General features: G+C 40.8%; 2 protein-coding genes across 6 annotated transcripts; one reads left to right on the top strand and one right to left on the bottom strand.

Moving 5' to 3' along the window:
- Positions 1-88,374: 88,374 nt before the first annotated feature.
- Positions 88,375-91,887, bottom strand: ID4 (inhibitor of DNA binding 4). The gene is made up of 3 exons (XM_036078122.2): positions 90,918-91,887; positions 90,460-90,518; positions 88,375-89,883 (listed from the first exon to the last, which is right to left on the bottom strand). The coding sequence occupies exons 1-2, from the start codon at positions 91,356-91,358 to the stop codon at positions 90,474-90,476; spliced, it is 486 nt and encodes a 161-aa protein (XP_035934015.1). The 5' UTR covers positions 91,359-91,887; the 3' UTR covers positions 88,375-89,883; positions 90,460-90,473.
- Positions 89,891-135,649, top strand: LOC118526730 (uncharacterized). 5 transcript variants are annotated; one of them, XM_078055732.1, is made up of 5 exons: positions 89,891-90,107; positions 90,372-90,548; positions 93,154-93,253; positions 125,794-125,898; positions 135,405-135,649. In XM_078055732.1, exons 1-4 carry the CDS (start codon positions 89,964-89,966, stop codon positions 125,844-125,846), a joined length of 474 nt encoding a protein of 157 aa, XP_077911858.1. In that variant the 5' UTR covers positions 89,891-89,963; the 3' UTR covers positions 125,847-125,898; positions 135,405-135,649. The 5 variants fall into 5 exon arrangements, 1 of the variants encoding a protein (XP_077911858.1); XR_013441426.1 differs by lacking the exon at positions 90,372-90,548; XR_013441424.1 differs by lacking the exons at positions 89,891-90,107; positions 90,372-90,548 and adding an exon at positions 92,003-92,331.
- The last annotated feature ends 8,530 nt before the right edge of the window (positions 135,650-144,179 follow it).

Below are 144,179 nucleotides of genomic sequence, written 5' to 3'. Positions count from 1 at the left end.
TTCTAGAAACCTCTCATATCAAAGATAGCAAGCTTATGAGATGTATAAATAATGCTGTGTAATCTGTGTTAGTCAGCTTGAGCCTCCATGACGAAATATTGCAGAATAGGTGATTTAAACAACAGAAATGTCTTTTCTCACTATTCTGGAGGCTGGAAAGTCCAAGATCAAGGTCCAGTAGGATCAGTTTCTGATGCAAATTCTCTTGCTCTCTTGCAGATGACCACCTTCTCCTTGTATCCTCACAGGGTAGAGAGAGAAAAGAGTGAGCAAGCTCTCTGGTATCTCTTCTTGTAAAGACACTAATCCCATCATTAAGGGTCCCACCCTCATGACTTCACAAACACAATTACCTCCCAAAGGTCTCTTCTCCAAATATTATCACATAGGAGTTAGGGTCTCAGCATATGAATTCTAGGGAGATGAATTCAGTCAATAACATAACCCATAGCATGACTCAGAACTGCTTTTTGTGTCTGAGATTAGGTAAGAGATTTTTGCTCTTAGTCTTTTAGGGAGCTCATCTCTGATGCCTTGATAAGTACTTTTGGCCAGAAATGATCATAAAGTGATGCTTTTTTTCTCCTTTCTTTGCAACTCTGGCACTGACTTTGGGGTGATGGTATACCCCGGGTCAGTTTTTTCTTCTCCATAAGACAGAGAAAGTAGGATAAGTTCTCATTACTGGATGCTGGCCCTGATTCCTCACCATATGAGTAATGAGTCAGTACTATTTACCAAGGAGGTTTATAATGATTATTTCATGTTTTAAATTCAATCCTGATTTTCCTGCAAATGCAGCATTCGGAGGAAAAGAAAGAACTCAGCTGTCTCTACAAACATATGGAAATCAATGATAAATGGACAGAGACTGCACAGTATATTTATTAACCAAGCTCATATAAATCATAATTTTTCAACCATTTATTAAACTAATGGGATTGTTTTGGGAACATCAAAGAATTCTTTATTAGGTAAATAATCATGTTTATCCACTCAGTTATGGGGAAAAGCAAATCATTCACACTGCATTTACTCTGCCTCATCAGATTTCATTTCTCTTAAATGTCAGCCATTGATAATTTTTACCAAACAACCTGGTAAAAAAAAAAAAATCCAAATTTTTATCAGGCTTCAACCACCTCTCTGGTCCTGGAAAAGGACTGCTGCTCATTCCATTTCTTTCTTCCCCAACTGGATAAATTGCTCCATGAGGCTCAAAATGGCTCTCCCATACCGAACTCAAATTTAGGTAGTTGGAAATAGTGGCCAACTCTGTTTTTCTTGATTCATCTTACATCAGTATTTTCATTATATGACCACCCAGGCACATCTCAGCAGCCTGCTTTGTTGATTAAGCCTGAGCTAGATCCCTTCAACACCTGAAACAATTCCCTTTGTTTTCACTCTTCTTCTCCATCACACAATCAGCTGATGTGGGCTCAGAGAGCACTGACTTTTTCCAGTGTTAATAGGAAGAAAACACAATTGGGAAGTTAAGTCAGTACCTGATAAGGAAGATGTACTCCATGTTTGTCATTTTGATTTGTAATATCAATGTTGTCCTGAAAAATTATTTTTATAAATCAGAATTTTATAATAAAAATGTATTTTAGCCTTATTTAGCATGTACCAGGGGAGTTAGAAATTCCATTTATTTAGTAAATAGTTATTGATTGCTCTAAGGCCAGTCATTAGGCATAGTGGGAAATATGAAGATTTATTGATTTACTCAGTAAACATTTACTGAGTATCAGCTATGTGCCTGACACTGTTTGAGACACTGGGGATATAGAGGTGAACAAGAAACAAGACTCCTGATCTCAGGGAGCTGCTATTCCAGTGGGAAAAGACAGATGATAAACAAGTAAGTAAGCAAATAAAAATGATCATCAAATAGCAGCAAGTGTTATAAAGAAAATTCAACAGAATAGTACAAAAATGACTGTAGCAGTGAGGGAAGCAGTCATTTAGATGGAATAGTCAATGAAAGCATCTGGAAAGTGACATTTGATCTAATATAGATGATGAGTAGAGTAGGGCACATTCCTTTTCCTGGAAGAGTTTACAGTCCAGAAAGATTCTAAGACTGCATTCAATTTAGTGCAAAACTCCAAGCAGGTGTATATGAACTTCATGTTAGAAATGGCATAATAGCACACAACTCAAAGAATAAAATAAATATCTATGGGTCCACACTGATATAAATAAGTTATTGAACAAATAAACAAGTGCAAAATAGTGGATAAACCTTCTTACAGAAGAATTTCAAATAATACATATAGATATTCCTTTCTAAAGAAGGGAGAACATAATTCCTCTCCTTTTGTGTGTGGTCTGGAGTTTGCAACTTGCTTCCAAAGGAAAAAAAAAAATGAAGGGAAAACAAACTTTACAGTGGAAAAACCTGACAAATGCCATCTTACTGGAGTGATCAAGGTTAACATCACCAGGGATGAGTTACATTGATATCACAGACCCTCTGATATGATGTGACAAGAAGGGCATTTTATCCTCCAAACCCACAACCCCAGTTTAATCATGAGAAAACACAGGAAAACCCAAATTGAGAGACATTCCACAAAATTCCTGACCAGTACTCTCCAAAACTGTCAAGGTCATAAAGAAAAAAAAAGAGAAATATCTATGTCATTAAGATGGTGATATAGGTCATTCCTGATTTCAGTACCCGTCACAAAAAGGCCAAATTAGCAACTATCCATAGGCAAGACACCATTGTGAAAATTCCAGAACCAAGAATAAGCTGAAGCACCCCCTGGACCACAGAGATCAATAAGGACCACATTAGAAGGGTAAGATGATCAGCTTCAGTCTGGAGGCATCACCCCCCGCACCCCCTGCCTCCACCCAGGGCCAGCATAGATGCCACAATAAGACTGTGGTTTCTCCATTGGGGAAAAGAAGACCCAAGATGGAAAACCAGCTTCCTCAATATAGAAAGACTCTTTCTAGGAGACCCACTCAGGTCTCATCTTATAGAGATCACTGGGGGATTCTGCTGGGCTGGACCACTGGGGATCACTGGAGGGGGGATGGGACTTACAGCAACCAGCCCTCAAGTCTTTGTAGACCAAGTGTCTGTTTCCAGTAGTGCCAGAGTAGAGATCTTAGCCAGTCACTCTGCCCATCTGTAGAAGCAAGCCAGTGTGGTCCTGTCTGGTAAGGGAGCTCACTTGGCAGTTCTATCTGACTTAGGTTTCCAACCAATGGGCCATGGCAGCCATGGAACTTATTCTGGGCCTCACTCAGGCAGAGAAGCAAGTTCAAAGTCTCATACAACTGCTGAACATAGCCTCCAGTCCCATCCCAGAGAACCCAGCAACTGTGGAACTTAATCTAAAGCCTGCCTGGGCAGGGATTCAAGCCAGCAGCCATGCCAAACTGCTGAGCATAGTCTCTGGCTCTGCCTAACCATGGAGCCTGAACAGTGACTCTGGGCAGCCTTGAAGCCCAATCTATGATACCACCAATTCATGGAGCCCAGCCTACAGCCCTGCCCAACAGTGGAGCCTAGCCAGTGACCCTGTCCAACCATGGAGCACAGTCTCAAGCCCCATTTAACTGCAGGGTATAGCTGGAGGCCTCGCCCAACGAGAAAACCTGGCCAACAACATCATCCAACAGCAGAATACAGCCAGTGGCCTACCTGATTATGAAAATCAGCCTGTGAATGTGCCCAACTTTGGGGCACAGCCTGTGGCTCCACCCAATTGCAGAAAACAGCCTGAGGTCCCATCCAATTGTAAAGCCTTATCTACATCCCTGCCTGAACATGGAGTCCAGCCAGCAGCAGCATCTGGCTCGGGAGCACAACCTGAGGGGCCACCCAACCAAGAGTGGTTTCAGAGCCCAACTAGTGGCCTCCCTGACCACAGAGCAGTCAGCAGCATCCCCTTCATCCCCACCACTTCAGAGCAATGGTGTAGCCATACTAGAGATACTGATAGCAAACTCCACATGACCACGGATACTACCAGCTGACCTGTTCAGTGCCCCAAACTGAGCTGCATGGTGAAGATGACTCCCTGTTGCAATGAATCTGCAAAGTCTGGAAGAGATTGCTTACTCAGATGCATAGATACCAATGCAAAAATATAAGGATCATGAAGAATCAGGTAAACATGACACAATCAAAGGGAACTAATAAAACTCTAATAATTAACCATAAAGAAATGGAGATCTGTGAATTATCTGACAAAGAAGTCAGAATAATCTTTTTAATGAGGTTTAGTGAACTACAAAACATGCAGATAGACCACTAGACTAAATTGGGAAAACAGTGCATGTACAAAATGAGTTCAGAAAGAAGTAGAAACCATAAAAAATCCAAACAAAAAATCCTAGAATGGAAGAATTCAATAGAGTGTCAACAGCTGACTTGAACAAGCATCCAACAGCAGCAGAATACACATTCTTCTTAAGCACACGTGGAACTTTCTATGACAGATCATATATTAGGCCACAAAACAAGTCACAACAAAGTCAAGAAGATAGAAAGTATATCAAGTATCTTTTCCAACCACAATGGTATAAAACCAATAATCAATAATAAGAGGAAAGCTGGAAAATTCACAAATACATAGAAATTAAAAACTCCAAAACAACCAATGAATCAAAGAAGAAAATGAAAATAAAAAAGTATCTTGAGGCAAAAGAAAATGGAAACACAACCTACCAAAATATATGGGATACAGAAAAAGCAGTTCTAAGAAAGAAGTTTATAGTTATAAATGAATACATCAAGAAAAAAGAAAGATCTCAAATAAGCAACCTAACATTATACCTCAAGGATATAGAAAAAGAACAAATTAAGCCCAAAGTTAGCAGAAAAAATTGAAATAATAAAGATCAGAGCAAAAATAATTAAAATAGATAATAGGAAAACAGTAGAAAAGAAACAAAACTAAGAATTGGCTCTTTGAAAAGATAAACAGATTTGATGGACCTTTAGCTAGATTTTTTTTAATAGAAAAAGAGAGATAACTCAAATAAATCAAATTATAAATAAACATGGAGACATTACAAGTGATACCACAGAAATACAAAGGATCAGGAGAGACTTCTTTGAAAATTATATGCTAACAAATTGAACAGCCTAGAAGAAATGAATAAATTCCTAGGAACATACAACCTACCAGGACTGAATCATGAAGAAAGAGAAAATCTGAACAGACCAATGATGAGTAAGGAGACTGAATCAGTAATAAAACCATCTCCCAACAAAGAAAATCTCATGACCAGATGGTTTCACTGGTGAATTTTACCAAATATTTAAAGACGAATGCCAATCCTTTCCAAATTTTTCAAAAAATTAAAACAGAGGGAATACTCCCAATCTCATTGTACAAAGCCAGAATTACACTGAAACCAAAGCTAGCTAACGACACTGGAAGAAAAGGAAACTATAGGTCAGTATTCCTGATAAATATAGATGTAAAAATTCCCAACAAAATGGTAGCAAGCCAAATTGAAAATCACATTAAAAGGATCACATGCCAAGATCAAGTGGAATTCATCCCAGGAAGGCAAGGATGGCTCAATATTTGCAAATAAATAAATGCTACATACCACACTAATAGAATAAAAGATAAAAATGATATGATCATTTCAATATATGCCAAAAGAACATTTGACAAAATCCAACATTCTTTCATGATAAAAATGCTCAACAAATTAGGTATAGAAGGAACATAATAAAGGTCATATATGACAAGTCCACAGTTAACATCATGCTCAATGGTGAAAGGCTGAAAGTTTTTTCTCTATGATCAATAACAAGAGGAGGGTACACACTCTCACCACTCCTATTCAATGTAGTAATGAAAATCCTAGCCAGAGCAATCAGGCAGACAAAGAAATAAAAGGCATCCACATTGGAAATGAAGAAATTGTCTGTTTGCAGATGACATGATATTATATATAGAAAACCTTGTAATGTAAATAACTGACAATAAGTTGTTTTGATTATAATGTAAGAGCCTGACATTAATCTTCTAATTTCCAAGGCATTCATTTCAAAGATATTCTTTTCAAATGAATATATTACCAGTTACACAACTGGATAAAGAGACAGGCTGCCCCACCTGTGAAGTCCCCCTTTAAGAAAGCCCTGACTAACCTAGATAATTGACCCTGCTTTTCCCTTCCCGCATTTCAATTCCTGCTCTTATGCTTTAAATTTGCGAATAAAGAGTCAACCCATGAAGTCCTAGGTAATTCACCCCAGACCTCAATAAAGGTAGAACCACAAATCCTCATTCTCTCTCCCCCCTCCCCTTTCCTCCTTGTCCCTCTCTTTTCCCCTCCCTACCAACTCACTGTATGGCCCTGGGTATGCAGTGTACTCTCAAGAACTTGTGAATAATAAAGCTTGGTTTTTTTCAAAGTTCCCTGATGGTTTTTGTTGAGTTGTGTCTTGCAATCATAATAAGAACCACAAGGACCAGTCCAGCCACAACATTGACTCCAGTAGGATAAATGTCTGCCAAGGTTTGCCACAAGTAGTATGGACCCAGTTGAGTGCCCCAGGCATTCCTAGCTGATAGCATCAGTATTGATAGGCTGAGACTGACACAAAACCGCACCAAAAAGGAACCTGATAGAACTTATAAAGAAATGCAGTAAAGTTTCAGGATACAAAGTCAACATACAAAAATGAGTTGCATTTCTATACACTAACAATGAACTATCTGAGAAAGAAATAAAGAAAACAGTTCCATTCATCAAAGCATCAAAAAGAATAAAATACCAAGGAATAAATTTAACCAAGGAAGTGAAAGATATACGTACTGAAAACCATAAGAGATTCATTAAAGAAGTTGAAGAAGACACACATAAATGGAAAGATATTACATGTTCATGGATAAGAAGAATTAATATTGTTAAAATGTCCATACTACCTAAAGCTATCTATGGATTAAATGTAATCCCTATGAAAATTCAAATGCATTTTTACAGAAATAGAAAAAAAAAATCCTAAAATTTGTTTAGAACACAAAAAGACCCTGAATAGCCAAAGCAATCTTGAGAAAGAAGAACAAAGCTAGAGAATCACACTTTCTGATTTTAAACTGTATTACAAAGCTATAATAATCAAAACAGTATTGTGTGGGCATAAAAAGAGACACATAGACAAATGGATCAGAATTGAGAGTCCAGAAATAAATCCATGCACATCTGGTCAACTAATATTTGACAAAGGAGCCAAGAATATTCAACGAGGAAAGAAGAGTTTTTTTGATAGGTCATGTTGGGGAAACTGGATATTCATATGCAAAAGAATGAGTTGGGACCTCTATCTTAAAGCACTCTTCTATGTCCTAATATCACCAAATAAAAGAAAAAGAACATGGAGATGGCAAAAGTGCTTTTTACTGCTGTAGTGTAGAGGTGATACATAACACCTCTTCTTATATTCCATTGCCAAGAGCTAGTTATTTGGCCATCCCAAAACCCAAGAGGATAGGAAATGAATTGTTAACAGTATATCCAGCAAGAAGTAGAGAATATACATATTGATGAGTCCTAGCAATCTGTCATAGGTTTTTGGTTTGTTTTTGTTTTTTCCCTTAAACGGGTTGTGGTTTTTTTGCATACATGGGTCTCTTCAACTATAAGCTCCTTGAGAGCAAGGATTGTCTTCTTTAAATCTACTACAGGGACTATGGTAACCATTCTCCAAGATGGCTCCCAATGTTCCCTACTTCCTGTACTTATATTCTCGTGTAATTCATTCCTATTTTGAATAGGCCTGACTTGTATAACCAATAGGATATTGAGAAAAGAACAGGGTGTGATTTCTGTGGCTATGGCTAGGCTGTAAAAATCATTGTGGCTTCCGCCTTGTTCTCTCTTGGATCACAGGCTTAGGGAAAAGCCAGCAATCATGTTGTGAGGACACACAAGCAACCCTATGAAGAGATCCATCTGGCAAGAAATCAGGGTACCTGCTAACAACCAGCCCTAACTTGCCAAGTACGTGAATAAGCCACCTTGAAATGGATCTTCCTTCCATCCTCAGTCAAGATTTTGACACACTTTAGGGTTGTCAAATTTTTTTCCTACAAGATTCACATCCATTCATGCATTCAAAACCTTTTTATTTGTTCCTCAAAAGACATTTCTGTGTAATTACCTTAAGCCTCCACCCGAGAAAGAGATGGTGAATTGGATTCTTCTCACATGTCAGCTCCCATTGGTTGGTAGTGATTGCTCATGTTGCTTCTAGGCCTCTGAGGTTGTGTCCAAGGATAAAGGGTGCAAGCCGTTATTCATCAGTAATACTTGCTAGAGAAATGGAAACAGTAGTAGGTAGTTCATGAACTATGTATTCGCCAGCTATGCCTAAGTATTTTGACTCTTGTTTTTCAAGTCTACATCATCAATTAGGAGCTCATAGACCAATAAGCACCACTTGGCCTAGACAAGGGCTCCAGAGCTTCAGGCCTGACAAATGGCATAAGGGGAAAGCTGAAGCCAGATGCTTTTTGGTCTTAAGTCGTCAATTAATCTGGTTTTACTTACTGTTAATTTATTTATTGTCTAAAATGTGTCTTATACTATTTGTGGTTCGAATTGGTTGCTGAGAATCACATGATCTGTGGCTTTTGCAAAGATCCCACTCCTCAGCTCTAACTTCATATTCTTATGACTAGATTTTTCTAGCACCAGAATCAAGGGCAAAAAGAGTTGTTAAGTAACTACTGGAATTTGAAAGAGGCATGAGAAACATTCTATCCTATCAGGGTTCATTTATATTCTGAGCAGAGTCTGGTGGCCATGTTCACTAAATGCATAAATTTTCAGGTACTTGCAAAATGCCAGGGTCATAAATCTTTTTTAAAAACAAAGCTTATTTATTTTCCTTGAAAATAAAGTGTTTTTTTCTCCCCGTAGAAAATAGAGAAAAGCTCAAAGAAGAAAATAAGTAAAAAAAAAAAAAAAAATCCACCCATGATCCCACCTGTCAGAGCCAACCAATGTTTTACTGTTGTACAAGTTAGAAAACACATATAATCAGGATAATGTCATATATATAATCTCGTTCTGATTTCTTCAGTTACAGCATAACAAAAGAATTTCCTGCATTATTACTAACTCTTTGCAAGCCTCACTTAAAATTGTTTTCTATTTTATTATATTCCTTTATCAAAATGTACTGATCCATTTTCCTAAAATTAAGTTATTTTCATGGAGGGAAGGGAGGTGCTAAATTGCTATAAATCTTCCACTAAGCAAAGACAGTATTATTTCAGAGTGAGATTATTCATTGACTCTTGGAGTCTTGCCCCTGCAAGGCTGCCTTCAGTGAATGGATTATAATGCTTTTCTTTTGTAAAAGAGGAAATGGAGGCACTGTTTTCTGACTTGTGTATGATTATCCAGCCCTCCAACAGTAGGACCACATTTATAGCCCCTCGCTTCTAGCAATTATACAAACATCAAAAGAAGAAAGTACTTTCCATTAGTTCAGTGAAGGTTTCCACCCCTTTCTGAAAGTAGAGTGTTCCTATGAAATCTTTTGTAAGCTAAAATGGAATAAGGCAAAAAACATCCCCTGCTTTCTGAAAGTTTGTGTTAAGCCACTTTGCTTTTTTACTTTAGTACAGTAACAGTTTTCTTCATAAAAGCAAAAATTCTTTTTGGATTTCTTTTTTTTTTAAATTAAGTTTTTATTTAAATTCCAGTTAGTTAACATACAGTGTAATAATAGTTTCAGGTGTAGAATTTAGTGATTCAGCACTTCCATCCAACACCCAGTGCTCATCACAATGGGATGAGAATCTTAACCAACTGCTCAGCTAGGGAGGTGAGCCAATTTACTAAGCATATGTGGAATTCTAAGACTATTTACCTGAGCAAAATATTTCTCACCTGCCTATATTAGGGTGGTAGATCAACAGCTTGAGGTTAACTCAACTTCAAGGCATGATTAGCAAGTGTATTGTAATGTTGTCTGTGGGAAAGACTTGATTATAACAAAGCTTTGTTCCATTTTCTGCATTGTTCAACTCTCCTTGACGCTTTTAGCTTCAATGGGAATTGCCTCTGATGTTGTAGGTCCTCATGTGTTTGACTGAAACATATTCTACCAGACAGTCCTTTGTAAAAAGAGAACAGAATATTTGCATGTCTGGGGGCTTCTGAATTCTCTGTGTTATATATAATGATAGCACGGGGCAACCCTCACCCAGCCAGCTTTCTTTGCTACCTCATGTGTCCCCTAGGCGTGGATTCTTCTTACTGTTCTTTGAAATACCCCTCTTGGACCAGAAGTGGCTATCTTTAGATAGAAGAAAGGAGTACTAACTGATGTTCCTGACATTAGTGATAAAGCTACTTGGGATGTTCGGTGATGGACAGCAATGTACAACCTTTCCTGCTATTCCTATTGCTATTGTGTTGTATATTTCTGAGGTTCCCTGTTACGTGCCTATTAAAAATGATAAAGTTGGCATGGCAGTGGTGGAGTGGAGAGAAGGTAGCACTGTAGCTAAAATCCTACAAATATCCTTTTTATATACATTCTAGAAAGGTCAAGGAGGTGGTGCTGGAAGAATGATTAGGCATTTCTGTGAAGGGAATACTCCCTATTATTGGATTCTTTTTATTCATTTAATAGATGTTATGAAGTCAGGCGATGTTTTAAGCTCTAAGGATTCTGCAGTGAACAGAAAAGAAAAGCTCCTGCTCTCAGAGGGGAAGCTCTTGGTGTCATGTTCTTAGTGTTGGAGGGTAGAGGTGGTGCAGGGGTCTCTGAATAGGCTTACCCCCCCAAACTTGCTCCATTTTCCAGTCACTCAGACCAAATCTTCAGAATCCACTTTGAGCTGCCCACCACCCCTTCTTTCATGCTCTACCTCCAAACTGGCAGAAAATTCTGTTGACTCTTCATTGAACTCTAGCCAGAACCTGACCATCTGACTGCTTTGTCCCTATTGCTACCGTCCTGGTTAAAATCACCATTATTGCAATAATGACATCATTTCCTACTACCTCTCTCCGTGCTCACTCAGTCCAGCATATTGGCCTAATTTAGGGCTTTCATACTGGCTCTTTCCTCTTCCTGGAATACTCCTTCATCAGACACACACTTGGCTAGTTTGTTCACTTCCTTTAAATCATTGTTCAAAACTTCTCAATGACACCTATCTGAACTACTCTGTTGCATGCTGTAAACAGAATCCCTACCAAGTGCTCTTTATTTCCCTTAGTCTGCTCTACTTTTTCTCTAGTGCATAAACTCTTCCCTTTCTAACATAATAAACTTTGATGCTTTATTGTATTTATTTTTTTATTATCTGATTCCTCTTACCGATGTAAGATTCAGCAGTGTGGGGGTTCTTCGTCCACTTTGTTCACTGATGTTTCTCAAATGGTCAGACCAGTGCTTGGTGATAAAGAAATTATTTCCTATATCCAGAAGTCCATAAACACCTTGAAATCTATTGCAAAATGTATGTATGTGATTTTCCAGAAAGCAGTATCATACCTTTTATTAGATAAACAAAAAAATTGTGACCAAACTGGTTCTAAAACCACTCTATTATGCTTACCTGTAATGTGGTCGATTTGGGGATTTCTTGGAAATAATTTAATTAGAAAAAAAAATACGTGAGATTGTAACAATGTGTATTATTGGATGGTTTCTTGACTCATGTACTGGTGTGCCTAAAAATCTTCCTAGGGAAGACCACTTCTAGAAGAAGATGAGAGAGAGAGGGAGAGAGAAGTGTGCACACAAAAAATACTGGGAGTGTCTTTCGTAGCAAAAAATCTGGAGCATGAATGATAATGATTCTGGAACTAATAATGCTATGTTAATAACAATGCTAATACTCATAATTATTGCATGTGGAACTTTTCATTTGAAAGTCTCCAGGTGCTTTATAAACATTAATTAGTGACATTTCACAACACTCTGGTGAGACAAGTAAGGATTATTATACCTATTTTATATCTTTAGATAAAAGAGTTTCTAAAGGTCGTATAACAAGATAAGAATAGAAGCTAAAGTGATACTTGGAAATCCCCCTCCCCCAATTCCTGTTCATCTACTGGTGTCTGTGGGGTGTGCATCCCGTTCTTTTAGAATTGATTCATGGCCAGGGCATCTGGTACTGATGGAATGTTGAAGGTATCACAGAGGAATGCAGTGTCCTATAGTGGCCTCAGAGGATTGGCTGGAACTCAATGATGGGTCCATTGTTTTGTTTCTATTTTAAGAGAACTTTTCAAAACAGGTAATATTCCCTTCACCCTTCTTTTCCCATCGTTTTCTTTCCTTTTGTGGATTTGAGCTGCTTTTCACTATTTTTGGCCCTGTGCAGTTTATTGCCTCTCCAGCCTCACTTGGAGCACGTGTGTTCCAGTCCCAGCTGTCAATGCCACTAAATAACGGTGGAACCCTAGGCAAGTCCTTGAGCCTCTTGAACCCCAGTTTCTTCATCCATAAATGAGCACACTGGCTTTAGCATCTCTACATTTCCTTTAACAATACAAGTTCATTGTTCAATACAGGGAACTCTTTTGAGAGGATTTCTTCAGGACAGTGTTCTTGTTAGGGGTGTAATAAGGCAAAAAGTTATTGCAGGGATGCTTTGTCAATCTCAAAGAGAAGACTCTAAATGTCTTTTTATTAAAAGTTGACTGAAACAGATTTTGTGTCCATTTTCATTCACTTCTGAGACTCCTCTTAATGATGATCACAAGCTTTGTGTTTCTCCTGGACAGGTTAGAGAAAACCAGGTTAGTCCCTTGTTCCTCTTTTGGGGGCTTTGAGAAAAGAGTACCTGTTCTTGGGAAAAGCTCTCTTACTTAAACCTCACCTTTTCTGTTTCTGCTTCCTTAGGAACCTCCTTTTCCCTCCCAGGAGCGTCAGTTCACATCTTAACCATTTTGTGTGTAACTTCATTAGAGATAATCCCATTTGCCAGTGTTGGTATCTTTCCTTCATACTGAGGCAGGGATTTCTAGCATTTGTTTTGGAAACCCAACCCAGCTAGAGTTAGAAATAGAGCAGTGATAGCTGAATTCTTCCTCTGACTTTTGATATCAGCATTGGAATATAGGAGGTGATTGTTTAAACCTTTCACACTAAATTTTTATCGGTCTTAGCAACAGACAGAAAGGGCATATATATATTTTTTTAATGTTGGTTTTGTGGGGTGTTTTTTTTTTTTTGGCAGTTTAAGTGAAGGAAATATTTTGTTCACATACCAAAAAAATCTAAGAGAACTTTAATAAACAAATCTAGTAATTATGTCTTCTTCTGATTACTCTGTTTTTCTTTGTGGGAATAGAAGTACTTAAAATAAACAAACAAAAGAACAAACATAAAACACGCACACACACACACAAAAGACCTCCTTCACTTTTTACAGTTTGGACACTTGCCTTATAGTGATTCTCATCAGGCAGGGCTGAGGTGGTAAAATTCCAGATAATTCAAGCAACCACATTTAGTGGTTGAGGGCTTCTTTCAAGGAGGCCCAGGATCGAGTACATGTGAAACTGGATGATGTGAGCAGGAATCCGTTTTTGCGGGTAATGCCAATCCATATGGCTCTCAGTTTAGCATCACATATATTGCATTAAACATGTGAAACAACTCTTATGGAACCCCCATCTCTCTCTGCCGCTCCCCTTCCCCAATATGCAACAAATTCAAATCCTCATATTCTTAAAGTGGGGTGGGGTGGGGAGAACAGCCGTCATTCTCATCTGATGGTTTGAAAAAAGAAAAGATGTCAGTACCACTCACTGACTGGCTAATGAATAATCAGATTTCACAGCGTGAGTGCTGGGGTGGTAATTTGGTTGCACGCCATGCTCCAAACCCATGGAATAGTGCTTCATTAATGTGAAGACCTGTATAATCAAACAATTAGCAGTCTCTCGGCAATGAAAGCAGCTTTTCATCAGCATATATACTTCATCGAAAGATGAGTCCCAAATCAGTGGATCTGACAGCAACTAGTCTTCCACTAACTCAGCAACAGTAGCATGGAGGGTAACGTGGGTGTTTTCCACCCATTCCTTTAGCTAAGGATCCTACAGCAACCTGTGCTTTAGCATCACTGAATGGTAGCAAACATTTGCAGGGACTATGAGATTAGGAGGATATCCTCTAATTTTATTTATATAATCTCCTATTTTATAACTTCTGTGTTTTTCCTCACTTTACACTTATTAGTGTTAAGAACCTCAGAAAGATACTTTGAATTATCCTGGGGGGAGAGGAACTCTGATCCTTCTTTTATTTTGATGATTTACATCAATGTTTTGTGTCATCTTGATTCTGATATAGCTGACTAGCCTCTTTGGAGACTTTCTCTCCGTAACCATGGAGAGAGGGTGCTGTTTTATGGTGGCATCTCTCATTTGTGTTGTTGACTAATTCACATCAATGGATACCCAACAGGGCTGTTCATAGAACCAGGAGGCAGAGACATTGGGTTCCTTGTGCCCTATGGTTTGAAGTCTCTTTCTACACCCTAAACAAGCCCTGAATATATTGGGTTGCTTTCAACATATTGCTCAGTGGCAGGGAGGTGAGCAGTACTAACTCAATACCTTTTTTTAAGGTAAAATGTAAATTATCAACAAACTTCAGTGAATTTGCAACAGTTTTATGATTAGTTTGGCTATTCTAAATCAGGGACAACAAACTTTCTCTGCAAAAGGCCAAATAGTAAATACTTACACTCTGCAGGCCAGGAGGAAAAGTAGAATTATATAGGGACTTATATAACAATTAATTGAAAACCATTCTTAGCTCATAGATCTTACAAAAACAGACTGTGCACTGAATTTGGCTAGCAAACCAGTTTTCCAATACATGGTCTAAATCACAGGCTTTAAAAAATCTTTCTTGTCATTGAGCAAAGCAATAGCCTTTGTATATCTTAATTTCCTTACATACATTATTGTTTTATTGGGGATAATGAAAATTTTGTGAATATTGTGTGTTTGTGCAACAGAAATATTTAGCAATAATGAACATAAATGAATGGGATGGCGAGAATTTGTTGTGTGGAGAGGTAAAAATGAATAAACCTGAAATTCTTTCTTAGTGTCTTTCATTGACTGTGATTGGTAATGGACCAAGATACACAGTTTACTTGGGTCTTTGTATGGATGAATTCCTGTTCAACTGATGGATCATGGCACTGACCAGGTCAAAGTTTGGGGTCTGATTTCTAGATAGGTATGGCGGTTTCACACAAGGGCAAAACACTGTTGCGTGGCCACAATCTGTATGTTTCCTCAAGTCAACTCTCAAAAAAGCTGGACGGACTGTCTGTGGAACGATGGTTGAACCAAGGATGACTGGCACCAATCTTGAAAGGAGCATGCCCTTCGTGAATAAAATCTCAGATCAGATTCTAGATTTATTTACAAACCCAATTACTAGCAGGTTGAAACAAGGGTTCTCCAAGCGCAAGCTATCTACTCTCTCTAAGGTAGATTATCTAGTGGAAGGTCAGTCTCCAAAGGGTGCTGGTTAACAGTTTGATATGGCTATCGATTGAGATTTCTAGTGACATCCCCGTTGGATGTTGTTCTCTACCGAGTTCTGTTCTACATTTTTTATTAAAAACTTCCACGAGGACAAAGAAGGTATTCTTATCAAGGCTGCAGATAATGAAAAGCCTAGAGAGCTCACAAATTCAATGGATCACAGTGAGTGAATCAACAACACCTCTACCATTTGGAAACACCATGAGTAAATTCAACTAAATACAATTTAGCTGGGGTAAGTGTACAATTTGTTATTTGAATTGTACATTTGTACATGAAAAACAATAACTATAACTAATTATGCAAGTCTGGGATGGCAAAGTCCTTAGAAAGGCACAAATGGAAACTTCAGTTTTCTGTAGTTTCAATGAGCCCACAAGGTGGTTAACAATAACTATGACTACGTTCACAAAATTCAGTTATCTAAGCAAGTTCACAGAGAGTGCCAGATTTTACTCTGTTCCATTCATGGCATATTTAGATGGTGTGTAAAAAAAAAAAAGTAGATAAAAGTATGTTTGATAAAGATCTACTGCCAAGTCAGGAAAGCAAAATTGAGTCATACTATGACTGGAAAAGGACTGTTGAAGACATTGTAACTCTCCTCTCAGATGCTAGGGTTCTACCACAGACCCCCTGAATCAAAATTCCTGAGAAGGTGCCAGGGCATCTGCTGTTCTAAAAATCTCTCCAGATAATTCTGATAAGAAACTGGACTGGGGAAGCCAGATCATTAATGAAAGAAAAATCCATCAAAGCAGGTGAAATAATTAGTTAAAAAGTTATATCTGATTCAGTATATTTCAGTAACGATTTCACTTTTCTTCCATTTGTTTTGGAATCTGAACACTGGACTGTGGCTCCTTTATTCAGGGTCAAAGAAGTTAGGGTTTAGAATTCTTTCTCTATGTGGGCCAACTACCTGCTGGTTGATGGACTCAGACTATACCCCTGATTCTAGCTACTTTGAATAGAGAAATACATAGGAAATATTGAGTCTAAGATTTGGATACATCATCAATGTAAACATATCACTTTCTCCTGGGAGAACAGTTCAAAGTTATTTTTTCCCACTAATAGCTAATCAGCAGTAACATAGGAAGGGAAGTACATGTAGGGAGACGCAGTGCTGAAGGGCTTCACCATTCTATGTTGCCGTGAGTATGAGCAACCATATCCCATATATATGATAGCTAAATGATCAGATTAATGTCTCCTATGGAAATTCCCTTCTTAACAGTCACCTAAGTTCAAAATCTAAGGCTTCTTTCTTTTGCTTGCTCCTTACATCCAGATATTTACAATTTCTGATTGATTCTACCTCCATAGTGTATTTTTAATCCATCCGTTACCCTTCTGTTCTCATTGTTTTTCTCCTGGTAAAAATCTGGTGGATTGTTAAGTTATCCTTCCACCTTCTAATTCCTCAACTCCTCTTCCCAAGGCTGTGTAATTCATCTTCTTAAAACAAGGTTCTGCCCCGTTGCTAAATCAAAAACCTACGAGATGAAGTCTGAGCACCTAAGCCTGCCCTGAATGATGCCTCAAGGTCAGGTTCCAAACTTTTGTTCATTAATTCATTCAAACATAATTTACAGAGCACCTACTTTTGGCCAGGCATCAGGATAGCAAAGTTGGAAAAACAATTTTACATCTTGTTACGCAGATCTCATGTTCTTGCTCTAATTCCTTTGCCAATGCAGGGTCTCTCCTACCTCCCAGTCTTTGAATTTTGAATACCATCCATCCATGAAGTCTCCAGTCCTTTCCAAAGCATTCCCTGATCTCAACAGTGTGAAATAATATATTCTTCTTTGAACCCCTACAGTGCAATGTTTATGGCAATTATCACGTTTTAGTAGTTTGGATATTTAACTGCTAGGATACAATGGCCATGAAGAGTAGAAACTGGGCCTTGTTTATCTCCACTGTCCCTAGAATGGTGGCCAATAGCTAAGACATACTCAACATATATTTGTTGAAGGAAAAAAAAAGGCAACAAAAGCAAAAATAATCAAGTGGGACTACATCAAACTAAAAGGCTTCTGCACAGCAAAATAAATGATCAACAAAATAAAAAGTCAAACTATGGAATGGGAAAAAATATTTATAAATCCTATATCTGATGAGGGCTTAATATTCAAAATATATAAGGATATAGAACTCAATATCAAAAAACCCCAAATAATTTAATCAAAAATGGGCAAAGGACTTGAACAGACACTTGTTCCAAAGAAGATATACACATGACTAGCAACAAGTACCTGAAGAGGTAGCTTGACATCACTAATCATCAAGAAAATGCAAAAACCACAATGAGACATCACCTCACCTGTTAGAATGGCTATTATAGAAAAGACAAGTGATAATGAGTGTTGGTGCAGATGTGGAGGAAGGGGAGCCCTCGTGCCCTCTTGGTGGGAATGCAAACTGGTGCAGCCACTCTGGAAAACAATATGGAGGTGCCTCAAAAAATTAAAACTAGAACTACCATATGATTCTGTAATCTCACTTCTGGGCATATATACAAAGGAAATGAAATGAAATCACAGTTTTGAAGAGATATTTACAATAACCAAGACATGGAAACAACCTGTCCATTGACAGATGGATGGATAAGGATGAGGATGGATATGCAATGGAGTATTGTTTTCCTAAGGAAAAAAAAAAAGAAGGAAATCTTGTCATTTGCAACAATGTGGATCAAGCTTGAGGGAATTATGCTAAGTGAAATAAGTGAGACAGAGAATGGCAAATACTGTATGATGTTACTTATACGTGGAATCTTTAAAAAAAAACCAAACTCATAGAAACAGAAAGGCAGAGAATAGATTGGCGGTTGCCAGGGGCAGGAAGGGGCAAGAGGGATGGAGGAAATGGGTGAAGGTGGTGAAATGTACAAACCTCCAGTTATAAGATGAATAGGTTCTGGGGATCTATTGTGCAGGATGGCAACCATAGTTAGCCAGACTATATTGTATCCTTGAATGTTGTGCTAAGAGAGGAGATCTTGAAAATTCTCACCACACACATAAAGCAATGGTAACCATGGGAAGTGATGGATGTGTTAACTAACCTTATTATGGTCATCATTTCACAATATGTATGTATATCAAATCATCACACCATACACCTTCAACTTACACGATGTTATATGTCAATTATATCTCAATAAACCTGGAAAAAAATAAAAATAACTTGCCTGATACCAAAATACAAAAAAAAAATAAGAGGGTATTCATTCAAATAAAGAATATTTCAATTGGGTTAGAGGCAGGAGCTTTTGATTTATGACATATGGTAACCGTGAAAAGGAAGAAAGCACATAAACCCTTAATTATTTAAATAAATGTATGCCAGAGTTGTTTGTCAAGGCCACATCATAATTGAAACGTCATTCTCCTCCTGAATACAGCTAGCTCAGTGTGTTGCCAGTGATCACTTTCTAAAGGGCCGGACATTGACCCTCAGTAGGTTTCTGTTTCCTGCACACAAGGGTCAGCAGCAGGTGAAATGTGGGACAGTTAGAATTTCAGTTGACCACTGAGGTCCTTCGTTTTCCAGCCCAGCACAAAGGCTATTGGAAGGTATCAGACTTGACTTTTCAGTGATATGGAAAGGGTTACGCTGGAGTCCAGCAAACCACCTAAAATGGACATTGAATGTTTCTGTTCTTCAAGGTCTTTAAATGCCTTTCTTCTCAGGCTCCAGCCTTCTGCCATGTTAGCCCCCTTATCTATCTTTTCCTTCCCCAAATTCCTGCTCACTCCTCAACCAAAATAGTTAGCTGGCTTTTTGTTTCTGTCTCCTTACATGCTCTGCTTTTTCCTTCCCCCTACAAAGTAGAGAAGGAAACTCAGTTACTTTGCTCAGAGGTATTTTTGCCGGTCAGTCAATAACACTTTCTTCCCCAATTACAAGGGATTGAAGACAAGATTGGACTCTTAGCTAAAAAATGCTAAAGCTCCCTAGGATTAGGGGCTGGTCCTTTTGACCCCATGGTTTTCAAGCCAAGTGTATGGCCCAGTAATGGGTTGTCCAATTTTGACATAGTCGTGTTGCTAGTCATTTCTAGTTTCTAGTTCAAAGGTGCAAAATGCAGCTTAAAAAAAAAGTCATTAAAAAATTCTTACGGTTTTTACAGAACTTAAAAAAAATATATTCTTTTTTCAGTCCAAGGACAAAGGGGAACACAGCCCATTGCATATCTGAAGGAGGTGGGTGTGGGCATAGCCACACACAGCCAGGACCCCTGGAAACGTAGGAATCTTCCTGGAATATAGGCTTGTTTATTTTTCTTCCAACTGCCTTCATTAAGGGCAGCAAAGGAGGAACATTTATTGGCTGCCAGCACGCCTATGAAAAGCAAAAGCCAGCTCTTCTCCTGTCTCTTTCTATCCATCTCTTCTGCTCTCCACACCCTTCCCCCCACTCCAGCCTGGGAAACTGGGAAACTGAACCTAGACATCCCATGGGACTGACTGGGTTAAACCCAGGCACCCCTAAGCCAGGGACAGTATTCGGAAATCCTTATCTTTCTCCCTCCCTGACTCTTAGCTACTGGAAGATTATACCCACTCTTGGAGAGCCTGATCATTGTCTGTGAGAACCTTACTCCTTAGGCTGCTACCAGAGAAGCACCCCAACCACAGGCACTGTGTTTCAGAGGTGCTGAGAGAAAGGCCCCCAGGGGCACAAGCACAGGAGTTTCTGGGTTTCCTTCATCCCTAGCAGGTGCCTCGCCTCCAGCCATTCACTTAGCCCCTGGGGAGAAGCAGGGCTCTTCTCCTTCTCCCCCTGGCAATCCCCTCCACACAACAGCGAGGCGGCTTGTGCACAGAAACCAGGAAGGGGAGAGTGAGGACCCACACCCTGTGACCACCCCAAGTCTGGTGGTGTCCCCCCGCCCCCCCCCGGGTCCTCCTCACTGTGCCCATCCCCAAACTTAAGCCATGAGAACAAGGACCATGCCACCTAAGTTAAAAATACTCAACTTCTCCGTGTTGCAGGGATGCACCACAAGGCTGAAAAATAAACAGAGACTCTAATATTGGGACCCCCTGCTCTTTCAGGAGAAGGGACACTTTAGAGCTCAGAGGCAATGATTGGTGGACCCTAAAAAAGCTGATTTCAAACAGGAAGCAGAGTAAAGAAGAAACCAAGGCCCATTATTGGGTTTTGGAGCGCCACCGCATAAGATTCGAGGCTTCAGGACAGCAAAGGCTCTGCAATGTTATTAGAGAATATTACCGTAGGGACGAAGCCCGCACAGTAAGGGCGCTTCCAGATGCCTTAGTGAGCCCAGCCAGCAGCCAGTCCAGCCACATCCGCGCCTGGACGCTGACCCAGCATCCTCCTGGAGCAGCAGAGAACACACGAGAAGCGGATCGAGCACGAGAAAAGGGAGAAAGGTGCCATCGCTTCCCCTTTGGAGATCCACACATGAAAATCAGGCTCGACTTACGTCCAGAAGCCACCGTTAGGGCAATAATATTTAAACTTATTTTTTAAAAGTTCTTTTCAAATATAGTTCTTCTAAAAATCATCGAGAGACAATTTAAAGATGGGAAATCTAAGCATTTATTTAACATCCATCTGCCAAGCTTGAAACATACCAAACCTCTCTAAACTGGATGATTTTATGTGGACATATCCATGAATATAATTCTACAGTGTATGAATTTAAGAAAACAATGGGTTTCGATAGCTTCAGTGTATCCCTGCAGGGAAACGCATTACTATTCATTTATAGTTGATAAACATTAAAACCCAGAATAAAGTTAAAGCCAGTCTTTTATCAGAAAACCCACCATTTCCTTTCTCCCGTTCCTCTCCCCCAAAATAAAACCTAGTATTCATTTTTTAAAAATTTTATAACTAAAAGAATTTTTTTTTTGCAGAAAACTTAGGTTTAATAAATCATGGCCATGAGCTAACCCACATTTGAATCTGGAAAATGCGCTTGGCATTATCCTTCTCTGTTCACATATATTTGAAGTAAATTACATCAAATTGTATTTGAAATACCAAACTGGCATTAATGGAAGCTTTTTTTGCTCCAGGCACCATTTTAAAATAGATGAGCATAAAAATGCAGCCTGCATCATTAAGTTTATATGAAACTAGTGAGAATAAAAATCACCATGTAAGTTCTAATAAGATGTGTTTTTCATTCCAGTTTAATAACCCAAGACTATATTCATCTTCCAGTATAATAAATACACCGAGAGGAATGTATTCTTTTGTGGGCTTAACATGTTGAGGTTCCTTTTTTTTTTTTCCAAGAAGATAGAGTTTTCTGGGAAGCTGGGTGAAGAAAATTCTTTAATATGGCAGTGCAGAGTATTATTATCATAAATAATTAATGTGCACAGCAGAAGAAAGCCGAGCTTCATTAATAATTCTTATTTTTAGTTGGCATAAGCTAGAGGTGCTGTATCTTCTTTCATCCTATCTATGTCAATTTCCTTGATTTTAATTTAATAGATGTTAAAAATTTTAAAGGTATGGTGCATTATGCAGCGGGTTTTTGTTTTTGACTAAATAACATCCTATCACTAATTCTTACCTGGCAGGATATTTATAGAAACGGGCAAAAAAAGGAAGGAGGGAACAAACATTGGGATGAGGCAAGGTAGAGTGGGCGTCAATGTCAATACCTTTCATCTCCCATTTCCCTCTGGGACCAGTTAAGATGTTCCTTTGATTAGAAACCTCAGGAAATATTAAGAAGCTCCGCCATGAATTTCAGCTCATCAAACTCGCCTGTTTATTTTTCAAATTCAGGGCTGATCCACCTTCTACATCCTGAAAACACAGGTTCTCCCGGACACAACCTTGCATTTGTGATCCACTACATCGCTTGTCAAAACCTCCAAATCTTTGATCCCAGGTGTTTGTAATTTATTAATTCAGCATCAGAGCAGGAAAGCAGCGAAGTGTTTCTGATTAGCACAATGGAAGAAATAAAGAGCCTGCGATGCAGGGCAGCGGGGTTGTGCTTTACGAGGAAGAACAAGCAGCATCCATGACATTCCAACTTAGGAGGACTGATACCAGCCTGAGCAACTGTGAGAGCCAGTCATTGCTCTTTCATGGGGGAAAGAAGGCCTGGAAGAAAGGGTAATTGCAACCAACCTCGGGGGGCAGGGGGTGGGAATAATTCTGACGTGAACGAACCTGAATCCTGGGTCTCGGCGTTTTTTGCAGCCCTCTCTGCAGAACGCCAGAGCTGAGATTCTTATTTGCAGCCACCAGGAGCTCGTTCCGTAGCTGGTCTTCCCCTCACGGGCAAGCTTTCCATACAGTTCAGCTAAGGTGAGGATGGAAATCCAAGCACTGCTTACAATAGGATATGAGATACTTCTGCCCCCAGTCTCCTGTGTCAGGATAATTCAAGCGCTCAGTTTAATTCCATTTGCCTGGGTATGGATCATGGGTGCTGGAAGTCACTGCCAATGCTGGATGAGCAACAGCAAGCCCCATGCTCCCTTCAGATCCCCGTAGTCACACCTGGCACGTGGCCTCCTCCTTGGAGCTGCGCTGTAAGATGCAAAAAGAACCTGGGGCTAAGCAAGGTCCTCTTCCTGCTCGCGGGCTGGGTTTCACATTCTCTAATTAACTGCAAGTTGTGGCATCAGGGATCCCGGGCGGCTAACCCTCTCCAAGCTCATTGTTACCAGCTGATAGGACTGAGTAATTAGAAAGATGCCTTGTGTTTATTGAGTACTTACTATGTACCAAGCATCACGCTGCTTAACACATGGCATCTATCTACCTAATCTTCACTGTGAAGCTTTGAGGGGCAAGTCAACATTATTAAAAAAAAAAAAACAATCAAATTCCTTCATCTGTAAAATGGGCAAAAAATTTAGTTTGAGAGGTTACATAATTTTCTATAGTCAGTTGCATGCCAGGACGAGTGGTCAGGCTCAGAGAAGAAGCCAGATCTATTTGGAGCTATATATCCATATCTGTATCTTTATTTCTTTCTGTACATCATATATACGTATAGGTATATCACCATCTATCTATCTATCTATCTATCATATACGAAAATGAATTTGTGGTTAGCATCACTGGCCTTTAATTTTCTGTTAATCATTATTAGCTGAGTGTTAAGGGTTTTAATCTGTTTATCTATTTTTCTTACCACGCAGCATTCATCCAGACCACCTTTCTTTGCCATGACTTCATGTGCTCCCTGAGTATATACAAGCTTATCTTCACATCAGTAGGAGATGAGGATTTAAAGAAAAGTTCATCTGGAGCCAAAAATACATATCATACCATGAATTTCAAATGCACCATCCACACCACCTGCCAAGCCCAGCCCCACTGGCCCTGCAGCGGTAGGTAGGGCCATTTACCTGCAAGTGGGGGGCCCGTTCTAATCTAGGCTCGAGGTCTGAGGAGCCGTGGCTGCTTTGCAGCAGGAAGCTGAGCTTGGGTGGAGAGCGCACAGCGTGTTTGAGCTCAGCCTCTGCTATTGGGCGACACGCTGGCTCTTCTAAACTTAACTGACTCTCTTTGACCTCGCAGACTCTGAACCTTATCAGTAATCTTCGTGTCCTTGCAGGTGTTCCTACAAACACAGTTCCTAGACGGGACATGCTCTGACCTCTCTTCCCGCCCGCCCCCCAATACCACTCGCCTGGCCATATCACTATTACTCTCTTTGCACTTCTCTCAGGTGGGCCTGCTGTTTGCAATTTGGTTTTTCTGCCGACCCAGTTTCCTGAGCTAGGCTACACACTCATCCTGAGCAGGGGATAGCTCTTGTCTTGTTCAGTGCTTGGACCTAGATGGCCTTCAATAAAAGTGTGTTTATATGAATGAATACATGATTAGATAAAGATTGCACTGTGGAAGATATCCCATCCCTCCAGGCTAGCTGATCTGCTCGCCATCCCTGCCTCACCCACCTGGGGTTATTACTGCCTGGACCCTCGAGAGATGCCAATTAGAAACAAATTGAGGTCTCCCCTGTTTAGACTTGGTCTGGCTGCTTCCGTCTTTCGCATTGGAAAGATCATCCCTTTGGGCAATGCCTGTGGTCCGAGCACCTGTTTTGCACCCTCCGCTGTGCAGGTGCCCCTCGAGAACCCTGCAGAATGCGTTGTGAAGGGCACGCTCTGAGATTAGTGTCTCTCTTTAGAGCTCCCCATCTTTCTCGTTTGGTGACACAGTGAGGTTACATTACTCTCCCTGGGTAATATCTTAGAATTTCCGTGGCAAAGACTCCAATGAGATAAACACACCTGTGTTTTAATTGTGTGTTGGCTTCAAGAACAGCAAGGGAGAAAAGTTTTTGTTTAACGCTCCCAGGGTCAATAATTGGCAAAGGAGAAAACTGATGCTGGAGGTGAAAGTTGCCCATTGTGTAGTCTCAGTATCCATGCTGAAAAACAAACAAGAATTGCAGCCTGGTTCCACTGTTCCCCCAATTTCTCCAGCCCAGCGATGATCTCTGCATTGCAGAGTATTAGATTACTCACAGTAAACTTGTGGTTGGAAGTCAAGGAGTTGGTCTGGGAAAGAGTGCTTGTACCACATGTGAAAATCCTGACCTCAGACACATTGGGGTCATGAAGAAAGATGTATTCCCAATGACCAAAGTCAAAGCAGGCTGAAGAAATCCTAGGGAACGCTATTATGAACAGAGAAAACTTGTTTAATTTAATACAGTTTTTGTCTGGTTTAGTTGGAGAATGGTACATGCTACTCAATAAAATACTTATTTAATAGAGATTTTGCCTAGTGATTAAGAGGATGGACTGCAGACCTAAATCGCCAGGGTTCAAATCTTGACTATATCTTTTACTAGCTGTGTGATCCTGGGCAATTTATTTAACCTCTCTGTGCCTCCAGTGTCTCATGGAAAATGGGGATTCTCTTAGGGATGTGATAAGGATTTCAACAAATGATATACCTTAAAAAAACCTTAAAAGAGTGCACGGCACTTAGCAAATACTTAATAATGATCAGGTACTTGTATTATTATTATTTTACTCATGCTTTTTAAAGAATTAAAATATAACACAATTTCCATTTAACATTAGTGAATTTTTCTTGGGTAATGAATTCAGAGACATGCAATACTTTGGTTCCATCACTGCAGTTCTGTTAGTTAGGGAGTCAACATCCATTTAAGCAGATCCTCACCACATAGCGGGAATCGAGACTGCAAGTCCACACCTCACCCAATGGTCATCCAACTTGTATGAGGTAAATTTGTACCTGAACATCAACTTACTAGTTTATGAGTCATAATCTACCACCAAATTGAATGGATATGTTTGCTTGGTTCAATCAATTCATTCCCTTCTTTTATGTGGAAACCAAATTAAGATGCTATGGCTGGTTTTTGACCATAGGGAGTTGAGTGATCTCTAGGGCATTTCTTGGAGTGGTGGTGACCTACAGAATTATTTGCATGCACCTGCCACATACCACAACACTTTCCAGGTTCTAGTGAGCTTTATCCTTACACTGGAAAAGAAGCAATAAGGGTTTCTTACTCTCCACCTCTGTCTTTTCTGGATTCCATTTAGCTCCATGCCCCTCAGGTCTGTTTGCCATGGCAATACCCCATCACATGTCACCCCACAGGGCTGTTCCCTCAAATAGGTTTTTATTGCAAGTTGTACTCTGACTAAAACATCACTTCCTAATAACATCTAAAGGAGGGCCCTTAGTTCCAGTATTAAAATGACCCAGAATCACACTCTGGAATCCTACAACAGGAGAGGAGTGCTTTTTTCTCTTCAAAGAATGTCACTTTCTGACATTTCCTGTCCTGGAGTGGCTGTTTTGGATGTCATCTGACTTTTGGCTTATAGCTCAATGCACTCTCCTTATCACCGTTGTAAGTGTCAACTATCATTCTGTTGGTAAACTTAAAAATGCCATTTACTACATAATTTTGGTCAATAAAATGTCAGATAGGCTATAGATTTACTGTATCTTTTAAACTAGTCAATAAGATAAAATCCTCTAAGTCACACCAGAAACACTGTACAGACCTACAAAAGGAAAAAGGGGCAGCAGGTCATTCTTAAGGTAACTTGGGTCTGTTTATTATTCCATTTATATCTATTTCAGCAAACAAAGAAACATCATCAGCACTGTACCCCTACCTTTTTTCGTAAAAAGTACCTTGTTCCAGAAAATTTGTTCCAAAAGGGATGTAGCCAAAATGGGGTTTTAACAATTATCTGTGCCGTAAAGTGTTTCACTTCGGATTAAAACGTATTGCACTTGAGAAATGATTGAACAACTGGTTGGAAGTCACAAAAATATTAACTATAATGAGCTCATTTAAATAGAAACAGACGTGCTATCCCGCTGGTTGTCAAAAGTTTTCAAAGACGGTTTCTCTCGAGTAAGCAGGGTCCTGCAGACTGTGTCCATCTGTCTTCATGAAAGAACATTTTACGTACCACGGAAGGAAATGCTCCTGTGAAAACACCATTTGGAATTATTGATCTCTTGATCACTTGTGGATCTCAGTGGGAAATCAGAACAGCAAGGCTCAGACAGGAATCACTAGTGCCAAGAACATTTAAAAAATGTTTTTTGGATTAATAGGTGGCTGCAATAAAAATAAAATCATATTTATTAAAGAGGGAACATGTTTCATTCCTCTCTTGAATCACAGAAGGGATTTTTTTTTTTTTTTTAAGTTTTCCCAAAGCCCTCCTTGGTCTTCCCTTAACATAGTGAAAGAAACAGAAAAGAAAACCGTACGGCTTCTGTCTGTGGGTGTGTTCCCACTTCTCAAATCCCTGGCCTCAGTTGCTGGGGAGGCACACAATGACGCTAAGCACTCAGTGGGGCTCGAAGACACACGTTCTACGTTCTTCCTTCCTTGTGTGTCCCTGGTGAATAACAGGATTCCAGAAAGCATCAGGACTCAAGGGCAATTGTAAGATGTCTGGTGAGACAATGTATGCTCTGTTGCTACTATTTCCTTAAACCTAGGCCACAGAATTCCAGGGAAGGAAGGGAGCTTAGTATCAAATTCACCTTTCCTTCCTTTTACATAGAAAAAATTAAGGCCCAGAGAAGTGAAATGGGATCTTGTACTCGATGCTCACTTGTTCTTTAGGAGAAATGCCTCATTTTAGTGATGTAGAAGTCTGACTTTGCCAAATACATAAAATGAAAAGAGGTTGGTTTTAAGACACTTGAAAAGCAACCCCCACACGTTATCTTCCAGCATCTTCTTTGTGGTTATATAGGTAGGTCTCTAGTATCTGGAGGCGCTCATCAATATTTGTGGAACGATTAAGTAGATGAAAGAATGGGCTCCGAAGCTCTATGACAAATAACAAGTTCACAAATAGTGGTGACACATGCATGGGAATGTGCAAAATGATGTTACATTTCCAGAGGAAAAGACAAAATATTTGCACCTAACAGTTACAGCTAAGCATGAATGGAGTTTTGAATGTTGCTGGAGGCCTGAAGAGAATGGGAAGCCATGTCTGATTTAAGGTTTCCTGAAATGTTACGGAAGCCTATCATGTAAAAACGGATTTGGTTTCAGGATTAGGTTCTTTCTCAGAACTGTAGTGACCATTGCTCTTCTTCATATTTTCCCTTTTTATTTTGCTTTAGAGGTGCGTATCGAGGGAAAACTAACTGGGGCAAACTTTGCTTCACGGTGCTTTTGAGGCATTCGGGAGAAATTCCTGTCCAGGTGCATATATCCGACTCCGGCTCATCTCCATTGGCCAAGGAAGATGTGCGTCTGGCTTCTTCGCTGATTCTCTCTTGAGACTCCCAGGAGTGATTGCTCGGGTTCCCACGGCCCGTCGCACATCATTTCCGTCATTTCCGCCGGGTCGGCGCAGAGCTTGGCGGAAGTAGCATGTGAGTAAGAGCGCCACCTGCAGTACGCATAACCCGTACCTCCATCAGCCCAGACCACTTCCTGGGTGATGCCCACCGGGTGTGTGTGGCGCCTCCTTCTTATCCCGGGTTCTGTTCCCCTCACCTGTTTAAAGACACTTTGATAGCCAATTCTCCTCCCCATCCCGATGATAGTCTAGCTCAAAAAATAAAAGGACTGTCACCTAAAAAGAGTCACAGCTAAGGAGGTGTGGGAAACCAAGCATAGACGCTTTAAAAAAAAAAATTAATAATTGGTAGAGAGGAAAGAAATGTTCGGTGACTATATTTTTTTATTGTTTTTTGCTTTTTGGTTTTTGTTTTTTCCTGCTTGGCATCGGGCTGTCTGTGTAATAAGGATGAAATGGGTTTTAGAGGGATGAGGCCCCAACAATGCTTGAGAGGCTGGCCGGGGGAACAGCCTCCAAGGCAGAGCCATTCAACTGCCTTCAGTCATTTCCTATTTTTAATATTAAAGGAATATGGAGAGAAACAGGACAGAACATAGCGTTCTGGGAAACCAGTAATCAAATGGCCTAAAGCTAATGTTTACTTTTTGGAATGTTTTATGAAGGCATTACTTGGAGATGTAAAAAAGAGAGAGAGCACCTAATAATAGCCTTTCAGTGGCGGAAATAGAAAAGCAGCACAGACATGATAATTGAATTTGGTTTGGATGGTCAAAATCTGTGTGATCCTACAGCTGTATTTTCTAAACCATCCGCTTGACTTTTAATACATGTTCCACGTTTTGTTTCCTTTGCCCATTGCTGCATTTGAAAATTGCTAATTACCTTACAAGCCTATTCAATTTTCCTTTGCTACTAATTTTTTCTTTCCCTCTTGCAAAGGAAGATGCTCTGCCATCATTTCTCCTCAATCCTCAGTTCCTTCACCCAGCCATCGGAGCAGGTCAACAGAGGATTAGAGTCAAAGCAGATCCTGAAAAAATAGGAGAGAAAAATCAGCAAGCCCAGCTCCATTCCCCAGGCATGTAGGTTGATGACTGCTTGCACTTTGCCCTACATATTTCAACTTGGTGCACACGACAGGCAGACCAAAGGAATGGGAGTGTTTTTATTGCACTTAATTAGAGAATAAGTACCATTTGAATTATGGAACCTGGGCTCCAAAGTTGTGGTATAATTTTACTTATATATTTTGAGTCCTTATTACATTTTGTACAAACATTCATGTCCCCAAACCCTTTTTGGAATCATCCAAGAGAAGAATCTCCATGTGTCCCAATAGATGTTTATTTGACCTTGGATTGCTATAAAGAGCAGTGCTATGTCCTTACTATAATTTAATATTGCTCTCTAATGTTTATATTATGAATTCTGCACATCTAGGAGCTCATAAGATGACACTGGAATTTGCAACTTAGTCCCATATATGTGGACTTGAATACTTGCAATATTAAGAAAATAAAAGATCTATTACAGTTAGACTCAGAAAAAATTATTGACTATGTTTGTCTTCTTTACTCTTTGTTTCTTAGTAGCCTAGAATAATAACCTTTAACATTTGAATAAAATGTTTATAAAGTATTTGCAAATATGTTCTCCCATTTGAGCTGTCCAATGTCATGCGCGTTACAGCACGATCTCCTCAGAACACTGAGGTTCTGGTAGGTGAGCTAAGTTACTCAAGTTATTCAAAACTGCTAATAGGGGATAGAGCTGGGACACATAGCCACTCATTCATTCATTCACCAATATCTATGGAGTACCTATTACATGACGGGCGTGATGTTAGGTGCTGAAAATACAACCCAACCCCTGTCCTTCAAGAGTTTATTATCCAGGGGAGATGACAAATATATGCTAAAAACCAAATATTTACTTGTAGTCATCATATAAACTGTGAAGGAAAAGCACAGTGAACAATAAGGGTATAGAGTAGGAAGCCTATATTCACCAGTTAATTGCAAGAAACTGAATCTGTTCTAGCTAGCTTAAAAGGAAAGAGATCTGTTAGAGGGTAATGATTTTATAGAGACTTCTGGGCGGACTAGTAAACCAGCTAGGATGGGGCTGCCAGGAACTATTACAGCAGTAGATGCATCTACTCCACAGAACATAGGCCTTATCCAGAACTCACTGCAAGGGAGTTTAGGAAATAGATGTTTGTTTGTTTAGCTTTCTAGCATCTGTCTATGGGAAAGGCCACTGGGTGAGGCGGAGGTGGGTGTTAAGCAGCCAATCCAGTGTACTGCCCCAAGATCCTAACCTAGTCTGGTGGCTGTGGTTGACTTCCCTGAGACTTGAGTTCAGCCGACATTGGAAGATTGTGGAGGAGCTTGAGATGATTAGGCGAAGGGACACAGGTCTGGAGGAAAAAACATTGCATGTACTGGGGACAGCCCTTTGGAAGGGGCCCAGTGCAGGTAGAGCTTTAGGCATTAGAACGGTTGAAAGAAGGCCAGGATAGCCAGAGTGTATCAAGGGAGGTGAAAAGGGGTCATAAAGGACTTTGAGAACAAAGTAAGTAGTTTTGAGTGCTTCCTAAAGCCAATGGGAAACCATTAGTGGGTTTTCATCATGAGAGTTACCTAGGCCCTCTGAGTCTTATTCTGTTAATCTTTTCCCTTCTCTTCATAGATCTTGTGATCTCATGGTTTCAATAATCTCTAAATTCATTTCTGGACTCTTTGCAGAGAAAGTGAGCTATTCTAAAAGCTAGCTTGGCCAACCTATTTAGAGAGTTGCAGGCTGAGGGAAAGCCACGGACAGATCCCTACATCTGGCAGTTCAGCCTCTCTGGGGTGATACAGTAAACGAGGATCATGATTCAGAGCAAGGTGCTGAGACATGATTGCATTTCATGTAAAGCTTGCTGCAGACCATGGTCTGTGCTGGGCACAGGGTGGTGGTATCTCTAAGGCTCTCAGATTCTGTGACTACTCCCCATTCCCAGGATCACCTCTTGCTTGGTACTTTTGATTTACCATCTCCTTCTCCAGAGTGTGGCTAAAGTTGGCGTCTTTGCATGCAGTGATGTGGGGATTGGCCCCGTCTCTAGGCTAGAGGCGAGGGCAGTTAATATCCATCTGGAAACTCAGCAGAGCTTGGCTCACACTAAAATCTCCCTCTGCTTATTAATAACCTACCAGAATTCTCACTGTCCCCTTTTAATAAATAGAATCTGGAACATCTTAAACAAATGACGTCTAACCTCTTATCCAAATTTTCTAAAACTTGGTTTTTTCATTTTTTACCTCTGAGTTCTTAGCTATGTCTAAGGAAATTCTCTTAGTATGCAAAGGCCATCCTGGGTACATGTATTATTCGATAATTTCAAGTGAAAAGCATTCTTCCTTACTATTGTAAATTAATTCCTCTTTAATTTTATAAATCCAAACAGTTTTCTGATACTTCTAATTTTATGGCGAATCTAATCAATAAAGTATAGTTCTGAAAGAAGTGGAAGTCTGCGGCCATTTTTATTTTAAAATCCTAACAATTTCTTTTGGAAAATTTGCTAGAAGACAATTTGATGATACTCTCATAAATCAATGAAGATAGTTTTAAACACATTTAGCCCCACTAAATTGTCTTAAAATAGGTCAGTTATGTACCTATAAAGTATATGAAGGCAGAGACCGTTATATGTCCAGTTCACTGCTCTGTCCTCTCTGTCCTAGGAACTTATTCAATTATGTCTTGAATGAACAACAGCAATTGTTCAGTACTGAGTATCAAGCCAGTAAAATTAGACCATATTTCTCTTTAACTGGGATATCTTTGTGAAGTTCTAAGAATCTTACACCTTCTAAATGGAATTACTTCTGGGGTCCTGGGAGTTTCAGGAGAAACTGTCACAGATATTTAGAGAAGTATACTCGACCTCCAGAAAGTACATTAGAAAAAAAAAGGCAAAGCAAAACATCAGCAGAAATAAAAGGTATCTATGTAGCTCTCTGTCTTCAGAGATGCTTTGAGACCCCAAAGATTTCTTCTTTAGGAGGACAGCATCAAGGATTCATATCTCTTTTTAAAGCCATGGGGGAAATGCACCATGGTCAGTAGGAGTAGAAGCAGACTCCCTTGACCATGGTGGGTTTAGAGGCTGCAGCAGAATGGAGAGTTTGAATTGACAGGTTGTCTTGAATTGAGTCATCTGAGGGTGACCTGTCTCATCTTGCAGCAAGAGACACACCTGGTCTATAAATCCAATCCTAACAGATTTCTACAAGAATTATTGGAGCCTAGATAATATTCAGGATGGAATGAGATAACAAGTAGATAAATGAATGTAATTCATTATTCTGATCTTCATAAGTAATATTCTGTTGCTTTTATTTTTCTTCTGAAAAGAACTTCATCTCTGCCTATCACTTCCTGCTTCTAAGAGAGCTGTTTTATCAGCCCTGCGAATAAGATCATGGTATATGACCAAATAACCAACAAACCCTCCAATACCTCTGGCAGCTATTGGAGTTTATAGGCAGTTTCCCTAGCTGGCAGGGATTGCTTCTGCGGGAAGTCTCTTGAGCTGCATGGGAATTTACTGGGGATTTTTTTTTTTTTTTATGTTTGATAATGATATAGATAAATTCAGTCTCTTCTCCTGGCCTCTTACTCTCAAGCAAAAGAAAAATACAATCTTGTCCCAATTTGTCAGACATTTTCTTTTACTGAGACATAATATTCGCTTGAGACATAATTTCACTTCATTTGTTAACTATGAACAAATGCTCTTTTTGATTTATCATATTTAATAAGAAAGTTGTATCATCATCATTGGATGAATGAACTAACAAATTGTGATCCATACATACAAAGGAACACAACTCAGAAATTAAAAGGGGCAAACTATTAATTCACACAATCACATGGATGAATGTCAAATGTATTTTGCTAAAGTGAAAGAAGCCAGAACCAAAGGCTACATAATGCATGAGTCCATTTAGATGACATTCTGGAAAGGCAAAACTATAGGGATGGAAAACAGGTCTGTGGTTGCCAGGGACTGGGTCTGGGGAAGGGATTGACTATAATGAAGCAGCATAAGGGAATCTGGGGGGTAATGACACTATTCCATATCATGACTATGGTGATGGATACACACCTCTATGCACTTACCAAAACCCATACACCACAAAGAGTGAATTTTATTTTATAAAAAATAACAGGAAAAAAAAGCTGTATAAAATAAATCTACAATGAAATATTATCAAGAAAGCAGGCAGCTTTGGGTGGAAGGATGGGTTAGCCTGGTGATGGGTATTGGGGAGGGCATGTTCTGCATGGAGCACTGGGTGTTATGCACAAACAATGAATCATGGAACACTATATCTAAAACTAATGATGTAATGTATGGGGATTAACATAACAATAAAAAATAAAAAAAAAAAGAAACAAGGAAAAAAAAAAGAAAGCAGGCAGCTTTATGTGTTGATCATTCCTTGTATAGGGCAGACTAGAAGACTATGGGTATATAAAGATATAGTCTACAGTAATGTTTCCCAAAGTGTGCTGTGTGGAACACAAGCATCCCTAAATACATCACTAGGTGATGCTCAAAAAAAAAAAAAAAAAAAAGGGTTTCAAATTGCTCCTCAATGGAAGGATTCAGTGTCAAATGAATCTGGGAAAACTTGCATCCATAATCGCATTCCCCTTTTGGAAAGTTATGTTCTATATTAATATAGCAAAACACACAAACATAAGGGACAACTGCAGACACAAACTTTAACTTAGTAGTTCTCAAACTTGATTGAGAATGGAATTCTGTTATTCATAAATTCCGTTATTCATAGAACATCAGTTAACATCTAATGGTCACAATTTGAGAAATGCTGATCTACAATAGAGTGGACATTTGGCCACAGAATCACAGAATCTTAGTCCTAAAAGGAAGCTCTGGAGGGCCTCCTGTGTTTTGGATGGAGCACAACTTAGCCATTTGTTGACAGAGGAGAACATATCCTACTTTCAAGCATGACCAGTTCCTAATTTCACAGCTGTTTTTTTTTTTCTTGGTAATACAATCCATATTTAACAATTTTCTACATCACAATATTCTTCCTTAGCATAAGCCTAAATGCTTCTTCCTCTGATGTGTACATTTTCTCTCTCTCTCTCTCTCTCTCTCTGCACTTCCTGCCCCTCCGACCTGTGAAATTTGGAAACAACTCCTTACCATACGCTGTTATAACAAAGAGCTCATCTGGGAGGACAGTGGTGATCTCTGGGGATGCTCACAAGGATACCCTCCTTGTCTGGCACCGCTCTTAAAACAGAGGAGTTGATGCCCAGCTAGCATGCCCATCCTGTGTCCCTGTCCCCACTGTGGCCTCACAATTGACGCAGGTCTGTTCATAGACCCACCAGATCCTCTCTCCCGGGTGCAAGAGAGACAAGCCTCGGGATGATAATGATAGACTGGATCTCCTTAATGCCAGGGCCTGAGAGACGAGGTTTATGGTTTTGCCCTTCCTGACACTTGTTTCATTTCATTTGTTTGGTTCAGCTTTCATTTGCATTCAGTGAGTTACTCCAGTCTCTTCAAGTAAATTCCCTTTGAGCTAAAGTGGTTTTTATTACCTGCATCCCCCCAAAACTTTAGCACACTGGGAGAGACCCCATATTTTCCAATATCTTATCTGCCTGGGGGCCACATGGAGCAAACACTGGCCGAATTCCGCACATTTCTGGGGACAAGTACTAGGGAAATGTGGATCCATTCCAATTTACCTGCAGATTAAGTACAAAATTGCATTCATGCTCTGGTTCTTCCCACTGGCCCACTTCAAGTTCTTATTCCTGCACTTGGGGTCCGTCTCGCTTCCCTCTGGTTTCCAGGGACCTGGGAGGTTTTATTTAAATCCACCCTAGAGGAGAGTTCATTTCCAATTACCTCCCTTCTGTAAGTAGGATGGTCTCCACTAGCTGTGTCTCCTTGCAATTCCTCTTTTTTTCACTTTTCAGCCATTTCCAGCTTCTCTGAAATCCTCTTGCAGGCTCTTCCCGTGACACTAAATACTTTAGGAGGTGACTGAGTCATGTGGAGATGTGCATGGAGTTTTCTGGTATGGAGTCGAAGAGAGGCCTTAATTTTATCTTGACATCTGGATAGGCGCATTTAACTAAACTATGCATTTTGGAATGGTTCCAAAGCACCTGAGGACAGTCGCAGTACCTCTGAGGTTTGCAGTAATGCAAAGATTTATATGCAGCATTTACCCCATGCTGGTTCAGAGTGTTATTCTTTTTCATCATTGATTTATATACTTGCTCAAAGTTTTTCCAGTTGTAGGTGGGATCTCCGTGTCAGTCTCTGCACATATGTGGCTTGGAAAACACCGCTTGTCTCCCACAGCCCTGCAGTGCCCGGCACAAAACCAGGCAGAGGAGTAGCCGCAAGGAACTATCTCCGAAATATTCATCGTCCTTGCAAAGGTGAGAGCAGAGCAGCCGAGTACGATCCCAGGGGCTTCCTACATTGTATTATCAAGCATTTTGGTATTTCACAGTTTCCAGAAGAAAAACACTCACACACACAATGAAACTGCTTTAGACATGACCAAAGCTTTATAAGGAAACATTTTTTTTTTTTTAATTTAAGTAATTTGAGGCCAGTGTTCTTAAGTCCCACTGTAAAGCTCAGATCTCCCCGGCTCTGCTGGAATGTGCCTTCTGCCCTCAGCCGCCCCCACAGCCGGGTGAACTCGATTCGTGTTTTTGGCAGTGTTGGCAGCTCCTGGCATGGCAGGCCTCTCTGAGCCTCTCCATCTGATTCTCACCTCCCATTCCTCCACCGGGATGAACAGAGAAAGCCTCATAATTCTGCCAAGGATCATATATTGGAACTTGGTGGGAAATTACCAACAGCATCGATTTCATCTTTGAATTTAGCTTGAGTATTTAAGTGGTAGGAAATTATACAAATAGATCAAGACAAACAATCAAGGACATTTTGGGGAAATATTCACGCTTCCGTACGCACAGAGCTCAATCATAGGATGCTTTCGGAGCTTGTAGACAGGCTCGGCCAGGTGTCCTCAGTACCATTCCTGTGTCATCCCCATGCCAGCCTGGTTTGCCCAGGAAGCCGGATGGGACACTCACACCCCCGATTATGATTTGAGGGGAATTATGATTCCCCTCTGTCTGCAAGGCTGATGGGCTTCAGGCCCTTTCTGGATCATTTTGCCCCTCTCTGGGGTAAAGGTAGTGCCAGAGAGGCGTGGTGGCCGAGAGGACCATCTTCCCTGCACCTTCCCTAGACCCCAGACTATTCTGGATACCGCTTCGCCGTGTTCTCCCAGTGCTCTACACCCTGAGTGAGGCCTGTGCACTTGTTGGTCTTCCTGATGACCCTGAGCCCTTTGTAGACTGGGCTGTCAGTTCTTTGCATGACTAATGCTTGTCCTAGGTAGGTACTTACTCATCATTTGTTGAATGTTGGCCTCTCCAAGCATACTTGGCCAGCTCCATCATTTAGCTTTATGTATTATTTGGGATTGGATTATTGCCTGCCACTCAATGAAGAGAAAACACCCTCCTGTGCTCTGAGTCCCAGAATAGCTGCTCTCTTCATTCTCGAGGGCCCGTAGGGACTGAGCAACAGAGAGAGAGAGAGAGAGAGGGTCAGATTATGAACAACAAGCGTCCCAGCTGAGAGCTCCTACCTGAAAACTGTTCTTTCAGGGTCCATTAGGCTCTGACCTTGAACTGGTGGCATCTCTTTGATTTTAAGGGTGGAACTGAAAAAATGGAAAAGAGAAGGTAACATATCAGAGAGAGCCCTGGACTCCCTACTTAACTGTGGTTTTTTTTTTTTTTTGGATAACTCGTACGGACCGAGTGCTGGCTACGTGCCAGCCAATGGTGAATCCCATTAGAACACGGTCTCATTGAATCCTGACAAACCTCTGAAATCACCATTTCTTCCCTTTTTTAGCATATAAACTGAGGCAAAGGGAGAGTAAGAAACTTCTCCAAGGTGACGCAGTATGATATTTCTATCCCAGAGCTAGGATCCAGGTCTGAGGATGAACCCCAACACAGGTGCTTTCACGCCTGACCCGCATCCCTTTTATGGCAAAGGATGGCTACTGATAAGCTACATGATGTCGGCCAGGCCATTTAACTTCTCTGAGCCTCAGTTGACTGGAACGAAATTTAGGAATGGCAAAACCTAGTTACAGGATCCTCAGGAGGCTTAAACGAGGTGACATATGAAAGCAGGAACAGCAGAAGCATGATCCTGGCACATGGGAGGCATTAAATAAAAATGCTTTTTCACCTCCTTAGAGCTGACTATGCCTTAGGCACTCGGGAAACTGACTGAGCGATAAATCGGCTGGCGGGGAGGGGGGGACAGAGGCGGCAGGACTCTGCTGGGCTGCTGTGGAGCCGGAATGGGCCTGGAGATGGCTTTTCCTGACATTTGGGAGGCGTTGGTGGGGGGAGGCACACACACGTGTGGGTCAGAGGGTCTGCAGGCTGCTCCGGAGTGATTTGATGATGGCCCATTGACTATACAACCATCGCTGCCCACCTGCTTCTCCCACTCACAAATCTGCTGTTAGGGTGGAATGGATAGGTGTGTGTAAATAACCGTGCATGCACGTGCGTGTGCGCGCGCGTGCGCGTGTGTGTGTAGACCACATTTTTCCATCATTATCAGCAAGATTCCCTCATTGGGGACATTTGATAGCTTTGATGTCACTGAACTCATTACTTTCTGCTAGACATGAATTCTGCATAAATTTAAAAAATTAATTCAAGTTCAAACAGAGGAAAATCCTGATTTCACTTTCCCCCTCACCTAGGGACTGGGAAGGAGTAGACAGGACACGTTAACCCACTGTTTTGCTCGGAGCTGTACTGTTATCACCTAGAACAGCACCCTGCCTATAACAGCCCTCAGTAATGAATCTGAGGGTCAGAGCAACAGCCGGGCCCCTTTCCCACACTGTCATTAGAATCCCCTTTCGAGAACACATCTACCACTGATGCATGTCTGGGCTCATGCCTCACTCAATCACTAGCAGCTTTCCCAAAACCCACACACTATCTTGACTATGAGACTGGACATGAGCTGTTCTTTCTTCCTCAGATGCCCTTACCACTGTCCACTTACCAAACTCCTATTTATTCTTTTTAAAAAAGATTTATTTATTTATTTTAAAGAGAGAGGGAGAGTGTGGGGGAGGGGCAGAGGGAGAGAGAGAATCCCAAGCAGACTCCCCACTGAGAGCAGAGCCCTACACGGGGCTTGATCCCAGGACCTGAGATCAGGACCTGAGCCAAAATCAAGAGTCGGATGCGTAACTGACTGCCACCCAGGTGCCCCTAAACTCTTATTTATTCTTAAGGGCCCAGTACCAATGCGACCTCATTTGTGGAATTTTCCCAGTCCTACCCTCATAGACTAAGGGATTCCTATTTCCTCTGCCCCTGAGGCACTTTGTATCTCCTTCTCTCCCAGTGCTCGGTTCTGTTACTGATGATGCTGTGATGTTCTGTTGGTTTCTTCCACTTGACCATCACCTCTCAGAGGGCTGGGAGCCTCTTTGTTTTTCCATTCCCTCAGGCAATACCTACAGATACGTAAGGAAACTGTTGAATGAGTAAATGAAAAACAGCCACCAAAAGGCAATGAGTTAGGTTGAAAATGTAAAGAACGGGATATTATCGAAGAGAACATATGAAACAAATTACATAAGTCAAGTGACTACCTCTGTTGGTCTTCTTTGTTCACAAACTCTGATGGAAAGAACATATACTCGAAGGAATTCCTCTTTGCTCTGTACATAATAAGGCCAAACAAACAACTTATGGTTTAGGAAAGCTAATTATAGGCCAGTCACAAAAGCGAGTCATGGCTTTATAACTCAGACCCACCCTAAACAGAGGAGGACAGAGGAGAGTGAGATTAGACCGTGAGCCTCTCCCTAGTTCTGTTATCAGAAGGAAAAGGCTGAACTGTTAGTAAAGAGAGACTATCAGAGAAAAGATAGAGTTAAATTGAGGAACCAACTTCTATTCAGAAGTTTCTGAGCAATGATTAGACAAATAATACTAATGTCTAAAGCTGTGTGAGGTGTATAGGACTTGGCACCACATCCATTTATCCCCTCCCTCTTCCCAGATTGTACAACTCAAAATCGTGCTAATTTCTACAGAGGCCAATACCTACAGTGAATGTGAGCCAGCTCAAGTCCTGGGACCCTTGGAAGCTGCTATGGTTCATTCACACCGAGTTGGGAACATTGACCTAAGGCTGAGCCCTGGGGCCCAAGGAGGCCCCTCTAGACCTGCAGGAAGACAAATAGTAGACCAGATGTCCAGACATTAGCACACACACACACACACACACACACACACACACAGATTGGGTGTGGGATTGAACTGCATCCCCACATGGACTCCTATCAAAGGAGTCAAAGACAGCTTAAAGCTGAGCAGATCCTAATTTGTCCATATATCTTTGAGATGTGACTATCTTCCTCAGCTCTCTGGCAGCTTGCCCAGTTCTCGGAGGGAAACTCAGTTGGCCAGAGTTCACCTGGGTTTATCAGTCCCCCAGGGGAATCTGTTTTCTCTGTGTGCTTCTTTTGTTATTCTGCGGGAACTGGGTCAGCTTTTCAAGAGTGGAAATGTCAGAGGAATAAAGAGGCTCCCTTGAAAAGATCTTTTCCACCACAGAAAGGAAACATCTCAGCATATCCCTTAAATAACAACATACAGCGTGACAGCCTTGCTTCCGACCCAAAGAAAGAAGAGAGGCCGAGAACAGTGGGCAACATTTACACACCCCCCTTTGCTGGGGAGACAGCTGGGCTGGGGCTGGGTCATCCCAAACACTGAATTAAAGGAACGGAAACATCAACTCTGTGGAATCTTTCGGATGGCAAACGAGGTTAGAAAACAAAGGAAGGCTTTCAGCAAAAGCCCGATTTTTTATATTGCAGCGCGCTTGGAACGTAAGGCTACTGCCCTGAGCGGCAGGAATCCGACTCCTGGGGAGAAGCCCCATCCAGGCCGTTGTCTCCCGCAGACCCCAGCAACAAACAGAAGGGCGTTGTGCAGGGCAGCGAGCTGTGGCTGCTGCCGGTCTGGTCCATCGCTCTAGAAAGATGTCACCGTTGGTGAAATAGATTTCACCCTATTGATCAGGCTGCTAGGAAGATAAATTTTCCCATGGTCTGGCTGGAAGAATCCTAGGAAACCTTTACCATGAGCCCACCTGCATTGTGGAAATGGGCGTTCAAAAGAGGCAAGCCGGATTCACAACATAGATATGCCAAGCCTCTTCCCGATGACAATATCCCTCATAGTGTCCCCAGGTGTAGCAGCATCCTCAGCCAAATACACCATCACCCAAATAATCAGCACCCTGTAACAAGCTGAATTGATTTTTTTTAAGGATTTTATTTATTTATTTGAGAGAGAGCAACAGAGAGAGCAACAGAGAGCCCAAGTGGGAAGGAGAGGGAGAAGCAGGCTCCCCACTGAGCAGGAAGCCTGACACGGGACTCGATCCCAGGACCCTGGGATCATGACCTGAGCTGAAGGCAGACACTTCACCGACTGAGCCACCCAGGTGCCCCAAGCTGAACAAAAAGTCCTTGTGTGTCAAGATTCTTCCAAAGCCTTGGTGGCGGGGACTCTGCTCAAAAATGTCCATGTCAGCATCCCCCCTCCATGCCCAATGTCAATACATCAAAGATCAAGCAAACACCAAGATTGCATAGACAGAGCAAATAAGGGGGAGGTAAGGAATCTTAACTCCAGTTAAATTCTCTGAGAGATAAAAGGGAACTGCCAGAAGTCCTATCAAATCCTGGGAGGCCGATCTGAGATTATAGCCACAGACTTTTGCCCCTGGGCTCCTTCACCCCCCATTTGTTCACCTCCTTTCAAGACACCTCATCATTGCCTCTTCTTACCCCAGGTTGTATTAATCATGGATGACATGCTACTGTTTCAACAGCTGACTCTCTGAGCATCCAAGGGGTGTTGCTCGAACAGGGATTCGTGTAAGAATTAGCTGAGGAGCTTTTCAAAGGGAAAGATTCTGGGCTGAGCCCTTAGGATGGGGTAGGACCAGCCCATCTCAGATGGCGCAGATGTCTGGGGACTTTCACTGAGGAGCAGGAGATCCGTCAGAATTAGATCCAATCTGGAGGCAGACTGAGGGCTGGGAGATGGAACGGCACAGAGGTGGCTCTTCCAAAAAGAATTCCATGTGATTCTCATATGATCTTTTCTTCTGCAATTCCCTCTCCCCATTTGAGAACACTGGGACTTTGTTTGGATTCAAAATGCCTTGGACTAATCCTGGCTCTGCCACTCATGAGCTCCCGTGGCCTTGACATCACTGTATTGGCCTGGATGTCCCTATTTCTAAAATAAGAGCATTAGTCGGTTCAGTGGTTGTCAACCATCACTGGGCATCAGGACCCCCGGGGAGGCTTTATAACACACAAGTGCTGGCCCCCATCCACAGAGCGTCTGACCTGGTGCCTGGCATGGGGCCCTGGTTTTGGGTATTTCAAGCTCCCCAGGTGATGCTGCTGTGGGCGTGGCTCTGAAGTTGTGTGACTAAAGCGCTCACTTCTCATCTGGGGCCCTCCACAAATGATGAGCAGCCCTCCACGTGACATGTCCACACGTCTGCTCTAAAGACCACGTGAGGGGCGCCTGGGTGGCTCAGTCGGTTAAGCGTCTGCCTTCGGCTCAGGTCATGATCCCAGGGTCCTGGGATTGAGTCCCGTGTCGGGCTCCCTGCTCAGCAGGGAGCCTGCTTCTCCCTCTGCCTCTGCCCCTCCCCTACTCATGCTCACTCTCTCTCAAATAAATAAATACAAATCTTTTTTTTTTTTTAAAGGAAAAGAAAGGCCACGTGAAAGAGGAGTCAAGTACCGCTTGAGAAGTTAACATTAACAATGAACCGCAGATTTGCTTTACCTGGTGAGGGATGATGCAGCCATAAGGGGCTGCCTGGAGCTTTCTGATCCCCTTTAATACATTAAAGATCCACAAGCCGTGTGGTTTTTCCCAAAACATTTCTCACAGGACAGCGAAGTCATATTTTGATTCTAAATCCATTTCTTTGGGGCGCCTGGGTGGCTTAGTTGTTAAGCATCTGCCTTTGGCTCAGGTCATGATCCCAGGGTCCTGGGATGGAGCCCCGCATCGAGGCCCCCATCGAGCCCCGCATCAAGCCCCCCATCGAACCCCGCATCGGGCTCCCTGCTCCGCAGGAAGCCTGCTTCTCCCTCTCCCACTCCCCCTGCTTGTGTTCCCTCTCTCACTGTGTCTTTCTCTGTCAAATAAATAAATAAAACCTTAAAAAAAAAAATCCATTTCTTTTCAGAGAGCAGGTATCACCCCAGGTTTATAATCGAATGTCTGTGTTTGTGGGCCTGTGATTTTCTCGTTCTAGAATAAACCGGCTGGTGGGAACTGGGGCTTCCTCAGGGCTTAGTGTTTTATGCAGCCCTGGTTTCCTGTTAGGACTCTAGCAAGGAGGTACTGAGTACTTGCTGTGGGCTGTGCATGCCTCTAAGCATTTTCATTAATCCCCCCAGTTGTCCCCACAGCAACTCTGTCTGGTAGATACGGCTCATATTCTCATTTTACAGCTGAGGAAACTGAGAAACGCCCCCTTTAAATGACTTCACTGAAGTTACCCAGTAAATGACAGAGGCAGGATTTGAACTCAGGCACTTTGGCTCCTGAACCTGCATTCTTTATTACTAGAAATTTCTCTCATGTAATCAGTAGTTCATGTTTGTAATAAAACGCTGGTAACAAATCCACAATTTATCGTCACTTTTTTGATATCTTAGTTACTCTTAGCCATTCTCGGTGGATGCAAATCACAAGGCTCTATAACAACCAGTGTTGCCCTTGATTTTGCGCAGAGGAGGAGACACACCAGCTGTGGGTGAGAACCTTTTGTGCCTGTGTAGTTGCCAATTTATCACCACTTTCCTGTTTCTGTGTGAAACCTGAACCAGACTGCGGAACAGCTGATCTGCTCGCTGCAACCCACCCCACAGCTCACACCTGTTTCAGAGGCCCCGGGTCCCACTGTGTTCCATCCATCCCAGGGCGGCTGCTCGGGTGACTCAGCCTTACTGAATCCGGTTCTTCTGGTTGCATTGCTCCGGTCATCTCGAGCTGGAAAGCCGAGGCAAGCGGGTTCACACACCTCTGCTCACGGATGGAAGATGTGCTGTTACTTTTTTTTTTTAATTCAGAAAACTTTGGAGTTGTAAGGAGCAAAGTGACAACATATGCACATTCCTTGTTTTAGGAGGTTTTGCTCCATTCTTTGCACTGTGGACCCAATCACAGCCAACAGCAGTCGAGTATATGATAATGTGTTTCTTTCCATCCTCCTCCTCCTCTTCTCCTCCTCCTCTTTCTCCTCCTCCTCCTCCTCCTCCTTCTTCTTCTTCTGTTAATGACACAATTCCCTATATGTCCCATTAACTTAAAAGCTCCATATTACTGCATATTATCATTTTATAAATTGTATATTTTTCTTATTTCTTTATTGTATAAGTCATAAAATGTAAAGGTGGGTTCCCACTCATACTGAAAATAATTTTATGATGTGCTCATTTGAGTCAGGGGAAGCTGGTTAATGGATGATGTGGAGCATGGGGTCATTCTGTGAAAGGGGGCAGTTAAAAGAACTTGTGTCATAAAAGTTAATGAGAAAAAGTCAAGAGTTAGGTGTGTGCTTAAATGTAAATCTTGATGAACTGTGTATTAATTTCTCTCTTGGGCTTAAGTGTCATTCAGTCCAGAAAGCAGCTGTGGAATAAATTCAGTTACTATGACCCCTCAAAATGGCCACTTTCCTCCTAAAGATGAGAGGTTTGGATCTGCTTCTTAGTCAGTATCCTCAAATACAGATTGAGAATTTACTAGGTTAGGTAAGTTTGTTGGATGCCCTGGAGAGAATCCAGTAAGGAAAAAAAATTATAAACATGTAATCAAGGCAGATATTCCTCATAGGATTATATAAAGCTTATTGAATATATCCTTTATCTATTACATTACATATGACATGTATAGTTACGACACTAAAGCAATAAGGAAAAAAATTGCACCTTCCCTATTTGTCTTTATCTTAGTGCCTTTGCCTTGGTAATTTCCCCTCAATGGAATGCTCTTCTCTCTAAGGAAGCATGGAGCACGGATTCCTCCTTCTGTCATTTAGATCATACGTTCAACGTTATCTCCTCAGAGAAGTCTTTCCTATGACCCAGTTAAAGTACCTACAAGCACTCATCATGTTCATTGTCCACACACCCATTATCCTACACTTGACAGTCTTCTTTATTTAATCTTTTATCTCCACCTTTCTAGAATGTAAATCCCATAAGAACTGAAATCTTTTATGTCTTATTCACTCCTATAAGCCCAGTTCCTTAAAGAATGAGTGCCTGGGGTGTAAAGGAAGTTCATTAAATATTTACTGTAAGAAAGAGAAGGAAGGGAAGGAGGGAAGAAGGGGAAGAGGGAGGGAGGGAGAAGGGAGGAAGGGAGGGAGGGAGGGAGGGAGGGATGAGGATGCTGAGAGTGATCCTAGGGATTAGATGTTGACTTGTGCAATCAGGAAAAACTAAGAGCTGTGACCTGAGTTATAGCTTAAAAGGTGGCAGTGGGGCACCTGGGTGGCTCAGTCGATTGAGTGTCCAATTCTTGATTTCAGCTCAGGTCATGATCTCAGGGTCTTGGGCTCCAGCTGCATGTGGTGTTCCATGCTCAGTGGGGAGTCTGCATAAGATTCTCTCCCCTCCCTCTCCCTCTGCCCCTTCCTCCGATCACACACACACACACACACACACACACACACACTCTCTCTCTCTCTCTCTCTCTAAAATAAATAAATCTTAAAAAAAAAAAGATGGCAGAGGTGTAGTTTCACAGCTGGTGGAAGAGAGGCAGGTTTTCTAGTCAGAACCTCTGAACTATGAGTTGAGTATCCTGGAAAGCACATACTCATTGGTGTAACCCCAGGTTCAGAAGGCATGCTTCCTGCAGCGGACCTAAGGAAGTGACAGGTCAGGGGGCCCTGGGGAAAGGAACTCAAGGTTTGTGTGAAATTGAAGGGATCGGCTTGCAATAAGGAGAGGGAAGGATTAGGAAGCAAGCTGAAGGAGGGACACAGTGGGTGACACCTGGATCTCAAGAGCATTGGAGGTGTCTCTCAATCATTTGCCTGACACCATGTTGCAAAGCTGATTGGCAGATGGACAGAAACTTGGAGTCATCAACTGCAGATCTGGTGGAAAATGGGTTCTCACCTCCCAGACTGAGAAAAGACTGCTTTCTTGTTAAAATGATGGGATAGCCATCCCTGCCCTTGCTCTTTGGATTGTAGCAAGTGCCAGGGAAGGTGCAGCATGGACAAAGCTGAGGGGCAAAAGGTGGTAGGAAGCTTGAGAACTGGAAATTGGGACTATGTTTTGGTAAAAGGATGTTCACGGGAAAATAAAAGGTCCATGCTGTAGTTCTGCTCTCTCCAGCTCCCTGATCTTTAGTGTACATTTCCAAAGAAAGGAAGGCAGTATCTCTGGATCATCTGAAACCCAAGGAGAATGGGAAAAGCACTGCAGCTCTTGTCACAACCTGCTCAAGGATATTGGTCTGCAGTGTACACAGAACTTGAAATAGCTTTCAAAATCTCCTCAGCTCCTTTAGGAACCAAGGTGGTGGTAGGGACTTGCTATTGCAGTTAAAAGGTGTGAGCGACAGCTGGGTGGGTTTTTAACAAGTGATCCCCCACCTCCAATATCCCACGGATCCCGCTGATTCTCATCTTCTAATCCAGACTTAGCAATTAACCTCTTCCCCAAGAAATAGGCCTCCATGTCTTAATCTTCTTGATGCTTAATACTGTCTTGGCAACTGGTCTTCTCCATTGGATTCTGAATTGCCTTTTACATGGACTCTTGTGTCCCACCAATTTTCTAGCTTATCTCGAACAAGACTCTACATGGCCCATCATTCAGCTACCAGCAGCTTGGGGCTCTCCCTGAGACTCTCCCCCATGTGCACTCTGACTTGGCTCTTCGTCTATACTCAGCAGTTGGGATAGTCATTTAGGCCACATAGCCAACTGACTGTCAATCCCTTCCCGCATTTCTTTCCCAACCCAGTTTATTCAGGCAGCCACCATTTATAGTGTCTGCTCTTGCATCCTTTGTCACACTCCCCTGGACACACAGGGGCCTCTTTTATTAACAGTAGCAAATACCAGCATTGTGTCCTGAAGTGGTAAAATGGTAGAGTCCTCTCTTCATCCCTGCTGTACAAACCCAGGAAGGGAAAGAGAAAATCACCCCTCAGAAAAATCCATTACCATAGTAGCCATTTCTTTTCCTTTTTGCTCCAAGTTGGAAGCTTCCTGCGACCTCACTTAGATAACATCTCACTTAGGATAACATGATTTACGTTAGCTCTACTGCATCCTCCAAATTAGACAAGGCTAAATGCTGTTTGTGACACAATAAATTAATTTTGTGTTCTTCTGAAGATATGTGGCCTGCTAAGCATGGCGCAGGGTGCCATTGGCATGGGTTCTGGGTGGGGGGAGGGGAAGCCATGCTGCATCCCACATTTGGGCACTGGCAGGTTGCATGGTAGCGTACACAAGGAAACTGAACCGCATCTGCATGGCTCACTGCTTATCAGGAGCGCACACTGGCTGCCATGCTGTAGGGCAGCAAAGGAAAACAAAACAACAATAAAGGGAGGCCTTTGTCATGGATTAAAAGGGTTTAGAAACATCTGAGCCATGCAGTTTTCGAACACCAGCACTGCCAATGACTTCATGACAGAATGCTAGAAAATGTGCTAACGGGGTTAGATAGAGTTGGTGGGGCCGCCAACACACATGCTTTGTTAAGGGCTCCTTATCTGTGTGAGTGTGTGGATGCACAATTCACGAATGAAGTGACCTTTTACAGTGGAAGAGGAAGAAGGTTAATGACATTACAGCATTGCTGCTTGTGATTGCAGCTAAGGGTGTCCCTAAAGATTGCCATTACTGGGCAAATTCTTCCCTTTTCAAGTGGGTTAGTCTCGTGTATTTTCAACTTGTTTCCTTAGGAAATTCATCGCTGGCACTAATAGAAGGGTCCATCTTAATGCAGAAGTAGAATAGTTGGCTACTTAACTGAGTATTCTTCAGGACTCAGCAATGATCTCCTCCCATGCCCTCAATTCGGTACCTAGTCATTCATTTCATGATGTTAATTGCTACCCCATTCCCCGAATTCTTTCTTTAAAAATATCATTATGTGGTCCCCTTCTTTAATTCGGTTATTCAATGTGACTCCAAGCGTCTTTGGATGAATTTATTTCAAAAGAGTCAGAAATATCGATATCTGTGTGTCAAGAATTGATAAAATAATTAGACAGAAAAATCAGTAAGGATATTGACTATTTGAATAACACTATCATCCACCTTGATCTAATTGACATTTATGGAAAACTCCCCTCAACAACCGCAGAATAAACATTCTTTTTAAAGCACACATGGAACATTTACCAAAATAGACTGTATTCTGGGCCATAAGTCAAATCTCAATAAATTTAAAAGAATTCAAGTCATACTGTTTGTTTTCTAATTGCAATGGAATTAAATTAGAGATCATTAACAGAAAGATCTCTAGAAAATCCCCAAATATTTAACTTCAATTTAGACATTTAATATTTAAAATTAAGTAATGTATCTCTAAATAATCTAATGAGTCAAAGGAGAAATCAAAAGGGGAAGTAGAAAGCATTTTGAACTGAATGAAGCAAATATAGAACATATCAAAATTTGTGAGATGCCACTAAAACAGCATTTAAGCAGACATTTATAGATCCAAATGCCTGCACTAGAGAAAGAAGAAAGGTCTCAAAGAAATGACCTTAGCTTCTATCTTTAAAAACTAAAAAAAAAAAGAAAAAGAAAAAGAAAAGATGACTCCATGAAACCCAAAGTAAAAGAAAGGAAATAATACAGATCACAGCAGAAATAAAGAAATAGAAAACAGGGAAAAATTAATTAACCCAAAAGCTAGGTCTTTGAATGAATTTTTTAAAAATTGAGAAAATTCTAACCAGATTTATTGGGGGAAAAAAAGGCTGATGTCACAAATTACCAGTAATAGGAATGAGAGAGTTGACATCAATACAGAATCTACAGATATTAAAAGAATAATGAGTGAATATTATGAACTACTTTATGCCAATAAACTTCACAACTTAGATAAAATGGACAGATTTCTTAAAAGACACAAACTATTGAAGCTCACTGAAGAAAAAATAGATAACTTGACTAGCCCTATATCTATTACATAAAGAGAATTTGTAAATAAAAACCATGTTCCAAAGAAAATTTCAGGTCCCTATGATTTTGCTGGTGAATTTACCAAACATTTAAGAAAGAAATAACACCAAGCCTAACAAAGTGTTCCAGAAAAGTTAGAAGAAGTGACTACTTCCCAACTCATTCTATGAGACCAGCATTACCTGATACTAAAATCAGATGGATATATGAGAAAAACCAACCAACCACAGATCAATATCACTCATAAACATAGATGCAAATATTATAAACAAAGTTTTAGCAAATTGAACCCACCAATATATAAAAAGCATTAGGATAAAGTGGAGTCTATCCCAGGAAAGCAAGGATACATTAACATTCAAAACTCAGTGTAATTCTCCGTATTAAGAAACTGAAAAAGAAAAAACCAATGTCAATAGACATTGAAAAAACATTTGACCAAATCCAACATTCATTTCTGATAAAGACTCTCAGCAAACTAGGAATAGAAAGTAACTTTCTCAACTTTTCAAAGGACATCTACAAAAAACTTACAGACAGCAGTATACTTACTGGTAAAATACTGAATGCTTTCCCACTAACATTAGGCCCAGCACAAGGATGCTTGCTTTACCACCTCTACTCAACACTATAGAATAGAGTATTTTTCTATTTTATTCAAGGCAATAGGCAAGAAAAGGAATTAAATCATCCTTGTTGGGAAGGAAGAAGTAAAACTATCTTATTCATAGAGACATGATTGTCTAGGGACCTACAGAAAAATGTTATTAGAACTGATAAGTGAATTTAACAAGGTTGAAGGAAACAAGATCAATATACAATATACAGTCAATATACAAAAATCAATTGTGTATCTATATACTAGAAATGAACAATCTGAAGTTGAAATTAAAAACACCACCAACCATTAAAAAGAAAATCAAATAATACTTAAATAAACACCACCAAAGGAAAATTAAATAATACTTAAGGATAAATCTGACAAAAGATGGAAAATACCTGTATGCTGAAAACTACCAAATGATGTTTAGAGCAATTAAGGAATACCCTGAAGTAGAAAAATAAAACAAATGAATAACAATTACAGTATGCTCCAATTGTTATGAAATTATTTCTGTTTTATCAGTTAACCAATTTTGTGTTACATGCAAGAGAGATGGTAGGAAGGGCACAAAATGTTAGCTCTTTCTGGGTGGTTGGATTTGAGGTCTTTTGTTAATTTTTTTTTATTGTACTTTTCAGTGTTGTTTGCTTTTTAAAAACAAGCATGCATAATCTTTTAAAAGAAGGGTAATTTTGACTCAGTTGGTTAAGCATCTGCCTTTGGCTCAGGTCATGATCCCCGAGTCCTGGGATTGAGCTCCACATAGAGCCCCACATCAGGCTTCCTGCTTGGCGGGGAGTCTGCTTCTGCCTCTGCCCCCCAACCTGCTCATGCTCTCTCTCTCTCTCTCTCGAATAAATGAATAAAATCTATAAAAAAAAAGAATGGTAATTTTTAATAAAAAAATTCTAAAAAAATTAAAGTTAGTGGAATAAATTAAAATAATTATAAACAATGACTCTATATATTTACTTTATATATGGTATATTTGAATTTAAATTATGCAAATACCTTTTTTATTTCTAAGAGATTTATGATGAGATATTATGGGGGTTATTCGCATTGCCTATGGTTAAAACATAGGCCACTTTCACCTAAAGCTTTATCATTTTCTTTCTGTTACTCTATATTGTCTCTGTTGATTGTGAATCCAGTTGATTTTGAACACATAATTGTGTCTGCAAAGAGACTGAGTCAACTCAATCATTTCAACAAAGAAGGGAAAAATTAGCATTGATCATCAAATATGACAGAAATATAGCCCAATTATAAGATGGCACACTGGGAACTGGGAAGGGGAGTTGGGTTATAGATCTTCAAGTGCTTGCTAGGGTATGTGCATAATCCAGACTGAGAGCACATTGTGACGGTGAACATTGTGAAGTTAAAAAACAAAAATTAGACAAGCTGATCAAAGATCAGTGATTTTCTCTCCAACTGGGATAGGACCCAAGCCCCAGAAAAGTGAAGATTAACTAAATACATGGCAGAAGACCCATAGCTATCTATGGTTATCAGGTGGCAATTGGGCAATTGCACACTGATCCAGCTTCTCCCCTTAGTTGAGCTCTTCTCTTTGGTCCTTTGTAAACACTTGGGATCTTAGTTAAATATTTCAGGCCCACTGAAAGTAAATGAATAGGCTAAGAACATCTGGCTTTGAAGTTTTTAAGTGTCAATTGGTATAGATATTTAGTATGACTGTTTCAAAATTAATGGGAATAAGTAGAATAGAAGATGACTCAGTCATTTGGACTTCCTTCAAGAGCTTATATTAGACAAAAGCAGAATGGAAAGCCTGGGTGGTAGTTACCAGTATCACTGTAGTGCTAAAGCCAGCTAATTCATTCATTTCTGTACGTCTCTAGCTATCCATATGTAATGTACATCTACATCTGTATCTATACATCTCTGTATCTATCATCTATCTATCTATCTATCTATCTATCTATCTATCTATCTATCTATCATCTGTCTATATAACATTAAAGTCAATTTAGTAGAAAAGATTTGTCTCAGTAGTTGCTTGGTACCACGTGGATAAAACAACTGATTAATTGACTATTTCACTGTTCAGCCAGCATTTGAAGATACAGGAGAGAATTAGGAAAAGAGAAGGACAGACAGTTGGATAGACAGATAGTTAAAATTGTCTACTTACCTCTCTCAAGCAGCCCAAGATGTCTGGATAAATCTAGCAGCTCCATTTGGCTTTGGATAAAATAGCTGGAGCAAAGAGAGTGTTGTGCTGACCCAATCCTGCAAAGATTGTGTGTATAAAACTGGAGGAGAGAAAAAAAATATTTAATTACTATGTTTTGTGTAGGTGGGGGTTCTTAGTTGCAAACAACTGAGTTCACTGAAATCACTTTAATTCACTGAAGCTACGTTAAGCCAACAAGGAATATATTTCCTTGTTGGAAATTTTGAGTTTTGAGTAGGGTTTTGAGTGTTTTGAGTAACTCAAAAATATCAAACAAACCCAAAGGGTTTTTGTAACTCACAGAAGGTTCATTTGGTCGAAAAAGCCAGATTTTGAGGCTATCCAGCCATGAGTAATGCCAACCACACTGAAGTAGCTCTTGTGAAATATGCCTACTCACTGCTAAGCAAACATGACTCAGCACTGAGCACCGTTACTCCAAAATAAAAAATATTCCTTGCCCCTGAATCAATATCCTTGCCCAACCACCACTTCATGATCGTTAGTTCTGAACCCAAGTCTGTCATGGCTGTTCTAATTGGCTGAAAGGCAGGTTAATCATTTATATACTAACTACAAGACATTCTGAGAATGTGAATTCTACATAGCTTCCACCTATGTAGAAAATTAACAAAATATGAGAAGGGTGCTCAAAAATGTTGGCAGCCAAAAATGACAAATGTTTACACCACTAATCACATTTTTCCAGGTGACTTCTGTTTCAAGAAGCTATTCAAAGTCATCTCCAGTCATCTATTCTTCTATGGAAGATATCAAATTATTTGGTAATGTCTATGAAGTGGTGGGAAAGTGTCGCTTATCTCATCTACTCTGCTGTTGGATTGGGAAAACACATATGAAGATCTTTCATCAGATCTCTCAAGAGTTTCTAAACAAGGTTGAACACATTTTCAGCAAATATGACAGATGAGTACATAACCAGGTGGTTCAGACCATGGAGAGAATCCAACTCACCTCCCTAGGGTATATACTCTACAGCTCCAGGTTAGAATTATTGTGTTTACTTTGACTTACACCTGGAATACTAAAGTGAGCTGGCTTTGTAAAGATAGGTAAAAGATGCTAATTTGCAAAGCCATTTTCAGTCATGCATACATTCCCCAGATTGAAGGTTTTATTCAGAAACACTTGAAGTTTTCACGTAACTCAGTAAGGTGAATGATAAATTTTCTTTGCCAATGAGCATCAGTATGAGACCATGTTTCTACAGACCCTGCTCATCTCTTCACCTAGCTGAGGAAAAAATTCAAGAGCCCAGTAAGTTGTCCTTAATTGATTAACGATTGTAACAGCTTTGTTAAGTGTTCCTTTTAAATCTTCATTCATGTCTTGGGTGACAAAGGACTTCCTTGTACATTCAAAAAAGAACAGATTTTGCTTCTGGGACACATTTTTTAATACCTGGAACAAGTAATTTCTCATCTATATTATTTTCCTTATCTATGTTATTATATTGTCCATATGATTTTTCACTAAGTTATCAATATCATCTATTTTCAACTTCTCCTGTTATCATTTTATATAATCATAGTTTATCAAAACAAAGTTGTTATATTGCTATTAACTAATTTCCCAGCTTTATTTGGATTTCATGAGTTTTTCCACTAACACCCTTTTTCTGTTTCAGGATCCCATCTGGGATGTCACATCATATTTATACATCATGTTTCCTCTGATCTGTGACAATCTGTTAGTCTGTCCTTATTTTCATGATCTCGATGGTCACATGTTGTAGAATGTGCATCATTTTGGGTTTGTTTGATATTTTCCTCATGATTAGACCAGAGTTGTGAGTTTTAGAAAGAATGCCACAGGGTGAGGTGCCCTTGTCATCACATTATATCAGGAAGCATATGATATCAACATGACTCATCAGTGGTGGGGTTAAAATTGGTTAATTATTTAAGATAGTGTTTGTCAGTTTTCTCCATTGTAAAGTTACTATTTTCTCCTTTCCAAATTCTACCCTTTGAAAGCAAGTACTAAGTCCAGCCTACTGCCACCTAGAGAGGATGTATGTATATATGTTATTTGGTAATTATCATTTGGAAATTTCTCTAGGGAAGATTTATCACCTCTCCCCCATTTATTTCTTTATTTATTAGGTTAACCATTTGTATCAATATGTTGTTGCTCAAATTATTCCTGCTTTGGCCTTGGGAGCTTTTTCAGGTTGGGTCCTATCTTCCTTTGGCATGGTTCCACCATTTTGTTTTGTTTTGATTTGTTTTTTGGGCACTCTCTCATTTTTTGGCACTAGACCCTGCTCCAAGCCCACCTTGTATTTTCCTTGACCCAGTCCTAGAATCAGCCATTTCGCTAAGGAGACCTGATTCCTTTCACTGGAGACTGGTATTTAGAAACTAAGATATGGGTGCTGGGTGTATCAATCAATACATTTTTAAAACACACAGGACAAAGTTACACAAAACAAAATGTTTTCTTAGATTTTTTAAATTACACAAACATCAAGATAGCCAAGTTCAAAGTAATTTTGATTTCATCAGTTTGCATTGAATAACATCTTCTTGGTTGTACTTGGGATAATAATCATTACTTATGTTTTCTGTGATGAATTGTTTTATTACCTAGAGAGCATAAGTTAATAGGACAGAAGGGGAAGAGTATGAGAATCCTGGGCCTCAGTGGGAGAGGAAGTGGAGTAACCAAGGCCCGTGGAGAAAAGGTGTTTTCCACGGGGACAGCAGGGTTGACACTTATAGCCTTCATGCATATTTCCTTTTTTAGATAGGGCTGGCCCTCATCACTGCTGTGGGGATATTTACAGGCAATTCTAGGCTTGCCCAGGGAAACTAATCAATTAAGGTTTTAGTTTTTAGTCTATATTAAATTATCAGTTATTTTTCATTAGGATCAGGTGCGTAAGACAAAGAATCAGTTTAATAGTAAAGAGCAAGTTATTCTCATTTTAGCTCTACTGTGAGTGTGTTCTTTGTCTTGAGCAAGTCTCTGAATCATCCAGTATTCCTGGTGTCACAGTAGCATAATGTATCTGTTGGCCTACGACTTGGGAGACCACATTGCTTAGTGTCTAAGGGGACAAAGCAGGCTCTGCAACTTGCTAGGCGTGTGAACTTGGCCAAATTACTTCCCTTAAATCCCCAGATTCCCTACCTGTAAAAAAAGATCACGACAATATTTAACTTATAGAATTGTTTTGGGGATTAAATTAGAGAATGTTTATAAGTGCTTAGTAAAATATCAGGCACATAGTAAATACTCAATAAAACCAACTTTTATAGCTGTAATTATTGTAATTATTAAGGTTAAATGTATTTTTCTTTCTATTTTAGGGGTCTGCATGATATTATAAGGTGTGTCAGTTTGGTCTCCCGGGTTCCTGCCCTTTGTGCTTCCTAAGCAGATGTTAGAGAGTAGTGCTCACTCCCTCATGGGCAGATGAGGTGGAGACTCTAGACCTTTGGGTGGATTTTCTGATGTCCTCTGCCCCTTTTTGTTGAGAGGAGCCACGAGTCCTCCAATAAGTCAAATATCAAACCTGAATTTTAGGCAGAAAATGTCTATTGACCCTTCATGATGAGTTATTTTATATCCTTCAAAATATCATGTGGCTATGCTTAAAAATTCAGTCCATTCTTCCACAGCAATAATGTCCAAAGATAGAGATGGGTGGGAGTTTTCTAGATGATTATCTTGAGCTGCTACAGTTCTAACGTTTATGATAGGTAAAGCTCTAAGGGTTTTCCTCTGTTATAGGATTGTAACTCACTATGGTAATAAACAAAAAGAAGTATCTATTGCTTTTTTTCCCATTGCATCTAGAATGTTTGTGAGTTATTTTTGTCTCTTTATATGCTGTGTGTGTATACAAGTGTAAGCATGGGTGTGTGTGTTTGTGCGTTTCAACATTTTATAGTCCACTCTTAAAACCTTTCCACTTTTTTTTTTTTTTTTTTTGCCTTAGGAAGATTGGCTGATATGGTAGGGGTGACAGGTCTGAGAGATATGCAACGTCCTCAGGTAGGTCAGCTCAGGCCAGCTCTTATCCACACTAAACATGCTTTAAATCCTGAGAGCAAATGAATTCATTGAGCAGCTATCCAATCCGCATTCCATCTGAAAGTGTTTTACTTTAAAATGTTAGATTCAAAGAGACAACTGCACTCTGGCCTAGACAATGTCAAATAAATTATATGCTTGAACTTGCTGCTTGTCAACAGCTCATTTTGGTGTTGTACAAGCTCGGCTATGTAGTCTCGAGAGGAAACAAGCACTTCGAATCCATTCTTCACTTCTAGGAGGGCACTGTGGGTGTCCTTTGAGAAAACAAAGAAACACTGTTCCATTCGTTATCTTTCAGATTTTCTCTTTAATCTAGATGTAGGACGCCAGATTCTAGGAGGAAAATGGCTAGTTGCCTTCTAGGTTACTGACTGAAAGAAACATTTTCAAAGTCTACACCAAACTGGCTTAAATAGCCAAAACTAATATATGGTATTAGAGGTCAGGAGAGTGGTGAGCCTTTGGGGGGCATAGACTGGAGCAGGACAGCAGTGGCCTTCTGTGCTGACACGGTTTATTTCTGGACGTGTGTGTTCATTGTGTGTACGTGTTCATGTGAAAATTCATCAAGCTGTGGGCTAATGATTAGTGTGCTCTACTGTAGGTAAGTTACACTTGATGAACGAATTTACTTTTGTGGCACATCCAGCCAATGGAATATTGTTCAGCACTAAAAAGAAATGACCTATCAAGCCATGAAAAGCCATGGCAGAAACTTAAATGCGTGTTATTAAGGGAAAGAGGCCAACCTGAAAAGGCTATATGTTGTATGATTTTAGCTATATGACATTCTGGGAAAGGCCAAGAAAGCCCTGGAAGTCATAAAAAGATCAGTTGTTGCCAGGAGTGAGGGGGCAGGGAGGGATGAACAGGTAGAGCACAGAGGATTTTTAAGGCAGTGAAACTATTCTGTTTCAGAGACACCGCAAGGGAGGATACGTGTCATTATACATTTGTCCAGAACCATCGGATGCACGTCCTCAGGAGTGAACCCTAATGCAAGCTATGGACTTTGGGTGATAATGATGTGTCAGTGTAGGGTCAACTATCATAAAAGAAGTACCACTCCAGTGGGGGATGTTGATAATGGGGACGATTTGGAGGGGGCAGAGCATATGTGGGAAATCTCTGTACTTTCTAGTCAAGTTTGCTGTGAACCTAAAGCTGCTCCAAATACAAAATCTATTTTTTTTAATCATGCACACACACACACACACGCGTTTTACTTTTAAAAGAGAGGGCTTTCTTTTTTATCTTAAATAGAATTGCCTGCTCCCCATCTCCCAGACACCTAAGCCGTGCTGTACAAGTGTTGCTAGGGCAATGGGGACAGGGAGAAAAGAAGGGGCTCTTAAACCCAATCCTTTCCTCTTTTTGAAGGGCTGACCTGTTAGAAGTGAACAGACGTCTTTTAAAATAAGCATGATTTTACTATCGAATTACTTATGAATATTTATTGTTCAGAGCAACAAGCAAAAGGTTGGGTCAAATTGACACATCTCGGTATGAATTCTTGGTGACAGAATCCCCATATTTTTGTTTGTTTTGTAACTATTTAACATCATTTTAAATTACCTGGAAGAGAAGGTAGACAGGGAAGTCACCAGATATGTACATGATCCTGAGCTCTTATGAGTAGTGAAATGTCAGGAAATTTTCAGACCTGTTTGTAAAAGCTGGTGGGGAAAATGAAGGAGATTTTACTGTGGGTGAATTTTGATGGAGGATGAGCCATGATGGAGCCATTAACTCTTTATTCATTCATTTAATATATAAAAATACACAGTATGCGTCAATTGTTATAGAAAGTACTGGGATTCCTGCTCCACAGACTCGTAGTCTTTGGGGAAGGTGAGTCACCAGACCAATAATAGCAGTGGGTTATGATATGTGCTATGACAGGGCAGCGTGTCCTGAGAGCTCCTTGGGCCTCTGAACTAAGCTGGGAGAGAGGTCTTGAGAAGCCTGTTGGGGGTGATGGCACCTGACATGAGCCTTGGCCCAGAGAGAGATCTGAGGTTAATTGCAGACTGTTCCCTCAAAATACCAGAGCAGAGGCCAAGTGACTCTGTGGGCACACAGTCTATCAGAAAGCAGCAAGCCCTCAAAACCAGCACGGTCCCCTGTGTGCCATTCCAGTCGGTTCAAGAAAGATATAGAAAAGTTGGAGACATTTCAGAGAAGAGGACTTCAAATAATAAGAAGATTAACTCCCTTTTGGGGACACTGCATATTTTAATGTATGAGTCAATCTCATGGACTCCATCTGTTGATATTTGACCCCTCCTCATCACTTCCTCCCAGCCCCCACCCCGATCACCAACTGTTGCTGCTTCAGTTACTGATGGGTAAACATCAGGCTAGCGGCAACTTTGTTTAAACAATGTTCTGGAAGAATCATTCATGGGTCAGGTCTTAGTGGCAAGACGGATGTCAATCTGCATGGTGAATAGAGGCTAAAATCTGAATTTTCAGGTTGGAGAACATATGTTTATCTACATATTCCTTACATCTTGGGGCACCTGGGTGGCTCAGTAGGTTAAGAATCTGCCTTCGGCTCAGGTCATGATCCCAGGGTCCTGAGATCGAGCCCCGCATCGGGCTCCCTGCTCAGCGGGAAGCCTGCTTCTCCCTCTCCCACTCCCCCTGCTTGTGTTCCCTCTCTCGCTGTGTCTCTCTCTCTGTCAAATAAATAAATAAAATCTTTAAAAATAAATAAATATACCTTACATCTTATGACGTCGTGATAGAATAAAAAGAAATTCAGACTGTTCTTAATCTGGAGTTTTTAAAAGGAAGATTTAAAGGGGTGATTTTGGTTAAATTTTATAAAAATCACGGAAAACCAAGTTAGCCTATGTTTCCATGTTGCATGACTCCAGGGATGCTGAGCATCATTTACATTGTGATCAGTACTTCCTGGGCTCTGCAGTGTGGTAGCCGTGGAGATGGTGGACATTTGTGTCACTAATCTCAGAATCCGGGAACTGTGAGGCAACCGTTGAAGCTGAGAAAATATAAATTTAAGATAAATGAAATAATTTCTAACAGAGCTGATAAGAAAATCCTAGATCTCCATTTCTGAAAAAATTGCACAGACTGAAAATATAAATAGCACAAAATAAATAATGATTGCCTTGGAGGATAGCCCAAAGAATAAAATAAACACCCATGAGTCTACAATGATAATAATAAATGATGGTCTAGATAAATAAACGGGAAAGAAGAGACAAATCTTCCTTACAGAGGAATTCCAAGTACTATATGTTGATACTTTCCCCCTCCAGAAAGGGGGGCTTATTAATTCTGCTCGGAAGTGTGCCTTGAATAAAGATATTAGATATCTTTATTATTAAATAAAGAATAAAACATGGACGGATGAAAAGGAAAAACTTTATAGTGGAGAAAGTTGGCAGACACAACCTTAACTAAGCGATCAAGGTCAACAGCACCAGTGATAAGCCATGTCCACATCATGCACCTCTAATATGATGTGATGAGATGGGCACCTTACCCTTTGGTACTCTTTCCAGAAACTCATAACTCTAGTCTAAACATGAGAAAAACATCAGAGAAACCCAAACTGAGGGTCATTCTACAAAGTACCTGACCCGTATTCTTCAAAACTGTCAAAGTCATGGAAAACAGGCAAATCTGAGAGACTCACAGCTCAGAGGAGACTAAGAGTATATGACAACTTGGGACGCTCAGTTGGCTGAGTGCCTTCAGATCAGGTCATGATCCCAGGGTCCTGGGATCGAGTCCCATGTCAGGCTCCTTGCTCAGTGGAGCCGGCTTCTCCCTCTGCCTGCCACGCCCTCAGCTTGTGCTCTCTCTCTGTGACAAATAAATAAATAAAATCTTAAAAAAAAAGAGTATATGACAACTAAATGCAATATGGTATCTCAAATGGCATCTTGGAACAGAAGAAGGGCATCAGTAGGAAAACCAGTGCAATACAAGTAAGTCTGGAGTTCAGATACCTGTTCTGTAGCAATGTTAATTTCTTAGTCTAGACAAATGTACTTTGGTTATATAAGATGTTAAAATTAAAGGAAGCTGAGTGATGGTCATATAGGCTGCACTATCCCATCTTTACAACTATTCCATAAATCTAAAATTATTCCAAAATTAAAAGGATATTTAAAATATATAAATAGACTCTAGAAGTATTTAGTTAGGTTACTAAGTGATAGATCCACAATGTAACATCACAAGAAGCCAGAAGTATTTGATGCAAATTTTTTATCTTTGGGGTATTTACCAAGGATTGAAATCAGCCCAGTCTATCACTTACTAACGTATGATCTTATACAATCTAACCTTCATTGTAAATGCGTGAGAGTGGGTTACTATGCTTCACAGAGAGCACATTATTTAAGTGGTTTTTGTTTTGTTTTGTTTTGTTTTTACCTCAAAGAGTGATTGAAGCAGAAATTTCAGTCATTGTGGTATAGCCAAAGGAAAAAGATTTGGTGCAGGGACCAAATGTATATTTATGTGGCTTGGCTGAAGCCTGGATCGGAGAATAGAGAAGCAGCATGTTTAATGACAGCCGGAAGCCAGGGAGTGAGGAAGAGAACAGGGGGAGGAAGTGACTGGAAACATGAACAATTAGTGAACGGGCCTCATCCAGAGGAGGCTTTCTCAACCTCAGCACTACTGACGTTGCCGGCTGGATAATTCTTTGTGGCGGGGGCTGTCTTGTGCATTGTAGCGGCATCCCTAGCCTCTGCCCACTCACCCTCCAACTTGTGACAACCGGAAATGTCTCCAGATATTGCCAAATGTCCCCATGAGAAGCACTGGGTTAGAGGATCAGGCTGTTGTCACCATGGGTGTTTGTCTATTTGATCTGTGGATAATGTGGAGGTAATATCCTGACAAAATATCCTGCTCAGGCAGGTGTGTCTTGCCTCCGTAGTTTTAATCCTATACTCTTAGTTGATTGCTTGCATTCTTGTTTTTCTAGGTAGGACCAGTATAAAGAGCAGTGAGGTCTCCCCCCTCGAGCTTGCAGCTGCCCCATGCTAATGCCGAGTAGTCACAGCGCCTCTCGTTATTTTTCTCCTTGGAAGGGATAGCTCCTGGCTGCGTTGTGGGTGTGGTGGAGGATTGGAGACAAGTCCTGGCAAAGCAGGTCTTTACTTGGGGGTGAGGAGCTTCCTGAAAAGCATTCTCCACGTCTTCAAGGAGGACAAACTGTAATCCGTTAGGTCCAGGAGGAAAATGCTCATATTTGCATCTGACAAGCAGATTTGGATTAGGTGACGGACACATTTTAGGGAAATGCTTATCCTTTGACACTGTGATTATCATGCTCTCATGAATGAGGAAGTCACCCACGTGGAGGTCAGGATGGGACATTTAAATGGAGCGGTGGCCACAGGATCCCTCCAAGGGCTTTCTCTTGCAAGTTATCATCTTGTCTTCCTTTACCCCCGTCAATATCCAGAACACCTGTCTTGGCAGTGGAGTATGAAAAAGTAGCAGGACATTTGGAGATGTGGGGAAGAATTTTCAATTTATTCTAATTCTTAGCAGGTAATAACTATGGTATCACCTACCCCCCCCAACTCCCACTGACCTCTGTCCACCTTTTATTCCTTTCTTCTTCCTATTCCCTATCTCCTTTATTATTGTCGTATTTTTTATTTAAGAGATAATGATTTTCTATTACATGCAGAACCTGTCAGACCAAGAAGGGACAGTACCTAAAGATTCTGTGCTTCCCCCAGGCCACCTGGGCAGGTGGTAACAGCAGGAGAGGGAGTTGAGATGTGCAGAAGAGGTTGGTACCTGGACATGGGCAGAAACCCCAACCTCAGTTCTTCAGTCTGAATTGGGATCAAGAATCCAGCCCCCTCTTGGGAAAAGGACCTGACAGGGACCTCTCCTAAAATAACCGGGGCCCTAGGCAACTTAGCCATAAAAAGACTGAGAAGAACAAACCAGAACCCAGGGACCAGGACTGGATGGGGCCAGTGCCCAGCTCCTCGCCCAGGGTGGGAGCACCCTGATCAGAGGTAAACGCCTGTCGTTTCTGCTACCGCTCATTAGCCACCGTTAAGGCTGATTCATACTGAGCTACGTCGGCTCCTAACCTATGCTCCCCTTCTTATGGTTCAGGAGCAGGACTGGCCTCGAGCCTTCAGGAACGAAGCATTTGAGTAGAAGAGGAAAATAGTGTTGAATAAAATGGGAAAGAGAAAGAACACTGATGGCTTGTGATTCTCAAAACTCTGCTTTCTAGCTCACCTGTGCCCTTACATATGATTACTGGATTATCCTGTGTGCGTGCGTGTGTGTGCGTGCATGAGTGTGAGAAGGAAGCACTGGAGTGATTTGTTTTCCATTCTCTGGAGCAAGTGTCCTTGACTTGGGGTGCGTGTGGGCTTCAGGAAGTCTGTGAGTCTCTAAAATGATAAGCACTAGTGCATTTTTTTTTTTCCCTTAGCAAGGAGGCCCTCCGCTTTCTTCAGATCCCCAGTGCGGTCTGTGACCTACGCGGCTAGGGAACAGCCGTGGGGAGACAGTACTCTGGGAAGCTGATGTGTGACAGGGAGAGGCCTCTCTATTCATGTCGCTCTCTTCTTCACATTCCTCCTTTTTAAAAGCTCCCCTCCCCCCTGTGCTCCTGCGTGTGGGGATTCTCTCACAAATCCATTTTCGAACGCAGGGGAGTATAAATCAGTAATAGAGAGTCTGATTTGATTCCGACAACATGGGGCACCAGCACACCATACCAGTGATGTTCATTTACCTTATCTTCATTCTCACAACTCTCCTAAGAGCTGATGGTTATTCTGACAAAGACACTGAGACTCAGAGAGGTCAAGTGGCTTGCCCAAAGACACACAGCAAGTCAATATTGTGCCGAAATGCACACGCTTCCCTCTGATGCTGGGAAGAGCAGGTTGTCTTTCCACGGCCCCTGTAATCCTGCCAGGCTGGAGCAAGACCAAGGTCACGGTGCCCAGAGGTTTACCGGGTCTTTTAGACCAGATAGGTAACGTCTCATAATCACCAAAGACCCTGCATCTTACTATAGTTGCCTTTAATCTGGACAGAAACTGAGGCCAAGAAGAGCCATCGTCAGCAATGTCAAAAAGTGCAGCAGAATGGATTTCTCCATCTTTGTTTCTTTCTCCCGAGGCCTTTAAACAAATGACAATGATGGAGAACAGTTATTAAAAGTAAAAATCCAGTGTACAAAAATCTGTCTTGATAATCTCAGAGTTGACTGTCTTGCATCTCTTTGGGCTTTGCAGACATCCAAACGGGCAGCCTACCCCGCTGGGAATTGAGGCCATTAATCAGATTATTCAAGGTGAAAAAACACTATTGCTTCTATTACCTGCAGACTCCAGGCATTTTGTTTTTCTTAAGAGAAGCTTTCTTTGGTCTGGCTTATCTGGCTAATCCCCTCTTTCTCAGCTTGGTTTTGCTTGGTGTCACTCTGATCATACAGGAGCTGATATTTTTGCAGCAAACCCATGTACAAATCTTGTGTGTGTGTCGGGGGGGCGGGGGACAACAGCGCTATAAAAAAAGCGATCTTCAGCCGGGCAAGGACTTCTGTGGAGTAGGCTTCACATGCACAATTAGGGATTGCCCCCGTTCGGCGATCTCTCTCTCTCTCTCCGCCCCCCCTCTTTTTCTCCCTCCCACGTCTCATCTCTTTCTGCTGCTCAGGGCTTCGCAAAGGCCCCCACAAACATCTGAAGAGCGGCGCTACGTACAGGACAGCAAGTCCGCATGCTGCAAGGAGCTCGCCAGACGCACAATGCCCGGGCGGCTCAGGGAGCTGCTTGTCAGCCTGCCTCTCCGCCTTCCCATCCTCATTCCAGGAGCCTATTAAATTAATGAGAGAGAAGTCCGTGCTCCCGCGGTCGGCTCGTTATTGGTGTACCGCACCCGTGCTGTTAACAGTGTGCTTGTTTTCTCTCCTGGGACATTTAATTTCCGCTTCTCAAATGAGCTGCGAAGCCGGGAGGCCTGGCAGTGTTCGTTCCCGGCACTCTGTGATGCAGATAATGAGGGTACTGATAGGGACCTAGGAGGCTGTGACGGCCCCGAGAGCAGCCGTGGTCTGATAACGCTTTCCGCCGGGGGTGGGGTCACCCCTCCAGGAACGGCTCATCTTTATGTGTAATACAGCAGCTGTCTCCTAAATGGCTAATGGCGAAGCAAAGGAGAACCTTCGTGCCAGTAATCTTTGTCACTTAATAATTTTATGGGTATCCGACTTCCGCGTCTCCTGCAAGTTCTAATAAAAGTGCACTTGCCGATTTTATGCGGTTCGCGGCGGATTCAGTGTAAATGGAGGGATCCGTGGTGCTGCTCTGCGCAAATCTAATTTAGTATAATTTGAATAGCCAAGTAATTAAAATGTATTATAGGTAGAAGATGCTGGGATGGTGGAGTGCCTGCATTTAAGAGGAAGATTTATTGGATTCGCAGCATCCACTGTGAACCTTCCACAACCACATTAGCTAACATCTGTTGGAAAATGTGGAGATGCGGGGCTGAAGACTTGCAGGCAGAATGTATGCTTTCACGAGCTGGAACGACCCACCGGAAATGTGGGGCAGCACTTGCAAGTTAAATTAATTAGCAATGGGACCCGTGTCTGCACCGGCACGGGGGAGCATGCACGAGGGGTATGTGGGTGTGCGAAGGGGCATGTGTGTGTACTCGTAGGTACATACAAACACACATCCTTTCTAATTAACATCCAACCCCTGCAGAGTGGGAACTGAAGTTTGATTGGATTTAAGGAGCAAGGTAATAATAATGGGACAGTTAATACAAACAGTGTCTGTGTTGACACTGCCCCATTAGTATTTCCTGGCAGATTATTTTGTTTGCTTTGCCTAAGTGCACAAGATTATAGGAGGTGATTTAGTAGGCCAGGGCACTGGATTCTGAAGGCAAGCCAAACCAATTTCAATCACACCTACAACCAGACTGTTAATCTTTGGGGAGTTACTGCACCTGTGCTGGCAAAGGTTAAGAGGCGAGAGATTCTAGAAGGCACAGATAGAGCAAATTGTCCAGGGGAAGGGGTAGAGATAGAAGGGACCCATAACTCTCTTAGGGGATAAATCAAAGGACATTTCGAAATCTGAAAAATATGCTCATAGATAAGTGCTAGATATACCACCCAAACAAACACAAAACTCGTTCCAAGAAAATATTGGTCAGGAGGCAGTCACGAGTGCTTGCTAACCAATGAATGATAGTCAAATGCACATGAAATATGTTTAAGCAACCCTACATATTTTTAGTCTTCTCTCTTCATCACTGAATGACTTGGGCATATTGTCAACTGTGAGTCTCGCTGGGAGAAAAATAACTAGGTGGGGTGGGGAGCTGAGGTTCTGAATGATAGTTGACACTTCCCCCCTCACCTCTGTCTTCCAAGTCACTATGCTCTCCTCCTCCCAAATCTTTGGTCAAATACGAGCAACGCTAATGAGGAATTTCAGTGCTGTAATCCACTTCCCTCCAAGGGCTGATCTTCCCCTACTGAACTCACTTCCTGGCTGCCCTTCCGCTCCCGGGGCATCAGGCGTCGGGGTCCCCAGGTATAAATGTTTAAGTTTCCACCACAATCCGCAGTGCATCTCCAAGGATGCAGTGAGAGCTGGCTGTTTTGAATAAATATGTAGACTTTAAATAAGGTTTTTAAAAGCACCCTCTGGCTTGTGATGCCTGAGCCAAAAACAGGTATTGACACAAGGTTTGGAAACATTTGCTAACACCTGCAGTCAGGCTCCTCAGTCATGTGTCTCTCTGCAAGCAAGAGGAGAAAGGCAAGCACAACAGAGTCATCAAAAAATTAGACTGGCAGTGCAAAAATGAAAACAGTTGCTTTTGCCTAATATAATAATAACGCGATGGTCAACGTATATTCAGATAGGTAAAAATTTCTTTGGGAGTCATAGAAGATGACTACTCACCAAGAGCTCTTTGGGAATCCTTACGGATATAATTAATAAGCTCTACGCAAAATCCAACCAAATTTCGCATTCGTTAAGGTCCACTTAATATCGAACGTCATCGTTTAGGTCAGATCGTCAGGTCATTGCTATTTCCGTGGGAAGCCCTGTATTTGTGTTTTGAAAATCGTGGGGGGGGGAATGGTTTTTCTGAGGTGGAAGTTTGAAAGTCAATATTGTCAGTGTTAAAAAAAACAAACAAAAAACGGAGGGAAGCTAACATATGAAATGTCTGACTCCTTCCCTCATTTATTCAAACCAAAGGTTTTGCTTCACATAGAGCACAGAGGTAATGATTGTGCATCTGTTGCCATAATACAGTGAACTGGGAAGAACTAAGTACGTGCAATTCAATAAAGTATATTTAGCATATTTTCATTGCACCAAATATCAGCTGATCCACCTCTTATTAGTATAAATGGCATAGATTAGTGTCAGGCATTTTCAACAGTGAAGAAATTACAGGAGTCTGCAAGGCTCATTAGGCTCTGGCTGCATGTTAACGAGGGGCCAGGCCTTATTAATAAGAACAGGAAAAGATAAAAACTCAGCTTCGAGGAAAATAAAGGAGCAGGACATGCCTTTAAAAATTCTCCAGCATTTAAAAGGGAAAGGCTGCAATGGGGCGATTCTTTTCCTTCCTGATTTCCTAGATATTTGTAAAGATGGGTATTTTCCCTTATTAAGTTACTATTTTTCTTTGCAATAGGTAAAAAAAAAATATATATTGTTGCAGTGAATGTCAAATACATACAGAAACTATGTTATTTTATATTTTTTAGAAACGGTGTTATTCTAAATGGGATACAGTTGTCCACTTTTGCTTTTGGATAGCTGTTTAGAGTTGAGCTCAGGTTTCGCATTTCAATCTTGTCTTCCTTCTCCCACTCTGTTAATGAAGGCGGGAAAGAACCTGCCCGCAACCTACAGAAATAAAAGGATCTGTGTCTCCTCCCAGCTTCCCCACCTCCTTGCATTACAAAATCTGAGCGGCAATATTCGAAAAGCAATCCTTCCTTGGAAAGGAAAGAAGAACCTTTCCCTGGCGTTGCCATCCAAACAAGGGTGATAAGGACTTTCTGTCAACCCCAAGGTCATTGTGATGAATTCTGCTTGGGGAAAACCAGCTCTATGAGTAGCATTTTGCTTCAATTTTGAGAAATTCATCAATAAAGGCTGACTCCAGAGAACAGGTGAAATAAGACAACCCACAGAAGAGTAGAAACGAGGGTCTTGGCTAGAGGCTGTGTTGATTCAGAACTGTGGCGAAAGGCAAAGAACGGAAAGCAAAGGAAAACCCTCGAGGCTCACTACACACGATGAGATGCTTTTGAGAAAAGGAGAGAGAAAAAAATAAGATATTTGTTACAGGGTTTTTAAAATGTGTATATATTTTATACACACATACACATATACACACATACACACCCTCACAATGGAGCAATTTTATTGCAAAGCTTTTTAAAAGCAACACCAGAATAAATGTAAATAATGGGTTTTTAATGCAAAAATGAAAACTGCTCACACTTTGCACTTCTGCAGTCTTTCAGCCTCGAATATTTCAATGTTCCTTTTAGGCTAAGTTGTTATAAAAAAGATAAGTTTTGCATTCAAGGGAAGATAACTGTGCTGAAGTAATAGTCTATTGTTACACAGTCAACAGTAATTAATCTAGAGTTTCGGGATGTTTTGAGTCACCCTGCGTTATGTTTATGCTTCAAAATCACATTTCTTTTCTACCCATTCCTCTCCACTCTGATTCATGTATTGATTTTTTTTTCCCCACTGTGTTCAAAATGGAAGTGAAATGATCCTAACTCTTGAGGTTAGTTCTGAACCAACCTCACCACTAGCAGGTTTATAGTTCCAAAACACTGCAGTTTTCAGTGGATGACAGTTGCAAAGCGAGAGGGACCCTTCTCGACACAGGCCTATTCTGTGAATGTGGCATATATGCATCGTGCACAACGATACGGAAATGCTGGGATTCTGGGGTGTAGCGTAATGGGTATTCAGGGCCCTCTAAATTCCGTCTGAAATTGTTCGGATGCTTGAAGCTGTGGTCATTGTCATCTTGGTCTGCCTTATTTTTTTTTAAAGCTTCTCTTCTCTACTTCACCTAGCCTATTTCCATAGACCAAGAATCGACTGCAAATTATTACGTATCTGCCATATGTTTAGAAATATTTCCCTTTAATAAAATTCTGTGCAGATACAAAATTATAACTTCACATATTTGACTACAAGCTTCTATAAACACTGGTTTTTAGGCACTGGGTAAGAATTTTCTGAAATAGTAAAATCAAACTGCTGGGAAGATGACATTTTTTTCTAATAAGAATTACATGAATGTGTCCATTCTAACTCTATCAGCTTCATCAAGGCAACCTCTGTGAAATAATGCCACAAAGTTTCTCACAGAGTCAACGTGAAGGAAGCAATTGTTTCTCTTTTCTTTCTACTCTTCAGTACGGAGACACAAATATTTTCTGACCATCATCTTTCAAAGCAGGTTTTACTGATAGAATTGGAACCCAGCTCGTGGAAACTTTGAAAAGCTCAAACCTCCAAAACCCCCATCATGAAAGATCATGTGTATTACTTGATTTTCTAAAGTGACAAGACGTATATTAAAAAATATTTCTCTTATTGTTACATTTCAGGCACGTTTACTGTTAGCTGCTTGGCTTCATTATGTATCATAGTCTGAATCTACAAATCAAGTATAATTAGACTTAGCGAACTGATTGGATTTCTAATTAAGCTACATTGGAAACAATGCACAATCAGTAAATACTCTGACTAGGTACATTTTAAAGAGCAACTCTTGGGCTTTTTGCTGATGACTAGACACCAGTGTCATTAAATTTGTTGGTGGCAAGCAAATTTTAAAGCTAAAATAGAGGCAATTAGTAAAGATCTTGAAATATTTAATCACGTTTGTCCAATTAGTGTGCAATTAGGCAGTGGTGTGGCGTGGGACAGGCATTCTGCTTCACTGCTTGGTGCAGAAGGATCCCTTTGAAATTTTGCTGTTTAGTTTATTGATATATAAAAAGGAAGTTATGGTTGTAATTTCCAATTTAAAAAAAATACTGTGCAGATGGTCTGACTATATATTTAACAATGTTAAACAAATCCAAACAAGGGAAGCATGTTACCTGAAATTACACAGCTGTGATCTGTGAATAAGCTCTGGATCATGGTAGATTACAGCTGTGCTTATCTCGATCATTGAAACCGCCAGGCATTTTATACTGGAGAAATCGGGAACCTGATAAGCTCATCCAACAGGTCTTAAAATGATTGGCAGCTCCTTTCTTGACCAAATGTGCCCTCCCTGGTGGTTCGCTCAGTTCCTCTGAGTTCCAGTGGTTTAAATTTTATGCAGAGGGCGAGGCGGAAAGAGATCCTGCAGGAAACTGATTTGGTAAGTATCGATAAGCCGAACAGCAACGTTACCTGGTATTCTCATCGCAAACCGACCGCTCCTGTCTATGTAGCTATATCCTGGGGACAGGACAAGGTCAGTGGGAGGTTTGGCGTGCCCAGTGCAAAAGGAAGCAGGAATGTCTCTTATATTTTAAACACTTAATTTGCATCGCCCTGCCACAGAATAGAGAACCACTCTCTTTAGCTTTGCTGGAAAGCAAAGGCTATGTTCCTCACTTTTTTTTCTGGATCATCTTTGGAAAACAATACTTCTATTTTAAGAGAAGGGCTGTGGAGGGGCCACGGGGCCCTGTGTGTCTCAGGCAGCAGTCAGACCCAGGGTTGAATGACCTCAAAGATACCTGGGAAGTGTCATTCCTCGGAGTTGTCAGATGAGACAATGAGGTAATGGTAAGAGATTTTTTATGTACTGAGGTACATAAACATTGGTGGGGATGGAGAGGAAGGGGCTTGGGGGAGTCAGAAGATGGACTAGGAAGAACTTTCTACATACCCCGGTATTCTGTGGAACTTGTTTGGGTCAGAGGAATGTCTTCCATTTTCTTCTGAGGTATTGACGTCATGCTCAGATTTAACAATCCAAACGTCATCTTAATTGGGAAAGGAAAAAATTCTCATAAATAAATAAACTTGTTTTTCTAGACCCTGGCAACCCAATATATTGAAATATGTTGAATTCGGGAATCTAAGGAGGGGCTTAGGGATGTAGATCCATTTCTCCTAGGTGCACCGACATTTCACGTTACCAGATGTAAGTACGTTCTGTTTGGATAACTTGGAAACCAGTGAGAAGACAATCCCCTGGGTATCCACAGATGTAAAAAGGGGTTCAAAAGAAAAGTGGAATAAAAAATGGCCTTGAGAAAATGACAGGTGAATTCATGTGGAGGATGGGATTAGCGCACACAGGAATACAAGACCTTGTAATAGGCTTATTGGGAATTTAGTTTAGGGAGGCCTTTATCATATTTATTTACATATCTCCCTTCTCTCCCTAATTTTGAAGGCGTCTTTGTCTGCCTAACTTTCTGGAAGCAGGTTACAATTATCCTAAGTCAAAGCCAGCTATTTTGAAACCTTTGAGTATAATTAAATTTTATATTGAGATTTAATTAAATTCTTAATTAAATTCTATATTTAGAATTTTCATAAATTTGTAATTCTAAATGTAGTGAATTTTCAATGAAAAAAAAAAAAAACCAACTCAGAACATCAGTGAAGATGTTCGCCATGGATTACACCTGTACTTCGCACTTACCCCGGCAGGAACGGGCTTCTAGAGTGAGGCTGTTAGCTCCCGTGGGTCGCTGCTGGTGGGTCGACGCTGGTGTGTCTGGAAGTACGGCGTGCCTGCCGTCCAAGCTGCTAAGGGAGGGGAGATTCTCTTGATTTTTTTTTTTTTTACAAGGATGTGGCAGTATGGTACGTGAATGAGTTTGAGAAGTCAAATAATTTCCTGTTTGGCACAGCCCTTCTTTGTTTGGTGGTCTTTCTACAATAGTCCTCTGACTCCCCTCAGGGTCCCTATGTCTCTGTGCTTTTTCTGCCTTCTCTGTGTGCCACCCCCCCGACCCCAGCCTGCTCTCAGAAAGCCTTCAGGATAGGCTTAACCAAACTTAGCAAATAAAAATATAGGCTGCCCAGTTAATTTTGAATTTTGCTTAAGCAGTGAATAATGTTTTAGTATAACAAGCGTGTCTATTACATGAATATACTTACAGCAAAAATTACTTGTTGTTTATCGGAAATTCAAATTTAACTGGTGTCCTGTATTCAATCTGGCATCCTCCTTCTGGAGCACAGTCACACTTAGGTATACATAATTGAGAAAAGCCTCATCTTTCACCCAAGGGCATGTGTATTTTTGTTATCAGTTAGGAATTTAGGTGAGAAGTAGGGAGCCTAATGTTGAAATTTCAGGCATCCATTAAGGCACTGGTTCTCGATCTTAGCTGCATATTATAATCACCTGGGGAGCTTTTAAAATCACAATGGCCAGGCCAAAACCCAGACTAATTAAATCAAAATCTCTGAGGGTGGGACCCAGGCATCAGTATTGTTTAAAGCTCCCTAGTGATTCCAAAGTACAGCCAAGATTATAAACCACTGAGCTAAGGAAGGGTTCTCAACCATGGCTGCACATTAGAACCACCTAGAGAATTAAAAAAAAAAAAAACGTACTCATGTCTGGACCCCAACCCCAGAGGTTCTGACTTAATTGGTCTGGGTGGGAGTCTGGCATCCATAATTTTTAAACCTCCCTGGGTGATAGAGAACCACTGAGTTAGAAGATGTGCAAAAGTGTGTCTTGAGGAGCAATGGGTCATCCCAATACTCTGTAAATCACACGGGGGTGCTACTGTGCCCACATAGAAAGCTATCCGCGATGCTTGGTTTCTATGAAAAAAGAGTCCATCTTCCCCCTCCGTGGCAGCAAATTTGTCTATTGCTCGATATAAATCAGGGTTTTATATTTCAGCGACACTTAGGATGCCCCTGACAGTTGCCTTGGGGGGAAGAAATCAGATGTGACTGTGCAGTATTGAAAGCATTTTTTTATTTTTATTTATTTTTATTTTTTTAAGATTTTATTTATTTATTTGACAGGGAGAGACATAGCGAGAGAGGGAACACAAGCAGGGGGAGTGGGAGAGGGAGAAGCAGGCTTCCCGCTGAGCAGGGAGCCCGATGCGGGGCTCGATCCCAGGACCCCGGGATCATGACCTGAGCCGAAGGCAGATGCTTAATGACTGAGCCACCCAGGCCCCCCGAAAGCATTTTTTTTAAAAAAAGGAATAAATTAAACTATATCTTGCTGAGCCAGAATGGTAGATCAGGGGGTTGCCGTGAAAGAAATGATTATCAGGAGATCTGGAAAACCAAGGGGAGAAAGAGCCTAAAAAAATTGGTCAAAGGAGAGAAAAATTCCACAAAAAGATTGAGCGGGTTGGGAATGAAACTATTAAGAAGCAACCAATGAACCAAATTAAGCTTAGCTTGGGAGAAGGGATTTTTTTTTGGCCACAAACCAAAACAAAACTTAAGAATTTGATATGTCTGAGTGACAAGCGGTAACTGGAAGGGACTAGCATGTCTGAGCAAAGTTGGCTGAAATCAAACTGACAAATGCTGTTGAGTAAACCGACAATGGACAGTTGATAGATATCAGCTCTGTCTCATTCGTGACCCACATTGTTACCCAATGTGGCCTTACAGCAAGACCTATTTGTTTATTTGTCATAGATTGTGTGGTCCAGAAAATGAGAACCTCTTAAAATACTAGCCCCGAGGAGAGAATAACTAAGCTAAGAACAGTTTTGGCAGAGGTCATATGCTGGGGAGAACATAGAGCAGGTGCCAAAGCTCCGTAGGAAGAAGAGTAGGAGCAGATTCGCAGCTGGGCTAGAGTCAGGGTCTGATAGAAAATAGGAGATGCTGAGCCCCCCTGTGTGCATGCGTGTGTATATGTGTTGAGGATGATCCCAGGTGAGGGGCAGCAGGAGTTGAGGAGTAGGTAAAACAAGAAAAACTTGGAAATACATGCTAAAATTACAGAGGAAGTGGCTGGACAGCTTTCTGCTGAGTCAGAGCCTCCTTCCAGGACCCTGTGACCGTCCTCTGAGAGTGTCGTACTGTGGCCTGATCCAGACTTGGATCTGCAGGTGCACCAGCCTCGGGCAGAGTCTCTTGGGCCTGAGGCCGCCTTGCCCAGGGCCACTGCAGAAGGAGCAGCCCCCAGGCCCATGTTTTGCACCAGGTGACCCCACACTGCCCATCTCACAGCTGATTGGGATAGGAGAGGGTATCCTACTATAAGACAGAAAGCCCTTGGGCTGGCCCCTACCTATAACTCTGTTCAGAAAAAGAGAAACAGAGCCCATCAGATTTCTCTCTTATAACAAATATATTCAGATGGTGGGAAGGGGGTGCTCAGGGTAAAGCAGGGGCAAGAGAGGCCACGGTGGGTTGTGTTTAGGGGGGGTTGGAAACCTTGATGACACAAAGGCAGCTGATGATCGAAAATAAAATGACGGAGATGTGCCAAGAAACGAGGAGACATGGAAAGAAAAGAGATAATGCTGACTTTGAGAGGGAGCGTAGCTGATCCCTGGAGCTGTGTTAATTTCTAGAGTTTTGCAGTTTGTGGTCCAGTTCCAGCCTGTGAGGATCCTTACAACAACACTCTGTCCCCTTTTCTTGTATTCTGAATGGATCTCTGTTGCCCTAACCACAAGCATCCAACGAAAACAGAAGGGCACAAAGCGGTCTGTGGTTCCCAGTGGGACAGGCTCCTAGTAAATGGACTCTTGAGAAAAATCCCCCCTCTTCTCAACACCATTAGTGGGTCACCATAGTGACAGGTCTGGAGTGCCACAGCAGTGCTCTGGGCATCTTCTTGGTGCTGTTTGTTCTCTGGTTCTTTGGAGTCTCCCCCCGCCCCACACTAGCCTCCTGGCTTGTGAATATTCTACCAGCTGTCCCAGCTTTCCAACTATAGGTTGCTGTAATTTATAATCTCACAATAATATTTTAAGCCATTGTTAATTTCAGCCCCAGTCCCAAGTAGAACACCTATCCAGATGCTCTTGAGCAGTAACTCAAGTCGTTGCAGAGCTAACGCTTGGGTTTCCAGGAGAAAAGAAGTTCATGTCACCTTGGGCTTGCCCTTTCTGTGCCTCACATTCCTTATCTGTAAAATGGTGATCATAACCATAACTATGAAGAATTAAATGAATTCACGCATGTGAAGCATTTAGAAGAGTATCCAGCGAATATTAAACCCTTAACACACAGGAGCGATTGTGTTGCATGCCCCCCTCTACTCTCAGGGACTTCCGTTCTTTTCGTAAAGGCACCCACCCACCCCCCTAACTTGGATCCCTGTTAGAGGTGACGGTGTCCCTTTATGGTATGCCTGATGTCCTTGACCTGACACCCTCATTATGCTGAGTGCCTTCTCCTTCCATTGCCAAACTTATTTTGTATATGTCTGGAAGGCACTTCATGTGCTTTTGCAGAGGAGTCCATTTTAACTTTGATTTTTCTGGAAACGATATCCCACATTTGTTGACCAACCCATTTGGAATTCCAATGAGAGGGAGTTCAGGCTACTCAAAGTAGGATTATTTTAGGCAATTCTACCCTTGAAATGATCATAGACCCTCCCTTCCCCCATTTCACCTAATGGTAGACCATAAAGCATGGCCATTGTGTCAACATCGTAGCTCAGAATGAAGTGACGCTGATCCGTGTATCCTCTGGTTACTATCTGGGCTGCTAAAAAGAGCAAAAAGCTAAACATAAAATGACTAACCATGACTGATTAACATCAACGAAATAATAATGACCATTTACTATATATAACCCCCAAAACAAGGCATCCTGCTGACTGCTTTATACAAATTATTTCCTTTAGTCCTTCCACAAGTCTTTGAGGTAAATATTTTCAATTTTATTTTTATTGATGGGGAAGCTAAGGCCTCAAGAGGTTCACCGACGTTTCCAAACTGAACAGTGAACAAGTGACAAAGCCAGGATCGGAACCCAGGTCTGTGTGCCTGGGAAGCCCAAGCTCTTGACTTCTGCACTGCTTGGGACAGGAGAACCCAAACGGCAACTACTTGGTGGCTGTGTAGAATCTCCAGCTTACATGTGTGTGAGCCCCATTCTGAGGATCTTAGAAACCACCACAAAGAGAAAAACAGACTTTAGGAATAAACGGAGGTATGCGGAGCTCATTTGCACCTTCTTTTTTATGTCCCGTTTTTAAGGATGGCAATAAACCATCAGGCAGTCTCCTTTTTTGGACAATCTGATTCTAAGCTAAGACATTATGTATATATTTGGGAAATCCGAAAGGTTAGAACAGAGATTTAAAAAACAAAGCAGGCCATTGATAAAAAATATATATATATACTTAGACACATTGCAAATGAATTTTATTTGGTTTTGAGAATTCTCTGTGAATTTCCAGAGACCCCTTTAAGTCAATGATGGTCCTCTGGAGGGTCGTGAAAGCAGGCAGGGAATCTCTGTCTCTGCTCCCCCCACCCCTGCCCCAGTTGGTACCCCTGCTCTTGCTACACACTTTCGAGAGGGAGGGAGTGATCACATGCAGCTTAAATTTTGTTTGCAAGAGTATAGAAGAAGGAGAGGGAGATAGCTTTTTTTTTTTTTCTAAAAGAGTTGATTCTTGACATACCTCTGTGGCTTAGTCACCATGCTTAGTGAGATGTTCCCAGGGGACTGAACAGGGTACCCATAAGGATCGTAGTTTTCACTGGTCCAAAACTTTTTGGTGGGGAGACTGTACGTCAAACTCTGTCCCTCCTACAGTCATAAGCGTTGCCTGCCAATCTGTCCAGCTGGTGCAGGGCTCGGCTGTTTTGATATAAAAAAGGAGAGAAGATGCCTTTCTCCCTTTGCCCTCCCCTCCCTCCTCCTTCCCCCCATATTGTACAAAACCATGTGGATTTGCTGAACAGGTCTGTAAAATTAATTATACTGTGAGTGCTTGGTAACCAATGAATTGTAAATTGTGCATTATTAAAACAGCATCAGAGCTCTGAGTGATCTATTATTCTTCGGGGAATGAACAAAGATAAGAGCTTTATGTGCTTTAGAGGTCTTTCTTGCCACCATGCAGCAGGCATGGAGAGGAAATATCAAGTAGTTTTGCGTTTTGTTTTGTTTTTCTGCAAGTTGAATTAAATAGAAAGAGTATCTTTTTTCCCCCCTCTCTTATTAAATTGTTACATGCGCCCTCCCAGTTCTGTGTGTAGCATCTAATATGGTAGTGGTCACTGGGTAAATGCTCTTCTGCAGCGATGGTGATAATGTGCATCCATATATGCTCATACACAAACACGGGGCCGTGTCAACCTAATGTGAGCAGGAGATGGATTGGATGACATGGCATCATAATCAAATAAATTGTGTTGATGTAGTGCTTCTCTACAGCGGCTCAGGAAGAATTCAGAGTAAACAGTAGGACATATACAACATATCGGCTGAGGATGTGCCAGGGGTCTCGTGGCTTCAGCTGGAAAAAAAAAAATCTGGAAGAAACGGTTTTTCTTGTCTCTTCCTTCTAGACACAACAGAATCACCCTTGGGATTTGCTTGTGAGCCTCTCTTTTTACCAAACTATCTCCCCCATGCAGAATTTCTCCGTAGCTTCCTACCTGCCACGATGATTCCTTCCAGGCACTCTGCACAGTTCTCCGTGGAAACTTTCTCTTTCCATAATTGACCAAGCCTGCCGTCCCTGGGAATGTAAGTGCCTGCCAGCCATGCATCACTATCCTTACAAGCAGCCATTCTAGCTAAGAGAATTAGGAACAGGTATGAGGCAAACCACACGTCATTACACACACACACACACACACCCCTCTGCCTGCCTCCAAACATAAATGTTTATAAACCCACCATTTCGGGAGGGAATAGGATGCCTCCAAACTGGGCTGCCCCTGAATGCTGTGAAGGACCAGCATTCAGGTAATTTGTGGGGCACAGTGCAAAAACACAACGTGGGCCCCTTGATTCAACAACTGTGAAGAATTTCAAGACTGTGATAGCAGAGCATTTTCCTGAGTGCAGGCCCCGTACAACGGCGCAGGTCGCATACCCAGGAAGCCGACCCTCCACCAGAGGGACATTTGCCCAATGGTTGGGAGGGGGGGGGAAGGCTTCTGTATTTTTGGTGCATTTTCATCTTCGAGTGGCTAAACTGGGCCATCAGATACTTACAGCATTTCTTCTGCCCGGGAAAAGACAGTGAATCCTACCCACTCTTTTCCCCACTAGGAGCCGTGGAGGGATGACGTCTCTGCGTCTCAACTTCCTGCAAAGCCTTTGGATTTCTCTGTGATCCTGCCACCTCTGGGAGGACCTCCAGCACTCCCTGTCGTCCTCAAAGGACAGATGCGTGTAGCTGGGCAGGCCTACGGAATGTCTTCTTCCAGATTCTTGATCACCAGAATTGTACGCGTGCCATTTCAGGGACTGAATAGACCAGCCCGGGGGGGGGGGGGGGAGGGGGCACTGGTCTGGGTGATAAATTTGGTTAAGATAGGAAAATGAAAAAACCCAAAACACAACAGCCTGTCTTGTAACTCAGATATGGCTTTGTTGTTGTGGGAAATGGGTTTTGCTTTGGCCCCTAGAAGGACACCAGCAGAGAGATTGTATTCATTAGGGGTGGGGAGGTTGAAGTACTATTCTAACAGCTCCAGACTAGCCTTTGCTGGACATGAGAACACTGGGCCAGAAGATTCCACCTGCCCCAGGACAGGGAGAAGAGGCTCCTTCAGGCGGCGGACCCTGTTTACGAGTGCAGTGTGCCCTAAAATTCAAAAGAGGGCAGCAGATAACTGAAACAGCTTGTCGCACCAGGAAGGCTTGCAACCTGAGGAACGTCAGCAGGAAAATTTGCTGCTTTATCAAAATTCGCGTCATGCAAGGGTTAGCCATGCCAGAAATGTTTCCAGCACCGTGTGCTTAATGTAAAAGCAGATATTTGATTAATGGACTCTGATGAGCTTTGGTGCTGGTGAGGGCAAGTGTAGGCCTAGTGCCCACCTCAGCAGCCTCTGCCACGGATTTAGGGCTGTAAAAATCTGTAATGGCAATGTCTGGAGGTCAGGGCCCCAGGACGAGAGAAATGGCCACGCCCTGTGAGGTGGAGAGACTACCTGTGTGCTTGGTGCTTTGCGGTCTGTGCTTTTCCTGATTCTCTGAAATGAGCAGGACCCTCCCCACGCAAGCATGTGCGGTCACTTCTGACCTGGTAAATTCCACAGAGTGTGAGACTCGCAGGAGGTGGGAGAAGGCAATTCTCTTTGACGTTGCTAGGGCTTCCAGAAGACAGAAAGTTCGTCATAGGGAGGACAGGCCCACTCTGGACCCCAGTCTGGAGGTCGGGATTTCGGAGAGGCTGGGGGCACATGGAATGGAAAAGAGGAGAAAATTGCTGAAGGGGAAGAGGGCTGAAGTTCTCAGTTGAAATCACAGTCTTCAACCCAATCCTGCAGAATGCAAGTAGTAGGATTTCATCCCTGGGATCACGCAGTGGACTGTTCACGATCCTATTTCCTAAAAAAAAGAGGGGTGATCCGGTGTCGACCCCAAACACAGCTTCACAGAGAAGTTCTCCTGTGTCTTTTGGCAGGGAGTAACAGTGAACAAAAAGGAAATCTTATTTTTAAAATAAACCCTGAAATGAGATTGCAAGGCTTCTGAGATCTATGAGAGTCTTCTTTTATTTGACATGGTTTTAAGTAATTATTTCCACCCTTGATTTTTTTTTTTTAAGGCGTTTAAAAATCATTTCAATCTACCAAGAGGGCACCAAACTGCATCAGGAATCTGGAAGATGTTGCCTCTGAAAAGTTGAACTCTGTTTATTTTTAGCATGTTTGTGATTTCTAGAAAGAATTGAAGATTTTTTTTTTACTCCATCAACAAGTTAGACTGCTCAAATTGTGAAGAGTTTCCATTAAGACTTGAGAAAATGCACATTATCTTTTTTTTTTCACCTAAAAATTAACAGCTGGTTGCATACCTGATGCCAAACAAAGGGTTTCTGAGAAACATGCCCTAAAACTTTGGGCTGATTTAATATTAAACAATTACTACGGAGCTGAGAAAATCAGCCCCTTTATAGATGCTGGTGAGCAGAGGATTCTCTTTATATGTATAATAATAAAAACCAGACTTGGCAAGATGCACAGGTCTGCAGTGATTGTGCATTTCTTTGTATTCCCTAAAATAAATGAGGCAGGAGGTGATTTTTTACTGGTGTTTCACATGTCATGAATTTAGAACTGCAAATTGACGAACAAATTGAGAAGGTCCTCAGTGTCCTGCAGGATCACTAAGGACTTACGGGGCTTTTGTAGGTATCCTTGGAGCCCGCTTGTAGAATAGTCTAGAATGATCATGAGACCTTTCACTTGAAAATAACTCTAGACGAAAAGATGCATTTCTCTTTTCTAGAGCATCATCTCTAGAGCTTAAAAAAAAAAAAAAAGTTTTGTTCTCTTAGGAATATAGCCCTCTTGGGAATGACCTCAGTCCTCAAATTACAAATGCAAAAAAAACAAAAGGCTGTGTTTACAGATTTTTTTAAAGAGGAAACTGATCTGCAAGAAAGAAAAAAAATACAAAATACATGCGTCGGGATAAATGGGAGCCTGATAATATAAATAACTGTATTCTCAATTGAACTTAATAAAGTTAAGGAGACAATTTGGAAGACCTGAGTTTTGCTGGCAGCTCTGTCCCTACCTCAGGTCTTCTTACAAAAGGCACATTTTTACATTTCTGAGCCTCGGTTTCCTTAGCAGTAAAATGAGGGTATTTGATTTCACTTCAAAATTCTTATTTTATGATTCACTGAAGTGTTGCAATTGACAACAACAAACTCCCAAACATTGGTCTCTCTACCTTGTAGAATTCATCTTGGCTTTATTGACAGCAGAGCATAGCTACCAGAAATTATGTTAAACATATATTATAAAGGGCATACTTTGCTAAGCCATGCAGAAATGCACAAATTTTATGCTCTTTTCAACCTTAGCCTGTTTCTCACATATGACTTGGGATGCCGTGTATTGCACCATGTGTGATGTCTTTGGTTTCAAAATTGTTTCTCTCCTGGGAGAGTATTATGAGGATCCCGATTACTTAGCCCTGAGTATGGGAGTAGGCAGGGTTCCTCCCCTAACCCCATCCTCAGCATCTGTCTCCATCCTGCAGCACTTAGCTATGCATTAGAACATAGACCAAAAAGCAAACAAGCGTTGCACCTGACCATGTTAACAGAAAAATCAACAGCTATCAAGGCCCCCTGCTTTAATTTCCCATAATCATCTATTTTCTTCTGCCTTCTGGCCCCTGCAGTTCCTTCTTGCTCCTCAGACTCCCATCTTCCCTCAAACCCTTCGTCTTCTATTAACATTTATGTCATTTACGTCTTCTGCAGGCAGAGTACCTCTGGTTTATTCTAGAGAGAAACAAATGACACAGAGGGTTGAAAATCGGGGTCTCCCAGACATGTTGGTGCGTTTACGGAATTCTTTGTCCTCCACACTGAGGACCCAGGTGCACGTACACCCCTTGCTCTTTCATCCCTGTGAACCCCATTCTCATACCGTTAGAGGGAACCCATATATTTAGGTCTTACAAGATGAGTAGGGGCAGGAATGAGTAAAGGAACTAAATAATACTGAATGAATAGCTCCTATACCTCCCACTGCATTAAGAGCTTTGCATGCATGATTCGCATAAAGACTCCTCTTGCTAAGTATTGTGACCCGTTATAAAAGGAAGTTTAAATGAGGCTCAGAGAGGCAAAGTACCTTCCCCAAGGGCACACAGTAAGTGGCAGAGCTCAGAATCGAATTCCACAGATTTACTGATGTTTCCTTTTCTAGAGTTCTTATTCAATTTCTGAAGAACTGAAGCTATTCTTTCCACTCCTTTTAAATTCATAAAAAAATCATATCCAGTTTTACCAAGGAGAAAACTATTACATGAAATTAAGGCACAGTTGTACTCTATCCCAATTTTACACACTCATGGTATTTTAACATTTGATAAGCATTAAGGAGGACAGCTCAAAAGCAGGGACAATAGTTGGTGCAAGACTGGACTATTTTTCTACACCATGTTATAGGTCATCCTTTAGGATCATATGATACACTGGGGGAAATGAATTATTTTTTTCTGAATTTGTTTATTCGGAAGACTCTCTTTTTTTTTTTTTAAAGATTTTATTTATTTATTTGACAGAGAGAGACACAGCGAGAGAGGGTACACAAGCAGGGGGAGTGGGAGAGGGAGAAGGATTCCCACTGAGCAGGGAGCCCGATGCGGGGCTCGATCCCAGGACCCTGGGATCATGACCTGAGCCAAAGGCAGACGCTTAACGACTGAGCCACCCAGGCGCCCCTCCAGAAAACTCTCTTGACCATTAAAATAATATTGCTCAGGGTGGCTCAGTCGGTTAAGCGTCTGCCTTCGGCTCAGGTCATGACCCCAGGGTCCTGGGATCAAGCCCCGCATCGCATCAGGCTCCCTGCTCAGTGGGGAGTCTGCTTCTCCCTCTCATCTGCCCGCCACTCCCCCTGCTTGTGCTTTTTATCAAATAAATAAATAAAATCTTTAAAAAATAAATAAAATAAAATAAAACAATATTGCTCATTGCTTCCTGCACAGGCAGACCTTCTCCAGACATTTTCTAGGCCATCACATAGATGTAATGAGAGGACGTAATGATTTAGAAGGACATAAAAGAGGGTAGAAAACATCCTCCTTCTTTTGCGCCTTTCTTTAGAAAATTTAAGGTTTAGCGCGATAGGTAAAGCCAAGGTTATGGTGAATATTTTGACTCAAAGAAAGACCTGGACTGAGAGGGTGGAGGCCTCAGCATCTTGATGGCAGACAAGTCTCAGGGACCACGCCACAGTCTCGTGTTTCAAGCAGCTCCCTCCTAGGCATCCCCTATCAGTACCAACTTCCTTTCTCCCACTGGATATTTTTGCCATAACCTCTGTTGATATTATATTGACCTCTCCTCTTCACTTGGTCAGAGCTCCTGCAACATTGGAAAGCGATGTCAAAAAGCAGGAGAAATACACCACGTGTGGCCTAACAACAGCAGTCCAAGCCCCTGTAACGTCGGATTATCTTACAACACTGTTTCTCAAAGTGGGGTTCCTGGGAGACTTGTCTCAGATTTGCCAGGAAAAAGCTAAAATGCAGATGCTTGCATCCTACCCTCCACCTGCTCAATCAGAATCTCAGTGGTAAGAGGAGAGGGATGGGTGGAAGTCAGGAATCGAAAATTTTAAAAAAATCTCTCGAGATAATGGTTCTATATCTCCAAATTATAACCCGTGTTATATAAAATATTTTCATCTATGTTACTTTCATTGTCTTTCAGGAGCCCTCTGTGTGTTCGGTAATTATTAATACACAGTCATTTTAGGGATGAGGCCATTGGGACTTGGAGAAGTGACTTGCCTGGGTGCACACAGCAGGCTGTGGAGCTCGGAGCCCGTCCCCACTCGGCACTGTCTCCTTAGGACGCGGGGGCTCTGCTCTCACGGATGCGGGAGAATAACACAGGGTTGAAATTCTTTCATGCTTTTGGTGCTGGATCTAAACATTCATCACCAGACTCAAAGTCACATAGATTTTCTCCTATGTTTTCCTTTAGAAGTTTTACACTTTTGAACTTACATTTGGGTCTAAGATCCATTCTGAGTCAATCTCTTTGAAAGGTTCAAGGTCTTGGTCAAAGTTAAGATTTTGCGTGTGGACATCTAATCATTCCATCATCTTCTGTAGAAAAGACTATCCCTTCTCCATGGAATGGCCTGAGCTCCTTTGTCAACACGCTTTGAAATACTTGATACTTGTTATAAAAGTACGTTACCAGGGCGCCTGGGGGGCGCAGTCAGTGAAGTGTCTGCCTTCGGCTCAGGTCAGGATCTCCAGGTCCTGGGATCGAGTCCCATGTCAGGGTCCCCGCTTAGCAGGGAATCTGCTTCTCCCTTTGCTCTCCCTTTGCCCTCCCCCCATGCTTGTGTGCATGCGCGTGCACTCTCTCTCTCTCTCAAGTAAATAAATAAAGTCTTAAAAAATAAAAAGTACATTACCTCTGTTTTTTTTTATTTTAAAAGGCAGCCAGATTGGTGCTATATTTAATAGTTACTTGCTTAAGATTTGAACCCCAGCTTCTTAGGACAGAACACGAGCAAGTTGTAGATTAGAATATAGACTGAGATAAACCACCTAAGTAAGAGAAAACTGGAATAGAATCCATCAATATTGAGTTTGTGGCCGTGGATTAGAGAGAGAGAAATCAGGTTCTAGGTCTGACTCCACCACTCCACCTTTCAGGCTTCTGTCTTCTTCCCTGGAAAATGAGACACATGTTAACCAGATGTATTCCAGGTGACTAATCATCCGATTCTACTTCCAGGGCCCCAGATCATAGGAGTGGAAATGAAACTTTCGTCCCTAGAAGATTTTCCCATTCGTGTGGCAAGCCTCGCCCTTTCAGAACTGACTCATGAGGATTCATTGCATTTACTGCGGCTGATCTATCCCATGCCTCTTCCCTGGGCTAAGAGAACAGAGACCTAAGGCACATCTGCGGAGACCTAATCATACAATCTTCCTGAGTGCCCCCTGCCCGCTGTTTCCACTGCAGACCCAACCCAGCCTATACCCATGGAGTCATCCCTCCTTGCCCCATGTTTTCATCTCTGGCGCTGAGGGGTCTTTGTTGACTCACCCCAACATGGGTCAGTCATATTTCTTTCTTCGGGATACAGGATCGCTCTGCCTCTCTCCTCTCCTTCTCAGTCTCTCTTTCCAATTCTCTTGGCCCAAGGCTGACCACAGTCCCTCATGCTCAAGAACACACAGCTTATCTATTTTTCATGTTTAAGGCAGCCAAAGCCTTTTAAAAGATAATGAAAACCTCTCAACCGCAATTTTGAGTTGCAAAGAATTTGCTAGATTTGCTGGCGCAGAGAATTATAGGAATGTTCTTCTGGTACTTTGTGGTCTGGAATTCCTGGAGGGTCAGGGATCTATGGGGAACACAGACATGTGAAAATAATTACGCTATAGTGTGTGTGTTAGGGGGGTGGCTGTTTTGGGGGTGAGGAAGAGAAGCATCATATAATTTTTGCAGAAATGGTGACAGTCGAAGGATGGTGAGGAGTTTAACAGCAACCCAGACTGAGAGTGGGGGCTCAAGGGATCCAGGCAGGGGTAACACCATTTGCAAAGGAAGGGAAGCATGAAAGAGCACATCATTTTGGAAGTGGACAGATTAGCCCTTACCCACAGATGGGCAAGTTAGCCAGTTTGGCTGGCGGGGCAGGTGCCCCTCCCCCAAGCCCCCATCCCGTGTTCCATGTATACCCTTCCTGAGTCTGCTCTCTTCTTAACTCTCAGGAAATCAATCTTACACTGTCAAGACTAGGGAGATAAGCATGCTTTGCTGTGTAGCATGTATAGGAGAAAACCTTAGTTACGGCGGAGGCATAGAAGGTATGCTTGAGGACAGCCAGAAGTGGAGGAGAGAAAGGACAGCTGGGCATGACATTGGAAGATCCTTACATCCAGGGCCTGGGGCAGGAAGAGGACCTTGCTTAGCCCCAGGTTCTTTTTGCATCTTACGGCGCAGCTCCAAGGAGGAGGCCACGTGCCAGGTGTGACTACGGGGATCTGAAGGAAGCATGGGGCTTGCTGTTGCTCATCCAGCATCGGCAGTGACTTCTGGGAACTTAATTGGCTGGCACCTTGGTCTTGGACTTCCTAGCCTCCGGAACTGTGAGAAATAAATATTTGTTGTTTAAGCCACCAGGTTTATGGCTGACTGAGACAATAAGGAATGTGGAAAGAGTGGCTTTCCACTTGTGGAAAGAGAGTCCACATTGGGGGGACACCGTAAAAGCTTGTTTCAAATCTACTGTGCTTCAGATGTAGAGAGGACCAGAAGGGAGTTAGATGTAATGGTCTGAAGCTCAGCTGAGACTCAGTGTAGATAAAAGGCCAAGAAGGAATAACCGAGGGCACTCCCAAGAGACTCCCTTTGGGGGACATTCTTTATTCAAGTCCACAAATACTTTGCCAGGCCCCAGTTAGGCCCTGAAAGACAGGCAAATAAGAATCCCACAGAGCCTTCTACTTCAAGGAGTCTACCTAGTTTTAACTATAGCCATGGACTCAGGTTCGGCATCTATGAAAAGTGTTTCTAAGAATTCTTGCTGAAATAAGGTGTCAAATTCATGTCTACAAGTTTAGGTCTGTTTCCTGGGCTTTCTGTGATTTGGACATACAGGTACGTCCCTCTTTTTTTTTTTTCTTTCTTTTTTTCTTCAGATTACTTATGAATTTCGACCAAATTCTAGGATATGATAAACATGACATTTGATTTACTTGTTATTTTCCATCCTGCTTTATGCTTAAACATAATAGGATTGACTTATAGCTGTCCAAAAAAATGGGGAGTGTATTTTTATGGAACTCTTCAATCTTAGGAATTAAAGTGGAGAGAAAATGGACGAAGGTTAACACGGTTTACTTATTTTTTTAAAGTGCAACTCCTTTTTGAAATATAGTTTTCTGTATGTTCATTAACTATTTTTAGGTGAACACACACACAGATATAAACATAACTACAGTCTCTCAACTGACTGCTACAGTTTATGGAAGAAATAGTAAATGTTTAAGAAAATGCTTAAAATATTTAAGAAAACATTAAAAAAATTTAAGCAAATATTTAAATAAAATTTAAGAAACATTCTAAAATATGAATTTTCAGGAGAACTGTATGTGGACTCCAGTATTTCCATTGGAAATTAAACTTCACAATAAGGGAAAATTTCACAGTGTGAACTGAATACACACACTTAAAGTGCTAATATACACTTTATATCATAAAAAATTGAGAAACCTTAATTTAAAGCAAATAAAGATGTTTAGTTTCACCAGGAATTTACCTATTTTGCCAATGCTTATGGAATTAATCTCTTAGAAAATTCCTTTCTAAAGTATGAGATTCCTTATTGGGAAAAAAATTCAGAATCAAGTGGATTGGCATAGAAAATTGGTCTTGCATCTCTTTATTTAAACATTTTAAGCTCAATTTTTCTTTAGTTACATTTTAGCTACTCGAATACAGGTAACATGTTTTGTTCTTCTTTCCACAGAAACTGGTGTGTTTACTTTTATGGACTCAGAGGGGCTTTTCAAATTAACTTCAAATTTTTACAGCCCTTTTTTTCATATCCCGTGTGTGAATTTACTGTGGAGGCTTATGAATGATGGAACTGCCTTCAGTAGCCTACTAGCGAATTGCTTTGCTTAGGTGAGTGTAGAAAACCTTTGGCAGTGTGGCTCAGGCCTGAGCTTTAGCACGTAGAGCAAGCCAGGACCCGAAGGCACTTAAACACGACACACACTTTTAAAAATTCACTGAAAATTTGAGAGCATTATCAATGAAGTAGATATGACTGCAGTTTGTCTCCCTTGAACAAATTAGTTCTCTTTTAAAGTATCGACTGGGTCAGTGCTCAAGGTAGAACTAGGTAACATTACAATCCTAACACCTTTTGGGCAATGGTTCTTCTAATTAATATAATTAATATTTTAGCAAAACATCATAGGTCGTAATTGAAAGAAATCATCTGGGTCTGAAGAATGCCTACTGAGGGCAGCCCTGTTAAGATGAACTCAGAGGTGTGTAGATTAATTTCCTGGACTTGCAAAGCAGGAAAGGGAAGGTTTTCCTTCCTTATAAGCCTGGAGGGTTTGCTGTTTGGCCCTGTTGAGACCCAAGGGCTATCTGGGCTGATTAACATATATGTAATTAAAGTGCACCAGCTAGAAAGGCAGAATCAGTTTTATTTGGCTCTGTACTACTATGAATAATTTCTTTCTCTCTACATTATTTACCTTCTGTGTACGTGTGCTTGTGGGAGGTGGTCTGGTTTCCCTGGACATCCTCCTCCTACCTTGTTTAGGATTATTGCTTCCTATCCTGGCAGACGGCAAAGAGTAGACAAGCTTTGCCTAGCATTCAAACTAGATTTTTCTTTCCGTTCATATCACCATTTTTAAGCCACATTTTTCATCACAGGGTAAGAAACACTGTAAATAATTGAGGTGATCCATCAAGAGACCCATTCTTGATAATGAAAAATTGCGTAACTCAGTAGAAGTCAATTAAAAACCACAAACTTCAGACCTCTTTGCTCAGTGAAGATTTATTTTTAAAGGAGGCATTTAATACGATAGATTATGGGGGTCAAAATTTTTTAAAGTTCTAAAAATTCAGTTAGAACTTGACAATCAACATAAGATTTATACAGTAGTATAATAGTTCTTTGAAACTAAAAGGTTTTTTTTTTTTTCATTCCTTTAACATAAAACATCTGAGATGTACAGGATTTTATAACCGAATTAGAAATGACATCCCACTGTGGGATACCTTTTTTTTTTCCTTTGAAGTTTTTAAATGCTTCATACTCTCTGCTTGTCCCTATACAATGAAAAGTAGGTAAACTAAGAGAGAAGGCAGGACATCTCATCTGTTAAACCAAAGGTCTGAATAATTAGGACTAGATAAATGACTTGAAATGTTTTTGTTGTCTGGTTGCTCGGTTAGGTCACAGCCAATACAATAGAATGGAGTATCTTATACAACTTTATATAATTAAAAAAAAAATAGTGGCAGTGTCTTTAAAGATACCCAAACTATGCAAGTGTCCAAGGGGAAAATGCCAAGTCTCTAAAAGGCAATATCCGTAACACTTTTCTTCCCTTTCAGTGGTTTTTCATGCCCCAAATCTAAAATTAACTAAGGAGCAACATCTATCTGCAGAAACAAAAATATTTAACCTTTTGTTTTAAGGTCCGTCACCTCCCACTATATGTTTAAACTGTACCTAACAGCTTAGGTAGGATTTGGCAGTCAGGCCTGGTGGATGCCTAAGTCCAACCAACAGTACACATGTGACTTGCTTCCTACTGAAATTAAACTGCCAAGGAAAAAGAAGGAATTGTCCCCTTTATTTAATAACAAAGAACACTATCGTTCGAATTCTTCAGATTTGGAATTCCGGCAGTGTTTTTCTGTTTTCCTCTTGATGTGTGATGAGAATGAATACTATCAAAAATAAAAATAAGCCTCATCTAAACAAGCAGTCCTTTGACTTTATAAGGCTCAACATCAAATATATCAAATTCTAAAAATACCAAAGACCAGTGAAATGTCAAAGCTGGGAGGATAACGTGCTGGGGATAGGACAGATTCTTAAGCCTTTTGATTTATTGGAACCTACTAGTATGAACTTTGTTATGTTCATAGTTGCCACTTAAGTGGACTACTAGGGACCACGAGATTTCATATTCATATAAATATTTGACTCTGACCTCATAAAAAGTCCCTTGGGTCTATAATACTTTTATTCTTGTATAATCGGAAACAAATCCTTTCCTTTTAAAAATCAAACAGACCACGTTACACACACAGTTGACTAACTATTTACAAAGCACCCAATTAAATCCTACTTAATTCTCTCTCACTCTAAAAATTCCATCTAACTGGTGTGCAAAGTACTGATCACATTAAATGCATAATGTTCACAGGCCCTGATGGTCCTATCCAACCTAGAAAATATTGACTTCGTTAAAGAGAAAAGAAAATCTTAAAAAATAAGTAAAGGGTTTTGAAGAAACGAGACCAGAAATCACAGTACAAGACAGATAAATCTACTTTAATATTCACATGTAAAAGTTACACATCACAAGAGATTGGACAGTAGTTTAGCAGTAACTAACATAGCTATAGTGAAAATCATTTTTATAAAAAAATAATCTAGATGCGGTCATCAGAATTTTTGGTCTACTTAAGTTAATGTTTGAAGATCGACTTTTATCCCTGCTTGAAGGATTTGCCATTATGCCTTGTTTTTTTCTCCCACTGTTGCCTATTAATATTCTTTGGAGGAAGGAAAGCAGAAAGTGTTCATTTCCAAGAGTTTGTCCTTTGGTAGCAAGCAGAGAACATTTTTCATTTCTATGATTTAAATAATCTGTACAGACATGAAACGTAGCGACATTAAGCTTTAGTGTAAAATGAAGAATGATAAGCATTTTTTTCACTTTCATAAAACAGCAGATTTCATAAACTCCTTAAGGATCCAAGCATTTCCCCATCCCATATGCAAAACCATTCAGAATCCATTTTGACCTCAGTTAAAAAACAAAAAAGCAAACACTTACTCTTTATATATTACACTATCAAACCCTGTACTTAAAAACTGATAAAGTATATTTCTAACATGTATGCTTCAAATACAAAGATTTCAATCTAGGTTAAAGAAAACACATTTGAATGGACTCAGAACAAGTTTATTTTGTGATTAAACATCTCATGCAGTCATGCAGGACTACTAGCTATAACTATTACTTCCAAGTCTACACGACACTGCATAAAACAAAAACAAATTAAAAGCTAGGCCTAACAGAAAAGACATTCAAGATATCAAGAGCTCTGCAATGGAGCTGAAAAATAATTTTCCAAAAGAAATATTCCCATAGATTAAAAAAAACACACACATAATATTTACAAAAAATATTTAATTAAAAATATCTTATAATTACAGTAGTCTATTAAAGCATATACTTTCTCACACTTATAGAACATCTCTATATATACATGGTATGAAATGTCACTCAGTTATCTATACAATATGTAACATTCTTGCAGGGAAAAGAAAGTTCCCTGCCCCGTTATAATCATCTATTTTAAACAATAGATGTCAAAAAAAAAAAATATCTACAATGCTCTTTTATATTAGTAAAGCTTCAAAACAAAAATTGAGCTCCTTGGTCACAAAGTAGGCTTCTAAAGTTGATTTACTCTTGATCTTCTATTTATCAGTCCTGTCACACTTAAGCTTAAAAGTTTAACTGCACCTCCAAAAACACAGAAATGTACATTTCACAGCGGTTATAAATGAAGAGACAAAAGAGAATACATATGCAGAATGTTTATGAACGTGCAAAAAAAAAAAAAGGATGAAAGTTGTATTTTTCTTTTCCCTCTCTCTCTCTCTCTCTCTTGGAATGACGAATGAATCGTTTCTAGGGTTTGCTGATATTTTTTTTCCCCTCCTTTCCTCGGGTGGCTTTTTCTCTAACTTCTGCTCTTTCCCCCTCCCTTTCTAGCGCTCCTGGCTCGGGCTCAGGCGGCCGCACACCTGTGGAAGAGGAATGAATAGAGGGGGTGTGTGAACCTTCCCGCGGCAGACTAACTGGCGCCACCGACCAAACTCAAGACATGCTTGATCAACAACCCAAAACAAACCACCAGGTCAGACAACACCCGCAGCCCGCGGCCGGCCAGGAGAGCGGCAGGCAGCTGCTGGCCCCCGGGAAGCCCGGATTGGGGATCCACTCCCAGGCCCTGCCCGCATCCCACTTTGTGAGTGTCAGACGGCGTGGGGGGGAGGTGGGGGGTGGGGGGGTGCGCATCGGGCAGTTTCCACGCCCGCGAGGGTGCCCTCCCTCGGCGGGGAGGAAGGCAGTTAGAGCCCGCTGGTCGTGGGAGAGGCACGGGGGTGGCGTGGCGGGGACGACGGGGACAGGAGCTGCCGACCCGTCTCCATTTAGAGTGAACCCCCAATTACCAAAGCGAAGTACGGTGGCACGGACGGGGGTTGTCCCCTTCATTGGGATTTGCCCTCAGAAATGCTTAGGGGCACAGAACACTGCGGTGCCTGGCACCGGAAGCCCCTGGGGACGGGCGTCACTGGAGGAGGGAAACGCGCGCTCACCTGGACAGCGCGGCTCAGCGGCACAGAATGCTGTCGCCCTGCTTGTTCACCGCGCCGGCCTGGAACAGCAACGGAACACCAAGGCAAAGGTTAGCAGGCACAAACGTCGCACTCGGCACGGCCCTGGATTCGTTCTCGGAAACCGGGCAGGCGCGCCGGCACCCCCACCCCCGCCTGCAGCCCTGGGGGGACTCCCCCAACCCCACCCCAGGCGCAGGCTGGACTTGACAGCCCAGGATGCGCAGAGCCCCAGTCCCGCCCGGCGCGTTCACCCGGACCTGCGCTCGCCGCGCGGAGCCCGCCGCTGGTGGCCCCGGGCGCCCGGAGGAGGGGGGGGTGCTGTCATTTCCCCGCCGCCCCTGCCCGGTGGAAGGGGAGCGCCCGCGTCCGGCCCCCCCGCCACCGCCCTCCCGGCCCCCCGCCGCGTCCGCTCCGGGCCGGCGTCTGGCCTCTCTCACCGGGTCGGTGTTGAGCGCCGTGAGCGGGGTCCGCGGCGGCGCTGCCGGACAGGTCCCGGCCGGGTGGTGCGGTGGCGCCGGCGGTGGCGGCTGCCTCAGCAGAGCCGGGTGCGTCTCCAGCGCCAGCTGCAGGTCCAGGATGTAGTCGATAACGTGCTGCAGGATCTCCACTTTGCTGACTTTCTTGTTGGGCGGGATGGTGGGCACCAGCCTCCGCAGGCGGCTGTAGCAGTCGTTCATATCGCACTGCAGGCACAGCGCCGGCTCGTCGGCCGCCGCCTCCGCCGCCTTGCAGCGCGCTGCCGCCGCCGCGGCCGCCGCGGCCGCCGAGCCACCCAGGCTGTGGCCGTGCTCGGCCAGGCAGCGCAGAGCCAGCTCCCCACCGCCGCAGCCCGACGGCGCCTTGCGGCCCGAGGGGCGCACCGGGCTCACCGCCTTCATCGCGCGCGCCCTGCGCCCTGCGCCCTGCGCGAGCGGACCCGCTGGGGCGAGCGAGGGAGGCAGGCAAGCTCCGGGCCCCCGCCCGCGGCCGGCTCCGCTCCCCTTGCCTTCGCGCCCGGCGCGCTCGGTCCGCGCTCGGGGCACCGCGAAGCTCCCGGCGATCCCGCGCCCAAGAATTGACGGCAGGGTCGCTCCGGGTTTTGCGAGGGGATCTCTGCTCAGTGGGCGACACTCGGCCGGGACCAAAAGGCAAGAAAAATCAAGCGCAGCGGAAGGAAAGCAGCCCGCCGGGTTCCCTCGTCACTCCCTTCGGAGCTCCGACTACAGCCCGGCCGCTGCTGCTGCCGCCGCCGCCGCGCTCCCCTACCCGGAGGCTTCCCCACTGCCAGACAGACTCACAAGCGCGCCTCCTCTACGCTCTCGCCCCGCCAGCCGCGCAGCTGTATTTATAGAGCCGCGCGCCCCGGGGGCGGGGCCAGCACGCTGGCGGGGTCGCCGCGCGAGCCGAGCGGAGCCGGGCTGGGCGCGCGGGCGGGTGCGCGGAGGGAGGCGGCGAGGGCGGAGGCTCCGGGCGGCGCTGGGGGGCGGGGAGCCGGGCAACCCGAGCGGCCGGGTGGGCGGGGGGTCGGGAGTGGCCAGCCAATCGGGCGGACGGAGCCACCTCAGGGAATGACGCTCGGGCCAATGGGAAGGACACTCCATTCCGTCAACGCTGTGGGTCGGGGTTCTGAGAAGAGAGCTGAGTGGGAGTCGGGCCAGGCTGGTGTGTGCCCTAGGGAGGGGAAAAGAGAGGGAGAAGTTCCTGTGAAGAACTGCGGGAATGTGCGGCTGGAATTCACTCTCCCCCGGCTCAGGCTGCTGAGGGAGCGCAGGGCCCTGCTCGAGGATCCTAGCGCGGCGACCAGGGACCCTCCGCCACCCATCACTCCAGCCCTGGGATTCCAGTGCCTTAAGAAGGACGCTGTTCAAGAAGGCACGTTCGTTCTCTTCTGTATTTTCCCTCTCCGTTTCATTATTCGCCTTTTCACAATCGCCGAAACCATAACGATGGAACGGAATGGAATGTGCAGCCGTTCCGTTTCTTTTTTTAAAAAAGGTTAAAGCTTAGCAAAAAAAAAAAAAAAAAAAAAAAGGAAAAGAGTGCCGAACGCAGATATTTGGTGAAGGGACATACAAATCAAAACGTTGTAGGATTTTTCTTTCACCCATCTAGATGCACAAGTGGGCTCAAGAAATGCAATTTCCTCAAAGCATTAAATGAGGGCACGTAAATATTAAAAATGCATGGGCACGGAGTATTTAAAATTCCACCATGACATATAATATTAATCCGTTTTATGTAAAATTCATACCTGTGACTTGATGTAGGCCCTTAACGCACCGCCTCACGTGTTAGCGTACCCCGCTTTAAATAAGATGCGAAGAATGGCCAGTCTCCTTTTGCAGCAAAGCATTAAAATTCACACTTCCAGTTCCTGGAGTCCTGCTTGGGCCACACCCTGCAGAAAAGTCTGTTCATTAAGGACGTTTCTGAGGTTACTAATAGAAAAGCTGTCCTGGAAGGGTTCAAACAAAATTGCACAATGAACTTTGATAGGACCCTGTGTGTACTCTTCAAGGAAAAATTGAGCCCTTTGGTTGAGAAATGAGCATTAAGACTCTCTGGTCATTGAGGATATAAATTTTGAGTGCCTTCACCCTGCAAACCTCCCACCTTTAGACAAGCTAAGAGAGGAGTTAACTCAGGAATTTTCTTTTGTGTACCTGATATAGATTGGTGCCTTCATTTTTATAGATCATTAAGAGAAAGAGATGTGGACCTCACCTCTTCCTGTCTACCCTCTTCAAGGAAGCTCTCCCTCCCTGCCCAGAACTGAAATACCTGCATCAGGCAGGTAGGTACTTTGTTTAGCCACGTGGGTATTTTATAACTATTAAACTACTAGCTCCCCAGAGCACATTCCTTTTTCCTGATGAAATGAGGAGTAACGATGTAATGCTGGTTTCACAGGAAGATGCAACATCCCTCCTCTCCCCTAATACTTACACATTACTATCTCTACTAATTGTTTGGAAACGAGGGACATTCTCACTTACTTACATGCATACTTAGGTGGTCTACATACACACTTATCAAGAAAAGGAGAATTGTAAAACCTCCAAGAAGACTTTCTTCTAACTACAGGCGTAGTTTTATATATTCTTAAATTAGAATGAATAAACACAGAGAATATTTTCGTTTTAGAGACAAAGGTGGGCCAAGGAGCACTCGAGGGCATTAAGCTACTACCGTGGAGCTTGTCATATCATCACAGATGATAATAATAAGTGGAGATATGTACAGATGTTTCTGTTCCATTGATTTTTTTTCTTTGTTAGAGTTTAAAAGCTGCTTCAACATTTAAAACCTAAGATTTTTCTCTGGCAAAATTGAACAATGCTACTATACCCAGGGCACACTCATTTCAAAACTTTACAGATCCTGAGTTGATTCGATTTACAATGTAAGTTTTAAATACGTGACACAAAGGAACAAACCTATCCATCTTGTTGGACTTTGCTAAATCTCAGAGAGCCGTACCCTGGGTGTGACAAGTGCCAAATGCCAGAGTTTCAGGTTTTGTTGGAGTTGCTCTGTGTGACTGGCTCAAAGTCAGAATAGCTGGGTTACTGTGGAGCCTAAGTTCAAAGGAATGTACCCTGGCCACATGATCAAGAACACCCAGGAAAAATGTGATCCCCCAAATCCTGCCAGGTTGGAAGACATTAATCAATTAAAAGCTAGGAAAACATTATACGATGGAAATAAAGTATCAAATCCTGTGCTTTTTGGCCTCCGAAACCTGAGAGCACCAGGGGCTAACCAATGTATGTTTTTGATTCTTAGACACAGTCACTTGCATGATGTCAAAGCTGAAGTCATAAAAGACTCCCAGCACTGATCGTTCAAACCGGAGTTTACTCAGCAATGACTAGATTTTGGGAAAACCTTGCAAGCTACGTGATTTGTAACGCAAAGGAGAGGGAAACTTAGTTTCCCACGACTCTTCCTTTTACATCAAAATGCTTCGCTGGCACTTGTAAAAGTAAGATGGGCTAGCTAGCCAAAAGCCCTTTGCCATGAAAGTGCTAGAGGCTCCCAAAATGTTCCTTAGAGGGACCCTGGGATGAAATAGTCTTGGGAAAATTGCCAGGGAGCCCTGGTGCCCAGAGTCATGTGTACACCCTTCCTCCAGACAAAGAGTTCTGCAGCCCTTTCTTGGGATGCTTTCTAGACGCTAATCAGAGCCTTGCTGAACTGCAACACCCAGGCTCTTAGAATTCACAAGCACCCTGTGTTTACATGAAGCAAGGGTATCCAAGCATATTGTGCTATTCAGTCCAAATGCCTTTTTAGGACTTGATACTTCTTTCCCCATGGCTTGCAGGGAAGCAGTGGGTGGGCTCAGACAGATAAACAGGAGCATTCCCATGCCTTGGTGCCTCTCTAGATGTAAATGGTCACTGGAAGGAGGCACATGCATTCTTTCCAGGCACAAGGAACCAGTATGTACTCTGTTGCAGGAGCGTCCCTTGCTCCAAAAGAGTACATTGGGCAATGTGGCAGTTCATGCTCAAGGCTGCTTTATCTGGCACTGAGTGTTACAGACTTACTTGTGCTACCCTTGGATTGCTGATACCAGTCCCGGAAACACTGATAACCTTTTTGATTTGCCCAGTCTTGGGAAAGCCTTATAAGAAGGGGACGTTATATATTGAACATAGCCAAGCAGACGTGGCCAGCAAAAATGCCTACTTCAGGAATTTTGAAAGGTAGTCTGTTGAAATAAGAAGGAGCTGATGTGAAGAAGAAAGAGGTGTCCTTTGTTTTTACCTTAGGAGAGTAAAAGTGTAAGGCTTTTTTTTTTTTTTTAATGATTCTATTTGTTTATTAGAGAGAGACAGAGAGAGAGCACACGAGTGGGGTGAGGGGCAGCGGTAGAAGGAGAAGCAGCCTCCCTGCTGAGAAGCACCCCCCCCTGCCAACATGGGGCTTGATCCCAGGACCCTGGGATCATGACCCAGCCGAAGACAGATGCTTAACCGACTGAGCCACCCAGGCACCCCAAGAATGTGGGCTTGAAAGTCAGAACACCTCTGGGTGGCTCAGTCGGTTAGGCGTCTGCCTTCGGCTCAGGTCATGAACCCAGGGTCCTGGGATTGAGCCCCACGTTGGGCTCCCTGCTCAGTGGGGAGTCTGCTTCTCCTTCTCCCACTGCCCCTCCCCCTGCTCATGCTCTCTCTCTCTCTCTCTCTCTCTCTCTCTCTCCCTCTCACTCTAATAAATAAATAAAATCTTTTTTTTTTTTTTAAGTCAGAATGCCTGGGCTCCAATTTTGGCTCCTTGGTTTAGTAATTTTATATCATTAAGCTGGATTTTTAAATTCCTGTGCCTTTCTTACATGAAATGAGGATAGAAATTATATCTGCTTTATAATGTGTTCATATATATATTTAAACTTATATAAAGTTCTTAGAACAGTATCTGGCACTTAATGAGTGTTAGACTTTATTATTATTTTTGGCACATTATTTCTGTCTGTGGCTTGTCTTCTCATTCACTTAACAATCTAGGAGAGCACAAGTTTTTAATTTTGATGATGTTCATTTTATCAATTTGTTCTTTAATGGAGCATGCTTTTGGTATATCTAAGAAATCTTTGCATAACCCAAGGTAACGAAAGTTTTCTCCTGTGTTTTCTTCTAGACGTTTTATAATTTTTAGGCTGGGTTGGTTTTATGGGCACACAACTTATGCAGCCAAACAGGGTCCCAAGCTTAGAAGGGTCTCGTTGGTTTAATGCTCTGATGTTACTATCTTGAAATTCTCAGTAATTTTTGACAAGAGGGCCCATGTTTTCATTTTGCACTGGGCCCACAAATTATGTAGCCAGTTCTGGCTTTAGGTTTTAGGTTTAGGTCTGTGATCCGTTTTGTGGTTATTTTGTATGTGGGTCAAGATATGAATTGAAATTTCTATTTTTTGCATATGCATGTCTGATAGTTCCATCACCCTCTGTTGAAAAGACTCCTTTTTCCATTGGACTGGCTTTGCACCTTTGTCAAAAATTGGTTGTGTATATATGTATGGTTCTATTTCTGGCCTCTGAATTTTGTTTCATGGGTCTATTTGTCTGTTTTTACACCATACTGTTTTGATTACTATAGCTTTAGAGTAAGTCTTGAAATCAGGTAGTATTGATTGACTGATCCTCCAGCTTTGTTGTTCTTCATTACAAAGTTGCTTGGCTATTCTGGATATATGTTGCATTTCCATACGGATGTTAAAAGCAGTTTGTGAATGTCTTCAAAAAAGGGCCTGTATCCAAAATATATCAAGAGCATCTACCAAGAACATATAAAGATCTCTCAAACTCAATAATAAAAGAACAAACAACCCAATTAAAATGTGGACAAAAGATCTGACCAGACAGTCCACTAAATAAAATATACAAGTGACAAATAAGCACAGGAAAGATGCTCAATATCACTCGTCATTTGGGGTACAAGTACACTTCAAAGCTACTATGAGATATCACTACACACCTGTCAGAACAGCTAAAATTAAAAAGACTAACCACACTAAATACTGGTGAGGATGCACAATACCTGGAGCTCTCCACACTGCTGGTGGGAATGTAAACTGAGAAAAACTGCTTTGGAAAACAGTTTGGCAGTTTCTTAAACGTTAAACATACGCACACCACATAGCATACCATAATTCTACTGCTAGGCATCTGTCCAAGAGGAGTAAAATAATATATCCAAGGGCCATGAGGGGACACAAGAATGACAGGTACATTTACTATCAGGATTGTGGTAATGGTAATGTCAAAATGTATCAAGTTGTGCAATATATATATCTATATATAGGTATATATATATAGTATATCATTTTATATGGTATGGCAATTATATCTCCATAAAGATTTTTAAAAGTATTAATTTTTAAAATTAATATTTCGATCTCAGAAGAGCTTCTTCCATGAATCCACCAGTTTGTTCTTTAACTTCTGTAGATGGGTATTTTATCGTCTCTCTCTCTCTCTCTTAAACTCTGTATCATAGTGCTATCTGTCGGGGATTATAGCATTAGCTGAATGCTGGTGAGATGCCCTCCAAAGCAGACATGAGACATGTATGCTTGAATATGTCAGCTGTCATGGGGATCCATTAACATAGTCAATCACCTGCTAGAAATGGGCTTTGCTAAAACCACTTCCACTCCTCCCTGTTTTGTGTTGTTCTAATGTGACATGGATTTGAGGCTCTGAGGAGGACTCAACCTGATTATTGGAAATACTCTTCCCTTGTGCAGAATGAAAGCTATGCTCTGGACTCTCATCTCAGTGCTTCACCCCAGCTGCAGCATCTGCCGCCTCAGGTACCCCACATTAACAGCTGCCTGGGGGCACACACACACTGGATGGGGACGATAAGAAGCTCCATCATTCTATATTCAGGATGGCTTGCCATTTCCCCTCTTTACCCTTTCTGTCTCAAGAAAATAAACAATCTAACAGGATTAAATGCATTCCCTTCCAGAACAGGGAGTAAAAAATCCCAGCTGGTATCCTAGTTTTGCCTCTAAAATCCTATGGCTCAGTCTGTGGCCTCAGCTTCTTCATCTGGCAAGAGGAGGGATTTATAAGGATGGAGTGAGGAGTAGCTGCATTGAACACCCTAGGAGAAGGGCAGTAAGTAAACAGTAGGAGGCAGTAGACTTGCGTATAAAAGATACTCAATGTCCCCTGAAGTCTGCACCATTATTGAAAGGGGCTTGTAATAGGTAAATGGTTATAAAGATGCCAAAGAAAACAAGTTATTGTGTTAGCTCATCATTATCCACTAGAGGAGAAATTCAAGACAAGAATGTATGCATGTATGTGTGTACTATTTAAAATTCATCCTAATAGGGGCGCCTGGGTGGCTCAGTCAGTTAAGCATCCGACTCTTGATTTCGGCTCAGGTCATGATCTCCAGGATCAGGAGATCTAGCCCTGCCTTTGACTCCACGCTCAGCGGGGAGTCTACTTGAGATTCTCCCTCTCCCTCTTCCTTTGCCCCTTTCCCTGCTCTGCTCTCTCTCTCTCTCTCTCAAATAGATAAAATCTACAAAAACTTTCGTCCTAATAATTACTGATTTGTATCTGCTGCATCCTTTCTTTGAGCAGGCAATACCACAAGTAAAGTCACTGCTAAGATCTCTTCTAGTCACAGCACAAACTGGTGCTAGCCTTCCACTGATGAAAGATTTCAGCTACATTTCCCTTTCTTGTACGGTGAATGCAAAATAATCCCCCAGTCTAGAAAAAGCACAATGAGATGTATTTTAACTACTTAAAGGAAAGATGCTAACTAAACAGTAATTTGCTTCATATCTTGGATCTGAATGCTGGACGTGAGCTGGTCACACAGTAAATCTGCCTTTGCTGAGGAGAACTTTCCCCTTTTGTTGGTATCTAGGTCATGGTTCCTAAGAATGGATACAATGTTCAAGAGATGGTTGCAATTTTTTCCCTGAAGAGGAATTTTTGAGACCTTTTTTGCAGATCTCACACGGTTGTCATTGTCGTTGGATGGCTCATGATGTCCGTGAACTGTGTACCTGCAGTGCAAGATGGCTCTGGAAAGTAGATGAACAGCATGAAAACCCACTTGTATGAGAAATAATTAAACTCCTACATTTTTCTACTGGCAAAACACGTGCAACAAATCACTAAAGGAATTCAAGATGCAGGATTAAAGGAAAAAGGGACTGAGTTAACTCTGAGCTTTATCAACATTGGTGATTGTATGTGAAAATTGTCCAGTTTAAATAAAACCATCCCTTTGGGAGGGATTATAGTTACTACTTTTCCTTGAATAGAATTAAATGATATTTATAATCTTTAAAGACTAAAATCTTGGATGGAATATATTTTCCTAAAAGTCTATTTGACAGAATAATCTAAAAATTTGATAAAACATTAGATAATACTACTTGGTCTAAGGGAACCCTATTTACCATGTTCAAAACAACTTGTTCATTAGGTCAACATCAATGTATGATTCTCTTTGTTTGCATTATGTTCTAAAAATGGGCAAGACACATATTATAAGGAAAAATAAGACAATTCCTGTGACATTGTAAACATGCTACATATATTGTCTGAGGCTTTGGGGAATAATTAGGTTGGAATTTTAGGATATCCAAGTAACTTGTTAAAAATGCTTTCACATTGGTCATCAACCCACTGTGCTGTCTTTATCAGGAATCTACAACTTGTACTACATAAAATGAGTTTGCCCTTTAGCAGATTATTAAGTGGGCAAGTCTGGCACCTTCCCACATTGTCCATCAACAGTCTTCCCAGAGCCGCCGACTCTTGATCTCTGGTGAACACAGTTGGAAGACTCATAAAGCTTTCTTTTTATCCAACTTCTAGGAAAAGCATCCTAATATCCCAAAGAGATATATGCTTAAAATTTCTACATTATGAATTATATAAAACCGATCTTTTCAGCCTTACTTTTAAGGCTCTCTGTCAACTGATCCTTCTCCAAAACGGTTTCGATTCAAGTCAACTCGAGTCAAGCCTACAACATATGTATTGTACATTTGTTATATGACAAGACTGCATTCAAGAAAAGTTAAGTCTCTTGCCCCCATGGAACTTGCTGTTGAGATGATGGCTTACACAAATTAAAAATTCATTAATGAAATACAACGCATTCTGTGCTATAATACAGGCATGTATGGGCTACTGTGGAGGCAAAAACCAAAGCCTGGGTCAAAGGAAGCTTGAAAGAGGAAGAGTGACTTGAGCTCGATCCTGAAAGATGACTTCTTCAGTGGTGAAGGCTTTCCAGGTAGTGGCAATGGCAGGAGCAGAAGCTCGGAGGAGTGAAAAGCAAGGGTCTCCCTTGTCATTCTTCCTGCCTCAGTCCAAACACTCAACATCCATTGCTTTACATTCGACTAGTACTTTTCTTCCTCATCTCATCATACTCTTCCCTTCAAAACCATTTTTCACTTTCTTTTCTCCCAATCTGCAACCACCAGTTCCTTCAAAAACCATGGCTTCTGCATCCACGAAGCTATTGATCATGAATTCCCTCGCTATAATTATTTACAAGTCACTTTATTGACTTTCCATTTTATAATTAAGGATATAAAAATTGCAAGGTAATTGAGAAACTACAGAAAAACATAAAGATGAAAATAACCCACACCTAGAAATAACCACACCGTGAATATAGATATTATTTCTCGAGCAAAGATTTTTGACATGCAATGCATACTTCTTGGAAACCTAATTTTCACTTTATATGGCATGGATACATTTTCCTATCAATAGTTACTTGTCTTTGTCATCATTTTTATGGTTGCATGGTAGTCTATTATGTGGACATGCCATAACTCATTTAACAAACTATTATAAATATTTGTATTGTTTCCAACTTTTGGCTGCGTATTCTCATCACATCTGATGCACTTCTTTTAACTCAGTATTACACGGTGGTTTGCATTTGTTGGCATGCTACTGCGCAGTTCTCTTCAAGCTGTGTCGGGATGGATCGTCAACTACCAAAACATCTTAAGGCAAGGCCAGTTCTTTTTGCTACTTTTTATGGCTCAATAAGGAGATTTATTGGGAAGTGCTCAAGTGGCTACTCAGGTGGCTCGGCACCATCTCTCAGGATGACATCCTAATGAAGAGCTGTTCAGAGGTGACCTGCAGATTTCCCACATATTCAGAGAGTGGTTGGCTTGTTGAAATGAGAAGAGGAAGTGTTGGAGCCAAGTAATGGTGGATCCACTGGAGCAGCTGACATCCCAGGAAGGTTCTGGTCTACTTAACAAAAAAAGCTCTAGAAAAGTTGCTAAGACTTTAAATTATGAATTTGCTGGAGATTTCTCAAGGGAGGGAAATGGTGGAAAGGAGACATCATGGGATAGAAAGCAGAGCATGTGGGCTGCATGAGTGAGCGCCGGAACTGTTATGGGTACCATGAGTAGGATCATGTCAGTACTTCTGCTACTGTTGGTTCTCTCTCTACTCAGGGTTCATTTCTAGGCTGAGCCTCTCAGTCCTTTCTTTCAATTCTTTATTTTCTTGCTCAATCGTCTCCTACAACCTGAATTTAAATGCAGTTGCAAACAATTTTGACAATGAAGTTTATGTCCTCTCTGCACACCAACTAATCATTATATTCACCCACATTGACCCAAACCCTTTTATTCCTGGAGGCCAAACCAGTTTTCTTTTGAAGTCCGTAGTCACCACCCTACTGTAATCCAATAGCAAATGATAAACTGCCTGTCCTATTGGTTAAAATGTAAACGAGGAATAAGTAAGTAGAGAAGACAATTTTTATCAAGTTTCTTTTTGGAAATTCATGTATTCATTCATTTTATTGAACAACCAAGCACAGAACTATGTAAGTCAAGTAGGTATAAAGGTCCCCTTGAACGATATGAGTTTAGAAATGCCTATTATAACAATGTCACTAATATAATCATTTATTTGGGCAAAATTTGTCTTGGGATAGAATGTCTTTAGTATAAGGATGATTCTTTATTGTCTCGATTGTAATATGATTAATGTTTAACATATTGATGAGACAGCAGTTTTATAATCCGGGAGGTCAGAAATCCGTTATTTAATTTCTGAAAGGACATGAAATCACAAAAGCAAAGCACTCTTTTTCATCCTGTCATAGTATATTTGCTGAGCCACCGGGTTCCCGATGCATCTTTATATCTGTCCTGCTGAACTGAGGAAGTGTGGTTATCATTTTACTACAATGGTGGTGCTAAGGTCTTTACTGCAGGCGTAACAAGGGATCTCTTCCTTCCTTCTGCCTTGGGTAACCTAAAAAAATAGAGTGTTATCTGTTCTAGGTCTTGATCAAACCTAGACTTGTTTCAAAAAATGTGAAGAAGTGTTGGCCACAGCTCTATCTCTTCGATTTTTGTCACTGAATTTTCAGACAATTCCAGATTTTAGAGGTGAGTAGGCAAGTGGAGCAGGTCTGAGAGCCAGCTCCAAAGACCATTCCTAAATAGATCATCAACTTGCTTATGGGATCGTATATGGCAGAGGAGGGAAACTGGCTGAAGGTCTCCCTGTTAGTTCTCATTCCCTTGTCATGAATAAAAATCACACATCTAAATCAATATGGCTTTTCCTCTTGGATATTTAATTTTTATATTTCTCCCAATGATTGTAACATGCTAACTAAGGGCTACTTATAATCAGCAGAAGAATTTGGATTAGTGATTGGGAAGTATCTGGACACTAACAGCAAATAATACCTCAGATCAAACTTTTCAGAGATCACATAGAAAAGAAAATATGAGGGGTGGGGCAAGAATCCAGGTCTGACATTTAGGAAAGTAAATACAGAAAGGCAAAAAACATTAGAGATGGTATTTTGAATGAATGAGCTATTTTAATGAGAGCTGCTAGAATGTGATACAAATATTTACTAGGTAAACCCGTAGAATTTTCCCTGTATTCACATATTTAAAGCAGAATAAAATGATTTGGGTGGAAGGTTTGAGTGGAAATTATCTAGGTCCCTTCCAAATGTAAATTTCTGTGATTTCATGACATTCTTCTATCACTGTGCATGCTATTCCTTCTTAATTTGCAATCTCCAATTAGCTTTGCAATTATAGTTTTAGTAAAATGCTTCACTGGTCTTCACTTTCTAATGCCTAACACCACTTTAGTACAGGCAGCAAAGAGCTAAACAGGTACCTTGGTGATGAAGGTACTTGACCTATGTCAGTAATAGAAATATTTCATCTTGCAAGAGATTCAGCACTTATTTTAAAGCATCCTGTTTGCTTTGTGCAAGCCTTGTACATTACCATCTAGCACAAGAGTCTCATCTATAACGTGGAAGACATTTATATTCATGTAGTGGCTGCATTTTTGAAATACAAAGTATGAATCTTTATTATCAGTTCTGATTTCCATAAGTCATCCAAGAAAACTAGTCTCATTACTCCATAGTCCTATTGCACAGATAAATCCTGGTTATCTTCCACATTTTTATTGACTTTTTTTTCAGGAAGTAGAGTGTCTATATAGTCGGAAAGGATTTGCAACAACTCACCTCATATACAACAACACATCGTTGGACTCATCTTCTAATTAAAGCAGGGAAATAAATAGCCAGTTTCCCTATAAATGATGTCACCTGGAGTTCACAATTTAGGGCACTGCATGCATTCACTCTTTCATCTCTTCAAATACCAAAGGCACTTAAACCTGAGGAGGCTTGAATCCATTGTATTATCATTCATTCAATATCTACCAATTTGTATTAGGTCCTTCTATTTCTTCTGGAGATTTAAACCTTTATAATCATAATATGTATTTTATTCTGATCAGTAAGTTCTAGAGAATTATACTCTACAAATATGGGTTACTTTAAGGATGTGTAAGATCAATCTCTCTTTCACTATCTTAAAAATCACTGGCAAAAGTGATGGCATCGATGAAACAGTAGGGTTGAAAGATTAATGCTGGTTCCCAAATGGTGCGCATAATGATCTCCTGCATCCTTGTTTTATATACAGATATCCGAGAACCACCCCTTACCTCATTCTGCTTCAGGTGATTCAAATGTGGTGATTCAAGGACCACATTTCAAAAAATAACTGGTCTAGTCAACAGTGAGTAGAATAATAAATTAAAAAAAAAAAAAACACCGTAGGGGCACCTGGGTGGCTCAGTCGTTAAGCCTCTGCCTTCGGCTCAGGTCATGATCCCAGGGTCCTGAGATCGAGCCCCGCATCGGGCTCCCTGCTCCGCAGGAAGCCTGCTTCTCCCTCTCCCACTCCCCCTGCTTGTGTTCCCTCTCTCACTGTGTCTCTCTCTGTCAAATAAATAAATAAATAAAATCTTTAAAAAAAAACAAAAACAAAAACAAAACAAACACTGTACATATGAGATATCCTCGAGCCTGTAGGGTAAAGGTAGATAATTCAAGACAGAATTTTTCGAGAGTTAGATGTGCAGAAATGAATGGAAATGAATTGGGGAGGGAACAAAGTGGAGACAGAGGTCGATGATGTGACAGCACATGGCAGCTACCATCTATTGAACTGGGACTACACACGAGGCTCTCTGAGATGCCTTCACATATAGATAGATAATTCTCACCATCCTCAGAGGTATGCCAAAATGAAGGACTGAGTGAAATTAGTTAGCAGTTGCAATCAACAGAGTCAATGTAGATGAACAACTTTAAAAGAGCAAAAGAAAAAAAGGTGAATCGGGCAAAAAGATTAATAATCTGTATCTATAACTATGTCAATATCCTATCTACTCATTTTCAGAGGTCTGAACATGAATCATGTCAATACTAGTATTCCTGTGCATGCCGCATTTTCAAATTTAGAACTAAGCCAGGCATTAACCATGGGGGAGAAATTGTCAAAAAATAAATACAAAAAAACCAAGATGAGCAGGGTAAACTGGTTCTCCAAATATAGACTCTTAGGAGTGAAAGGAGGAGTAGCATTTCCCCAGCCAAGTTTCACTTTGGAGGAGAACTCCCAGTCCAGAGTAACCACCATCGCAGCTTTGGTATTACTGTTGATTGTAGCCAGCAAAAGGGAGGGTGGAGCCCTTTTCCTGACAATGAAAACGCTTCACAGAGTTTGGTGAGAACAACATGAGCTCACTCCCTAAAATATCTCAAAATTCAACAGAATTAGAAGTCATGAAAAACATATTACTAACTCTAGTATTTATCTTAAAACAGAAGTTACCTATAACAACATCCTTTTATAAAGCAGAACCACGTGACTTATATAATTAATAAGTTAACTGAAGATAGAATCAAAGGGCACAAAGTTTCAGTTATGCAAGATGAATAAATTCTAGAGATTTACAGATAAAGCATAGTGCCTATAGTTAACACTGTACTGTATAATTAAAAATTTACTTAGAGAGTAAATGTTACATTAAGTATTCTTATCACACACACATAATAGTAATAAAAAAATAATCAAGAGGACAGGAGGAAACTTGGGGGTGATACATATATTTATGGCATAGATAGTGATGATGGTTGCATGGATGTATAGTTATCACCAAACTCATCAAGTTGTTATACATTAAATATGTACAGCAAAAAAGAAAAACATCAGCTAATGGGGGGATGTGTGATTTACAATCTGCAAGATATCCTGAAAAACCCATGCCTTTGCTTCCCAGCTCTGGAGACATGATAAGACCTACACCCTAACCCGCAGTCCTGGCTATACCACTGACCGGGTCAGGCTTATCTCATCCTACAGTTTCCCCATCTGTCAGTGCGATGAGAGGCTAGAACTGCTGGATCCGTAAGGTTCTGTGCAACTCCAGTACTCTATCCTTGTGATTAATTCATTAATCTGTTCGTTTGGGGTGTTGTTTTCAAAAAGAGTTAGGCTGTGAGCCATCGTGATTTACCTTCCTGAAGAATAATAGCAAACCCTTCAGGCTGGTTTTTAAGCAATGGTCAGTAGAGAGCCTATGGCAGCCGTGTTCACACCATTCTCTAGAACAAAAGGACAGAGGTAGGCAGGAGGCTACTTTAATAATCCAGGCTTTGACTCGGCTGATTCAGCAGAAGTGGTGAGAAGTAATTAGATATATTTTGAAACTATGGCCTATGGAATAAATGTGGGTTGTCAGAAGAAAGAGAAGTGAAAAACTTCTGTAATTTTTTATCTCAACAAGTGGAAGGACAGAGTTGACATTTATTGGTGGAGAACTGTGTGTGGAGCTGGGTTGGGGCAAGAACAGTTTAGTTCCACCCATATGAAATTGAAATGCCTGCTAAACATCCAAATTGCGATTCTGAGTAGGTAGCTGAATATCTAAATCTGGAGTTCAAGGGAGATGTTTGTGCTGGTGATACACATTTGGGAGTGATCATCTCCACAGGAAGGGTGTGTAAACCACGAGACTGGATACCATCTTCTAGGGAGAGAGTGTCACTAGAGGGGAGGGTCCAGGGATCATGTTTTTGTATCACTTCAGTGCTCAAAGGTTGGGGAGATGAAGAAGAAGCAGAAAATAGTGCGAGAAGAACGACCACTGAAAATATGGAAGCCAAGGGAAGAAATAGCTTCAAAGGGCAGGGAGCGCCTTAGGCAGGTTAATACGGTACAAGCTGGAAGAAACCTCACCAGGGAAAAAACCCATTAGGAATGGGAGCTGCTTTATCTACCTCATCTTCCAGTTTATCTTTTGTACCCTGGGACAGCAAGCACAGGAAAAAAGGAAGACTTTTTAATTTGATGTATTCAGACAGAAACATATCTGTTTGCATTAAAAAAAAAAAAAAAAAAAAAAAAAATCTCCTGCTTCTAGATGTAGTATGCAAGGGGACCGACCGTGTACTAACTTCTTCCAAGGAGAAATTTTGTTTTTCTGTGTTTTGATGGAGTTGATGCAACTATCCAAAGAGCCTACTTTCCAACTGGAAGAAGGCATCGTAGAAGGATTTTTTTTTAATCTCGAAGAAAAAGAATTCCCTCTTGTTCTTATTCATCATTACAAGGATTTCCTTGTAAATAGGATACATGAAATGAGTGTATGAGCTCTAAGAGAGTGACTATCGATTAAAGGGTACCTGGTAGGCATACCCACAGATCTCCGAGCACCGTCTGCAGCCAGCCCACGTTGACCCCGAGATCTGTCATTTAGAACACCTTTTATCTGTCACTCTCCTTTCACCTCTGACTAGCCCCATCAGGTGTCTGCCAGGTGGTCCATGAGGTCACTTGTATTTTTACAGTTCCCCAACTACCAGCAGGAAACAGCTCTGACCGCCACCCGGAAGCTCTGGGTTATGGGTCTGGTCTCCTCCCTTGCCCATCTGCTTTGTAGGGGTCAAACGAAATTCTTCCCATTTAAGTCTTTCCCTCTTGTCCCTCCTTTATTTGATCCTTTTTGCCTGTGGATTTCAGAATCACATTTATGAACATGGTATTTTCTCATATTTTTGGAGAGAAGGCTTCTTCTTGGTGGCTTTGGGGAGAAGAGGCCCCTTTACTGGCCTGTGATCTTTGGAAGAATGAATCATTTACTAACTTTATCATTAGACTTAGGTTTTCTACAATGCAGATTATGCAGCTAGTTTTGCTAATTATCTGAGTTGTCAAGTCACTGGATGTTTAAAATTCTTGGTCATCAGTTATGCAGATCGTATTTGTGTAGGTGCAAACCATGGGAGTAACCTGGTTAAAACGTGCTTCCTGCTGTATTAAGTTGTGTACTGTTTACCTGACGTTACCTAGAAACATCTGCTTATCATAACATAATTCAGCATTTCATTCTGTTTCCACAGTCACCTTAAATGCCATATAATGACAATGCACCAAATGTTTCCTTTTCCTCTTATTTATCAAATTAAGTACTCATTTTTAACAATAAAAACAAAATAATTTTTTGTCTTTACTTCCTGAATTTTTCACAACATGAATTCCACAACATGAAACATGAATTACTGTTACCAAAAAAGAAAAAAAGGAAAAAAGAGAAATGCACTACCAAAGAATTTCTACTGTAAATGTTTTTATTTTTTGCTATTCTTTATTTAGTGTTATTATTAAAAGAGCATGGATTACTTCCCAGTGACATTTCTAGCTTAATGAGGGATCCTTGGAGTATCAGTTCTAGGTGAAGACAATAAGCATAAAAAATAAGATACATGGGAATTTTCCCTGAAATACAAATACAGTAGGTGATGTGAATTAAGGAATGCACTTGCTGTGATGAGTACCGGTGTTGTATGGAGTGTTGAATCACTGAATTGTACACCTGAAACTAATATCACACTATATATCAACTAACTGAAATTTAAATAAAAAATACAAACAAACCAGCAAAACCAAAACAACAAAACCAACCAACCAACCAAACAAACAAACAAATACAAATCTAAAAGCCAGTCAGTCTGGAAGGCAAAGAGAGGCACGGAAGGATGTTTATGAAGGAAGCCATCAATACCCTGCATTTTTCAGGTGCCTAAGACCGATCAGCCTGTAGGATTACCCCATGGTCAATCTTCCAGTGAATTTGATTTCTCTATATGCTCTGAACATAATTCTTCTCACACCAACTTTTTTTTTAAAAAAATGAACTTTCGGGCGCCTGGGTGGCTCAGTTGTTAAAAAAATGAACTTTCTACTTGGAATAGTTTTAGGTGTACAGAAAAGTTCCAAAGATAGAACAGAGGGTCCCTGTGCAACCTTTGCTGTTTCCCCAGGGGATAGCATCTTACAAAACTATGGTACATTTGTGATGAATAAGAACTTAACCTTGTTTTACTATTAACTACAGACTTCATCTGGAGTCCACTAGGTTTTTCAGTAATGTTCTTTTCCTTTTCCAGGATCCAATCCAAGATACCAAACGGTGTCTAAAACTCCCAACTGTTGAGGAAAATTAGGACCAGAGTTAGAGCTATTAAGACCTTAGACCTAAGGGATAGTAACTGAGATTTGGAATGAGGAAGAGTAAATAGAAATAGCACAGATGTAAGCCTTGGAGAAACCTTGACTTTAAGGATGTAACCATCATTATGTTTTATTTCAAGCCATTTATGTTTGTGATGTTGCTGTCAGTCATCTCGTATTTTCCTTTATTATCAGAATATAACAAGGGTTCTTTTAAGTCAAAATATTGAAAAATCTGTTTACCATGAAACATTGTGGATTTAAGTGAAGGACAGTATCTCAGAGATGTAGTAGTATCATCTAAAGGAAAATGTGGTATATAATATTCTGGGATATATTTACCTTCATACATAGATAGTACCTGGCGTATTTCATCTCCTTCCAATTTATCCATTCTCCCTTGACCTGTAGCTACAGGAAACATCACAATGTTTCTTTGATTCATTCATTCACCCCCAACAGATATTGGGAACCTCTCTGTGCTAAGCCCTGGGCTGAGCTATATAGACCTCTGAGTCTTTTAAATGAACCCAGGTAAGATAATCAGGCTTCACAGCACAGTGGGCAGGTGCTAATAGAGGTATTCCTAGAATACTGTGCAAGAAAGCATGGAAGCCATGATGAGACAAAGGAAACTCATGCAGATGACATGGAAGCATGAGGTAGCATGGTCTTTTGAGTGTTCATGGCCTGCCTGGAAGACATGGTGGGAGCTGGGACTGGATGTATGGGAGAGGGCTCAAAATGACAAAGGCCTTGGTTGTCAGCTGAGGGGTCTGAATTAATCATGAAGAGGATGGGAAACCAGTGCTCTGATTTTGCTTTGGAAAGGTCAGTCTAGAGAACAGAGTGCTAGAGGAAAGAATTTGAGGCGGGGAAACCAGAGGGAGCTTTGGAAGAGGATGGTTTACACAAGAAACCATAAAGACCTCCTTCCTCTTCTCTGCCTGACTAACACCTAAATCATCATTTTAATGGTAGGTTGAAACGCTACTTCTTCTGAAAAGCCTTGTTTTGTTTTTTCCTACTCTTCAGACATACCTAATCACTCCCATAGCTATTTGTTTATAACTCCATTATCCATAGTCACTCTGGAGTGTTGCAAAAATTGTTTTCTGTGTCTGTCTTCCCATTACAATGAGCTTCTCTGGTTCAGGGCCTGTGTCTTATTCATCTTGGCACCTTCAGCATTTAGCACGGTGTCTGGCACAGGGTGTCTGCTCAAATATATTTGATGGATACGAGACAGAATGAGTATTTGCTAGCCATGGATAGAATGCATGAGAAAGTTGACCTTTCCCCCCAAACCAAATGTTCACATCACCCAAATTAATTTTTGCAAAATTCAATGCACAAACACTTAATTAGTTCAACTGAGGGAACAAGGAAATGAGACTCAATTAAAGAAGAAATTGTAAGTCTTTAGGCAATTGATATGGATTAGAATTGCTTGGTGATGATTGAGATAATCAAAATTTGTGAGTTAGCAAGTAAGAGAGATGTTTATGGATGCAAACTTGTTGCAGAATACATTATAAAAATGATGTTGTGTGATTTACCTCAACCATAGTCTGTGGACAGAAATTTCTTTAATTCTGAGGGTTATCAATGGGGGTAAACAAATCTGTTGTTGCTGGGTGCTAATTTTCTGGGAAAAGAACTTGATTTAGCCTTTTTGGATCCCTGTTGCAAATTTATAAATAGTCGCTGGAACCAGGGGTCACAAAAGGAAGTGTCATTAGGGGACAGGCAAGTAGCAGAAATGAACAAAGGTGACTGGTGTAATAAACTAGGATGTTGGAAAGCCTTGTGAAATAGAATCATGCCTGATCCATCTCAAGGTGACAGCCCTTACCCCAATCAACAGATTGCTAACATGCAGGAAATTGGGGTCAGTTTGCTATAACTTTTTTTTTTATGAGAAGTCAAATATCTCAATTTTTAATGGAAACTGTATTTTTATATTGGCGATAAATAATTAAAAAAAAACCCACAATCAATACTGTATTTAAAACCACTTCCAGGAATGACAGACCAGGTTGTTTTGGACCTACTTTCCCACCAAGAGCAGCTAGAAAAGCTGGACTAAGTAATACAAAAATAAAAAATCTAAAATCATTGCAGAACCAGCAAGGCATGAAGAATTGTAAGGTCAAGATCTGACAGAGGATGAAAGTCCATAGAGGTGAACCTGATATTTGGGTCTACTTTTCCCTAAAGGTGATTTTGAAATCTGTGGCTGAGAGGATGCAATCTGAGAAAGCTTTAGACAGATTCATGGAAGTGGGAGACCAAAAATTAGAGGTCATTGTTTGCCAAGAAGGAGGGATCTTGGTAAATACCTCAGGAAGTCAATTTGGACCCGGAAAGGCTATCCCTAGAAACAACAGTGACCTGGAAATAGATCAATTCTCAGAGGAACTGAAGCCCAACATCAGATGACCTCCATTTGCCACCTGGACTAAGGTGTGTAGGCTTCCCTAGTGCCCCTAACCTAGCTGCCTGGTAAAAGCATATGCACATTCTTTCTGGAGGAATATAGCAGCATTAAGAGTCTCTCTACAAATTTCACATACAGTGCCTTGTAACCAGGTAAACAAGGAGACAAGATGTCACCAAAATCCAGAAGAAAAATAGACTAGGGAACAGACCCACAGGTGATCCACATAATGGGGTTTTCATACACAGACATTAAAACAACCACCACTCATATTTTTTTTAAAGATTTTATTTATTTATTTGACAGAGAGAAACACAGCGAGAGAGGGAACACAAGCAGGGGGAGTGGGAGAGGGAGAAGCAGGCTTCCCACGGAGCAGGGAGCCTGATGCGGGGCTCGATCCCAGGACCCTGGGATCATGACCTGAGCCGAAGGCAGATGCTTAATGACTGAGCCATCCAGGCGCCTCCCAACCACTCATATTTTAAGAAGTTAAAAGACAAGATGAAAAATATCTACAGAAGACTGGAAACAATAATAATGAACCACAAGAAATTTACAGAATTAAAACTATCTGAGCCATAAAAATATATACAGGAAATCAGATTTTGAGTAATGCTCTGAACATTCCGGGTGTAGCCACTACACCCATAATGGTACCAGACTGCCCTGGCTTATGGTATATAGCAGGAAGCATTTGGCAAAAGTAATGAAATCTTTCTTTATGGCCCAGAAAGGATAGCAAAGATTTTAGATCAAAAAAAGATGAGGGAATTGATACAGTTCAATTAGCTTCAATAATGAGTTTAGACTTTCAATAGTCCTAACAAATATGAATGAATTTTACCAAAATCTCCAATCTAAAATCATACCTGAAACATTTTGACAGGGAAATGCAGAGGGATGGTATAGTAGGGTTCCATAATCTATGGGATCAAATAGATCTAGGTTTGACACTGGGGTCTACTTCTTACTGGACTGGGGAGGGGTGACCTTGGACCAGTTACTAAACTCTCTGAATGTCACAGTCCTCATTTCTAAAATGTGGGTAATCATTAATTTGTTGAAGTTGGTAAGAACATTAGAAAATGCATAAAAAAATTTCCAAGCACAGTAGGCCCATAGAGTAGGCATGATATTCACTCATGGAGTTGTTGGTACAGGTAAGGACTCCACCCACTCTTCTTTCCTCTCCATCCTTTTCCATCTCTATATGACCTAGAGCTCTTTCCACTCGGTTGCCTCTAATCACATGCATTTCTTCACTCTCTCCTTTTACTCATTCCTCTTAGTGATTTTAAGAGAGAAATGGAGAATTCATCCCATGTGATTAATTAGCACATCTATCTCAGGTAATTAATTAGCATCTTCTGGGATTAATATAGTTTAATATATTACCTGGAATATATTTTAATCTATACCTGGAAGCAAGTATATTTTGAAACATCATTGATTTACATTTATTCTGAGAGTACCAAAAAATGACCTTTTTGCTTTTCTCACAGAATATCAAAAATATCAGTATGGGTTGTCTGTTCAAACTAAAAATCTATTTTTTTTTTTTTTTTTACTTGCCAAGGAGAGAGGGTTACAGCTTTATATTTGTGTGGTTGATAGCCTCCATTGTGATAAGCAAGACAGCTTAGCTGAGTCCTGAGTCATCAGCAAGACCCCAACTGTTTCAGTCAATGCACAGAACTCTGGCAGAAGAAACGCTTTTGAATTTGTTATCTGAAACCTTTATTTTTTGGCCATCTTTCCTCTCTTCTACACCTTCTTTTAAGTGTAAATGTCTACCATATTGCCATATTGAAAGACAAATATCATGAGATATGCAAAATTTAAAAATACAATGTCTATATTCCAAATTATTTTGAAATATCCCTCATAGAAGAAATGCTATTTGTGATAAGTATCATTTGCCAAGAGATTTTCACTAAACTAAAAAAACATACAAGAGAACAATTTCTATATCAAAAATATATGAGCACTTTCTATTTTCACTGTATGTACTTCAAATATTAGTACTTAGGAGAATTTTAATATGTTTGCTTCCTTTTATATGAAAAAGAAATTGAACCTTCATTCTTTACTTAAAACTATTTAGATATTTTATACCTGATCTCTATGTAGTTTCTGCCTCAATTTTAACATCTCATTATTATAAGGATGGTTTTCCTCCAGGTGAACATTGGAAAAATGGTAACATTCTTAAAGAATGGAGTTTGATTTTTTTTTTTTCTGCACTAAGATAATAGTTTGTCTTATAACATTCTTTCTAAATGTCAGGGCAAACTCTGTTGAACTGGGTAGCCCTACAAAATTTTTTTATCAACTTAAGCAAACAAAATATATTTTATAGTTTTATGTATCAGCAGAAGAAAAACATTCTCTTTGCTACCCTTTGCTACTTCCTTATTGGAAAGAAATTTTAACTCAACAGCTGTGCATTGACTAAATATTAAAACCAGGTACTGGGGTGGGGGTGGGGGGTGCCTGGGTAGCTTAGTTGGTTAAGCATCTGACTCTTGATCTCAGCTCAGGTCATGATCCTAGGGTCCTGGAATGGAGCTCATGTCTGGCTCCCCACTCAGCGGGGAGTCTGCTTGTCCCTCTGCCCCTCCCCTTGCTCGTGTTCTCTCTCTCTCAAATAAATAAAAATCTTTCAAAATAAATAAGTAAAACCAGGCACTGGGGATATCAGCATGAATTGGTCTTGTACATATAGAATTCATGGCTGCAGGTGTTTTGGGTTCTTCCAGTGTCCTGGGAGTTTTGAAGGAGACATTTTGACAGGTTAGGGTTTTTTGTTTTTTTGTGTTTCCTTTTTCTTCTTCTTCTCCTCCTCCTCCCCCTTCTCTTTTTCCTCCTCTTTCTCCTCCTTGTTTCTTCTTCATAAACTCCCGTTTTTAGAACACTTTTAGATTTACAGAGACATTGGATAATATAATACAGAGATTCCATACACCCCACACACTGTTTCCCCTGTTGTTAACATCTTACTTTAGTAAGATATATAGAGAATTGTAATTAATGAACCAATCCTGATCATTATTCTTAACAAAAGTCTACACTTTATTCACACTTACTTAATTTTCATCTAATACCCTGATTCTGTCCCAGGATCCCACCCAGATTACCACATTACCTTTAGTGGCCATGTCAGGTGACAGGTTCCCAGACACTTCTTGTGTTCAATGATCTTCGATAGTTTTGAGGAGTAGTTTGTTTATGCGTGGGGGGAAAAAAAGACTTAATCCTAGGCTGAGGCACACCCCCTGATTATTTGTCTAGTAGAGGCAAGACTCCCGTTCAACTAGATGGTTCCCTGGTGGGAGCTGCGCAGTCAGTTCATTACGGCTCCTGCGCATATCCACCGCGCCCCTCCTGGGGCTCTTCCCCCAGCCCACTCACTGGGCACCTCCCTGCGGCGGCTGTGCTTTCAGACCACTCTCCTGACTGTGGGCAGTAATGTTTGGCCTCTCAAAACCTTTTCCAATCTAGCTCAGTCTCTCCAGATTCCAAATATTTCTTTATGACTAAAACCCTAGTCATTTCTTTTAAGTAGCAATGACGTCCAGATTTTTATCAGCAGAAATCTTGTCCCTCCTTATTGAAGGGCAGAAAGAGCAGAGTATTCAAAAACCACAGTTGCTGGAATCTGCCTCCTGGACAGGAGAGGGGGTGTTCGTATTTCATCCTTCCAGAACTCCTAACAATTTCTAATGCAGCAAAGAAAAGACAAAACAGTTGAGAATGAATGTTCCTACTCTGCCAGACATAATCCCAAAGGTAGAGTTAGCAATGTTAACATAGAGTGTGTGCAAGATGCTGGAGGAGGGAGACACTAAATCTATTGCTTAGGAAGAAGAAGAAGGGGAAGAAAGGGATCAGCAGAGACTATAAGGCTTCTCACAGGTGATAGCTGAACCAAGTCTTGGAAAACATGTGGTGGGCAGTGCCAGCATCCCAGATAGAAAGAATAGCCCGAACAAAGACATGGGGGCATGGAATAACATGGTATATTTAAGGAACTGCCAATAATTATAAAGTGGTGCGGTGTAGTAGAGGGAATATCAGGGAGCGGTAAGAGATGAGATTGGAAAGGTAAGCAGAAATCGGACAGATTGGAAAGGGTGTCTTATGCCACTCTAAGGTCCAAGAATGCTGTTGAATGCTGTGACATTAGCTCACCTTGGTGGCAGAGCAGCGAGGTTTAAGACCTGGATTGGAAAGGGTTAGGATAAGAAGGTCAAGAGTTAGTGCACTCAGGCAAGAGATCTATCCACTTGGTAAAATGGTAAAAGAGCCCATTTTAAAGTCTTGACGTAAAAAGTTCTTCACTTGCTGAGACTGTGGGTTGATTAGAAGTTGGCAGAGGTTCATGAGACATTGAAACTTTGGCTGCCTGCAGAGATGCTTCTTGGCTGGGGAGAAGTCCAGGAGGCTATTTGCCCTCTAGTGGCAACCATAGAGCATTTTCTACTTTGCTAGCAGTTGGACTAGAATACACAGTAGAGAACAGATCTGCTTGGGAAGCTAGCACTCGTTCTACTTCATGAAGCTATTTGAATTAGTTCCTAGACTTGAATATCTAGCTTAATACATAAACTTAATAGGAGTTAGTTGAAAGAAAAAAAAAAGATGATGGTTTAATAATAAAAAATCTATCATATATATTGCTGGGTTTTATCATTCTCATTGAAAGTAATTTTCAATATTATATTTAATAGGTAAGAATGTAGCATTGTATCACAAATGATATCTTTACCTCAAATTTTTAAGTGTAATTTATTTATTTTTAATGTACAACATAAGATACTTGGAGGTAGATAAATTTCCCTGTGTATCCAAGAATCTATTTTAGACTGATCTGTTCACTTTGATTTTATTCTTGCAGCTAGAGAACTTTGGCCACCCAATTTAGCCTTATAGAATTAACAGTTCATTTTGTTTCCTTTTTTTCACATAAATTGTTTATATCTAATTGAGAAAACTTTGGTATCAGTTTTTTTAATATCAGGTTTTAATCTTTAAAATGTTCAGTCTGAGAAGTAATGTTTTCCCCTGCCTTTGCTAAAGGCACTTCGCAGAAACATCTCATTATTTATTTATAAGGGTAAGTCTCCAGAATAAGGTAACATTATCACTGGCCTACTATTGCCTCCACACACATGGGTACATTCATAATTGATGGGATGGTCTATACTAGTATTGCAGCTAGAACAAACCTCAGGTCAGATCTCTGGGAGAGCAACTCATGTCATTATTTTTGTTAAGGAATACATAAGGGGCATACGTTTAAAATTATCTGAAAGGAGATGTGTGTGTTGACTGGTAGGGGGAAGAGAACTCGTGTGGGAAAGCAAAAGGAGGCACACAAGTCTAGAAGAATATTTTGAACCACGCCTCGCAAAGGAAGTGATTTGTGTTTTCTTTCTCAGTTGTCTCTCTTGTGGGGGCGGGTTAATGATTGACCACTATGTTAGCCTTTTATTCTTTCTTTCCTTTCTTTCTTTTCTTTTCTTTTTTCTTTTTTTGCTGGCAGTTAGGCCCTCAAAGAAACTGAAAGTCTTTGAGAAATAGTAGGTTGAAACTGCTGCGGGAAATTCTGGCCAGATGAACATCCAATAGACAGGTGAGGTTTTCCCTGGAATGCTTCTGCCCAGGCTCCCTTCTCTTGGAGCTGAAATTATCTCATTAGGGAGTTCTCCACCATACAATGGATTACTAATAATGAGAAGGTAGAGTCACTGACATAGAAAGATATTCACCTGTGTGGCTAACGGGGGTGGGGTGGGGTGGGGTGGGGGAAGCAGGCACAAAGTATATGCATGGTATAATGCCATTTTTTTGTAAAAAAAGAAAACTAATGTGTGTATGCGTGTATATATTTATGTATAGAAAACCGACTGGATTTGCTCTAAATGTTAATAAGGATTGTCTCAGGTTTATGGGACAGTGGATAATCTTAGTCCCCCTTTGCTCCCTTTTCTAGTTATCTGTACTTAAAAAAAATTTTTTTTTAAAAAGGATACAAAAATTTTCTTAAAACAGAAAAGATAGTTACATTGTAGGCATAAAACATTTGTTAAGTACTCATAGTTATGTACTCATATTTATGGTTGATTTGGGTTTTAAACATTACTTAAAATCCTTAGGAACTAGAAAAAGATAAAGGTGAATACTATTCTGATTTTAGAGTGGCATAGGCTTTTTTATGTGTTAAAGCAAACAAACAAAAACCATAAAAGATCGATTGATTTTATCACATAATTTTTAAAGCCTCTATAGGTTTTTAAGTGGAAATGCTGTTTAAATAAGGATGAAAGACACATATCAAACTCAGATAAAATATTTACAATATACAAAATCAATTAAAAATGCTTAGCACAGCACCTAAACAAGGTAAGGGGGTAATAAATATAAGCTATTATTTATATTAAGAAATATAAGCTATTTATTGCAAATCAACAAGAAAAATAAAAATTCTTCAAAATTGGACAAACAAAATGAACAAACAAGTCCCTGATCATGCGATGGCTAATAAACTTATGAAATCAAGGTCAAACTAATAGCTATAGAAATGCATATTAATGTATATATATAGTTAAATGGTATACCATATTATTTATATATATATATATATTTATACAAATGCACACCATTCTTTACCTATCAAGTGAACAAAGATTTATTTAAAAAAAGATGAAAAATAGTTTCTGGTGCAGGCAAGGTTTAGAGTGAGAAAATAAAGGGGTACAAGATGATTTGTCAGTAAGTATCAAAAACCTTAAATATATTTATACCTTTCAACCTAGCAATCTCATGCCTATGAATTTATCTTAAGGAAACACTTGGGAATGTTAACATGTACTCTTTAAAGACCTAGTGATTTCACTTAGGAATTTACCCTACAAATAAACTCGCACAGGGGTGCCTGGGTGGCTCAGTCAGTTTAACATTTGACTCTTGATCGCAGCTCAGGTCATGGTTCCAGGTCACGAAATCGAGCTCCAATCTGGGCTCTATGCTGGGCCTGGAACCTCCTTGGGGTTCTCTCTCTCCCTCTCCCTCTGCCCCTCCCACTTGCTCTCTCTCGCTAAAAAAACAAAACAAAACAAAAACAAATAAACTCATACGTGTAAAATGACACAGATACAGGGTTATTTATGTAGCTTTGTAATAAAAGAATAAACTAGGTCACTGTCAATAGCAGTAGGATAAATTATGGTACTTCCAGACAACAGAATATTATGGAGGAAGAACAAAATGAAAAAGAATATGGTTGATATAAAAAGAACTCCCCCACCAGTACTTTTAAATTTAAAAAGATACAGGGGTGCCTGGGTGGCTCAGTCGTTAAGCGTCTGCCTTCGGCTCAGGTCATGGTCCCAGGGTGCTGGGATCGAGCCCCGCATTGGGCTCCCTGCTCGACGGGAAACCTGCTTCTCCCCCTCCCACTCACCCTGCTTGTCTTCCTGCTCTCGCTCTCTCTCTCTCAATCAAATAAATAAATAAAATCTTTTTTAAAAAATTTAAAAAGATAGAGAACAGTGTAAAAAAGGAGAAAATATGAATATATTTGCATCTGCTTATATTCCCATTAAAATACTCTGGAAGGATATCTCAAAAATTAATAATAGTGACTTTTGTGGGGTATAATTGGGAAATTAAGCAAATGTAGGAAAAGAATGAGAGAGAGAATATTCTCTATAATTTGGTTTTTGAAAGAATTTCGTAAAGTACTCATAAAATGGAACTGTAAGATCCTGTGGAAAAGCCAAGGACCTATTAAGGGTCCAAACTGAATAAAGAGAATATCTGAAATTAACTGTGCTTATCTGTTCCTTTTTGAGTGCATGGAAAATGCTTTTCCTTCTTTGCATCCTCAGGCCTGAAAAAGTACCTGACGCATAGTAGGTACTCAGTTAATTTTAGAAGAATAAATGAATCACTGAAGTTAAACCTGAAGTTAAGTTAGTCATCAAGGAAAAAGCCACAAGAACGTCTCACTTTCACAATATTTTTTTTTCGGCAAAAACTAAAATCATTTTTGAGAGAAGACTCAAAAGTTCCAAGAGTCCAAGTAGTGATTTTAAGTACTTACCTCTTTCATCAGCTCTAGTCCTAAAGATTAATCCTAAAGATTAATCCTGTTAATGTAGATTATTAAAGCAATGGTAAAATCAAATAAAATGGCTACAAGGCAATGCACTGCCACACTATGGTACCATATAGATTCATAAACCGGGTCTATCATTTCCATCCAATAATATGCCAAATCACTTTTCCTTTTCTTGCCAATGAGAGGTATCAGGATATGCTCACAACTAAGTCATGACAGTTAAGGAGGGGTAGAAGACATTGAGCTTAGAGAATGTGCTATAAAACATCAAAACCCACCACAAAACACACCAAGTATTAAAAATGATCTAGTGCCAGTGTAATAGTTAACACTTGGGAAATGTTCAGGGACAGAAATGAAGTCTATGAAATGAGCTGGTGACTATATATCTGATTAGTGATTCTCAACACTGGCTGCACATTATAATCATCTGGGGAGCTTTTAAAAATACTGATGCCAGGGCTCCACTCCCAGAGATTCTGATTAAATTCATGTGGGGTGGAGCCCAGGCATTCCTATTTTTTTTTTTTTAAAGCTCCTAGGGGTGATGCTGATGTGGAGTCAGGGTTGAAAATCATTGTGTTAGAATGGAGAGGGATGGAGGGAATTCTCTTATAGGACAAGATGACTTAATCAGCTGCTTCCAGCCATTTAATTTATGCACAAACAAAATTTTTCAGATTAAACCTTTCCCTTTATTTCCTAATCTCCCTAAACCAGACCTTACCCCAAAACCCATGCTTGGATTATTAAATTATTTCCTATTGGTCTGTCTCTCTTGCTTTCATTTTTCCTTCATTGTTTCCACCTTGCACCACAATACAAATGGTTTTCCTTCTATCAAGGACTTGGCTGTCTACAGAATGTATGCAATCTAAATTCTTCAGCTTGGTTTCCACCTAAACTGTACCATCACCTAATGAAATCATTTTGTTGCTCAGTTTCTTCATCTACACCAAATTGTTGGGACTGATAATGTCTGAGGTTCTTTTCAGCTCTGAAACTGTAAGTTCCCTAGTTCATTGTCGTACTACCCACCCCACCAGTAAATAACCAATCTCATCTTTTGTAGTTCCCTAAAGTATTTCCTAACAGAAGTCAAACAAAATCCTCTCCACTGCCTTACTTAATTCATGCTCTTTTCCCTCCAATGATTTTTTTTTTTTTTTTTTAATGTTGTTTGCTCTCCTGGAAGTGTTTTCATTCCCCTCACCCTACCACATTCTCAGTCACCTGGCTCAAGTTCACCATTGGGAAATGTTAGCATTTTATCTCCATCATATTCTTACTTTAGGATTTCCTTAGTACTTTGTAGTATAGGCCCTCTTTACTCAAAGTATGGTCCATGGGCCAGCATCACTTGGATGCTTGTTACATACATCCAGAATCCCAGGCCTCACCAGAGTCTGCATTTCAACCAGATACTAGGTGATTCAATGCACATCTAACTTTGAGATGCACTGGCCTAAACTGTTATAACAGTTTATTAGCTTCTTTCTTTCTTTCTACCTTTTTTAAGATTTATTTATTTGAGAGAGAGAGAGAGAGAGAGAGAGTGCAGGGGGGAGGGGCAGAGAGAGCGAGAGGAAGAGAAAAACTCAAGCAGATTGCCCTCTGAGCTCGAAGAGTGATCTCAGGACCCTGAGGTCATGACTTGAGCTGAAGCCAAGAGTTGGAGCCTTGACTGACTGAGCTACCCAGGCGCCACCTTTTTGTTTTCAAGTTTATTTCTTAGTTGCTTAAGAAATGTTTTCAGTTCTGGGATCCTATCTTCCAACTTTAAAAATGTTTAACTAAAATTTCTAATACTTTCTATTCACATAGCAGTTCACCCTGAACTGTTTTGTTGAAAGAGTAATTATCGTGTTTACCAAGTGCAATTAGAGGAATAGTGAACTCAAAATTTAGTTTTAAAGGTTGATAAATACACTGATGGGCTTATAGAACTTTAGAGGTCTTAAGAGAACATCTCACAGGGTCACCTTCTTTTACAGACGAAGAAACGGGAGACCCAGAAAGAGAAATGACTACAGCAGGGTGGGCGGTGGGCAGAGGTAACATCTTCTGTAATCCTCAGGCACACTCTCCAGTTTACCAGTTTCAGTAACAACGCATCATCAGTGTTGGACACCGCCAAAAACCAAGCACCTCAAATAGATGGTCAGGAATTCAAGGGTATTCATTTTACCCGAGCCTTTACTCAGAGATCATTCGCTCTCGCATCGTAGATGATCCATCACATTTAGAGTCCTGCATCTGAGAGCACTAAATATTGGAGATACATAAATGACCATGACGCAGTACTTGGTCTTCTGGAGGTCACTGTCTTGTAACAGACAGCAAGACAGAGGGAAAACAAAACAAAGAAGCGCTGGAATACTGGAACCCTTTGGAGGCAGGCGCTTGTCTTCTAGACCCTCGAAAGCACGGTATAGTACAGCACAGTGCAATAATGGAAGGCAATCGGCTCCAAGCCTGAATCGTGAAGTCTTTACATTTCTTTCTTCCCCGTGCAATTTTGAGCTTTTCCAAACCTCTGATTCCTTTCTAGTGATACCAGCACTAGGCAGAGCACAGAGTTAAGGCTACAGTGAATTAACTCATCAACACTTTCAAAGCTCACTTTATCGACAAGGGCAAGTTTTATTTGGTTTTCCCCTTTTCTGGAGTGAGTGGCACAGTCGCAACGAGTGGAAAGCCGATGTTCCCTAACCCAGCCAGGCCCAGCTCGCCGGCGTCCCGGCAGGGCGCGCGCCCGTGGGCGGAGAGCAGGGCCCGAGCCGCCGAGCCAAACCCCGGCGCGAGGCACAGGGAGCGCGGGGAAGGCGAGCCCGGGCCGCCCGGGCCGCCCAGGGAGGGGCGGGGCGAGGCGCAGGCGCAGGCGCCTCCCGCCCGCCCAGGCCGCGCGGCTCGCGGCGCATTCCTGCACCTCCTCCCGCGCGCCTCGCCACCTCCCCCCGACAGCTGATTCATTGGCTCGGCCGCCCAGACTGCCTGGCGCCGGCCGCGTGACGTCACCCATTCACCGAGCCCGCCTCCCCCCTCCGCTGGCGCCGGCCGGGCGGTCGTCCTGACAACGCAGACGCCAGCCGGCACAATGACTTCCAGCTGGAGCGGCTCAGCCAGCCCGAGCGCTTGCTGCTCGCGCTGGGCTTAAGAGCGCGGGGGTGGGTTTCTTTCTTTCCGTCTCTCTCTCTCTCTTTTCAGACTCTTGCGGGTTCCCCCTGCCGGGAAATGCACTCGCTGTAGTTTTCTAGAGCTCTGGTCCCAGTCTCCTCTGAAGCGCGCTTGCAGGCGCCCTTTCTCTGTCGCGGTCTCCCTGGGCTCTGTGTTTTGCTGGGCAGCATCCCATGCTAGGCTCGGCAGACTGCTGGCGGTTGGGTTCAGCCCTTGCAGCGCTAACACCTGCAGAGTCGAGGCTCATGCCAAAAGGCATAAAGCAAAGGAGGAAAAATTCATTGCCATAATAACGAAAATGATAAACCTCAGCTGTCTTAGGGAAGAATGTCTGAGTAGGTGTTGATTACCTCCCACAATCACAAAACAACTTTCTTTAAAAGAATTCACACTATCCCCTATTAAAACGCGGTGGTTCTTATTATGCTTTTAAATCGGACTTCACGATAGTTAGAAACTTAAAGTTGGGAATGAACTCTTCCAAATGGATACATCTTTCCCAAATCTGGGAAATTGTAGTGCTGTAAATTAGAATGGAGAGTATGTGAGGATCCTATTTAGAGGGAGCTAGGGAGAAAGAACAAGGAGGAGGAGGAAAAAGAAGAGATGGAAGAGATTGGTGGTTTGGGAGTAAGGCAATAGTTCCGCAAGCAACCCACTCCCACCGTCACTCCCTATTCCCATCCAAAAATCTTTAAGTCCTGAAGGTAGGGGGGAAAGAAGACATAACTTGACCAGAGTTGGGTGGGAGGTGATTCCTTATGCCTCATTTCACTTTTTTGGCCAAACTTCTTGCTTCAAAACAGCTGCATTTTTGGAACTAAGGGCAATCCTCCCATAGATAGGATAAATCTGCATTGTTGAAGCTGCTTATCTGCAGGATGAATGAGCCCAGAAGATGCACACTCCCTTCCCACCTCTTCTAAAAATACCTCTAGTGAAAACAAGCACCGTGGCCCCAGATTTCAGCATATCCTTCTTTGCTTTGTTATTTAAGTTTATACATTTTGTCTAGTCCTCAAACAGATTTTAAACTCTTTGAAAGCAGAGGACTCTTTCCTAAAAACTTTAAATCTGGCCTGGCTGAATAGATGCACAGTAAGTATCTTTTGATTATGGTGTAAGGGCACAAGGCATTTAGTTGGTCAGGATGTCATTTATTGGCTCATAATAACCCTTGGATTCTATGTCTTCAACACACTTCCCAAATAGTTCATTACAAAGAGCCACCAGGCAATGGTTGACGATCATTAATAAAAATAATTAATATATTAGAATTCATGGTCAAGATAGGAAATACTTGTCATATGTTCCCCAGGGTTACAGTTGGTAGTCGTCAGCAGTTTGTTAAAAATTTTTTTAAAAAAACCCTCGAACTCATTTTGTTACCCATCAAAAATGAGGACTCTGTGAAACATTAATTTTCTAAAATTGCTGCATATTTAAATGTGATTGTAATTGCTCCTTAGCATTTTAAAATTGTAACATTGATACCAAATGCTTTAGAATCCAAAGAACAGTCTATCAGGTTTGGCATTTTGTATAAAATGGTCTATAACATAATGGATAACTGATTATCCCATCCACATTATTTGGATTCAACTTAAATGCCAGGTTTCATCATTAGGGGGGAAAAAAACCCTCAAGAGACTTAAAATAGATCGCATATTTAGTTGTCCCCTTCATTTCCCCCACTAGACTTACAGGTATGCCGCTCACCTTTCAGGAATGGCACTAGCTGCCAGTGGTTCCTAATCCTAGCCACACTTTAGAATTAACCCATGAGCTTTGAAAAAATACTGTCGGCTAGGTTCCTTCCCTAGAAATTCTTATTTACTTGATCTGGGGTGTGGCCTCAGCATCTACCTTTTTTTTTTTTTTTAAGATTTTATTTATTTATTTGACAGAGAAAGCAAGCACAAGCAGGGGGAGCTACAGAGGGAAAGGGAGAAGCAGACTCCCTGCTGAGCAGGGAGCCTGATGCAGGGCTTGATCCCAGGACCCAGAGACCTGAAGGCAGATGCTTAACCGACTGAGCCACCCAGGTGCCCCAACATCTACTTTTTTTTTTTTTAAGTTTTCTTTTGAATTGTGGATTCACAGGAAGTTGGCAAGATAGTGCAGAGAGGTCCTATTTACACTTCCTTTTTTTCCATTGTCGGTTACATTTTATCTATCTATAGTACAATAATAAAAATCAGGAAATTGACTTTGTTATAAAGTGTTCCTGCAATTCTGTGTCAGCTCATCACCTGTAGATTTCTGTAACTGCTATGACAATCCAGACAGAACTATTCCAACACCACAAGGTGCTTCCTCATGTCATCCCTTTATAGTCACCTCCCTCCCCACACCATCTCTAACACCTGGCAACCACTAATCTATTCTCCATCTCTATTATTTTGTCATTTTGAGAATGTTATATAAATTCATTCTTACAAGCTTATGACCTGAGTTTTTTTTTTTTCCTACTCAATGCCCTTGAAATCCAGACAAGTTGCTGCATGTATTAGCAGTTTATTCCTTTTTATTCCTGAGATGCCTTCCATTGTATGGATGTACCACAGTTTGTTTAATTATCTACCTATTGTAGGACACTGTGGTTATTTCCTTTTTGGGAACTATTAACAAATAAAGCTGCTATGAACATTCATGTATGTAAGGTTTTTGTGTGGACATAAGTTTTCATTTCTCTGGGATAAATGCCCAGGAGTGGGACTGCTGGCTCATATGGTAAGTATATGTTTAGTTTTTTAAGTAACTGCCAAACTATTTTCCAGGAATGCTGTACTATTTTACTTTCCCAACAGCAATGCACGAGAAAGCCAGTTTCTCCCATCCTTGTCAGTACTTTTTAGTTTATTCTGATAGGTGTGTAGTGATGTCTCGCTGTGGTATTATTAATTTGCATTTCCCCAGTTATTAGTGATGTTGAACACCTTTCCATGTCCTTATTTGCTGTTCACATATCCTCCTCAATGAAATGTATCCTCATGTCTTTTGCCCATGTTCTGATTAGATTGTTTGTTTTGTTACCATTGTTTTGAGAGTTCAGAAATTCTAGATGTGAGTCCTTTATCAGAAGTTTGGTTTACAAGTAGTCTGTCTTAGTCTTTTCATCCTCTTAAAAAGGTCTTTTGGAGAGCAAAGTTTTTAATTTTGATGAGATCTGATCTTTTGATTTTTCCTTTTCTAGATCATGCTTTTGGTGTCCAGCCTAAGAATTTTCCACCAAGTCCTAGGTCCTGAAGGTTTTCTCCTACGTTTTCTTCTAAAAGTTTTATGGTTTTACATTTTACATGTGAGTCCGTGATCCATTTTAATTTTATTCTTTATATAAGTTTGAAGTTTAGATTAAGTTTCATTTTTTGCTTATGAATATCCAGTTTGTTGAAAGAGACTATCCTTTCCCCACTGAACTGCTTTTGCACCTTTGCAAAAATCAGTTGGTAGTATTTATAGGGAGTCTATCTCTGGTTTCTCTGTTTTGTTCTATAGATCAGTATATCCATCTCTCTATTAATAACCACACTATCTTGACAACTGTGGCTATGTAATAAGCCTTAAAATTGGGTAGACTGGTTCCTCTGAGGTTCCTTTGTGTCTGTGTGTGTGTGTGTATGTGTGTGTGTGTGTGTGTGTGTATACACAAATAGAGAGAATATATATCTATATATTCTAGTTCCATTCCCTGTCTATACAAATTTTGGAATAATCTTATGTATATCTGCAATAAACCTTGCCTGATTTTGATAGGTATTGTGTTTAAACTATATATCAATTTGGGAAGAATTGTTATCTTTACTATGTGAGGTCTCCCGGCTTAAGAGTGCAGTATGTGTCACCACTTATTTAGATCTTGTTTGATTTCTTTCATTAGCATTTTGTAGTTTTCAGCATACAAGTTCTGAACATGTTTATTAGATTTATACCTAAGTGTTTCACCTTGTTGGGCAATTGCAAACATTATTGTATTTTTAATTTCTGAATTTTAATTGTATTTTTTAATTTCTGTATTTTAATTGTATTTTTAATTTCTGAACATGTGCTCGCTGCTGGTATGTAGAGATTTACTTGATTTTTGTATGTTTGATCTTGTATTCTGTGACCTTGCTATACTTACTTATTTGTTCTGGTAGGTTTTTTGTTGGTTTATTGGTTTGTTTTGGATTCTTTGGGATTTTTTTACATAGAGAATCATGTCATCTGCAAATAGGGGGTTTTTGTTCTTTGTTTTATTTCCTTTTCTTGCTTCATTGTACTTGCCAGAACTTCCAGTACTATGTTGAGTAGCAATGGTGAAATGATGTTAGAGGGAAGGCATTCAGTTGTTCATCATTAAGTACAGTGTTAGTTATAGGTTTATTTTTTAATTTTTTAAAATCAATTTGAGGAAGTTCCCCTTATTCCTAGTTTTCTGAGAGTTTTTATCATGAATTGATACTGAATTTTGTCAAGAACTTTTTCTGCATCAGTTGGTAGGATTATGTGACTTTTCTTCTTCAGCCTGTAAACCTGATAGATTATACTGATTGATTTGCAAATCTTGAACCATCCTTGTATCCCAGGAATAAATACCACTAGGTCACGGTATATAATTCTGAGCGGACATAGTGCTAAAATCCATTTGCTAATATTTTGTCAAGGATTGTTGCATTTATATTCATAAGCGATATTAGACTATAGTCCTTTTCCTTTTCTTTCTTTCTTTTTTTCTTTTTTTGGGGGGGGTGCTGTATTTGTCTGGTTTGGGTATCAGGATAATATTGGCTTCCTAAAATTAACTGGAAAGTGTTCTACCTTTTCTATTGTAGGGAAGAAAGTGCATAGTAATTGGTGTTAATTCTTTTTTTTTAAATGTTTGGTAGAATTTTCTTATGAAACCATCTTGGCCTGGAGATTTTTTTTTCTCCTAGAACTTGAAAATTACACATCTAATTTCCTTAACAGGTATAGGGCTATTCATAATATCTATGTTATATTGTGGGAGTTGGGATTAGTGGTGCTTTTTGAGGAAATGGTTCATTTTACCTGAGTTGTCAAATTTATGTGTGTAGTATTCTTTGATTATTCTTTTGATGTCTACAGGATCTGTAGTGATATCAGATATTACTGTTTCATTCCTAATATTATTAATTTGTGTCCTGTCTCTTTTATCTTTGTTAGTCTTGCCAGAGATTTGTCAATTTTATTTTTTATTTTTTTCAAAGAACTATCTTTTTGTTTCACTAATTTTCTCTATTTTTCTGTTTTCAGTTTCATGGATTTCTACTCTTATCATTATTATTTCTTCCCTCTCCTTGCTTTGGGCTTATTTTACTCTTTCTTTTCTAGGTTCTTGAGATATGATCTTGGATTTTTGAGAATTTTCCTGCCTTCTAATATGTTTTCAGTACTAAAAGTTTTCCTCTCAGCACTGTTTTTGCTGCTTCCCATAAATTTTTAGTATGTTACATTTTCACTTTCACTCAGTTCAGTGTGTTTTTCGATTCTCATTGAGACTTCCTCTGACCCTTGGGTTATTTAGAAGGCTGTTGTTTAGTTTCCAAGTTGTTTATTCTCCTGTTATCTTTCTGCTAATGATGTCTAGTTTGACTTCATTCTTATCAAAGAATACACTCTGTGTGATTTAATTCTTTTAAATTCCTTGAGGTTTGTTTCACAGCCCAGAATCTGATCTAGCCTCATGTATGTTCTGTGGTTACTTGAAAGAATGTTGCTCTTCTTGGGCAGAGTGTCAATTAGCTTCTGTTGGAAGATGGTGTTGTTGAGTTCGTTTACACCTTTACTGATTTTCTGTCTAATTGTTCAATCAGTGGTTGAGAGAGGAGTGTTGAAGTCCCAAATATAATTGTGCATTTGCCTATATCAATTTTTGTTGACATATTTTGCAACTCTGTTATTTGGTGCATGCCATTTAGAATCACCATGTCTTCTTGATAAATCAACCCTTTTATTATTATGTGATGTCCTATCCTTCTCTGTCCCTTACAGTTTTTCTTGCTTGAATTCTATTTTTTCTAATGTTAATATAGCCAGTTTTTTACTCATTTTTGATTAATGCTTGCATGGTATATCTTTTTCCATCCTTACTTTCACCCTACCTGGATCAGTATATTTGAAGTGAGCTTCTTGTAAACAGCATATTGTTGGGTCATCTCTTTTATTTTTTATCCTTTCTGTTGATTTTGTTTCCTTACTTGGTGTATTTAGACCATTTACATTAAATGTAATTATTGACATATTATGGCAAGTCTGCAATCTTATTTTTATTTTACATTTGTTCCCTCATTTATCTGCATTCTTTTTCTTGCTTTCCCACAGGATACTTGAGCTTTAAAAAATGCCAATTTGATTTATGTATAGCGTTTTTGAGTTTATTTCTTCAAATAGCATTTTTAGTGGTTGCTCTAGAATTGCATTGTATATACATAACACAGTCTACTGGTATTAACAGTTAACCAATTCAAGTGATATGCTGAAATTTCTTTTATATCTTTTTACCTTCCTCCACTTGCAATATAATTTCTTAAGTATTTCCTGTATACATTTAGAACCGCATAAGATAGTGTTATAATTTTTGCCTCAATAGTCAAATATTATTTATAAAACTCAAGTGCACTTATCCATGTTTTTATGCATTTATCCATATTTTTATTATTTCTGTTGATTTTTCTTCCTTCCTGACATTCCAAGATTCCTTCTTTTATCATTTCCTTTCTGTTTAGAAAATTCCTTAGCCATTACTTTAGGGTTGGTCTGCTGTGACAGATGATCTTAATTTACCTTCATCTGAGAATGCCTGGATTTACCCTTCATTCCTGAAGGGTATTTTTGGTGAATAAAAATTCTGGGTTTGACAGTTCTTTTCTTTCAAGACTTGAAAAATATTGTACCACTTCCTTCTGGCTTCCATGGTTCTGCATGAAAAATCTGCTGTCATTTTGGTTATTTTTCCTCTGTAAATAAGATATTGTTTTTTCCTTGACATTTTAAAGATTTATTTTTTTTCCTTAGTTTTCAGAAGTTTGTCCATAATGGGCCTTGGTGTGGATTTCCTTGGGTTTATCCCTCTTGTCGTCCACTTACCTTTATGAATCTGTTAGTTATTGCCTTTTGCCAAATTGGGGGATTTTTCAGCCATTATTTTTTTTAAATACATTTTCAGCTACATCCTCTTTCTATTCTCCTTCCTGGTCTCCAAGGATGTGAATGTTAGATGTCTTGTTATTGTACTACCAGTCTCTGAGGCTCAACTCATTCTTAAAAAGTCTATTTTCTCTCTATCTTCCAGATTGGGTAATTTGTGTTATTATGTTCAAAATCATTGATTCTTTTGTCCCTTCATTCTGCTGTTGAGGTCATCCACTGGGCTTTTTGTTTTGTTTTGTTTCGTTTTTTGTTACTGTATTTTCCATTTCTACAATATTCTTTTGGTTCTTTTTTATATCTTTGTTTTCTTTGCTGAGACTTCCTATTTTATTTGTTTCAAGCATGTTCATAATTGCTCACTAAAACATTTTTTGATGGCTGCTTCAAAATCTGTGGTCATAACTTCAACAGCTTTGTCATCACTGTTGGTGTCTATCAATTTTCTTTTCTCATTCAAGCTGAGATTTTTCTGATTCTTTTTTTTTTTTTAAAGATTTTATTTATTTATTTGACAGAGAGAGACACAGCGAGAGAGGGAACACAAGCAGGGGGAGTGGGAGAGGGAGAAGCAGGCCTCCCACGGAGCAGGGAGCCCGATGCGGGGCTCAATCCCAGGACCCTGGGATCATGACCTGAGCCGAAGGCAGACGCTTAATGACTGAGCCACCCAGGTGCCCGATTTTTTCTGATTCTTGTTATGAAGAGTGATTTTCTATTGAAACTTAGATGTTTGGGGTATTATGTTGAGACTCTGGATCTTACTTAGAACTTCTGTGTTTGAAGGACTCTAACACAGATCTGGCAGAGGACATAGGGTTGAGGGAGAGGGAGAAAGGTGGTGCCTTGTTGCTGTCTGGTGGGGTGGAAATCCATGCCTCTGTTGACATCTGAAAGGAATGGGCCTTTCATTGGGAGTTCTGGCTCCCCACTAGGTCTCTGTTGGGCATGAGGGCTTCATTACTGTTCCCCACATGGCTTCCACTGACATTGTAGACTTGGAGTGGTCTTGTTATTGCTGAGTGGTGGTGAAAGTCCTGACCCTCCAGTAAGCCTTCTCTGACACCTCTCCAGTGGGGAAGGAAGGAAAACTTTATTACTTCTGAGTGGAGTGCATGTCCTGGCTCCTCACACAGTTTCAATGGACAGCACTGGGGAGTCCCCCTGTTGCCTTGCGGGGATGAGAGTCTTGGCTCTCTACTTTCCTTCTCTGACACCACTCAGGTAAGAGTGTTGGGGTGCCTGGCAAGGGGAGAAGTCTAGGCTTCCACTCAGTTTTTGCTGGTGGGGATGAGGATGGAGCCACAGTTTTCTCTGTGGTATTTGGAGTAAGCATTTTCTGTCTGGCTACAATGCCCCCTTGTCCTCTGCCTAGAGAGAGCAGGCTTTTGTTGAGGTTTTTTTTGGTCTGTGCTTTCTGACATTTCTGGATTGCCAGCTTTCTAGCACTTCATCTGGGATATTTGAGGCAAAAAGAAAGCCCAGGGAATGTACTGCATATTGTTCCTTAGGTGCCAACTTCCCTAGCTCGTTTGCCTATTTTTCTTTGCCTTGTCTTAAGTCTTCTTGTGTTTATTTATTTATTTTTTTTACGTAATGCCTACAGATTTTAGTTGTACTTAGTGGGAGTAATACAGAGAAGTGCTTCTAGTCCATCTTTCTGGAAACAGAAGATCCAGTGTTTTCTAAAAGCTGCATAGGTGATTCTAAAAAAATATAGTCGGAGTTGAGAACCGCTAGGCTATGCCTATCTGTTTAACATTGTAGATTATGAAGGGGTCTCAGTTTCTATTTTTGTTAGGGTTGGGACTATTTTCAAATAATTCTAACATAAGTGGATTTTTCTCTTGGCCAGCATTGAAAATACTTTCAAGGAGGGAACAACACCTTATTCTTTGGAAGGCAGCTGAGCCTAGTGGCATGGGTAAGACTTTTGGAAGCAGAGTAGCTATATTATAATGAGATTTTTGGCAAGCTTTTTAGCTTTCTAAAAGTCAGTAAAAATTAATTCACCATATTTTTGAGATTAAATATGCTATATGTGAAAGATAAATCACAGAGCAAGACCAACATATATGTTTAAATATTAGGTAGTTCTTCCCTTGGTCATGCTCAATATAGTACTTGTATATAGTGATTATAGTAGCTAAATACTTGGGGCTGGGTTCTTGAATCAGAGGACTTACCCTGGAAGCCTTTTAACCTCAGACTCAGTAATAGCCAGAAAAATATTTCTGGGGAAGATACCATTGTAAAAATAGAAATGTGGATTTTTAAAATGTTTTTTATTTTTTATTGATCCAAGACAGAAGGTAATTAAAGAACTGGGAGAACAGTTAGAGGTGAAGGGCAGAAGTTTCATTAAGTAAAATTCTTCCTACTTCACTTTACTTTCCCATTCTCTTTGGAGAGTTCCTTTTCTTTACCTGTTCCTTAAATATTGGTGTAATTTGAGGTTTTGCCCTCCTCTTCGTTTGTGTACTGACTCTGGATAATCTCGTCCAATTCAAAGTAGTCTGAAAAACCTAGAATATCCTAATTTATGTCTTCAGCTTAAATCTCTCCCTTAAGCTCTAGACTCATGTAGTGGGTCTCTGATTATCCTGGGATGTCTCTCTTTGGATGTGTCGATGGCTTTTCAATCTCAACATGTCCAGATACCCCCACTCATCTGTGTTCTCTGTCTCATTAAACAGCACCTCCATTAATTCAGATACTCAGGCCAGAAACTCAGGTATCATCTTTTTAGGCGACAAGCAACTCCTATTGATTTTTCCTTCGGGAATTCCTCAAAACTTATAGAGCACTAAGGGAAGGAACGTTGGAAGGATGCCAAAATATGGCAGCGAGGAGGTAAAATAACCTCCCCAGTTTCAAAACTCATATCCCCTTACCATCTGTCTACATAATGGGGCACCTGATAGAATTGTTAGTATTGTTCTTAGCATCTAGACCAGTAAGTTACTGCTAGTATTTGAATTTTTAGTTTCGTATTCTTTGTAGAACTCCATATCCTCATATACCATCTTTGGTTTTTTGTTTCTCCTTTCAACTTTATGGTAATCACTGTTATAAGTGGAGCTCTTATTTCTCTCCTATCACTCATTGTATTAGTTGGGGTGTAGGTTATGTTAAAGTAAAATCTTAGTTGCTTAGAGATACAAAGATTTATTTCTTGCTTCTGCTAAATGTCCATCATGTGTTGGCTAAAGACACTGCGCTGTGTCTTTTTTTTCCAAGTCTTTTTCTTCTAAATGTGAATAAGGCTGATGGAGCCTCTACCATCTGGAGGGTTGTCTGTTGCTGTGCCACAAAGAAGTGGGGAAGCAGATATATCTTACGTCTCTCTGAAAGGTTTCTGCTTAGCAGTGATATGCATCTATTGAGCTCATCTTCTAATGACCAAAGCATGTCATGTTACCATGCCCAACTTCAAGTAGGTTGGGAAGTGTAGTTTTACCCTATGCCAAGAAAATGGAAAACTGGTATAGCTGGTGAACATCTCAAATGACTCACTCAAGGCTCTTCTGCTGGCAATTCTCCCTGTCTTTCTTTCTCCTTCATTTCCCTCTCCCTCCTTCCCCCTACGGTCTCATACTCTCTACCCCGCTTCCTTCCTTCCTTCTTCCCTTCCTTCCTTCCTTCGACCTTTGGCACATGACTAGAAAAACATTCCTGGGAATTCTGCAAAAATGGGAAGCTAAGCATTCAGTACTACAGGATGGTTACAAGTATTGAAAAAAATTGATTTGCTAATACATTGCATTCTAACTGCCTAGCTAGTGGTTCTAAGTGCAGGCTGACTATGCACAGTGATCTAAAGTAGCACAGATAATAGAATCAGGGCCTAAAGAGACTGCAGGCAAATTAGACTTTTAGCAAAGACCCAAAGTGCATCTCTTTGCCCTTATCCTATAGCTCTAGGGCATGGATGTCATTGTTAGTTGCATGAATTACCATGGCAATTGATGAATGTAAAAATTCAGTGTATATTTTTCCCTTGAGTGTTTTAAAATGTTTGGTTCTGAAGAATACCTTTTCCCCTCCATGTCTATTCTGTCTTTGTCTCTCTCTCTGTCTCTGTTTTTCTATTAAATCTAGGGAATAAGAAAGCATTTTCTCTTTTCTGTAATTTAAAAGCTTTTGAGCAGGTTCAATATATATGAAAACATCTGAAAACTGACTCCTGACAAAACAGAACTCCGTAGTTACACTCATTATATAGGCATTTACGTCAAACTGATTGCTTTCATCTTTCCTTATTGGTATGCTCACATTCACTGCTAGGACTATGTCTCCAGCAGGGAGAATGTATCACAACTGATGGCCAGTTTTATACTGTAATGAGGAAGACCAGTTAGATATGAACTGGGGTACCAACCGCATCATAGACCACTTGCTAGCATTAAACCAATGCTAAGAGTTAAGCAGCATGATAGAAAGGAAATCCAATCTATTATACATGTCAATGGTAAATATCTATCTATCTATCATCTATCTATCATCTATCTATTTATCTGTACATATATGTATGTGTGTGTGTATTTTTTTTTCTCACCTTGCCCCTATGTCCCCACATCCACATACCTTCATGGAGTGCTCCCAATTATTGACTGTCAGCACCAAGTTGCATTCATGTCCCTTAGACTCTGGGCAGGGAGGGCTCCCAACCCACTGTGCTTGGACTCAGCAGAAAGTTATCCTACAACCATGTATTAAAAAAAGAAATAACCTTATAATCATTTGAAACAAATGTCAATTATTACTTTTAAAAAGCTACCTGCTTTCAATTAAGCAGGAAATTATCTAAGAAGCCACTTAATTTGCTTTGGTCTGTAATCCCACAACTGCTTTATGCTGAGTGGAGCATGAAATTAAATATGTAACAACTCTCCTAATGGTTATGTTTCAGAATGCCAGCATTTTAGAATCTTAGGTATTCTGAGTGGTAACAAATACAAAATCAAAGAATATGAGAAATGAATTTGAGAAAAAAATAGAAAGTATTAATGTCCTCTATATATTTGCATATAGATGGTATGTGTTTTAAAACTGTAAAGTTTTAAAGAATATATTTTCTATTAATTTTTGCATACAGGAAGGGTAGCCATTCCTGTATGGAAAAAAAATCTCTCTGACTTACAATAAAATGCCACTTTTTTCTCCCCATGGAAATTCTTACACTATTTTCTTGGGTCCAAATATAAAGTAGATATGTAGGGATAGATTAAAAGAGAAGGTCATAATGAATTTTTACCATTTGCTGAAGAAATGCTAATACTAATGCCCTGTTCAAGGTATTCGTCTTTGTTAAGAGCCAAGAATACAGACTGTTTGCAAGGGAGAAACTGTTTATATAGACATATAAGGGCACTAGTTTATGCAGGAAATTTTAGAAGCATTACTAAAATGACACTTCAATCAGTACTAACAATGTTGTAAATGCTAGATGGTTCTCAGAGCCTCTTATTTATTTAAACCATTTTTTTACAACTTTAAAACTATTTTTATACTAGATAAATCTTTTCAAACACTAATCATATTACAAGTAAACATTTTAAAAATCTCTGTATAAATGCGGATAAAAGCATACTTGTTCTTCTGCAGTTTGTATTCCAAACCAACTCTTTTCTTTCCCTTTTTTTTTTTTTAAACTAGGTTAGACATTCTGCCATTTTACCAGGAAATTTCAACAAACATATAGAAGAATTTGACTGGATATCTCTTCCCCTCATGGGTGAAGCAAGGCAAGTTTGAGCTGAGATTGCGTGCGCGGTCCTAAAGTTGCTCTGATAATGAATATTCATTATTTCATTCTCAAGATGCTTAATATTCTAGTTTCAACCCCCCCTCAATCTATCTATACTTGGTGATATTGTTAAAAATGGCATCCAGTTTTAGACAACTATTATCTATAAAAACTCTCTGAGACGCTACGAAAAAGAGATCGTGGCGATTTATGGGGTTTGGGCTGTTGTTCTGGAACCAAAGTTCTCTTGCTTTTGTTCTTGAGCTTTTTCTGATCAGAAGAAGAGCACAGACCTTAATCACGGAATCCTGGGGCCAAAATCTGTGTGGCCTGAAGAGAGCTGCTTAACCTCTGGGCCGGAGGGCTATAAACTATAACGCTGTTTTATGTATACAATGGGAAGAATGATAGTTGTCTGTCAGAATTGGGAGGATTGCTTGGGACCCAGTAAGAAAAGCACCACTTAGAGTGGCTGACACATAGTAGGGCCTCATTCTCATGACTGGAGTGCCTTCAATGAGTGGAACATCTCAGCTTCCTTTTCTGATTGCTGCCCAGCTTTGCCAGGTTGTGGCAGGCACTTCGTGTCATTATTTCTTTTATCCTCCCAACAGCCTGGTGAGGTAGGTGCTGTTATTGTCCCATTTACAGCTGAGGATATTAGGACACAGAGGCGGATGGTAATTTACTCACCATTTCAGACAGAAACACACAGGTGAGGGTGGCATTTTGAGTTCAAAAGCCTTTTATTTTCCCCCCTGAAAGTCAACCAAAAGTTTTCCCTACTAATAGGACCTACGTGCATCACCATCAGCCTGCAAAACATTTGCCCAATTTAACCGTGTGTCTTTTGGCAGGAAACATTAATGACCAAGTGCTGGATAACAGTTCTAAGACTATAGGCATAGCTTGTTTGATTGCCTTTGCTGTATTGTACTTTGCAGATGTTAACGATTTTTTTTTTTTTTGTATGGGGCGTATGGCAATCCTGCGTCAGGCAGGTCTGTCGGCACCATATTTCCAACAGGATTTGTTTATTTTGTGTCTGTGTGTCATATTTTGGGAATTCTCATCGTATTTCAGACTTTATTATTATACGTGTTATTATTATACGTCCTCTGTGATCAGTGAGCTTTGATTTTACTATTGTAATTGTTTTGGGGAACCCATGAACTGGGCCGGTATAAGATGACGAACTTAACTGATAAATGTTATGTGTGTTTTAACTGCTACACCAGTTGGCGGTTTCTCTACCTCTCTCCCTCTCCTCGGGCCTCCCTTTTCCCTGAGACACAATAATACTGAAATTAGCCCAACTGATAACCCTATAATGATCTCTAGTGTTTGAGTGAAAGGAATAGTCATCTATCTCTCAATTTAAATCAAAAGCTAGAAATGGTTAAGCTCAGTGAGGAAGGCATGTCGAAAGCCAAGATAGGCTGGAAGTAAGGCTTCTTACGCCGAACAGTTGGCCAAGTTGTGAATGCAAAAGAGAAGTTTTTGAAGGAAATAAAAAGTGCCACTTGAGTGAACACATGAATGATAAGAAAGTGAAACAGCCTTATTGTGGAGTATGGAGATAGTTTGAGCGGTCTGGACAGAAGATCAAACCAGCCATAATATTCCCTTAGGCCAAAGCCTCATCCAGAGCAAGGCCCTAACTCTTCAATTCTATGAAGGCTGAGAGGTGAGGAAGCTGCAGAAGGAAAGTTTGAAGCCAGCAGAGGTGGATTCTTGAGGTTTAAGGAAAGAAACCATCTCTGTAACACCAAGTACAAGGTGAAGCAGCAAGTGCTGTTGTAGAAGCTACAGCAAATTATCCAGAAGATCGAGCTGAGAGAGTTAATGAAGGTGGCTGCACGAAACAACAGATATCTAATGTAGATGAAACAGCCTTCAATTGGAAGAAGATGCCATGTTGGACTTTCAGAGCTAAAGAGGAGAAGTCAATGCCTGCCTTCAAAGGACAGGCTGACTCTCTTGTTAGGGGCTAACGAAGCTGCTGACTTGAAGTTGAAGCCAATGCTCATTCACCATTCTGAAAATCCTAGGTCCTTTAAGAATGATACTAGATCTACTCTGCCTGTGCTCTAAAAATGGAACAACAAAGCCTGGATGACAGCACATCTGTTTGCAACATGGTTTCCTGAATATTTTAAGCCCACTGTTGATACCTATTGCTCAGGAAAAAAAAAATCCCTTTCAAAATATTACTGCTCTTTGACAATGCACCTGGTCACCCAAGAGCTCTGATGGAGATGAACACCGAGATGAATGTTGTTTTCATGCCTGCTGACACAACATCCACTCTGCAGCCCATGGATCAAGGAATAATTTTGACTTTCGAGCCTTATGATTTAAGAAATACATTTTGTGAGGGTAAAGCTTTCATAGACAGTGATTCCTCTGATGGATCTGGGCAAAGTCAATTGAAAACCTTCTGGAAAAGATTCACCATTCTAGATGCCATTAAGAACATTCATGACTCATGGGAAGAGGTCAAAATATCGACATGAACAGAAGTTTGGAAGAAGTTGACTCCAGCACTCATGGATGACTTTGAGGGGTTCAAGACTTCCATAGAGGAAGTCACTGCAGATGTGGTGGAAACAGCAAGAGAGCTAGAAGGGGAGCCTGAAGATGGGACTGAATTGCTGCCATCTCATGATCAAACTTGAATGGATGAGGAAGTGCTTCTGATGGATGAACAAAGAAAGTAGTTTCTTGAGATGGAATCTACTCCTGGTAAAGATGCTGGGAAGATTGTTGAAATGACAACAAAGGATTTAGAATATTACATAAACTTAGTTGACAATGCAGTGGCAGAGTTTGAAAGAATTGGTTCCAATTCTGAAAGAAGTTCTACTGTGGGTAAAAGGCTAACAAATGGCATGACATGCTGCAGAGAAATTGTTCGTGAAAGGAAAAGTCAACCAATGCAGCAGACTTCATTGTTATCTTGTTTTAAGAAATGGCCACAGCCAGCCCCACCTTCAGCAACCACTGTCCTGACCAGTCGGCAGCCATCAACATCAAGACAAGACCCTCCCCCAGCCAAAAAGATTAGGACTTGCTAAAAAATCAGATGATGGTTAGCATTTTTTAGTAATAATGTATTTTTTTAATGAAGGTACATACATTGCTTCTTTTAGACATAATGATATTGCAAACTTAATTGACCACAGTATACTGTAAACATAACTTCTGTGCACACTGGGAAACAAACAAACAAACAAAACAATTTCACTCACTTTATTGCAATATTTGCTTTATTGCAATGGTCTTGAACTGAACCCACAGTATCTCTGATGTGGGCCTGCACTGTGTTGGGCTTGAAATGGACAGGTTTAGGACATGGAACTTGTACCCAGCATAGCTAAATCTTTGCTACAATAAAAGATATAGAACAGTCCAATTGCATTTATTAGACAAGCGCTAAAGTACAAATTTAAAGATAAAAATAAGTGCCTTTCTATAGCTGGGGGTGTGATTTATTTATACACGAGGGGGTTTAATTTCCTAATTAATGAGTGCGGCTTTATGCACACGATGTCCATTAGTGTTAATGAATAATGTGTGTGTGGCGTAATAGATTGCCGTGCTAAACACATGGTGCTCCCTGCTAGGAAGCAGATCTGTATATTATAATTTGTACGTGTGATTTCACACCTATGAAATCAGGAAAATGAATTAATTACATTGACAAATGTTTGATAGAGCAGTCATTTCAAGAGTTAACCAAATCTTTAAGAAACACTTAGGGGATCATATCTTCCCAGGAAATAATTGGGCAATATTTTCAACATCTCCACTTGGAGAAAAAAGATACTTAATTTGAGAGGAATGAATCTGAAGACAGCGCCCAGAAAAACATCCTAAACTCTGAAATACTGACATTCACAAGTCAAAATTGGCCAAATTTAGATGAGAGCAGGGATGTCGTTTGATCTGAGGGGTGTGGGGCCAGACTTATCTATCCAAATATTCACTTCTGAGATCCTGACTTGGCCCCTGGGAAATATTGTTTCTTGTTATTTCTTTCAATGGGAAGTTGCATGGGAAATAGTACAAGAAAATGAAAATAAATTTGGCTTCAGGGAGCAGTAACCAACTCTCAGCTGGTAAAGTGTACCAGGTTTTCAAAATAAACTACCCACATCATAGCATTTACTCTACCCAGCATGCCTTCCAACAGGGCTGGCTCTTCTGAGTGCCCTGTGGCCGCCCTGCCCTGCAAAGGAAAGAGAACAGCTTTGAATGAAATAGCATAATGTCTAAAAGACAATAGTGGGTTTTTTTTAGCAAAGGGATGCACTCTGAAATATCACTCATCAACACTGTTAAAGTGATTGTGCAAACCACAAAAAGAATATCTGATTCAAAAGGCCCTATGAGTAAATGTTCTAGAGCACTTAGCTAGTTCTCTAATCTTGGCTATTAGAGGTGCGGTGTAGTCAGTGCTCAATACTCTTGAATGAGTGGAAAAACTAATGAATAAATGAATGACTATTTCAATTTTCACATTGGGATTAAATAATCAAAACACACGGAAAAGGGATAGCAAGTGATCCTTCCTTCCTAACTGATTATAGCTTTCTGTCCTGCTGAGACTGAAGGTAACTCCCATATCTGTCTCAGTACAGGACCTCAGAATATCCCTACCAGCCAACTGGAGTTCACTTGAAAGAAGGTGTATTTGTAAATCCTGAAATATTTAGAGAGATGAACAATCTAAAGGGCAGGGTTCATGATGGGCATGACACTGATGTGGGGTCTGTTAACCCTGGAGAATCTTGAATATTTATGTTCAACATACCAGGACGTGCAGGACACCAAAGATGCAAGGTTTCCCAAAAGAGCTCTCATTTTTGTTTTGTAACACTACAGTGTGTAATCTATTGTGTGGTAAGAAGAGAAAATAATCGATAAGAAGAGGATTAAACATAGAAATTATAATTTACATAGCAGTATTAATGTTATCATTGCTATTGGTGTGGGTAGAGAGGCTGGGGATGAAGAAGGAAGGAAAAGAAATATCTTCTTACTTTGTTAGGCATACAAGAGTTCAAAGCTGGTCTGGGCTTAAAAGGAAGATCTCTAGATTTCAGGTAATTCAGTTAGTTTTATTTATTTATCCATCTTTATTTATCCATCAAAACTCTGAGTTTATATATAACTTGTGAGTACTATGTGCCACGTAAAGATGTGGAATTGATCCTGGACATGCAGAGATGGTTAAGATGTGGTCCCTGTCCTCAGGGGGCTCCCAGTCTAGTGAGGGAAGTGGAAGATAGAAAAATAGTCACAATTTAATGTGCACATGCAACAGGAGTCCATGTATCCAGTAAATGTATTGAGTGCTAGATCATAATGCCTCTCTCTCTTCCACACACCAGTAGAAACCACTGCTTCAGGTTCAGATACACATTTTAATTAAAAAATAAAATATATCAGTATTCAATTGTTAAAAAAATTGTACCAGTATGTCACTTTATTGAAATGCATTATGTGCTACATATAAGTAATTTTTAAAATAGAATTTATGCCTGAAATGAATTCATACTGTGCATTGTCAGCAATTCTTTTCATCATAAATGTTTCAATGCTATGACAACGGCTTAAAAAGAAAATACAACTGAGGTTTTCAGGCTTGCTTTAAAAATAAAAGTTTCATTCACCCTTCAACATGTACATCACCTAGCAGTGGCTCTGGCCAAAACGCTATTCTCTCTTTAATGGAAACATTTACAGTCTAGAGAGGAAATAAAATCTGTCCCTGATAATGTTACTACAGGGAAAAAAGTAGGATATACCATAAAGTTGTTACAAGTTCTTATAGATGGTTTGTTTTCCCCCAAAAGTCATATGTTGGAAACCTCATGCCCAGGGTGATAGTATTAGGAAGTGGGGAGTGGGAGATGATGAAGTCATGAGGGTGGGGGGCTCATGAAGGGGATTAGTGCCCTTATAACAGAGGCCCCAGAGGGCTCCCTCACCCCATCCACCATGTGAGGAGGACACAGCCCCAAGTCAGCAGCCTGCAGCTTGGAAGAGGACCTGAACTAGAACCAGACCATGCTAGCGCCTTCCAGCTTCCAGAACTGTGAGAAAGAAATTTTTGTTCATTAGCCACTCAGTCTGTGGTTTATTTGTTATAGCAGCCCAAACAGACTATGGCACAAATAAATACTACTAAAGTTAAGGGAGGGGATAACTTCTAGATAACTTCCAACTTTGTGGAACTAGGGTGTGGATTCCAGACAGTATGTAATGATGGTATATGAAGTTAAAAAAAAAAAAAAATCAATCCATCTCTCTATCTATCATCTATCTATCCACATACACACATATATACTATTTTTTAAAATAGAAGCATAGGACACATGTAGAAAAGGATAGTGTACAGCTTGGAAAATTTTTACAACGTACACGCAACCCTGTAAGCAGCATTCATATAAAGAACTAGGCCATTATCCGCGCTTAGTTTTAGCTTTGTTTTAGTTTTAGTTTTGTTGCTGTTGTTGCTGTTTTAATAAAATTTGAAGTAGGAGTAGAAGATCATTTTTTTCCTTCATATGGTGATTCAATGATTTAAGTACCATTTATTAAGAACATTTTCCTTTCCCCATTAAATTATCTTGGCATATTTGCCAAAATCAGTTGACCCCCTATCAGTTGACTCCCTATTGTGGGGGTCTATTTCTGTACTCTGTTCCTTTGATGAATAGAAATTATTTTAAACTTTATAGTTAGTACTTAGGTGCTATTTGTGAAATTTTTGCTTACTACAAGGTCATGAAGATATTCTCATATATTTTCTCCTAAAAGCTTTATTGTTTTACCTTTCACATTTAGATCTACAGTCCCCCTGGGACAGATTTTTGCGTGTGTATGTTATAAGGCAGGAATAAAGATTTACTTTTCCACGGTTATCCAACTGACCCAGAATCATTTGTAGAAAATTATATAATTTCCCCCACTGCATTGCAGGGAGTGGCCCCTTGGTCATAAATCAAATGACCTCATATGTATGTTTCAGGTTCTGGATTCTATAGTGTTCTTTTGATCTACTACTCTATTTTTCTGGCAATTTATACTGTCTTAATTAATATAGCTTTACAGTAAGTTTGATATCAGGAGTGCAAATTATCCAGCATTTGTTGTTGTTCAAGATTGCTTTGGTGATTTTTGGTTTTTTGTATTTCCAGATAAATGTTAGAAGTCATTTGTCGACTTCAACATATCTATAAAATTCTGCTAGTGATTTAATTACAATTGTATTTATCTTCTAAATTTGGGGAGCATTGTTAGCTTTGTAATATTGAGGCTTTCAATTTATGAACATGGTATAACCTTCCATTTCTTTACATCTTTTTTTTGTTGTTTTGAGAGAGATAGCACAGGCATGCGAGCAGGGGTAGGGGAGTGGCAGAGGGAGAGGGAGAGAAAGAATCTTAAGCAGGCTCCATGCCCAGCATGGAGCCCCACACAGGGCTCAGTCATGACCCTGAGATCATGACCTGAGCTGAGATCAAGAGTTTCATGCTCAAGCGACTGAGCCACCTAGGCGCCCCTTCTTTACATCTTTTAACATACCTCTCCTAGGAGTTTTCAATGCAGAGGCTTTGCAATTTTTTATTTTTATGTTTTTAGGTGATACCTAGCTATTCAATTTTTAAAATATCTGTGATAATGTTTTCATGTGTCAACTTGAGTAGACTACAGTCCCTCCTACACTAGCTGAGGGATTCCAATACTAATCAAGGTCTTGCTGCGAAGCTTTTTTGCATATGTAATTAGTCACTCTAATCACTTGACCTTAAGTAAGGGTGATTATGTGGGTGGGCCTGGCTGCATCAGTTGGGAGGCCTTAAAATCAGGGCTGAGGTTTCCCTTTAAGAGAGAAGAAATCCTGTCTGTGGGTGACAGCTCCAGCCCATGGAGTTTCATTTTGCTCATGATCCTTCCTGACTGCCTGGCCTGTGAATTCTGACTTGCTTACTTCGCTCTCACAATTGCAAACCGATTTTATGTAGTAAATCTCTATCGCCTACTTATCTATTTATCATCTATCTCGTACTGGTTCTTCTTTTCTGGTTAAATGCCGATACAGATTTTGGTCCTAGAAGTGGTTCTAGAAAAACAGAATCTTCAGGACGAGTTCTCCACAATGGTGCTAGTCAGTCCATGGAAGGATATAGCAAAAGAATTACTCAAATTATTGTAATTGCTTGTCCCTAATCAAGCATCATGGCCTCAGAAATACTAAAAGACTTTCATTAAGGTCACCAGATACTGAAGAGCCAGGAAGGAGTCAAACGCAGACGAAGGTCTTAACAGCTCTGCTACGCTGCCTCCTCATAAGGCACTGGGGGTTTAGTTAGATGTAAATTAATATTTTACTATTTACACTCTATATAATGCTATATGTCTAGGCATCTCTTAAATGACTTTTTTCATTGGGTTGTTATTGTAGATAAGCATATATGGTTTTGGGGGGTGTTGGGCGTGGGGAGAAATAGAGCAGGATGGACCCACATTTTCCAATAAGGTATGGAATATTTGATTCTATTCGAATCTTCATCTACTTACTTCTTGGTGGCTTGTTTTCACTCTTCTGATGTCAAAGACCATATTAATTTGCTCACGTTCAAAAGCCAAAGAGATTTAAGAGCCAAAGAGAA

Source organism: Halichoerus grypus, chromosome 9 (assembly GCF_964656455.1).
Source record: "Halichoerus grypus chromosome 9, mHalGry1.hap1.1, whole genome shotgun sequence".
Classification (NCBI taxonomy): domain Eukaryota; kingdom Metazoa; phylum Chordata; class Mammalia; order Carnivora; family Phocidae; genus Halichoerus; species Halichoerus grypus.
Note: the sequence above shows the minus strand (reverse complement) of the source record. Positions and strands in the feature narration are given on the sequence as shown.

Excerpts from the sequence above, each read along its gene's own strand:
- LOC118526730 (XM_078055732.1), top strand. The coding sequence starts at position 89,964 with ATGCTTGATCAACAACCCAAAACAAACCACCAGGTCAGACAACACCCG. Across the intron at positions 90,549-93,153 it reads AACGGAACACCAAGGCAAAG|ATCATTAAGAGAAAGAGATG; the intron begins GTTAGCAGGCAC and ends TCATTTTTATAG. Across the intron at positions 93,254-125,793 it reads GAAATACCTGCATCAGGCAG|ATCATGCTTTTGGTGTCCAG; the intron begins GTAGGTACTTTG and ends TTCCTTTTCTAG.
- ID4 (XM_036078122.2), bottom strand. The coding sequence starts at position 91,358 with ATGAAGGCGGTGAGCCCGGTGCGCCCCTCGGGCCGCAAGGCGCCGTCG. Across the intron at positions 90,519-90,917 it reads CGGCGCTCAACACCGACCCG|GCCGGCGCGGTGAACAAGCA; the intron begins GTGAGAGAGGCC and ends TTGCTGTTCCAG.